A 144,179-nucleotide genomic window follows, 5' to 3' on the forward strand; every position below is an offset into this window, starting at 1 on the left:
GGGGGTGAACAGGAGTTTGGAGCGGCTTCCATCCCCCTGGGGGGTGAACAGGAGTTTGGAGCGGCTCCCATCCCCCTGGTGGGTGAACAGGAGTTTGGAGCGGCTCCCATCCCCCTGGGAGGTGAACAGGAGTTTGGAGCGGCTTCCATCCCCTTGGGGGGTGAACAGGAGTTTGGAGCGGCTCCCATCCCCCTGGGGGGTGAACAGGAGTTTAGAGCGGCTCCCATCCTCCTGGGGGGTGAACAGGAGTTTGGAGCGGCTTCCATCCCCCTGGGGGGTGAACAGGAGTTTGGAGCAGCTTCCATCCCCCTGGGGGGTGAACAGGATTTTAGAGCGGCTCCCATCCTCCTGGGGGGTGAACAGGAGTTTGGAGCGGCTCCCATCCTCCTGGGGGGTGAACAGGAGTTTAGAGCGGCTCCCATCCTCCTGGGGGGTGAACAGGAGTTTGGAGCGGCTTCCATCCCCCTGGGGGGTGAACAGTAGTTTAGAGCGGCTCCGGGCTTCCATCCCCCTGGGGGGTGAACAGTAGTTTAGAGCGGCTCCGGGCTTCCATCCCCCTGGGGGGTGAACAGGAGTTTGGAGCGGCTTCCATCCCCCTGGGGGGTGAACAGGAGTTTGGAGCGGCTTCCATCCCCCTGGGGGGTGAACAGGAGTTTGGAGCGGCTCCCATCCCCCTGGGGGGTGAACAGGAGTTTGGAGCGGCTCCCATCCCCCTGGGGGGTGAACAGGAGTTTGGAGCGGCTTCCATCCCCCTGGGGGGTGAACAGGAGTTTGGAGCGGCTTCCATCCCCCTGGGGGGTGAACAGGAGTTTGGAGCGGCTCCCATCCCCCTGGGGGGTGAACAGGAGTTTGGAGCGGCTCCCATCCCCCTGGGGGGTGAACAGTAGTTTAGAGCGGCTCCGGGCTTCCATCCCCCTGGGGGGTGAACAGTAGTTTAGAGCGGCTCCGGGCTCCCATCCCCCTGGGGGGTGAACAGTAGTTTAGAGCGGCTTCCATCCCCCTGGGGGGTGAACAGTAGTTTAGAGCGGCTCCGGGCTCCCATCCCCCTGGGAGGTGAACAGGAGTTTAGAGCGGCCCCCATCCCCCTGGTGGGTGAACAGGAGTTTGGAGCGGCTTCCATCCCCCTGGGGGGTGAACAGTAGTTTAGAGCGGCTCCGGGCTTCCATCCCCCTGGGGGGTGAACAGTAGTTCAGAGCGGCTCCAGGCTTCCATCCCCCTGGGGGGTGAACAGTAGTTTAGAGCGGCTCCCATCCCCCTGGGGGGTGAACAGGAGTTTAGAGCGGCTCCCATCCCCCTGGGGGGTGAACAGGAGTTTGGAGCGGCTCCCATCCCCCTGGGGGGTGAACAGGAGTTTGGAGCGGCTTCCATCCCCCTGGGGGGTGAACAGGAGTTTGGAGCGGCTTCCATCCCCCTGGTGGGTGAACAGGAGTTTAGAGCGGCTCCCATCCCCCTGGGGGGTGAACAGGAGTTTGGAGCGGCTCCCATCCCCCTGGGGGGTGAACAGGAGTTTGGAGCGGCTCCCATCCCCCTGGGGGGTGAACAGGAGTTTGGAGCGGCTCCCATCCCCCTGGGGGGTGAACAGGAGTTTGGAGCGGCTTCCATCCCCCTGGGGGGTGAACAGGAGTTTGGAGCGGCTTCCATCCCCCTGGTGGGTGAACAGGAGTTTAGAGCGGCTCCCATCCCCCTGGGGGGTGAACAGGAGTTTGGAGCGGCTCCCATCCCCCTGGGGGGTGAACAGGAGTTTGGAGCGGCTCCCATCCCCCTGGGGGGTGAACAGGAGTTTGGAGCGGCTCCGGGCTCCCATCCCCCTGGGAGGTGAACAGGAGTTTAGAGCGGCCCCCATCCCCCTGGTGGGTGAACAGGAGTTTGGAGCGGCTTCCATCCCCCTGGGGGGTGAACAGTAGTTTAGAGCGGCTCCGGGCTTCCATCCCCCTGGGGGGTGAACAGTAGTTCAGAGCGGCTCCAGGCTTCCATCCCCCTGGGGGGTGAACAGTAGTTTAGAGCGGCTCCCATCCCCCTGGGGGGTGAACAGGAGTTTAGAGCGGCTCCCATCCCCCTGGGGGGTGAACAGGAGTTTGGAGCGGCTCCCATCCCCCTGGGGGGTGAACAGGAGTTTGGAGCAGCTTCCATCCCCCTGGGGGGTGAACAGGAGTTTGGAGCGGCTTCCATCCCCCTGGTGGGTGAACAGGAGTTTAGAGCGGCTCCCATCCCCCTGGGGGGTGAACAGGAGTTTGGAGCGGCTCCCATCCCCCTGGGGGGTGAACAGGAGTTTGGAGCGGCTTCCATCCCCCTGGGGGGTGAACAGGAGTTTGGAGCGGCTTCCATCCCCCTGGGGGGTGAACAGGAGTTTGGAGCGGCTTCCATCCCCCTGGGGGGTGAACAGGAGTTTGGAGCGGCTTCCATCCCCCTGGGGGGTGAACAGGAGTTTGGAGCGGCTTCCATCCCCCTGGGGGGTGAACAGGAGTTTGGAGCGGCTCCCATCCCTGTGGGGGGTGAACAGGAGTTTGGAGCGGCTTCCATCCCTGTGGGGGGTGAACAGGAGTTTGGAGCGGCTTCCATCCCCCTGGGGGGTGAACAGGAGTTTGGAGCGGCTTCCATCCCCCTGGGGGGTGAACAGGAGTTTGGAGCGGCTTCCATCCCCCTGGGGGGTGAACAGGAGTTTGGAGCGGCTCCCATCCCTGTGGGGGGTGAACAGGAGTTTGGAGCGGCTTCCATCCCTGTGGGGGGTGAACAGGAGTTTGGAGCGGCTTCCATCCCTGTGGGGGGTGAACAGGAGTTTGGAGCGGCTTCCATCCCCTTGGGGGGTGAACAGTAGTTTGGAGCGGCTCCCATCCCTGTGGGGGGTGAACAGGAGTTTGGAGCGGCTCCCATCCCCCTGGGGGGTGAACAGGAGTTTGGAGCGGCTTCCATCCCCCTGGGGGGTGAACAGGAGTTTGGAGCGGCTTCCATCCCCCTGGGGGGTGAACAGGAGTTTGGAGCGGCTCCCATCCCCCTGGGGGGTGAACAGGAGTTTGGAGCGGCTTCCATCCCCCTGGGGGGTGAACAGGAGTTTGGAGCGGCTCCCATCCCCCTGGGGGGTGAACAGGAGTTTGGAGCGGCTCCGGGCTCCCATCCCCCTGGGGGCTCTTGATTCATCCTTCCGGCAGGAAGTGTCTGAGGATCAATACGAAGCGGAGGACTCTGAACAGAATGAGAGACGAGTAGCCTTCACCCAGCACATGTCTTTTTAAAATGAACTGGCCCCAGCTCTAGTCTATTGCAAGTCTGAATAGAACAATACAACAACACAACGGGTTGAAGCACAGGGCACAACAACGACGGGTTAATCCGCCCCTGATGATCGGGAATGCTCTTGTTATGTTCTTACTTTCCAGAGCAGCTTGTCTCCATCTTATTCCACCTGTCCTAACTCTTAGTCTTAACAGGTATATTTAGTCTTTCACTACATCATATAGCCAGAGCCAATCCTCTCAGAAAAGATTAGAGAAGAATAGATTAGTGTGTCACCAAATCGTAAACATCACAGAGAAACATGAGAAAGCTTGTTAAGCAATGGTAAACAACACATGCCGTAACCATGTAATTGTGTCTTTCTAATCACCCCCTGCATATAACTCCCTAAGCTCAGCTGTTTAAATAAGATCTTTGCATAGAAATCATAACCTGATTAATGTCTATCATTAGATCCGAGAACTCAGGGGTTAATTCAATGTGAATAAGATTAGCTTAAATTCACAAACTTTCTTAAAGAGTTTGATAAGCCTGTATAGCCTATAGGTGTACTGGACTAGGTAATTTACTCCAATGTTTACAAACATTACTAATGTAAACAAACCTATCATATTACAGAAACAGAATACATCAGATACATTACTTTGCATATACCCAAGACAATACAAGGGTGGAAATGGTAGAAAGGGTAAAATAGTGGGGCAGGGTAGGTTGGGTTTAAGAAGAATGTCTTGTATGCAAACGCAAAAGAATAAAGAGATAAAATGATAATTAAAAATATATATCATATCTATATAGTGTTCAAAATCAAAATGGAGTCAATCATATAAAATCAACACAACTCATTCATTCACACAATAACATTTATAGCATTCTAATAGCTATGAAGAATAAATGGGGGGACTAACCCTAACCCTTGTGTTGTACCACTCTGATTAACACCTTTTTTACAATGATTTTACAATGATGCTTAAAGGATTGCACAAAAAGCCTCAGGGAGTGAGAGGTCACTGAACCAATCGCACTTTTAGTTTGCGTGTGTGTGTGTGTGTGTGTGTGTGTGTGTGTGTGTGTGTGTGTGTGCGTGTGCGCGTGCGCGTGCACACTTAATTTTAAGGGGATGTTCTGAAAGAACAATTATGAAAACACAAGAGGAGGAATCCTGCTAGTTCATTCAGCAGTCAGTCAATGATGTTACTGTAGTGACCATGCAGCTGCCGCCTCCACATGAATGTACACTGTAGGCCCTGTGGTTGTGTTGTGTTTGGTATGTTTGTAACCCTGTCCCTGAGTGATGTAATTGTAAGATACTAGAAGTTCAGGCCGCTCCGTGACGCTCACCTCTAGAGTGTACGTGGCACTGATATGGGGATGTCTGTTTGTCAGTCCTTTTATGGGCATAAATGGAGATTCTGCATATCATTAGTATATGGCCATATATGGACCTGGCCCCTTTTGTGCCTATATGAGATTTGTGTTGTAAGCTATTTAGTATTAGAAAGACATTAAAACAACATTTGGATTCCATGTGTCCACCAGATGGAAAAATATCCATCAGCAGTGTAAAAAGCACCAAGGCTATTAAAATATTTTTTTATATTAAAATATAAGTAAGTCATGGTGTCCCCGGGGGTCCCCAAAACTTCCAGACCCACAGGAACACGCCCAGGGTGCCGGCCCAGTTCTGGCGAGCCGCCCCACGTCCGAAACGGTTGAGAAATGACAGTTACCGTGTGGGGGTCCCCATGGGGTCCCTACTGTCTACTGTACTGTACTGTACTGTACTGTACTGTACTGTACTGTACTGTACTGTACTGTACTGTACTGTACTGTACTGTCACACCCGAAATCATCATATATACAGTTAATGTGTGTGTGTGTGTGTTAGATGTTAGGTGTTTAGAGCGTCGCAGTCCCGCCCCCGATGAGAGGCCCGGAAAAGAATTCCCCATTCATTTTCCCCATAGACTTTTCAAAAAGTATTTTTTATAAAGACGTTTACGCCGCGGACAAAGCCAACTCTGTTCGTGACAAATCATGACAATAAACACAGTGTTTTGGGCAGATCAAATAATTAGAAAGAAGGAAAAAAAGGCAGGGTACAACACTTTTTGTTTTGTTTTTCTTCTTACAAATTATTTGATCCGCCCAAAACATTGTGATTATTGTCATGATTTGTCACGAGCTGAGTTGGCTTTGTCTGCGGCGTAAACATCTTTAAATAAATACTTTTTGAAAAGTCTATGGGGAAAATGAATGGGGAATTCTCTTCCAGGGCTCTCATCGTCATGAAAGGGGGCGGTCGCAGTCCCGCCCCCTACCAGGGCCCAGGAAATGATTCCCCGTTCATTTTCCTCAGACTTTTCAAAAAGTATTTATTTAAAGACCTTTTAAGCGTTGTACAAAGCCAACTCTTGTCGTGACAAATCATGACAATAAACACAATTATTTGGGGCCGAACAAAGAATTAGAAAGAAGAAGAAAACGGCAGGTTACACTTTTTTTGTTGTTTTTCTTCTTTGTAATTATTTGTTTGGACCAAAATATTGTGTTTGTTGTCATGATTTGTCACAACTCGAGTTGGCTTTGTCCGCGGCGTACCGTCTTTAAATAAATACTTTTTGAAATGTCTATGGGAAAAATGCATTGAGAATCATTTCCTGGGCCTGGCGTCGTCATGATAGGGGGCGGGACTGCGACGCTCTTCATATCGTAGGCAACTTTTGCTCATCTCAGTTAGTTAGCAAGTGTGGCGACAAAATCTTACACCTCATCGCGCGAGACTGTCGCAGTGTCGCTTGCCAAAAAGAACACTTCACCCCTTTTGCAACCAGAGCTTATTTTAATGATGTTTAGGACACAATAAATACTTTCCTGGGGTTACTTATGTGTGTAATATGTTTTTTTGTGATATTTTAGTCATGACGCCATGTTCATGACATGACCAAAAATATGTGGACTCACTTCCTTCCTGGACTACAAAGTCACATCTCCATCATCTACATGCCTCGGGCATTGTAGGAATTCAGCAATCCAGTCAACCCTTGTCAAACACACACATACGTCATTATTTTTCTGGCCATAGGGTGCAATTTTCAAATTGTGGTACTACAAATACTATTAATATTGAGTGACTGCAGTTTCTTTCAGCGGTGAAATGTCCCTTTAAGGGGAATCGGCGGTGGCTGTTAAATAGATCACGCACACGTGCACGCACGCATACACACACACACACACACACACACACACACACACACACAGTCACACACACACACACACACACACACACACGGCCGCGCCGCCCCCCCAAAGAAGGGGAAGTGTTCCGTGGAATCACAGCACACAGCCTGCCAAGCCAACGGTGCAGCAGCGCGAGTTCGTCGAGCAGGGAGATGGAGACCAGCAGCAATCATCTGGATAACAAGAAATAACACATTGGAGTACTGTTATCTTGAATAGCCAGTATATCAAAAGACAAAAGCAAAGCCAGTCGTCTCACCGACATCATCGTCATGCAAGGAATGCTGTACTGAGGTGAGAGCTGCCTGCTGCATTTTATTTCTTTATTGTTTTGGTGTGTGTAGCCTAAACTATGTCTGTGTTTTCCCAGACTTGTGCCTATTTACAAGCAAATTGAGTTGGTATGAACGTGCTTGGTGCTGGTAAACACAAGCATCGTCATTTAAGGTAGGGATAACAAGCCTTGCCTCGTTCGCAGCCTCCAGGTTGGTGCTGAAGGAAAGCTGCCGTGTTTTGGTCTCCATCCCGATTGACTAGTCGGTGCGAAAACGCATTAAGAGAATATGGGCAAAAAGTGGGCATAAAAAAGGACTACGACGATATTGTCCGATCAGCCATCGTAGGCCTATTAGGCTGAGCGTTGAAGGCAGGGAAGACGAATTCGTTGGTTACGCTGAAAGATGCTCTTGGAAGCTACGCCTGCCAGTGCTAGGATTGGGGGTCGCGGTAAGGGGCTTTTCCGATAATCCATTTAATAGCATTGAGGCCCCGAGGGGTTAAGTATGGTGGTCAATAGGCCTACCTATACACCAGATCAGGTCGTAGAAAGTACGCTGTTTCGTATGTTTGTTTTTTGGGGGGGGATCATCGTGTGCCGTTCGTTGCTTAGTTTGTGCGGCTGCAAGCGGCCTCATTCATTTCATTTGGCTCGATCCATTCTTGTGTCCGCAACAGCAGAGGAGCATGAGCCATTCACCATATAGGAGGCTGCTGCTGTTTCCCATTCATGAATTTATACTGTTATAGGCTTGGCCGCACACAGGCCAAGACTATATACAGTCATTAATAACATGGTATTGACTTTATCCATGACTTTATCTCTAAAATCCAATATGTTCGTTGTAAAAAAATATTTGGACACGAATGATAGGGTCATTTGCTATTTGCCGATGCAGAACACAATGTTAGCCCTGGTCCAGTGTGTTAGCGAGTACTCACTAATGCACTGGACCAGGGCTAAACACAATGTCAACTGTCAGCAGAGGAGAGTGATGGTTGGCATTATCTATGCATTAAACTGCATAGATTTCAGTTTGAACAATGAACAGTTTGAATAAAGAATGTCTTCAGTATACTAGAGTCCATGCAGGCTAACCTACAGTAGAATATTGACGTTCATTACTAATCGAGGTCATCAACAAACCATCAATTCCGTTGCTCTATTTTCAGGAGGCCTCTTTTACATTTGACACGTTCAGTAGCTTTATCCATGGTCATCTGTAAAATTAATTAGTGGGTATAAGAGACAGGAAATGGAACTGAGTCGCGGAATGTGCATCTCCCACGCGCCTCATCCTTTATCACTGGCAGCCATATGGGAGCCTGCCTAACCTCGCTCAATATTTACATTATCGCTGTTTGCCTGAGTGAGTAGACAGTGTGTTTTAAATATGCATGTAATCAAATCTAGACCTACATACATTACTGGGTAAGAGTCGTGTGTGTGTGTGTGTGTGTGTGTGTGTGTGTGTGTGTGTGTGTGTGTGTGTGTGTGTGTGTGTGTGTGTGTGTGTGTGTGTGTGTGTGTGTGTGTGTGTGTGTGTGTGTGTGTGTGTGTGCATTTGTATGATGGGTTCAAAATATGACTCATGGTCGAGGGGTGGAGTCGTCATGATTCAGGAATGCCCATTTTCATCATGTCTGGATTCCTATCACTGCTGGCATCTGTCTGTCTCTATACACGGGCAGCCATAGGCTACTTATCAGTTGAGTTCCCTTGAATATGTCCTCTTGTCTTGTACACATCTCCTGCAGGTCTCTGCTGGGCACCTTTTTGAGACAGATCTTTCGTTATCATATCGATGTTCGTGATGTTTATTTATGATCACATTTGGAACTGGAACAGTATACCAAAGACAAAGAGCATTGTCTGTTGCTAAGGAAAGACAGTGGAGACGAGGCTGTCAGTGGTCAAGTCAAAGGTCAGTATATCTACAGTATATGTCTTTGCAGGTGAGAGAGGAGAAGGGAGGGGGGTTACTTTCACCTGTTATTCCTTGTCCAGCCTTCTGCTGTTGCTTCTTCCCCATCTAATTCCATCAGTTTCTTTCTGGTCTACTATTTCATGGTGATAATCATGTAACTGTGCCATCCAATCTAAGGATTGAAATGCTTTCTCAAGCAAGTTCTTAAATGGCCTTTATACCAGTGAATAAAATGTTTTATATGTGGATCATTTATGACAGCAAAGCTATAGAGTAGTTTTGTTTTGAACAAATTGTTTGTCCCTTACAGTCCTGATCTTGTCCATGACACAAATAATGTTTAATTATGCTGTGGTATATATTGTGTGGTAATAATGCCTGAACATGTGTGAGCCATATGCACAAATGAGAGAGTGAGAGAGTGTGTGGGTGAGAGAGTGTGTGTGCGCACGTACATGCAAGCATTCCACTCGTAATTGCCATCATTAATGCAATGCAGATCTTTATCTTTGCCTCAGTCAGATAGCAGGCTGTGTTGCAGAGTCGATGCTTTTAGTGTCATTTAATGTCCTTATACCACTGAAACCATTTGAATCGTGTGAAAAATAATTGCATTGTTGGATTCTAACTTAGGATTTTAAAGACTGTGTAATATGCTGTGTTGTAGGTAGTGGTTGTACAAGCGACTAGCCTACTGTATGCAGCTGTACACATGTCTGGAACAGGGAGGCTAATCTTAGAAAGCATGGCTGGTCCTAAACTCCCTAGGGTGGGAGCACAACATCGCCAATCATTCTCATTAGCCAATATGCCTCACAGCAACTATGTCTGTGTGTAGCCTACTGTGTGTGTGTGTGTGTGTGTGTGTGTGTGTGTGTGTGTGTGTGTGTGTTTCAGTAGCATATTTCACTACCAAAACTTTATGTTATGGAGCATTGCATATACGCTCTGAAAATCTGTTTGTACCTACACTCAAGTGTGGTGGCTACAATATCATTATTTCATTGGTACCATATTATGACTCATATATAGAGATATAATCAACCATAAATACTGGCCAGCTTCTACTGTCCAATCCTGTAAAGGTTCTGTTTTTCCAACTGCAGAAATATGTCACGTCACTTTGACAAATATAATCTAGCCCTGAGCGGACTCTATGAAGTATGCAAGGAGTGTGTTTTGCAGGTTGCAGTTGCTTGGTTCAGTTCTCCCTACATAATGTCTTTCCTTTCATCTCCGGTCAGTTTACTGTTACAGACAGATCTCCCAGCCATCTGACAGAGATATCAGCCCTGCTCCCCTGGGAAGGGGGGGGGGGGGACTTGTGGTAAATGTATACAACAGATAGTGAAACGAAAGGGGAAATGGGGAATAAAGGCAAAATTATACTTTATCGAACTACAAATTGTTAAATTATTATACACTTGTTGAGCGACAAATCGTTCATCTGATATTCAGCTAGTCCCTAAAACCTTTTATTTGGATGAGGTGTCAGTCAGAATGTACCGTTAGAGGCTGTCTGCAGCATTACTCCTTCGTCCTTTTACTTATAGGTAAATGTAAGGATGTGGATATTTGTGGATCTGTAGGGTGCCCCCACCCACATGGTGGGCTACTGGAGTGTCCCCTCCTGTATACATACATCCCCTTTTAGTTCCTCCACCTACGCACGCATGCACGCGCGCTCGTGTACACACACACACACACACACACACACACACACACACACACACACACACACACACACACACACACACACACACACACACAGTCACACACACACACACACACACACACACACACACACACACACACACACACACACACACACACACACGCGCAGTGATTGTTTTAGCAGCTGGTCCAGGGAGCAAAAACACGACCCTCTCTATCCCCTCTTGCTGTATCATGATTCCCCTCCTCACTCTTTGTTCCTTACTTTAACAAGCTTGCTCCTCCTACACATTCACACACATATCCTCGTTCTCCCTTTGAATATCATTGCCATTGTGTCTGGCGATCCCCTCTGTCCTGATTCACAGTGCAGAAGAGGCTGCAGTGTACTGAGCCTAAAAAAATGAAACACCCAATCCTGTCCACTTCTAATGGCTTGTGTTTCATGCTGACTTTGTGCGTGCGTGTGCGTCTGAGTGTTTGGGTGTGTGCGTGTGCAGGCAGTTGTGTACAGTCATTCAGTATCCTTGAGGAAGGCACATCCTCTTCTTAGCGGAAGGGCAGTAGCTCGAGAAATGCATCTCGTTGCATGTTGTTTTTTTCTGCTGATTGTGTGGAAAGATGGCTCCAGAGCAGGTTTTTAAATAGCTAAAAGGGTATTGACTGACTCACAGCACACGACAGACGCATGGGATTAATTGGGAATTGTTGTGACGCATGGGAATGTCAATTTAATGATAAAATTCATATGGCGTGAATAAAATAACAGACGGTCGGTTGGTTGAATGAATGACCAGATATATTTTATGGATGCATGAATAAGTCACAGTATTATTTATTAACACATGTATTTAGCATGAGGAGCTACATTTACTTTTCCAGCAATGTTGTTGAAAAATGGTTCATGTAAACTGGTTCCTGCTGGCACTAAGTGGGAATTGATCTCCTTCAGAGTATCTGTGGGGGCAGGAAACCCATTCGTTCACAAATCCAACCTTCCAGGCAGGGCTTTCTCTGTGCCGTCGTGGCTGCACGTTGCTGCAACTTTAAAGAGGCGTATTTCTGTTCTCTGATGAGAGCTTATGAAAGAGGCTCCATCTCAGGCTCCATGGGACTATGACTCAGCCTGGAGGTGAACGTGAGGGAAAACGACACAACGTTAACATATTCACCTTACACAGCAACGTGTTAATGGACCTAACTTGTTGGTGCTAAGCCAAGCTTGACCCTATAGAGAGAAGTAAACCAACTGAATGGTGCAATAGTTTTAGCAATAGTTGACACAGCTAAAATCACCGTAATATTGGCACTATGGATCCCAGCTCCACATCGACGTATGGGCAGATAAAGAAGCGATTTCATGCCACTTTTGTGCCCATATATGGAGCTGACTGATTTGTTTGTGCCTGATGCTCCGATACATTGAGGTTAGACAATACACTCCAGGTGCATTGGTAACTACTTATGTGGTTATGACTGAGGCATGGTGACATGACGGTAATGTCAGAGGTCCGCCTGCCTGCCTGCCCTCCCTTAAGCCAATATAAGGAATAAGGATATATGCTGTGTATATATAAATTATATACACGTGTATATAATTTATAAACCCCCAGTGTGTGTATACTTGAGATCTCCATATATGGGCATATTGGTTGGATCGGCAGTGCAATGCAGGTGTGCGTAGAGGCCCGAACTCTAGATGTGAGGGCTGCCTTGCGGTGTGTATTCAGCATAAAGGCATCTATCCTGAGATTGACAGATGATCCTTCAAACAGCTGTGACTTCTGGGTATATCACATCTTTTTACCCTGGCTTGGCATCTCATTGGATTCAGATATTTGGGTTCTCTTAACACGATGAGAGATGAAGGGGGCAAGACAGAAAGGAAGAGAGAGAAACCTTGAAACCTTGCTTCCCACTAGGAAGTGAAAATATTTGCAATCCACTGTAATGCTTCAGGAACTTGCATGCATGCATTGTAAATATTTATGGTTATGTTATGAGTTATGTAGCAGAAGCTGGTTGCTCTGACAATAATCTTTCCCGGCTTAATGAGGGCCGGGCGTCTCCACCAGTGACCAGCAGCCAAACAAAATAATAATAAAACAAATTTGTTATTTTGACTACCGCAGATATCTGTAATCTTGCAGAGAAAGAGTGAATGAAAACTGTGGTTGGATGGTGGTGTTGACATTGTGGTTGGTTGTATGATTTGGATAGTAGTTTGTGTAAGATGTTGGCTCCACGCCACAGTTCAGACAGACAGACAGACACACAGAAAAGAGAGAGCGAGAGCGTTTTATCAGCGATGTGATGTGGTTTGGCACCGCTTCGGGAGGCCGCACAGAGCACTGAGTCATACACACACAGGGGAATAGACAAATGGAAGGATGAGTGGGTTCGCGTGAGAGGAGGAGGAATAGGAACAGGAACACGACTGTTGTCTTTATTCAAATGGGCAAAAGAACAACACCACTCAGTAGGCTATTCAGAAGAACGGCAACGCAGAAGTGACACCATCACACAATTACAGTAGCTATATGTGTGAAGTCCAAGTCCAAGAATTCACTTGATCCAAGTGCTTGGAATGGAGGCGTGGCCCTTGCACGTAAACACCCCTTTTTAAACATACAGTATATTATAGTGATTTTAGATCACATTTTAACGCACTGCTGTTATTATATATATGCCTTTCTCTTCTGGATGATTTCCTCGAATGGAAGTTGGACCCCAATGGAAATGCGTCAAAGTGATTAAACATCCCCTTAGCAAACTTTGCAAACTGTTGGGGTTCCAACATAGTTGACATATCTGTGTTATGTATCGAACATGTATATGATATGACACAGTGAATACCTTTTGGAATAGAGGCATGGTGCGAACTGTAAGCACGCGTCAAAGGGACCATCATCTGGTAGCATGAAGTTATCTGTAGGAGATTACTAGGCTTAGTTCGTATACATGTACACGGTTATTTTTTATAAACTTAGTTAAGCTTTTTCTTTTTCTTTTTTGATAATCTCATTTGGAAAAATCTCTCCATCCACACGACAACGTAGCTAAGTGTCCAAACCAGCCAAAACCTCAGTTTTTAGCATAAACAGACGCATAAACAGAGTTTTTAAACATCTACACTGTGGCCAGGTTTTTTTTTAAAGATTCGTTTTTATGGGCCAGAAACACATTTGCGTGTGGGCGACCCTCACCAATTGAACACCAATTGAGTGAAGGCTACGTTTATAAAGATACCTGTGGTGTGGACAGAGTCACCCATAATTAATGCTATATCATCTTCAGCTGTGTTTAGCATGGCTACAGTGAGGATGGTCTATCTATTGGGATTAGGGGGCAACAGTTAATCAAATGTATCAATTTAATTGATTATAAAAGATAGTTGATAATTAATTAATTAATTAAAATAAGTCATTAATGATCACTTCCATTTTTGGTATGTCATTATTGCCATTTAAAGCTTCGTCGCGATGCGACACATAGTTAGCTTCTGCTATTTATTTATTTTAATAAAACAATCACATCTGTGTGAACTGAGCGGTGCAACTATACATTTATTGTTAGTTACTGTACTGTACTGTGCTCTGTACTGTATTGTAGTGTACTGTGCTTTGTACTGTACTTTGATTATGTTTGGAGAAAAAAATGGAGAAATGACAGAGTTACCGTATGGCCGTGTGGGGGAACATCCAGACCCCCAGGAACCCAGGGGGGGGCGGCCCGGTTCCGGAGAGCCTTCCCAGTTCCCACGTCTGAAACGGTCAAGAAATGACATAGTTATCATGTTGCAGCTTTCCGTGTTCGGACACGTACGCAAACATAGGGACAGACAGTTAACGTGTGGGGGTCCCTGGGGGGTCCCCAGAACATCCAGACCCCCAGGAACGCCTTCCCACGCCCGAAACGGTCGAGAAATGACAGACCCCCAGGAACGCGCCCAGGGCTCGTACTGTAGTGTACTCTGTCCACTTTAGGTGTTGCACCTGTCCGTGCTCGGATACATACACACACACACACACACACACACACACACACACACACACACACACACACACACACACACACACACACACACACACACACACACACACACACACACACACACACACACACACTAAACTGTTTCAGTGTCAACATATGTGCTGTAGCTATCATTTACTCTTTTCATTCTACTCATTCTTAGTTTTGCTTTGTTTGGTATTCAAACTAACAATCAACCTCCCCCTCCCTCCAGCCTCTCCCTGGCGGGTTGGCATGGCCCAGTGATGAACGGAGCGGTGGTGCCTGGCAGTCCGGAGCTCTCTTCTTCATGCCCGCTGCCTGACTGGCGAGAGTTCTGCGATCTCCATGCCCGAGCCTCCGCTGCAGACTTTGCCCACAAGTTCCAGCGCTTCCTGACAGAGAACCCATGCTATGACTCACCCGGCGCCGACGTCAGCTTCTCTCAGCACTTTGCCCACCACTTCCTAGAGTGTTTCACAGCGGCTCTGGCCCAGGCCAGAGAGAACCAGGCCAGCTCAACGGGGGAGAACGGCTCCAGCGTGCCGCCCAAGTACAGCATTGTTCCTTTCCTGGGCATCCAGGGCTGCCCGCTGTCCTACGGCCACGACCTCTACCAACGACGCAAGGACGCCGGGGCCTCCAGCGAGTCCCTGGACAGCATGGATAGCGGCGGAGGGGGGATAGAAGGCGGAGGGCGTGGCACCGCCTCTTCCCGAGGTCCTCAACCTCCACACAAGGTGTCTGCCCTTGGCCAATCACGTAGTTCCGAGGACGTGTCTGTGAGCCACCCGAAGGCTCGCTTCAAGAAGGGCTTCTCCCTCAGGAACATGAGTCTGTGCGTGGTGGACGGTGTGAAGGAGATCTGGCACCGACGGGCCTCCCCCGAACCTGACGCTCCACCTGGAGCAAGGAAAGCTAACGGAGGAGGAGGTGCGACAGGCGGAGCAGGCGGTGAGCCAGGGGCTGAGAAGTGGTCTCAGAAGCTCCGTCTCCCCAGGGGGTGCCAGGGCCACAAGGCTGAGCTGCTGGAGATCCAAAGGGAAGGTGCTCTGAGGTACATGGTGGCTGACGACACCAGCTGTATGGGCGCCGCACAGTGGCAGAGGTGTCGTCTGCTGCTTCGGAAGTCAAAGAGGGAGGATGGAGGAGAACAGTTTCTGCTGGAGTTCTATGTTCCACCTAAGGTTTGGACATTAGCACGCAGGCACACACCACACAAAAAGTCACTGATGAGTAGGCTTGATACAGAAAATCAGACCCGTCTGAAGTGAGTGGTGCTGTACTGTACTTGTGCTGTACATACTGTACTGTACTTGTGCTGTACATACTGTACTGTACTGTACTGTACTGTACTGTACTGTACTGTACTGTACTGTACTGTACTGTACTGTACTGTACTGTACTGTACTGTACTGTACTGTACTGTACTGTACAAGCTCTTCTCCCTGGCCTGTGTGTGTGTGTGTGTGTGTGTGTGTGTGTGTGTGTGTGTGTGTGTGTGTGTGTGTGTGTGTGTGTGTGTGTGTGTGTGTGTGTGTGTGTTGTGTGTGTGTTGTGTGTGTGTGTGTGTGTGTGTGTGTGTGTGTGTGTAGACTGTGCAACAGTGACGTGTGAACGAATGCTATAACGCTATTTCCGTGCTCGGACACAGAGACAGACACATACACGTACGTACGTACGTACGTACGTACGTGTATGTGTGTGTGTCTGTTCTATGTGCAGGGCGTTGCTGAAAATGAGCACCTGTGCTCAGCTACTTCCCTGGGTAAATAAAGAATAATACAAAAAAATATATATATATATATAGGGACACACATAGCTGCGTAATGGAGTGGCTAGCACCACTCAAAAACTGAGAGATTTACTTTGACTTCAAGTAACACAGACATCCACAACCAGAATCCAAACGGCTATCAGCCCAGGCATGCAGGCACGCAAGCACGCACACAATGTTAAATTATCACTTAGGATTTTGCAGGACACACACACACACACACACACACACACACACACACACACACACACACACACACACACACACACACACACACACACAAATTTGCGTTTATGAGATTTCCAGATCATTGCCTGTGACCTCAAGAAGGCTGAGACTGTGCAGCAGAGTGTGTAAATCTGGTGCTGTCGTTTGATCACGATTTGTGTGTGTGTGTGTGTGTGTGTGTGTGTGTGTATGTGTGTGTGGGGGGGGGGGGGGAGCAGAAAGGAGGGGGGCTTCGAAGGAGTTAGCAAAAAGGGAGACAGAGACACTGACACAGAGACCAAAGGGATCACATTGATATGAGTAATGTCATATTATGCCATTGTCACAACTAGTCATTCCTTCTGCAAATCGGTTTTGGTGATGATAAAAAGCGAAAGTAGCAGCCACCGTTACTTTCAGAGGAACTGAACACAGTGAGTCATAAAAACATCTGGAAGGTATCGAGAGGGGAATATGTACAATGAAATGTTTTCCAACCACGTCGACGTCTAGGTTGCTACTGTACCCTACATTCTCAATGAGGAAATCACACCTGCGACAAACCCACCCACACACAGGCTTCACTGAAAATACATTAAGAGAGGTCAGAATCAGTTATTACTAGGGCTGTCATGATCAGGACATTTTATTTGACTTTTAATTGTCTATCCAATAATTTGCTATTTTATGTTGTTTTTGACATTGAACATTGAACATAAGTAAAGATTTGGCTTCGTAAACTAAAGTTACACAGGGCAGATATGACAAAAAACTTAACAAAGAAGTGACAAACATATACAGTATTTAATAACTATAAGACTTACAACATAATATAAATAAATCGTGGAAATAGGCGCTGTGGGCTTATTGATCAGCTATTTCCGCTATTGTTTGAAAATATTTGAAAATGTATCAAAGGTTTTTAACATGGAAATTATTATGAAGATTATGCAAAATAATTGAGATTATCTAAAATTATTGCGATCAGGCCTAGATAGATGATACACGTACAGCCTATTCAGACCAAAATATTTATGATGAGACTAAACCGTTTAAAGCCTGATTTATACTTGTATAGTATAGTATAGTATAGTATAGTATAGTATAGTATAGTATAGTATAGTATAGTATAGTATAGTATACTATCATCTACAAGCTCACTGTGATGATCTTGTAGATCTGCTATTTTAATTCTATCACACTACAGAGCACAAATTAAGAATTAGAATGTTGCATAGAAAAATCTCAGCAGTTTGAATTACCCTTAATAATGCATAACGCATTATTAATATGCAATTCATCATCATCTGAGTAGGAAACCTGAAAAGTAACAGTTTTGTTACTTGTGAGGTTTCCAGCCGACAGAGACAAAATCCTAACAGTGTAGAGTTTGGATGGTGTCTGGAAGACAGACCGAGACATAAAATGTTGGTCTACAACTCTACATCAATCTACATGCTGCCCTCTGTGGCCAAGATCACACTGCAGTGTGATCCCTGAATTTACTGTGATCCAAAATTTATATAATTCCAAATTTTTAATATGTTATTTGGATGACCCTAAGCCTAAGGGATCATAAAAAACCTTGAATTTTTACTATTGCAATTTTGTTTGTGTGTGTGTGTGTGTGTGTGTGTGTGTGTGTGTGTGTGTGTGTGTGTGTGTGTGTGTGTGTACAGTATGTATGTATGTCACACATACAGTATATCTATACAGCTATATGCTGCTATATACTGTACTGTACAGACAATAATTGTAGTAAGTTGGCACCACTTTTTGCTGTAGCATTGTGTGTTTTGTAACAACTGTATTTGTTTGCTTAACCCAGTCATCAAAGTCCAAGGTCAGCATCCCCCTGTCAGCCATTGTGGAGGTACGGACCACCATGCCACTGGAGATGCCCGACAAAGACAACACCTTTGTTCTCAAGGTAGAACGCAAATAGAACTGCACTCATGCATGGGGAGCATGGGGAGTTGTTCAGTCTGAAACAGGAAATGGCTTTCCACAGACTGCCACATTGGCAGCAACACTATATTCTGATAGTAATCGTTGCTAGATGGATGGATGGGTAGATAGAACAAACAATCTAAAGTATTGATTGTTTGTTCAGTAACGGGAGTCTCCCCAATCACTCCAGCTCTTTAATAAACAGAAAATACATTTTCAGGTGGTCGACAACGTTCTACCAATCAGGGGAGAGTACCCATTTATCAGTGTCATTTTTATAGTGTCCATCCATCCATCCATCCATCCATCCATCTTCAACCGCTTATCAGTAGTCGGGTCACGGGGGCAACAGCTCCGCCAGAGTGCTCCAGACTTCCCTCTTCAGAGCAACATTAGTGACTTCCTCCTGGGGGATCCCGAGACATTCCAAGGCCAGTGAGTTGATGTGTTTCCTCCAACTGCGCCTTGGTCTGCCCCCATGGTCTCCTCCCAGTGGACCTCCCTAGGGAGACACCCGAGAGGCATCCTAACCAGATGCCCGAACCACATAAGCTGGCTCCTTTCCAGGCGAAGAAGCAGCGACTCTACTCCGAGTCTCTCTCGTGTGACTAAACTTCTCACCCTATTGTCTGCTCATTTCTTTGTGTCATCACTTCCAACTTCACTTGTTTAATATGTATCCTATCTGGGTTCTCTATCCTGACTGGATAAAATTGGTATCCCAACTAGGGATGGGAACTTTCGATTAATGAATTAATAGTTAAGTAAGTTTTAATAGTAAATAGTAAAGTTTTGATAAGCTTATCGATTGATTAACCCGTTAGTTGATAAGCGGCGTTTATTTAATTTTTTTGATTATCTTAATTTCCCTCACTGTCTAACATATCTACACTTTGCTGATATACAGAAAGAATACAAAAGGCATATTATATTCCTTAATCAAAGTTATTTGACCATTTGTGATACAGGGCCAGGCAATGGCATCTTTGTATGAGAAATGGAATCAAATGAAAAGTGTACTGTCTTGTCTGTCACATTACATGCAAAAGCAGAAACGTTTCAATTCATTTGATTAGTTATTAACTGTTAAGTTTAACCGACTAAGAGCTGGAGAGACTCCTTTTACTCACAGACAGAATCACAGACCGATTCACATCTATTTGATGTGTGTGCATTGGTATTCAGACAGTACTACTCTCTTTGATGTGTGGGTGCTGGTATTCAGATGGTACTACTCTATTTGATGTGGGCGCTGTGCGCACGACCGCACGTGTGCATGTCTTTAAGTGGCTTAAGTGTCTCCGGTTTATGCTTAACTAGTGTAATTGGTTCCATCTATGCGTTACAATCAGCTGCAGCTGTTGATGCCGTGCTGATATGTATACGGATAGACAAAGCACACGGTCAAATGTAGAGCGGCTGGCACCGCAAAAACATAAACATCATTCAGTTGAAAGAAAGAGGTCGGCATTAAACATTTGACCTCACTCACAAGCGAGCACCCGGCTGCTCTATGAGAGCATAGTGCGGCTTCAGAGCGGAGCGCTTCTGTTCAGTGTACTGTGTTCAATGTGTGCCCTCTTGAACAGAGCACGGTGTGTGACTGGAGTTGTTGGCTCTCTCTACAGGTGGAGAACGGGGGAGAGTACATCCTGGAAACCATTGACTCACTGCAGAAAAACTCATGGGTTGCTGACATCCAGGACTGCATAGACCCCGGGTAAAACCGCCAAATAAATATTTTGCTGTTGACTTGAGATGGAAAGAAGGCGGAATGGAGCATACACACTCATTAATCATCCAGTTAGAAGAGGTTTTTTTTGACAGGTTACTCTCGCAAAAACATTGCTGTGTACACACACACACACACTAACACACACACACACACACACACACACACACACACACACACACACACACACACACACGCACACACACACACACACACACACACACACACACACACACACACACACACACACACACACACACACACACACACACACACACACACACACACACACCTTCCACTTGAAGTTCAGTTTCCCAGGTTATGGGAATTCTTGCAGCCCAGGACATAAACAGAAACATTATTTGTGTGGTTGTTTGTGGGCTTTGGTGTGTATTGATTTGCGCGTGAGGAAATGTGGCTGTGTTTTTTGGCATGCATGCCTGTGTGCATACATTCACTTGTATACTTTTTTGCGGTCCAACTGACACGTTTGTTTACGCACAGTGACAGTGGCGACGACATAGAGCTGGCGTCATGTCCCCATGGCCAGTCCTCCAGAGACAGCAACATGGTGGCGTCGTGTCCCCATGGCCAGTCCTCCAGAGACTGCAACATGGTGGCCTCATTTCCCCACGGCCAGTCCTCCAGAGACTGCAACATGGTGGCCTCTTGCAGCTGTGAGTTACTCTCGGAGGGTAAGAATGATCACAATTTCTCTTCTGTCCTCATCAAACATAAACTGTCCATCATGCAAGACATAACCAGATTTCCAGTTTCCAGTTGGTTTTTTTTTAAGGCTTTCGCCTTTATTTAACTCATTCTCTGCTAAAAACGACATTGAACGACTTGTATTAAAAGTCACAGATCGCCTAGGACGACATTGAACGAGCTATTTGTGTTATAATGCATCCAGCATCGCTAGTATCATTTTTACCGGTTCTTGGCTTCTCCGTCGCCTGGCAACGCTTTGCATCCGTGTTGTGACGTCATTCATCTTAACAACGATCGATCGGAAAGTATCACCCCGTGTGCCCCGGAAATTATTGATTGTTACTTCCGGTTCTCAAAATCAGATGGCGGCTCTTCAGAATAAGGGCTTACGGCTATGGTCTATGGCGGCATTTTGCGACTAAAACTTGACCTTAAAGTAAGGGTGCCTGACAAGGGTAAGGGTGCCTGACAGATAATGATGAGAAAATGTACAGAAAGAAGGAAGAAAAACTTTACATAGCTTTTGCATGTGAATGAGGAAGTCTTTTCTTGTTCTCATAAGAATTCTGTTCATTTCCAGTCTCTGTTCTTCATTTTCGGTTTCACTAGTCATAACACTCTGCTCTTTGAATCGCTGTGTGTTTCTAGGCATCTATCGTACCTCTGAGAGGCCCTGCAGTACAGCAGCAGAACACCACAGTGCCCCCTCAGTCCGCTGCAGAGAACCTCCTTTCACGCAGCACCCGTCCCACATGCCTTTAGAACGCTTCCTCCAGTCTCCAGAGGCACAGAACTCCAACGCCAACACAAGTAAATGCATACATATCAATACGGATACTAGTGAGACTTTACGAAAGACAGGAAGAGCAATTCAGCCAGAGCAAAAGATTGAATATATGCGTTGTTGATCTGTTAAACCTTTTGTTTGCATGTGCCTTTTTCTAGGCAGTGAAGGAGCAAAAGATTCCGATGTGGATGCCAGCCTGACGGGGTACCCATGGTTCCATGGAACCCTGTCTCGTGTACGTGCAGCTCAGCTGGTGCTAGCGGGCGGAGCCAGGAGCCATGGGCTGTTTGTAATTCGCCAAAGTGAGACGCGGCCAGGAGAGTATGTCCTCACCTTCAACTTCCAAGGCAAAGCCAAGGTGAGGCTATAAAGACAGCAGAGAAGAAAGATAATTTAAACCAATCATCTGGGAAGCACTATCATCTTGGGTCTTGCACCTGGTTACAACAATAAGAGATAGTGTGATGTTATTGCAGCTTATCTGTTTGGATCAATCAGTCCTCCTAAAACCCACTGTTCTGATGAATCAGACCTGTTCTTGTGACTTTGGGGGCTGCAGCTAGTATGCTGCATATGGCTGAGAGTAGTCTTGTGTGAGACTCTGGACAGTCCAGAGCAGAGCACACCCTTGAGAGCTGCAGTAATGTCATGCCATGTGTCCTCTGGTGTAACACTATCCCCCACCTCACTTCCTGCTGGCCAGCAATGTGGAGGAAGTTGGAGCTGCAGACTGCTCCTCTGGTGTCAGTCTTTGGCATTCTGTATTGCTGTCCTCACATCCAGACAGTGCTTGGTGTCTCTGCTTGTGTCTATTTGTTTTACTTGACTTGACAGAAATAGTAAACCAAACAGAAAATTGACATAAAAACTGTACTATATATACTGTATGTATGTATATATGTACAGTATGTATGTATTAGGGATTTTATAGAACACTTATGCCATATCACAATAGTACAATATCCAAAATATCCAGTCTATGGATATAATATTGATATCAGGGATGTCCTGATCAGGTTTTTTTGCTCTCGATTCATTTCCGATCATTTCAAAATGGCGTGATCGGCCCCGATTTCCAACCACGTGATTGGATCGGAACAGCCCTAGTATGTATCTATCTATCTACATTAAAGTTCAAGTTGCATGTCTGTCTGTTTTTGGCGGGTATGCAGATTATGCCTTCAGCGAAAATTGCTGTTGTTAGACAATGGTTATGACCATGCCTGAGTGCACAGTGTTGTTAGGCAATGTTTGTGATAAGCGCAAATAGCCATTGTTAGGCACCGGTTTTGGAGAGAGGGTGTGGTGAGAGGGGGGCCTCTATTAATCCCGTAGTGGAAATTCAGTTTAGCTTCACCCAGCTGATGGATGCTCAGATGGTCATGATGAGCACACATGGGCAGACTAATGGTAAATGGTGCATTTATATAGCGCTTTACATAGATTGTGCATTACATTCACCCATTCACACACACATTCATACACCGATGGCAGAGGACACCATGCAAGGCACCACATCGGGAGCAATTAGGGGTTCAGAGTCTTGCTCAAGGACACTTCGACACTAACTCTGGGGGAACCCAGGATCGAACCGGGAACCTCACAGTTTTCCCACTCGGCCGTTCTACCGGATACTCTACCCCTGAGCCACTGCCTCCCAGACTGGGAGGTAACCTGATTACCAGATTGCCTCTCTTCCCACTAAACTAGAGGGAGAGGCCAAGAAACGGGGAGGAAGAGAGTCTGTTTCACCCATGCAATAACCCGGCCAATTCTGAATACGGGAACCAGAACACACGTTATAAGTGAACATGTTTTTATGCTTGTGTATAAAGGGTTTGTGGTTCACTTCAATTCTGTGTCTGTCCTTTCATCCCCTCTCTTCATAAATAATTGAATCCTCTGTCTTTCTTTCCATGTGGCTACTCTTTGTGACTACTCTTTCTTTAACATACCATCTCCTCATTGCATTCCCAGCATCTGCGTCTGTCCGTGAATGACAATGGCCAGTGTCACGTGCACCACCTATGGTTCCACACCGTGTCAGACATGCTGAGACACTTCCACGCTCACCCGATTCCCCTGGAGTCCGGGGGCTCTGCTGACATCACACTGCGCTCCTACGTTCAAGTACAGCGGTGCACAGGTACAGCACATGCCAATGCATTATTAAATATTGGAGTTGGAATTTATTCAGTCTTCTACAAGCCCCCATAAAGAGGTTTAAAATAGATGTTAAATAGATTTTAGTGTCATCTTCGGTTGCTGTGTTTGTGTTGAATGCGCATTAATTAAGGTTTATTTTATTCTTTAGGTAATTGGAAGGTATAAGAGGGTGGCAAGTTAGCAACCTGTGGATGTTGAGGACGAGGTCTGCAACTATCTACCTATCTATCTACTATCTACCTTCTTAGCGATTATTACTTTTTAAAATAACTGAATAATCGACAAGCATTTTTTATTGTATTTATTAGTGTCATGCAAAAATAGTTTAAACACGTGAGCTTTTTAAATGTATTATTTTATTAAATACAATTATTTTTCTTATAATAAATTGATTAGTTTCTATTAACTGTTGCACCACTATATTGCAGAGATTTGTTCTGAAGAAGCAACACTGTAAGAACCAAATCTGCCTCACCACCACCCATCTCCACCCTTACACTCTACCCCGTCCCCTGCTCTCCTGGCATGGCATGAATGCCCTCCTGTGCAGGAGAGAGAAGGGGAGCCAGGGGGAGTGAGGGGGCGATTATACCACAGAAGCTTTACATGCAGGCCTAGACTCTGGCCCCAAACCCACCCTGGTGGTCACAAAGAAGCTCTCTGTTTCTTCCAGGCCCCAAGCTTTCATATGCACGCACGCACGCACGCACACGCGCACACACACACGCGCACGCACACGCACACACACACACACACACACACACACACACACACACACACACACACACACACACGCACACACTCCAGTGTGTGTAAAAGGCTTTATTGATACACTGGTCAGGCGTGTCTTTGGCAGCAGTGATGTTGGTGTTATTGCCCACCAAGAGAAAGGATAATAAAGGAGGTCCATGTGTTTACATTCTGCTCTATAAAGAACCTTTTTACGACCAGCTCTCTGGGACGAATGGTCAGCACAGTTTGGATTATTTCTATGCTATTATTACATTGTGTCCTGTAATAGTAGGAATTATTTTTCTTTTCTGTTTGCATTCATCTTTCTTCACATAACTCCCATCTATCTGTTACAGATGTGACCGTGCCTCAAGTCCTCACCCCACCCAGGGATGCCGGCTGCCGGACTGAGCCGGTCCAGCCGTCCCTTCACCTCCCGGGGATCACACATCAAGCAGGGCCCCCTCCTGAGGCTACTCTGTCCTCCAGCTCCTCCTCCTCGCCCACTGCCCTCCCCTCCCTCTCTCGCAGTGACCCGGGCAGTGGAGGAGGGGGAGGCGGCTTGCAGAGCAGGAGCAACAGCTCAGAGCGTCTGCTGGAGGCCTCTAGTGGTGCGTCTGAGGACTACCATGACACTGATGGAACACGCAGGACCCGAGCTGTGGAGAACCAATACTCGTTCTACTAAAGCCAATCGGGCCACAGCCGAGGGCCTACACAAAGGTTCTTATTGGGCGAGAGGCAAAGTTAGGGATTTTTAATCGATCGATATAAGGGATAGAAGTGGCAGGGGAAGGAAGCTCTGCTGCCGGCAGAACTGGTCCAAATCACTGGATCACTCCTCTGTTTTGGCAGCTTGTTTGTTTGTTGTTTTTCCAGATATGACAACGAGGTCGAGATTGAACATTGGATTGATCTCAGTCTCTTAGCAGTATGTTCAATTGAGTAATGCCAAAGGCACTTTTGCAACCTTCAGTCTAAGATGTCAAGCGTATGAGAGAACAAGGGCCCTAATCTGGTGTGTGAGTGACAGGGGAAGCAGTGGGCTAGTGTGGGAGAGAACGATGAGATGGACTGAGATGAAGGATAGATGCAGGAAGAGAGATAACATGAGAGTCAGTTCTACATATGGCTTTGATTCACCTCATCAGACCACTTCCTGTCCACCCCTACCCACAATTCCCTGGGAGTGGAGCCTTTGTCACCGCCCTGCTGGAGGATCAAGAGCTGAAATGACCCTGAAGAAACAGCACCGCCCCTCAGAGCCCCCGAGAGCATCCCATTACTGTTTGTTGAGCTGCTTTGAATCTCTCCCGGATATCCTCGCCGTCCCTAAGGGTTGTTCCTACAAAGCCGTCAGAACACTAGCATCAGTACAGTGATCATGGGTGTGTTAGTGTTAGCTTGAAGATATTTCTTTCTTAAAGTGTACAGTCTGAAGGTCCTAGTGCCTGTCAATTACCCTGGACTTGAACAGACTGTTGGCTATTGACACACTCAGTTCGCCCATCATTATGGAGCATAAACGTTACAGCCAAAAAACAATGAATGCAGGTAAATCAGTTATTTGTCTGTTTCTGCTTAACACATACGGAACATGCATATTGCTGCATTATCACAATGTTCAGTTCACACTGTTTTATTGACGGAACATGGAAACGTGGGAGGGAGGAAGTGTGTCAAGCTAACTTGAATCCTGTCATTCAGTTGTAACTAGTATTATCTAGGTCCCTCCATCTGGTGCTGGTTCTATGTATCACATCAATAACCTATTAGACCTATAGAACCCTTATTGTTAGGGAAGTTCACAGTGAAACAATTGCATAATATAATAATATACCAAACCCAGCCTTGATCGGAGGGATCCGAAGACTGATGTTGAGTGCTTTGTTGAAGGGTGGCAGCATTGTGTACTGCCTACAGGTGAACTAATGTAGGTACTGTATGTGGACTGGAACAGTAGTCAATATAGTAATATTAGTAAGATGACATGGCCATGCTGGAAAGGACAGAATGAAATTAATGTGAAGTTGAGTATTGCTCTAAAAATGTTCAATTAGACATTTAGAACAGACAAGTATTCCCTGCTACTGTACGTCACATTGGCTGTAAAAAACAAACAAACAATCAGATCAATTTATTAATATTAGTGATACAGTTGCATTGATTTGCTAAGTAAAAACCAGACTTTTAAGCCACCATAATAACACTTAAGTACCTTAATTACTGTATGATGTTTCTACCATAGGCCGTACATTGTTCATTTCAATTCAAATACCATCAGTTGACTTCTGTCCTTGAAGGCATGGTGGTTGTATGGTTGATGGTGGTGACATTTTAACTGTCAGTCTAACAGGACTAACAGAGGAATGGAGTGGGCAGTTCTTGTTAGTACATGTGCCAATTTGAATCCTATTTTTGAAAAGTATTTATTCCTCAGCTGTTGTTAATGACATTTTTCCTATCATGTTTTATTTATGTAAAATTGATTTATTCTTATTAATGAAATATCTTCAGTGGAGTCTGTCTGTTATGATGAGAGCTCATGTCACATATCATGTTTCCTTTTATTTTCTTAACACTTCTTAAAACTGATTTTGTTGTCTGGCTGAGTTTTGAAGAGTCTGTGCAATTTTGTACAAAGTGATGTACTTGACATACTACTTTATATTTCTGTGAATAAAATGTGAACAAACTGTTGAAATGTTTGATTCTCCATGGTTATTACACATGTTATTTATTTTGTAGTCTATAAGAAATTACCGACCTATTATTTCTACCAAGCAGAAACCCATTGGAGGTTTTTGTGAAACTGGTTCAAGCAGGTGTATGACATTCTCCCCACGAGAAACTCAAATCATATATATATATATATATATATATATAATATTGATAGGCTGACAGACAATGGGGAGAGAGATGGTGAGTGACACGCAGCAAAAGTCATCGGGATTTGAACCCACGACACGCTGTTAGACTAGGGGGCCATATCTTGCGCCAACCCTTACCCTTATCCCTAAACTTATTTGCCATTTTTTACTATTTTGAAAAACATTTTCAAAGCTGATCTACGACACATGAGCTTGTAGATCAGCTATTTGAACTATTTTAAAAGGTTTTTCAAAATAGTAAAAATCGCAAATAAGTTCAGGGATAAGGGGTAAGATATAGCCATAGGTGCCCAGACCGCTACGCCAGTGGCGCAGGCCATGAAATGGCAAAATGACAAATAGATACAGGACTCTGTAGGACTCTTGATAATACTCTTAAAGGAGCATTCAGTGATTTGTGTGATTTGGAAAACCACCCAGTCCGCCCCGGTAACAAAATGTGCACATGCACGCTCTACAGTGGGGGGAAGTGCAACAGGCCAACAGCATGTGCACCAAGGCCCGCCCCCACTCGATCATGATTGGAGGAAGGCCCCTCTCATCCTGATTGTATGAAGGTTTTGCCACCCGCCACCAAAACTGAAACTAGGGTTTTTTGACCCCAGGGGCTCACTGGGGACAAGGAGGATTTCCTTATATGGTCAGCACACTCTATAGTAGGGAGGATTATCCAGAAAAAAAGAAAAAATAAGTGATATTTGAATTAAGTCAAATCACTGAATATACCTTTAACTGTAATTCAGAAAGTTATATCTATAATCTACTGGACAGGCTGTATTACCTGGATCAACACACTTTTTGCCACCCCAGAGAATTGTTTAGTAGTCAGTCAGACAATGGAATAAGGCATTGCACTGTTTATTTACAATGTCATGCAATTCAGCCTGGCTCCAGCCCTGACTTCCTAGCCACACCCATTAAAATAAATCTGGCGATAATGGAGTGAAACGAAAAAAAAAATCGGGCTGTGTTATACAAAGCTACCATTCAAACTGAGACAGAAGTGAAGATGCTTATGAAATCCTGTACAAAGCCAAATGAGAGCTACCTTTGAAAACCCTGTTTCATATAGAAATGTGGAATATGCTTTCTTTGGTGACATTTAGGACCCCCTTGTGATCTTAAAAGTCAACTACTGTGGACTGTGAAGGTAAAGGAAGTAGCTTAGTTAACAGTTTCAGAGATATAGAAGATATAGATATATTTTTATTAGCATGTTATCAAACTGTTAACTTATTAATGTTGACATTGTGTCTGTACAACAGCAATTATTCTACTTCATGGACTCAAGACCCCTCAAAAGGTCACAAGCTGTAAATGAAATTCAAAGGCGAATAGTGCTTTAAATGAACACATGGGAGACTAAAATAAATTAGATTTTATTATGTCCAACTGACTTACAGAAACATTGAATGCAATTCTTACTTTGATTAAAGTATTCATCTTAATATAAGAAATACGCAATTTCCTAGTTACACTGTACTAAACTTCCAATCAGTTTTGGGTTTTTACAGTAAAGAGCCAACATACAGGAAATTGAGGGTAAATTGTGCGTTCTTTTTGTTGCAATGATCATATGTGGTTATCAAACAAGTATTGGTGAAGCCTTTACAGTACATTAGTTTTACATGAACACATGTAATCACTTCTACAGTTGCATATCTCTGCTGTCGGGAAGAAACAGCCTAACCTCAATATAACGTTTTCAGGAAATTAAGAAAACCGTATATTTTGAAAACAAATCAATACTGCCTCATCAAAGTTGGTGTTGTGACTTAGTTGCTTTAGCCTTTAGCAGACAGTTTGAGGGTCCAATGGAGTTAAGAGGTTTTGTATTGTCCAAAGCGTTTTTTACGACTTTACATTGGTTCTATATTTTCGAAACAACACAAAGGTGTGTAAAGGGTGTTCAATAGCACAGATTTATGCAAAAAAAAAAATCAAAAACCTCAAAAATGGAGTTAGGTGGTTTCCTCCCGACAGCAACGTTATATACAAAGTTAAACATTCAAGGAGAGTGAAATCTGGCTTTGGATAATTAATCAGAATAATTGGTACTAGTTCCCTAGATGTACACAGACATCTAATGTCATTATTTCAGGTCTCTTATAATGGTGGGTGGTGGCATTACTGACACTTTACAACAATTGCAATATTTTGCCTGTGGTAGTACTAAACACAATAGTTTCACACATACTGTAGGCCTACCTTTTTACATAATTTATTTCTAAGCAATTTAAAAGGCTTAGACCTATAGGGCTTTCACTAAAAACAAAAAGCTTTTAATGGTCTAAAATTGTGCAATATGCAAGTGCATGTACTGAGGAAGAATTATACCTCATATTGTTATGTTGTTCACCTTTTTCCTTATTATATGGCTTAATATTATAGACACAAGATGGCATGGCACAGGCCTGGTATGTATTAGGGTAAAGCTTGGTCTAGTGACCCAAGAAAGCTCCTCTTATACATATACGCAGTATATAACTAGTCTAGGCTCTCTCCCTGCTTTCCCCCCCAAGAACTACTGTACCACCACCCTGAATGTTTAATTCATGTTCTCCCATGAATGTGATTCAATTCAATTTTAATGTGAAGTGCCCGACTCAGTTTGCATCAACAATACAGAATTCCACAACACCGCCCATCTATTAAAGTCCTAACAGACAAGCTTGGTGATGAAGCCTCATTTATATCGAATTGGACTGCGCACAAAGGTGTCGAACAGATTTTCAATGTTGGCATGTGAATGCGTTGTTAGCTTGAAAATCAGTTCTGTATAAATTAGGCTTAAGGGACTGCTTTCAGCTCCTGGTGACACTGATCAAGATTATTCCAGCCATAGCCAACAGCATCCCAGCCGTTATCTCCGTCATTTTACCAAGCTTCCATTTCTTTAAGTCTTTCTCCTGTTTTAGCTTCATCTGCTCTCTCCTAGCCTTAAGCTGCTTCTCTCTCTGCAGTTGCTCCCCATAGTGCGCTTGGTAGAAGGCATCAAAATCAAACATGGGCTTCCCATGGGCTTGGGAGAAACGTCTACTGCCATGTTGCTGCTGGGATCCTGAGGGTTTACTTGTCTCTCTATCAGAGGGCCTTCCAGCCCCCTGGACATCAGACTGGCTCATAATTCCACGGTCATATTTCCTCCTCAGGGTTTTGTTTCCCAGCACGGTGTAGGCCTCACTGATCTCGGAGAATCGCTGAGTGGCCTCCTCGTTCCCCTGGTTCTTATCAGGATGGTAGATGAAAGACTGTTTGTAGTAGGCTGTCTTTATCTGGGACTGGGTGGCATTAGGGGTCACACGGAGGATGTCGTAATAGGCTGTCTTGCTCCTGCATAAAGGGGGTGCATCTGATTTGCTGTCGTTAGTACTCCAGCTGTAGAATCTAGCGGAAGTGGAGGGTTGAAGTGAGTCAGTAAGATGTTTCAGCTCCTTTAAACTCAGCCCATTAACTGACAACCCAAATCTCGACCGTTGCTCTGCTAGAGCAACTTTAAGGATAAGGGTGCTGAATCCTCTTAGTTGTTGACATGATCTGAATAGATCAGGGTGAAGAGTAGCTGCCATAACAATACTTGTTTTATTCCCGAGTGTCACCCTGCCAATCAGGCGCATTTGAAGTTGAGGTTGCACAGCTGATGACCAGTACAGTGTTTTCTGCATGTCCTCTCTGTGTTGAAGGATGGAGGAGTTGACATCTGGATCCAAAGAAAGCAAATCCATAGATGTGTCAGAGTGACAAACATTTAGCAAGGCCTCTTTTTCTTGAACATTTCGTACCCTACAACGTACCGGTATCTGAGTTCTGTATTCTGCCTCCTCACTTGTTGTTGACACTTGCGGATGGTCGGATATAGCAGGCCTATCTTGGACAGTTCTATCTGAGGTACCGTTTGTAAGCAGAAGACAACCATGACATTTGAAGGTGGCGCGATTGTGAGAGTTCCTGATATTAGAAAACCTGTGAGCTCCTTTTCCCAGTCTCTGACTGACCTCTGCCATTATCCCGCGGCAGGACCGTCCGGGGTGACCGACCGCTCGGCGAAGAGTGAAGAAGAAGCAATGGAAAGTGAAGAAGGAAGGAAGGCGGCTCTGGTTCCGGTAGCTTTAGAACCAATGAGGAGCGATGTAAACAGGAAACGAGTACGACAGCAAACCGACCCGGATAGAAACAACACGCTGGATTGTTTATAATATATAATCATACTTGTTAAGAACTTCAGCTGGATGGCGGTGTAACGAAGGCTTTCACCTAGAGCTCCATATATGGAGACAACAGATGCTGACATCAGGTCAATGGTGACACGAATCCACAGTCGACTGGCATCGTCATCGTGACAAGCACCCAGCCGAACCCTATAGTATATAAAGAAGAGATTTAGGGAGAAGCGAGAAGTATTGGCTAAACTCCTCGTGAGAGACTTTATAGCTTTCCGTACGAGACAGGATATTTGGCGTTACAACCTAGCTAGATATTCATCTCAGTGACCCAGACATCGTTGTGTGAGAGATTCCGGTGGTTAGGATCTCACCGGGACAGGCGGACACCACTGCAGCGGGTTCTAACCGGGTTCTAACCTAGACAACCAACCCGTTTGAGACTTTGAGTAGTATTTTATGTGGTCCCTGGTATCGTGTGGTTCGGCCTTGTTGTCAATCGATCATTGTTGGACGAACATTGAAAGTAAAATAATATTGAAAACACCAGTCAGCTGTTCCTTTAAATAAGGGTCGCTCGTGTCGTCTCCTACATATGACGTCACATCACATTTCTTCACGTGTGGACAGTTTTCACTACAACACAGCACAACTAGATTGGATCAGGATGTATGTTTAGACTATTATTTATTTTAATACCTTTCCATTAAGAAAGAACCATGGCCTCCAGCTGTCGAAGGCCTGAGCACATGGCTCCCCCAGAAATAGTAAGTAACACATTAACGTTCTCATTTAAACCAGCATGATTTGAGATGCGGCTAGTAATCAATGGATTAGCCAACAGGCTAACATAAACATTTAGTTGACCACTTTTTCAAGTTGAGATCTTGGCCAAAGCATGTAAGAAAAATGCCAACATCTTGGCGAACATTTAAAAGATAGATAATTATCTTGGGTTGCATTTAGTTTTTAACAAGAATACACACCGTCATCATAACAAGTATTAAACATAATGTAACTATAACTAACTAACTAAACATAATGTAGTCCAATCCCTATAACTGTGTCTCTTCTCTGTAGTTCTACAACGAGAAGGAAGCCAAGAAATACTCCCAGAAGTGAGTAACATCTTATTATTGTGTCATTATATTGTGACTTGACTTGACTGAGTCTGATAAAGTAATGTTAGCCTTGGATCAACACTATCATAGATGTATTTTATTGAGTCTGATAATTAATAATGCGATTAATGTCGAAATCTACTTGATCCAAGTCTAACAAGTCTTAAGGTGAAGAAGACTGTCTTTGAAAATACATATTTGGAGACATTTCAATTGTGCTGTTGCAGAATCTCAATGTCGTATATTTAACTGCACTGTGGCACTTAATACAGTTGTTTATAATAAAAGTAATTTTGTTCCATAGTAAATTAGACATACATATAGATGGATGGATAGATGGATAGATAGCAAGAAACAGTCACATGTATTTAAGTGTAAATGAGACCTTTTTGTGTTTGGTTTCCAGCTCGCGGATGATTGAGATACAAAGTCAAATGTCAGAGAGAGCTGTGGAGCTATTGTCTTTGCCAGAGGGAGAAACCTGTTTCCTCCTAGATGTGGGGTATGCTTTTCATTACTGCTGTTATTATAACGGAGATCTTTGTTATATATATATATATATATATGTAATATATTCAAATTGTATCGGAGAACAACATAAAAAGCTGCAATCCAGAACTTATTTTAATAATGGTACTAGACTACTAGTGTGTTAATTGAATATAACGAGTACATCTGCATTAGTTGAAGGTGGTCCGGAGGAGAGAGGAGATCAGCACACCGTTTTAAAAGCTCCCAAAATAATTTATTGACAACAGAGCGGAAAACTATTTAGGCCTCGTCGGGTATATCAGATATATCTTCCACTCGGGAGAGTTCAAATCATGTGTAGGACATTCATGACATTCATGCAGCTTTCATCAAATTTATTTCACTTGGTCTTTTAGCAGTAGGTTGAATTAAATCATCAAATAGGTGTTTGTTTTGTATAATTAAAAAGTGAAGGCTGCATAACTTCTGTACATGTCAAACACAGCGAACTGTCACATTACATCTGTACAAGACAAACACAGCTGACTTTTCCCTCTCTCCCAGGTGTGGCTCAGGGCTGAGTGGTGACCATCTGACAGAGGAGGGACACTATTGGGTTGGAGTCGACATCAGCACAGCGATGTTGGGTTAGCTTTGCATTGACTATTGTACAAATAGATTGCTAATTCAACCTTCACCTCAGGACTCACTGGACTGTACCGGTCAAACGACTTGTCTAATGTCTACAGTGAGAGACGCCCATGGGCACAACCCCAGAAGGAGCTACTCTGACCTTGTTACCACTAGTTTGGTGGAAAATTCATTCTCCTATACTGCCACCAAAATGTGAAATGCCCTACCAACAGCCACAAAACTTCTCAATTACCCATTCAAAATTCATTAAACTGCCAGAATTGTTTTGCCCCCTGTTCTCCCCTTGCCAAAGTCTTTGGGAAAAAAGTTGTCAAAGTCATCATTGGGAGGATGACGTCCTCATTATAATTGGACTTAGATCATTTTATTTTATCTCCTACTAGCTTGCCCCAGACAGTCAAACAACGCACTCCCTCAACGAGCTCCACATAAGACCCCCTGTGGGAGTGTCATCCTCTGTCCCTGTCAATTTAGTGTAATAGACCACAATTGCCGTACTGTTTTCAAACATATTAATACAGTATACAATCAATCAATCAAACGATGCATGTGCAAAATATTCAGTATCAACCCATTTAAGCTGCAGTGGAAAGGAACTTTCCAGGCGTGGTAGTGACTGTGACCTTTCACAAAAATGTACATAACCTCTGTTAATAATGTTTTGGACACCCAGTTAGTTCAGACTCCAGAGGACCCATCGAGTGAATTTCATTTTCTCTTTTCATGCAGATGTTGCCCTCGAGAGGGAGGTAGAGGGAGACCTTGTGTTGGGGGACATGGGGCAGGGTGTACCTTTTCGCTCTGGCACATTTGATGGATGCATCAGGTAAAAAAACATAACCTGAATAAAAATAATTATGTATCTCCCCCCTTTTACCTTTCAATATTGCATACCTATAATATCTCCTAATCTTTCATGTCTTTTCCCTGTGCTATATTTTCTTGGTCCCTCTCAGTATCTCGGCTCTACAGTGGCTCTGCAATGCAGACAAAAAGACACACAGTCCTCCAAAGAGACTCTATACCTTTTTCACATCTCTGTATTCCAGCCTGGTAAGGTTTTATTGATTCTCATGATGAACTGAAGAGTGATTTATTTCATTATCAAGTTAAACGTACTCTACTTGCTTCATATTCTTTTGCAAATGTGTATTTCATCTTTCAGGCGAGAGGTGCACGTGCTGTTTTTCAGATTTATCCAGAGAATTCCCAACAGGTAAACTCCTTTCATTCATATCACCTGCTTCGAATACTGGCTGCATTGAATGGTGTTGATAACGGCTGATTACGGACATTAAATTCGGAGATAACATCCGAAACCACTCTTCATATCGTACCTTGTGAATGTTAGAAGGAGCCTGTAGTCAATTGAGTGTAACTATATTAAAAATGCATTTACCAAACTTCAGTCTCTCCTCTCTTTGTCTAGCTTGAACTGATCACATCCCAGGCTATGAGGGCAGGCTTCGGTGGAGGCATGGTAGTGGACTACCCCAACAGCACCAAGGCTAAAAAGTATGTTCTTATTGCTTTTTTACATGTTTACCTACATGTTTGGTTTACACTTTTTTTTGCAGCGCCAGTGACGGCTGAGAAAGATTAGTTAATTTGTGTCGGATAAGGGCTTATTGGTGGGTTTTCCGCTAGATATTAAGGCATGTTTAAGGTGTGTTTTAGCGCCGGGGATTTCACCTGGAAGGCTCTATGGAAACACACTATTGAACAAAGTTGAATGTGAGAAAGTGACGTTCACACACGCCAGAAATGAATGTGCGCGACTGTAAAGATGCAACATTAGTGGGGAGGAGGCTCCACTTCCGCTTTATATTTTACTCATGATAGAACTTCCGTTGCTCCAGACTGTAGCATTTGGAAATTGTGAGAGGCAACACGAGACTAACAATGGACTAAAGTTGTCAGAATACCAGTATGACACATTTTTGTGCCTGCTAGAAATTGACATTTAGCTATCCCTTTTCCCTTGTTACATAACTATGACTGAAATTTGCATAATAAGCGATCTCTCTTCTTTCTAATAGGTTTTTCCTGTGTCTGTTTGCCGGGGTAACAGGAGTACTGCCCAAGGTAAGGAGCTTGAGATTTGGTTCAGACATTGGCGCTGTCTATCTTAAAGGCAGGGCAACAGATACTACAGATCTACAAGCGCTACGAGCTTGTATATCTGCTATTTTTGAAAAATCGTGAAAATGTGGTGCAAATCTTTGAATATAGATTTTCAGAGTGAACGCTTTACATAGATTGTGCATTACATTCACCCATTCATACACTGATGGCGGAGGAAACCATGCAAGGCACTAACCTGCACATCAGGAGCAATTAGGGGTTCAGAGTCTTGCTCAAGGACACTTCGACATTAACATTAACTCTGGATGGGAACGTCACGGTTCCCATCCAGCTGATCTACCCCTGATCCACTGCCACATATGTTTTTTTTCTTTTCTTTTTTAATTCAGGGGTTGGGAATAGAAACCTTGCAGAGAGGTGTTCCAAATCAGGTCCAGTTTACAGGAGAAAGGTAATGACACAAGACAAACACTTAAACAATTATGAGTCTTACAAAGGTCTTGGGTCTCAGTAAAAGCAGGTTCAGTTATATCTGCCTTGATGTGGCTGAAGGACCCAGAACAATGTAACAGGGTTGTTGTGCTGTGTGACTAGAAACACTGTCATGTAGTTTTTCCTGCCTGTTTACATGCTGCACTTTGAATTGGTTCCCTTGTTAATAATAATACAATTACACAATGCAGTGTAAATCTGTTCTCTTGGTAATGCATGCTGCATTTGAAATCTGTTCTTCTTCAGTTTAAATCTATTTACACGCTGCAGTTTAAGTCTGTACTGTACATGCTGTAGATTAAAACGGTTTTAATACATGGGATTTTGTAAAAGAACAGTCTGTGGTTTTTGCCATGCTTTTTCACATTTTCTTTCTTTTTTTTCTTCTGGTGAAGAAATCGTTTTAAAAACATGAAAGGAAAATCTGTGAAGAAGGGAAAAGACTGGATCATGGAGAAGAAAGAGAGAAGAAGACGGCAGGGCCGGTAATCCTAACCATAAATCATAGAGACTATACTATAATTTATCTTTGTAAACTGATCATTGTCTTCTATGATAAGCTGCCTTCTTGATTTCAGATAATGACTTTGATAAATTGTTGTCAGCAACCACTGCATATGATGACGGTTATTCTTAATTCTGTTTGTTTTCTGCAGAGAGGTTCGACCAGACACCAAATACACTGGACGGAAAAGAAGACCTAATTTCTAGACCTAGTTTGTTTTGATTTGCCTACATTTGTCCTTGTGAACATCACACCAAGGTTCACCTCTGAACAGTTGAACATGTGATGTCTAAGTGTCAGGACTTCATTTTTGGTTCAACATAAGATTAAATCAAATTTTGAAATACTGTCCTGTTTATCATTTATGAACACTTGGCATATTTATGGAGGGATCCTCCTTACAGGCACAGGCATGTAAAAAATCAAGTTAGACATAAAGACCTGTACTCAGAATGCCACAGAATTTTAACACTTTTTATTATGAAATGTCTAATTTCTTGCCCATTTCATTAAATAAGATTTTCATTATGCCATATTGGAATGCAGTGTTTGTATTTAAGATGAACAATCTCCCTCATCTCAAGCACATTTTATTTATACAATTTTATAACATTTATCTAGAATAAAATAAAGCATTTTGAAATTACCCCCCTGTAAACAGACTTCAACTCAAAAGTTTGTTAAGAAGACAGGAGAGTAGGCCAGTCTATGATTGTCTGAGATGTATTCAGGAGCTCTCATAGTTTTAAAATAATAAAACATATTCAATTTAAGTCCCCTCACACCTATAGCCTATGCAAATTAACATAATTCTACATCCATTCAAACTTGGGGGAGGGAATGTGGGAGATGGTTATTTCAAAGTATGAAAATTATTTGTATATACTTTTGAAGTGGTGTCATAATTAAAACGTAAGTAATGTTGATATGGCACACTATCAAGACATTAAAATACCCTGCTAGAGCATAATGCCCTAACCTAACCTGTTGAATGAATGCATGGATGGACCAGTTCAGATTTCAGAATCCGACAAGCTGATCAAGCTGTATGTATGCCTATCTATGAATCTGATTCAGACAAGACAAGAATCAGTCAAGCTGTATCTACGATTCGAATATTTTGAATATTTAATAATGACTTATACAGAATTAATTATATTATTACATAAATGCTAATAACTGATTGTATTATTAGACAGCAATCCACATCACTTGTAAACTGCAGGGGTCGCTCTCGCACCGTGACCAAGTCAAACGTCGATCCAAAACTCAGTTCAGCTGGGCGTTATCTGAGAAAGAGGACCTGTTTGGTCGATAACCAAATCAAAATATATAAGTAGTAGGCCTACTGTACTGCAGTTGAGTTGGATTTCTGAAAGGAATTTTTAAAGCTGGAATTGTAACCGAATAATATCCACCGTGACCAGGCAACGGCAAAACTTAACATCATTGTAGCTCTGGTCCATAGACTATTTGATTGAAAAGACTAATTAAGGAACTGTTCCATGGGTTAATAGCAAATGGCCTCTCATAACCTTTTACGCGCGTCACCCGAGTGTGTAGTCTGCCTCACCAGTCCTTCATCTACCTAACGGATGGGGGAAATGCTCCGGTAGCCTGCTGCTGAAAGCCTGGTGACGCGAGGTTACTTTCACTCGCATTCTCACAGCTGTTTGACACCTTTGGTCGACCCCGCCTCACATTGTTCACCGATCAAAATTAACTCGACACATTACCCTGCAGACATCACCTAACGGAACTTGTTGCAAAAGCCTGATAGAACCATGAAAGACCGCACGCAAGAACTTAAACACGTAAGTTACCGTTTAATTTTTCATTTAATAGCCTAAGTACCTCAATTATCACTTATCAGTTTAATCATAATTGTTCTCACAGTGGGCTACAAATCACGAAACAATTATGACAATACATAAAAGTAATTCGTTTGTTGAATAGTTGGAACAGATTGCCCTGTTTGAGCAACAGCTGGTGACTTTGATTGATTGAAGTAGCCTATTTATTATCAGTAGGCTATCGGGTACATTTCAAAAGAAATCACAAGTCAATACAAAAACTGTTCCTATGCATTACCCTTGTTTACAACAGGGTCCACCATTTTCAATTCATCAGAAGACACACGTGTACATTCTGCATAATGTCTACATTTAAGAGCCATTATTTTGGACCTACTGTAGCCTATATTATTATTGTTTTAAGCGAATAAAGTCAACGTGGGATTTAAAGAAAAAGTCTAGCCCAATGCCTAAAAAATAGTTATTTATTAAAACAATGTTTCCGCTCGCAAAATATCGAATATGCTGCTGCACATAGCTATTTTAGTCTTAGGCTTTGAAGCTTATATGTATTCGATCTGATCATTGATGTGTTACTCTCCACTATAATTCATCCCATGAGAAAAGGCTAATCCGGTATTTATTTTGGCAACATGGTCTTCCAAAACATCTTTAGTGTTTCTGGGATAAAACAGCATAGAGTTTAATGATGCAAATGTTCAAATTCTGACAAAACTAGGATTGTTAGTCTCACTATCCATCTATTGATTGACTGAAAATTGTATAGACAGTTTGTAGAATGGTACATTTCAAAGAAAGTACAGGTCAATAAAATAAAAGGATAAAACCAGAAAAAGACTTACATCAGGTGTTCTCCATTTTCAATTCATCAAGACATTTAAAGACATGTAGGCCTACATCTATGCAAAAGAGAAATACAAATCAAATAGGCCTACACAAATACAAAGAAAAAAAGGAAATATGTGAACAGTATAGAAAATCACACCCGTGTGAAGTGTCTTATCATCATAATTATGTCATAGCCTACATCATCTCATTCTGGCCAGGCAATAACAATTGGCATCCTCACTTTTGTCTTGGATGTTTGGTAAATGGTAAATGGTGCATTTATATAGCGCCTTTATCCAAGGCGCTTTACAGAGATTGTGCATTACATTCACCCATTCACACACACATTCATACACCGATGGCAGCGGAAACCATGCAAGGCACCAACTAGCACATCGGGAGCAATTAGGGGTTCAGTGTCTTGCTCAAGGACACTTCGACACTAACTCTGGGGGAGCCCGGGTTCGAACTGGCAACCTTGCGGTTACCATCCAGGCACTCTACCCCTGACTGAGCCACCGCCGCCCCTGATGTTTGGACATGAGGGCCTCAAAAATAGTGCTCGAGAGCGGTTTTGAAGGAGGCTAGGGATTCACATTTCTTAATGGCTGTTGTTGGGCGTTCTACATTTTAATGGCATAGGAGCGAAATGAATTTAACCCCTTGTTTGAGCCAAATCTGGGTTGCACGTGGTTTGTTGAACTCCCTCTGTAGTATTTTTGGTAGGTATGGGTATCTTGGTGGTGTAGCCGTGTAGCGAATCTTATAGACCAGGCCCATTATTGCAAGTTGCTGTACTCTGTCGTCAACCCTAAAGCCCTAATCACATCACAAAGGGTCACCATGCAACTCCCTGGGTCCAAAGAGTTGCAAGGAGTTGCATGGTGACCCTTTGGTGTGGTTTGGGCCATTGAATTCCATGCGTTGAATCACTTGGGACAACGTGGGACGACACACGTCAACACTAAAACGGTCTTGACCCTTTGGTGTGGTTAGGGCTTAAGCCATTCCAACCTATTAAAATGAGTGAGGGTGAAGTGGGTTCTGGGAGTTTGGCCAAAGTAGTAGCCTGACTAGTTTGTTTTGGGAGGTATTGAGCCTTGTTTTTAGGGCCTTTGAGATGCTGCACGGTACCATGAGGTGCTGTTAGGATCTTCAAAGTATTTTTGCTGACCAGTGATGAGATACTGTACAGTGTACAGGAATCGTGTTCTTTGGTTGACCTTTTAGATTACATGGGTAGCTATTTTATCACAGGAAAGATTTGCCTCCAGGATGGAGCCTAGGTAGGTAATCTTGTCTTTTTGTGATATTTTTGTCCATGCTAGAAGGTTTTCTTACCTTTATTTGTAGCTGTTACGTCCCCACCAAAGAGGTCCAGGTGTTATTTTGTGCAAAAGCACATTATTGGCTATTTCCCCTACCATAATCCCTCAATTAATTGAATTGAATTGCATTGAATTGAATGGGGCATTGGGGTGTTGTGCTAATTCGCTTATTTCCATTGCTCAAAATCTTTGTATATATAATTTTGGTATAATATACCTATAGCCTATATTATAGGCTATACTCTCTTCATAATGTAAATAGTATCCAAAGCAGCACACATTACTACTTATTTCGATGGAAATAAGCAAATTAGCAACAAAATCCAACCCCATTGAGGGCTTATATTAGGGGAAATAGCCAATAATGCACTTTTGCACAAAATAACACCTGGACCTCTACAAATAAAGGTAAGAAAGCCTTCTAGCATGGAATTCTCCTTTAACTGAGAAGCCTTGCTGAGATTATATTCGATCCAAAGAGAATGGATTCAGTTTTCCCCAGGTTTAATGATATAATAATGTTATCAGCGAGCAAGGTGCCAAGATTAGGACTGTGAGTCTATCTATCTATCTATCTATCTGTCTGTCTGTCTGTCTGTCTGTCTGTCTGTCTGTCTGTCTGTCTGTCTGTCTGTCTGTCTGTCTGTCTGTCTGTCTGTCTGTCTGTCTGTCTGTCTGTCTGTCTGTCTGTCTGTCTGTCTGTCTGTCTGTCTGTCTGTCTGTCTGTCTGTCTGTCTGTCTGTCTGTCTGTCTGTCTGTCTGTCTGTTACGTGTGTGTGTGTGTGTGTGTGTGTGTGTGTGTGTGTGTGTGTGTGTGTGTGTGTGTGTGTGTGTGTGTGTGTGTGTGTGTGTGTGTGTGTGTGCGCGTGCGTGCGTGCAGTGGGATGCTGTTTGTGATGTTGATGCATAATGGTGTGTATGTGTGTGTATTTGAGAGAGAGAGATCCTAACTGCCCTGAGTCTCATTGGAGTGACAGGCCGTTGTCAGTGGTGATTAAACCAGGGATGGGAACAATTCACACCTCCTCATCTCAGCAGAGAGAGAGAGAGAGAGCAAGCTATGAATTGGTCCCAGGGGTACAGTAGCATCGATTTGGCCTTCCCTACACAGCCCCTGTAAATTGGGTGTCTATATTTATGTTGGTCAAGATGTGTTAGCTGGTCATGTTGAGATGTTGAGAGAGTCAAGAAGAGAAATGCCCTGGGTAAGTCAAAAGTAAAAAAAATCACCAAATATCCAATTACCAATTTACCCAGCCACCAGGTTAACATCTTGAGCAGGCATGCTGTTTTCCAGCAACACAATGCGTGTGCGTGTGTGTGTGTGTGTGTGTGTGTGTGTGTGTGTGTGTGTGTGTGTGTGTGTGTGTGTGTGTGTGTGTGTGTGTGTGTGAGACGCGTTTTGATGACGTCATCGCAAAAAGGTCTGTCGCACCGACGTGAAAAAGGGTTATGGGAAATTGAGTCCCTGTTGTTTACAATGGGAAAGTTGCATAACAGCGCGCGGCTGCCCCGTCCTGCCTGTTGTTGTGGTCGGCACTTTGTAATATTGTTCAACACTACAACAAGCGATTACACCGTTTTAAAGTGGATTTTCATGACAAGCAACTCGGCGATCGGTGCACTGGCTGTTCAAAGGTAACTTTAAACATATGCAGTCTAGCCTGGAAGACGGTTGTTTAATCCCACCATTAAAACTATTACCAAGGCCTGGGCCGTGGCACCGTCCAGGCACCTTGGCTGGTGATCCAGTCTGGCGGTGTGCCGCGGGTTCGAATCCCGATCCCGACGGCCTTTGCTGCATGTCTTCCCCCCATCTCTCCCCATTTCCTGTCCATAAAATATATAAAATAAAGGCAAAAGCCAAAAAAACAAAAAACAAACTGTTACCAAGGCAGCCCACATTGTTGTTGTTAGTTCATTGGTTGGGAACAATTCATGTCCACGATGTCAGATGACAAGGTCCGACGTGGCGATGGTTGGCAAGCCCTGAGTGGTCCCAAGAAGTGATGATGATGATGGCGTAGTGACATAGCCGTCACAAGATGGGAAACGTTGTCTCATACAGCTGAATACGTTGTCATGACAACGTGTTGATCTGAAACATTTTGCCTCAATGCCTACTGATTACTGCTATAGTTGGGTGTTTTTGGCTGTCTCCAGTTTAGTAACAAGGTCAAGTTATCTGGTGGGTATTTGATAACGCGGCAGCTGCGTGCCGACTTAACTCAAAACATTGCCCTGTAATATTCCAGCTAACTGGGGAAAGGACCGTAAGCAGTATAGCGACAGAAAGATATACTAAGAGTGATAGGCCCCCGAAATACGAACAACAGGATGGGACAAGGTGACATGACATTAATTAGGGATGGGATGAAAACATACTGTAGTTATGTTAGACTACTGTAGCCACAAACAAGAAATAGACTAGAGTGAAGGTAGCCATGAAATGAACAGCAAAGTGGCAAACTGGGAAGTTGCGGGAACAAACATACTGTAGTCACAAACATAGGGGACAAAACAACAAACAGCTAGGGGCTAGGCCAAAGTTAAAGATGATAGAGGGGACAAAACAACAAACAGCTAGGGGCTAGGCCAAAGTTAAAGATGAGAGGGGACAAACAGCTAGGGCCTAGGCCAAAGTTAAAGATGATAGGGGACCTACTAGGGGCTAGGCCAAAGTTAAAGATGATAGGGGACCTATCTCGGAAAAATATGAGTGAGAGTATGACCAACTTCATATGGTGTGTAAACGCATCAATTTATCCATCAGTATTGCCCTCCTATTCTCTACCATCATCTTCTTCAGTAATAGCCCTCTCCTTTCCATCCTCTCGGTAATGATAGCTTCCTCCTTGTCTGTGATGTTCTGAATGAATCAGATGGCTCCCTGCTCCTCAAATCCATGCATCCTCATTTCCTCTCTAGTGGAACCTTGTTAGAAAGTGTGTGTGTGTGTGTGTGTGTGTGTGTGTGTGTGTGTGTGTGTGTGTGTGTGTGTGTGTGTGTGTGTGTGTGTGTGTGTGTGTGTGTGTGTGTGTGTGTGTGTGTGTGTGTGTGTGTGTGTGTGTGCGCGTGCGCGCGCGTGCGTGCGTGCGTGCGTGCGCGCGCGCTCGCGCGAGTTCCCTGTCTCTGTGGAGTTAGAGTGACACATTAACTAAAAGGATTAATGTAGAGCACTAACCCAAAGGCTTGTGTCTGTCTGTCTGTCTGTCTGCGTGAGTGAGTGTGCGTGCGTGCATGCGTGTGTTACTGTGTACACAGGTTGGTGTTTGTGTGCCTCTTCAACTCTCGTGCACTTTAATCTTTCATAAGCCACTTGCTTCTTTTTCTTTATTTTAGTTCTCTTGCCTTATTTATTTGGTTGTGACTGGTCCAAAAGAAAAGGCTTTGAGTCTAATAAAGGACAAATATGGTTGTTGTTAGTTTCGCGAAAAGGGTGGTGCTATAGCACTCAATTGAAAATGCAAATTTTGAACAGGCATAGCTCAAGAACAGTTTGGCCGTCAGCAATAAAACTTCGATACACATATGCGTCTCCTCATGCCAAGCAACTTTTGTTCAGATTTTTGACCTCTGACCTTTAGATCATCCATCATTTTGAATTATATGAAAAACAGTCAAAATCGATCTATCTGGACATGTACAACAGCAATCAAGCATATCACAGTCTTTATGTATTAATTAATGCTGTTTGAAATTATAAACTAACTCAGGGGTTGCGTACAGAAGCAATATGGGAGCTGATATAAAACATGTGATATAAAACCACATTCACCACATGGTTTCCTCGAGAATACACTCATTTCCACCTAGTAAGAATACTTTACACAGGTAATCAGTCTTGTGTATATTATCGAGAAACACTTTATGTCTCCAACTAGCTCTGGTGAAATTGCCTTCTTCTGAACATCATATGAAAAATATGAAGGTAATCTATATCTTACATTTGCTTGTAGTTCCTCTGTGATGTGCACGTTGTTCGTGAGGGTTGTGTAAGGCCACTGCCTCCGTTTACAGAAGTCTATAGGATCATTTCCTTGGTCTTTCCAAGGAAGAGGCACCATACCGAATTGACGGCTGTTCTCGTTATGTGTGATAGATGAGAATTTATCTGGGCTGGGGGCAATTGTTTTGGTTATGAAGCCATTGACTTGCACATAATCTGACAACATTCACATACATACGTTTATCAACACAAAACAGATTGCATTAATGAGCCATGAAATGAGTGTGACCAATCCTCTGGCATTTCACCAGAGACCTGTCTGCCTTTTGCAAAAGTTCCACTATTTACTGTTGGCTAGCATGCAGTGTTTGCATAACAGTTATTTATTAAATGCATGAATTGATTGCAAATTCAACAGATAAGCACCACAACATCTATGCACCCGTAGGTTACACTCTGTAACCGTGGCTATCTTCCTGCACCAGTGCGTTCCAGCACTGCACATGAAGCAGTTCTTTACGAAGAAGAAAGCCTCTCACATCATTCTGTACTAGTGTAGTCCTTTTATATCACAGATTCTTGTTGGAGTCTTGAGATGTAGTTAAACACAAATGACGTTTGACCTCATTAGGACCTCCTAAGTAACTCAATCCATCATTTTCTAGTGCTTGTGTCAGAGTGGAAATGAATAATAAACATTGATGATGAAACATCTGAGATGTAAAATACCAACTGCCCTGTTCTCTCTGTCACACTTTGATTCCCTCTTCCTCTCCATGTGAGTTCTCATTTTATATGTTATCACTCTTTGTCTCCACATTGTTTTTTATACGCTCTTCCATTCCTCCACATCATTCTCTCTCATCTGATTTTCCTCATATCTCTATAATTGTGTTAGATGGTCATTGGCGCTTTCATGATCCTTCATGGTCAGTGAGTCACAGGGTTGGTTGCAGTGAGAATATATTCCACAGGGGAAGCAGGATGTGGGGATGGAAAACGCCATGTCTCTCTCTCTCTCTCTCTCTCTCCCTCTCTCTCTCCCTCTCTCTTTTCCTTGTCTGCTGTGATCATCTATCATTAGGGTTTAATGAAGGCTTTATGACATCTCCTCACTCAGTCCCACCAGCACTGTCAGCAGACACAGCTGGACCTCCCATGCAGCTCTCCAGTCTAACCCAGAACAGACTGCTAGGAACAAATAAATGACTATATGAATATCTCCATCAGCATGCGAGATAAGCGTTAAATAAATGACTATATGAATATCTCCATCAGCATGCGGGATAAGCGTTCTTGTGCAAACCTAGCTGCTGGCAAAATGCTAAACCTGGAACCTCTTTATTCGATGAACCTAACATCACACCACTGTCTCGGTGGAAGAGATTGAAAGTTTGAAACACTAGCCCTAAATTGATCAGTGTCATACATTACATTACACCATTTATGTTATAGCTGTTTGTAAATGGCCACATTTAAACTGAATCCCTTTGATTACACTGAATGAATGAATGAATGAATGAATGAAGAATGAATGTCGACACTACCAGCCTGCTTGCAGCAGCTGGTTAAAACAGTTAGATGAGATGAGCTGTGGAGGCAAAAGAGAGATTGAATGAAGAGGATCGGATATTGGATCAATGAAGGTGAGGTCGGTCTTGACAAAGGGTAGATGAAGGGTAGTAAGGATGAGGGTAAAGACAAAGTGAAGGAGGGAGAAGTCAGAGGTAATTGAGTCCCTGTTGTGTGGGCTAGCTAACAAGATTGTATAGAAGCCGAGTCCGGAGGCAGAAGGAGAGAGAGAAAGCGAGAGGTAGGACAGAATGATGGGCAGGGAGAATGAGAAAGAGAGAGGTAGGACAGAATGATGGGCAGGGAGAATGAGAAAGAGAGAGGTAGGACAGAATGATGGGCAGGGAGAATGAGAAAGAGAGAGGTAGGACAGAATGATGGGCAGGGAGAATGAGAAAGCGAGAGGTAGGACAGAATGATGGGCAGGGAGAATGAGAGGGAAAGATAATTAAAACAAAGTTGAGAATCGTTAGGAAAAGGAGAATCGCTAGCAATCACGACAAAAAACAAAAAATAGATATCATGGGGGGCCCTATCATAGGGGGGCATAATCTGTGAAAAATGTGGGTTATTATTTAAAAGAATATTCCTAAACGAAAAGAGAAACCAAAAGAAAGAAATGGAGCTGTAGCTGGAAACTTCTCCTTTGGTCCACCCATTCCTGGGACACGCGTGTGTGTGTGTGTGTGTGTGTGTGTGTGTGTGTGTGTGTGTGTGTGTGTGTGTGTGTGTGTGTGTGTGTGTGTGTGTGTGTGTGTGTGTGTGTGTGTGTGTGTGTGTGTGTGTGTGTGTGTGTGTGTGTGTGTGTGTGTGTGTGTGTGTGTGTGTGTGTGTGTGTGTGTGTGTGTGTTGCTAGGTGACATTGAATGTCACCTAGCTGTATTAAAGTAATAAATCTAGTTATGCTCCCTGTTGGTTCCCTCTATCTGTCTGACAGAATTGTATGAGTAATTTCTATCTGCTAGATTAGAAACTGCTTGGATTTTCTGCCACACAACGCTATGATATGGAAAAGAAGGCTGATGAAGCAGGATTCCATATGGACACAATTGTCTTCTTTACTCTCTCCCCTAACTTTCTCATCTATATACAGGACTTTGCTTTTGCTACATGTCATGAACTGTATGATTGCTCTTTCTCTTTGCTTACTCTATGCTGGCAGGGTGCCAAGAACAACTCTTTAATCTAATAAACCATATAATCAGACCACCACTCCTGCCATGCTCTTTTATCCAAGTGTGAGTCCCAGAGGGGGCGAGCAGTGATGATGAGTTATCGCCTACGAGGGCCAGTATGCCTATCTGCATTCTCCCTAAACATGTTATCTACATGTGTGGGCATGTGTGTTTGTGTGTAGCTCATAGCATCTGCTTGATTGGAGAGACCTGTCCAAATCAATTGGGTGAGGACAGAATGAATACCAAGCCTTATTTTCTCTGCCTCTCTGGTTCTGCTGGGGGGCTGGTTGCCTGAGGCTTTTTTGTTGCACTAGTCTACTCTAGAGCAAAGCCTGTTAACTACAAGGAGAACCCATGCACACTCCCCTCTTTTTCCTTTTTCTTAGCTTGTTATAGTACAGTGAAGTGGCGGGGAGGGTGAGGTAATAACATGCAACACAAGTCTTCAGCTGAATAAAACGGTGAGACGGTGAAGCTAGAATAAAAAAATATAATAACCACAGAGCAGTAGAGCGGTCATTATCAAGAAATAACACGCCGCTGAACCAAGCCGTGTAATAAACCATAGTATCACAGCACCTTGAAACTACAGGCTACATATTGTTTGTGACACCACCGGAGCTCCTTTCCCATATATACCTACCTACCCCATCGTCAAAAACAATCCAAGGCACGCCGTTCAGTAAAGTTTAAAAAGCCATTAATCAGATTGACAGTCTGTGGTCGCTATAAAATTATGCATGTGTATGTGCATGTCATAATTGTAACTATTGGACCCTGATGTAGGCTTCATTGCCAAAACTCGTAGGTCGTGCCACTGATTTTCTTTGAGTTCACCCCTTCTTTTTGCACTACTACCACAGGGGAAGGAATTGAATTTATTTACCAAAATACCAACTAACTAGAAATGCACTCTGCACGCCATGTATGGCCTACTTGTGCACAAGCAGAGCACGCCATGAGGTGCACTCACCACTGCTGGTACGACTGCTGCTCTGAGTCGTGAAGCTCTCTGCTGTCTGTCTGGGTATGACTGCTCTGAGTCCTTAGTTACGTCACCAATAATGGTGGTCCCTTATTGGCTGTTGGAGGACACCGACATACATACATACATACATACATACATACATTAGGGCTTTCACTTCTTGTGATTTGTACTATCTGACTAGTTGCCTAGTTTACTAGTCGACTCGTCAACTAGTTGTTTAACTACCGATGTAAAAAATATTTTTTTTTTATTTTTTTTGTACATTTAAAAACTGTACATTGGTGACTATAATGTAGCATTCTATCTGATCTTGAGGCCTACAAAAACGGGGAAAAAAACGTTTTGTTTTTTTATTTCTTTTTTTTATCAACTCGTCAACTAGGACCTATATGGTCAACTAGTGGATTTACTAGTCGACTAGTTGAATAGTCGACTAGTTGCTTAAAGCCCTAACATACATACATACATACATACATACATACATACATACATACATACATACATACAGTACATACTGCGGATAGGCAGCCAATTGGGTGATTAATGTGTAAAGTGTGCACAATGCATGATGCCCCCAGTCTTAAACCTCAGTAAATAAAACATCTAATGATGCACAAACTTGGACACATCGAATCATTGGATATTTCTGGGTCTTGCAGCAGATACCCTCCTACAGGCGATCCAAGGCTGATCAGACCCTGGCCTGTCTCCAAGTGGCATGCTACAGTACAGCCCCCACTAATACTATCTCTTGGGGTTCAGAGACAGTCAGTGGGGAAGATGGCTGATAAGATGTTGGCGACACTAAGAGGCTCCAGGCGCGGTGGGTTGGCCTGGAGCCCTTCTTCATCTGACCAGAAGTGTGGAGTCCTTCTGTGCGTTGAATACACATCATTTGCTCATAATCATGTTGATGTCGTTCTCTCTCTCTCTGTGTGTGTGTGTGTGTGTGTGTGTGCGCGCGTGCGTGCGTGCGTGCGTGTGTGTGGAAGGAGGGGAAGGAGGGGAAGGAGACAACCGAGGTGGAGGATGAGGTGGCTGTGGGCATGGAGAAAGGTTTCATGGATGAATTCTTTGAGCAGGTGAGACTCTCTCTCTCTCTCTCTCTCTCTCTCTCTCTCTCTCTCTTTCTCTCTCTCTCTGTCTCTCTCTCTCTATGTTGCTTCCACTGACTCATTGGATGGTACATATTTTACCATCCATTTGGTAGAGCACAGCATCATTAGCATGGGTATTATTCCCATGCTAATGATGAATCTAATCTCTGTCCTTGGGGAGCATGGATATGATTTATAGCTATCGATGTTGTTGCTTGTGTGGAGTGGATCGTTTTGTGTATTATTTCATTTCAAATGGCCATTATTGATTCACACAACACAAAACAATGCTGTCCATTTCTATCCCTGAATAGGAACATTGACCCACAATTCCAACTGTGTAATGTTTTCCCAGCCTTTGCATTATGTATGATTATTTATTTCAACTGTATGCACCGTGTTCTCTAAGAACAACTCATGTATGCATTTGGCATTTGTGAGTGAGTTTTCTTGTACATGCTGTGTGTGCATATGGTGGGTACACAAAGTGAACATCGTCAAGGCTCTCAGACAGGCGGCCTATTTCAATGTAGCACCAATTGACGTCTTGCCCCAGAGAGACGGAGTCTTGCTGTGAATCATCAGTCATATGGAGCTAGGTTAACTTCAACATGAGACAGGTTGCTCTCTGAGTGGTCTCTCTAATTCCATTTCCATCTCCCCTAGTGAGTGGCTTAAAGTAGATGTACAGGAAGGATCATTTATTGGGGGCCCAACTTCCTGAGAAGGCTGGGGTCCCTGGGTAAATGGTGCCGTGTCATTGTTCTGATGGCACATTATTCCGTTGGTCCGACTCGCCCCATTACTAACCCTAACCGCATGCAAAGCCATGTAGTCGTAGTAATGGGATGTTGGAATTATAAAGATACTATAGGCCGTTGCCTGTTGGGAACACAATTCTCGTTGTACTCATACTCATACATTGTCAGTAGTTGTCTGTGCCCATTTAATCAGTGCCGGCTCCAGGCACACATCATTTTTCCAAAATGGGCACTTTATTCTTTCAACAATATGTACAACAAATTCTCACCGTCCTATACAATAAAGACAGTGATGCGTACAATTATGCAGATCTATGTATCTTTCTGTCTGTCTGCCTGTGTCATATTTTTATTTTTTATGTTTTTTTTTGCGGCTTTCGCCTTTATTTTATATGTTTTGTAGAGACAGTAGGCTGACAGGAAATGTGGGAGATAGATGGGGGGGGGGGTGACATGCAGTGAAGGCCGTCGGGATCGGGGGTCGAACCCGCGGCACACTGCCAGACTCGGACTACCGGCCAAGGTGCCTGGACTGCTGAGCCACGGCCCAGGCCTGCCTGTGTCATCTTTATGCCATATAATGGATTTGGAGTCCATGTCAGACATGCCCAAAATATTACATCAGCCCCCTATCTCCCAGGAACCTAGAATTAGAATTAGGCAAACTGCTGTTGGACAACAGCAGTGCTGGGAAGAGAGGAGCAGATGTAATCCTTAACTAGCCTCTCAAAGGACTCCTATGTGCAGACTCAATATGTCTGCATATTTGTGCGGGTTTCCATTTCCATTTCTGGTTCACAATCACATCACTGCCAAACTGTCTGTACAAATTTCCCATCTGTTGGACTAGAACTCATGAATGCAAAGGGAGAGAATGAGGGATCACAGGGATCATAGTATATTTTTAGAGAACAAGGGCGTATGGAAAGATGGAGCGTTTGAAAGTAGAACGGTGTCGAGAGAGACATACAGACTAAGGTACAGAGGTAGAAAACGAGTGATGGCGAGGATAGCAGCTTGAGGGGGTTATGGGAGGGAGAGTTGGAGTAATCAGACTCGCACCCCAACGGAGCTTGTTAATGAACAATTCAGTGGAAAACTTGGCAGGTCGGCAGGCAGCTGAGAGACCACTGTGATCTGCTGTCCTTCACTCGCAACATAAACATTACCCTGGAGATGTGCATAGTACCTAGTGTATGCCAGTTACAGTATGCATTTGTCCTTTTCTGCATATATTTGCGTCATGAATGATGTGTTTAATAAAGAGTAATTACATCACTGTGCAGTGTTTGCATGAATACTTGTACTCTCCATTTGACATTAAACAGTTTAGAGGAAGATGGATATTTTGAAAATAATTTTGCAACATTGCAGATCTCTTCCTCAGTAACAATGGCTATGGGGTTATCAGTCTATATAATGACCACAGATGGTAGATGGATGCAGTCATAAATGAGACCTGCAACTTCTGCGAAGGCCCTTGGCTGCAACACCTTTACCTATGCTCTTTCAGGGCTTCCATCTCGTGCGCACGCACGCACGCACGCACGCACGCACGTGTGTGTGTGTGTGTTTTACAAAATCTTTTTGTTTTTGGACACTGAGATTTTCTGCATAGTAAAATCATCAGTCAAAATGTAGTTATGGATGCATCAGGATCCATTTGAGTCAATTTTTACACTCTACAAAATAAAAAATGAAAACAGAGGATTTTACTAAGTACAAACTGAGGTGAGGCTGAGAAACATACTATGACTCAAGGCAGCTTTATTAGGCTTCATCTGCTTGGTGACCCCCATCATCACCACCATTCATCAAACTCTCTCACTTTATAATTCGTTGCACTTTCACATGTCTTTCACAGACAGAAACGGAAAGGGAGACTACTGCAGTGCACACACATGCATGCACGCACGCACGCACACAAGCATTCTTCACACAACACACCTGGCACTTGTGTCTCCCTCTGGTCCTCGTCAACCAATTAAAAAATACAGATCCAATCATCAACTAATTAATGAGATATTGAAGACTAATGACCTGGATTGAGTGGTGGCAAGAAAAGCAAGCCAATCTAAAGAATGTAAGGAACTATGGATGGAGGTATAGATGGAGAACTACAGAGCCTAGAGTTTGTATAGAGAGAGCGAAGGCGGAGGGGTGGAATACAAATGGAAATAATAATACTTATAATAATAATAATAATAATAATAATAATAATAATAATAATAATAATAATAATAATAATAATAATAATAATAATAATAATAATATAATAAACATTGTTTTTATAGCACTTAAAAAAGGCAAACAGAAAGCAGGACAATGCTGGGAGATAAAAGAAACAGATTTATGAATCCACATGAGGTGCTATCTTGCAACAGAGCAGATACATGGACGAGGAAAGTGATTGATGGAATGACAATGATGGATGCAGATATTGATGAGTTCATTGCCAGATGTGTCGCCGCCTGGTTCTTCCAGACAGACAGCACAGCCTAGGTGGTAGCAGGTGTGACACACTGTGACAGGGACGATGGCGGTGGCTGCCTGGCTTATTTTATTTCAAGAGGCCATCAAGTAGGGTAGTAGGCTAACTGGGCAGGATGTAGCTAGCTCTTATAACAATCATTAACAAATGCAGGGCTCTGGAATGTCTGCTTTGTTAATATTCGGGAAAAGTGGCAAAGGAAACGTGGCAGTAGAATGCCAGTCCCCATTGTCTCCATAAAGCGCTTCACTTGTACTCTCTAACTCTGTGTTTTTGAATGAGTATAAATGTATTTATCTATTTATTTGTCTACATGCATTGATAGAGAAGTCAATTGAAGCAGGGAAGTCCTTTGTTAATTCACATATCACAAGTTAAACGCATATCAAAATGTAATATATTATTAATTTCATATATATTTGATTTAATCTCATCTTGCAGTTCACCAGTTCTGCCACCAAAACAGATTTCTCCCCTGCTTTATTTGTCATAGTGACAGACAAGTGAGAGAGAGACGGGGAAGGCAGGACAGAGCGAGACGATCACATTACATCCAGCAAAGAGCCTTGGGTTAAATTCAATCCTGGGCCAGCTGCAGGAAACCTTATTTTAGTTACTTATTTTATGCTCTTACCAGGTGAGCTCTAGCCTGTCCACCATCTGGCTCAACTAGGCTTGCTTGTTTTTTGAAAACAGCTATGTGTAGATTCTGTCTGAACACAAACATTAAATGCCATTGACAATGAATGGAGAATTTACGTCATATGTGTCTGAGCAAATCGGCTGTCGGTATGTCAGTGGAAATCCTTGGCCAATAAGGGACCACTATTATTGGTGACGTAACTAAGGTATGTTTCAAGGTCGGTATAAGGCCAATAATGGGTCTAAAGATAGAGCGCCCCTGACTTCACACAGTTTTCTGAGAAAGAATCCTAAACCTGGAGCTTAATGGATGCCTGTTGGTAGGCCCTACTGTGTAAAACTACAAAATACATACCCTTTTAGACTAACTTCCTTAACCCATTCTGGGCGGGAACCCCTTTAGGTGTTCATACTACAGTATGTACAGTATTCAAAAATGACAAAAATGTATGCTGCTATATAAATATTTGAAGTTTTTCAGAAAAAGGTCAGGATTTAGAAGGCTTTTTAGAATCGGCTTCAGTACAAAATGGGTTCACATTGAAATCTCATTTCCTATTTAGGTCATGTGTTGTAAACACACAAGTAAGCACTGGCCTGTTTTGAGTATTTTCACTTCCAGTGAGTAAAATAGGCCTACCTGTGCTAATTATATTCTTTTTTTGTAAATAGTGATTGTCTGGCTGAAAGGGCCGAGGTGGCAGCCCTCATAGACTGGTGCACTTCGAATAACCTTATTCTAAACCTGGCTAAGACCAAAGAAATTATCTTTAATTTCCGGAAAAACAAGATTATGCCCCCATCCCTGGTTATCGATGACCAGCCTGTTGAAAGGGTTGACAGTTTTAAATTCCTTGGCACCACTATATGCTGCTCCCTGAAATGGGAAGTTAACACTAGTAACATCTTGAGTAAAGCCCACCAGAGGCTTCACTTCCTACGCCTCTTAAAGAAGTTCGGTGTGACTGGGGAGGCGTTGTTTCACTTCTACAGAGCCACTGTGGAGAGTGTCCTCGTCTTCTCAGTCTCAGTGTGGTATGGAAACACCACCGTCTTAGAGAGGAAACAGCTGGAAAGGGTGGTACGCACAGCGCCAAAAATCATTGGCCTTGACCTCCCATCCGTCTCCTCTATCTACACCATACGCACTAAGCGCAGGATGCGTGATTTCTTTCTACGTCCGTGATTAGACATGGTAACGCCCCGCCTGCCTCTGATTGGCCTACCGACACTGCCCATCTTGCCTGTCCTCCGAGATGCAAGGGTACTCCGTGGTGGGAAATAATAGTACAAGAGAATGGCAACACGCAACAGTAACTTGTAACTTTTGTAATTTTTGTAGAAGAGGCAAACCAATATTGTTTGTACTGTTTGCTTTGATTTAATAATTGATTGAACAACTATGATTTGATTTGGCTGTCTAATAGTACTAATACTAAAAAGATAAAGATCAAGGGAAAAGAGACCTTTTTACAGTACAATAATGTTTCAAGTTTACACATGTAGATGTATGCAAATAAACAGGCCAGCGGCATAAACAATATTAGTTTGCCTCTTCTACAAAAATTCTCGCGTATTATTTCTTTATTTCCTCGCCTCGCCTCACCCAGGCTTTCCACCACCTCAGAGGCAGGCGGGGCGTTACCATGTCTAATCACGGACGTAGAAAGAAATCACGCGCGCAGGATGCAGAAGGTGATTGCCGACCCCTCCCACCCTGCCTGCTCTCTTTTCGCACCCCTGCCCTCAGGTAAGAGACTGGTCTCTAAAGTGCTATACCTCCCGCTTTAAGAATAGCACTTATCCCGAGCCTGTGCGCCTCCTGAATGCTGACCCTCTTTTCACTCGCACTTTACAGCGTGAAGCTGCTTTGTAATACGACGAACTGCTATGAATTGCTATTTATTTATTCAACATGAATTGTAACGTTTTGCATTCTTCTTATTTATTGGTCCCCCTCATATGATGTTTGTACTTTTGTATCTTGTTCTACTGTCTGAATATGTGATGTGAATATGTGTCTTTTTGTATGTCTGTTTTTAGTGCACTGAAACAAATTCCAATCAACTCTGTTGACATGGCAATAAAGTCTTGAATCTTGAATCTTGAAAGTTCTCACTATTGATTAAGGCCGCAATTATATTATAATATTATATATTATAATATTATATATTATAAATAAATTGGACATGGCCCAGTTCACATTAATGGGCCTCATATTGACGAGGATGTCTGTAAGTGGGTTAGTTGATAACATTTCAATCGAATGGCATCCTATTAGCAGCGGAAGCCAATTTTAATTGGGTTAATCTATCTAATTCCATGTGACACACATAAATTTAATTTATTTTGATGGGTATAATGTTGCAGAGAAATTATGACAGGCTAGCTCAATTAGACTGCATGAACCTGTGCTACTAATCCTACTAGGCCTGGCCTCAGTGTTTTGCTAACAATATGACACAAGTTTAGCCTTTGTCCAGGGTAAATGGAAAGAATTGTCTGCCTCACTGTATTGTGGCTGTTGAAAAGATTCTCATTCCTCTCTGTCTGTTTCTTTGAATCCCTCCTGCTCTTTCGCTCTCACTCCCCACCTCTCTTGCTATCTGTCTGTCTTTCTTTCTCTGATTGTCACTCTGTCTCCCTCTCTGACTTCCCGACCAGGTGGAGGAGATTCGTGGGTTTATCGAGTCTCTGGCTGAGAAGGTTGAGGAGGTGAAAAGGAAACATAGTGCCATCCTGGCCTCACCCAATCCTGATGAGAGTAAGCGTGTCCATTTTTATCTCAATTTGCCTTATCTATACTCCATCACACGGGTGCAGTACTTAGTTTAGACAGTTTTTGGTTTAGACTAGTCATTGGTTAGACCAGTCATTAGTCCTACAACTACAACCTATCTCAAACCCTCACCCTAACGCTAACCTCCCACGGGGCAGCACACCTAAACCTAACCTTAACCCATGTCTAACCAATGACTAGTCTAAACTAAGTATGTACCCCCCATCACACAACGGTGTTGACAAAGAGCTCTGTTCTTTTCTGCAAGCATCATATAGAGAAAAATCCAAAGCGTTAATTGAAGACTGTGTACTCTCTCACTCATCAAGTGCTGTACACAGGGAGGCAACCAACTCAAAATCGATACATTGATTATGAAATGATTTGAACGATTATACCAGAAGTAAAGTTTTAATCCTGTTTGAAAGACAAAATAATTTATTTTGTCTTTCTGTCAGGTTGCATTCATATACAGTAGTAGGCCTATACATACTGCTTGCAAAGTTACACATAATTGCTACTACCTGATTGGGAAGCGCGTGTGCGCACACACTCGCACACACACGCACACACACACACACACACACACACACACACACACACACACACACACACACACACACACACACACACACACACACACACACACACACACACACACACACACACAAACACACAAACACAAACAAACAAACATTATCTGTGCACAGATAATTTACAGAAACGTACTTTATGGGCCTTTAATGAAAAACATAATATTTAATAAGGTCCAAAAAAGCCCCAGTAATGTCTCAAAGAGGCTTTTAATGGAAGCTAGCTGTAGTATAAATCAAGCACACTTTGTAGCTTACTTCATCAAACGCTCACCAGCAGCAAAAAGACTGATAATGGCAGCAGATGGCACAGAACAGAACAGAGAAAATATGACTATTATCAGGCCAAAGAAAAAGAGAGACATGGATGATTTGTTGGAAATAGAAAAAGAGGCATGTCGACAGACAGGATCCCCAGACCCCCAAGCAGGGGATCTGGGGATCCTCTCCAGAAACTTTTTAACACAGTAGTAGTTACGTATTAAAGTTCCTGTGTTCTGGTGACTTTTTGGACTTGCTTTTTAAATTGCACTTTGAGCACGAGCACTTTGAGCATGTTAAAATAGTTGCTGCGAGAGTGAGGTCTAGCCAACACCAACTCGGGATTCCTGGATCGCTGCCCTCCACAAATTCCTATCCCACATCAGGTTCTTGAGCTCTGCAGTGTTGTCAGCCAAGCTGTCTCGCCGCAGCACGTCTACTTAGGTTGTACGCTTCTTTCCCCTCCTGGCTTTGCCCTGGGTTGGCTCCCATAGGGTCAATTTACTTGCCTCAAGTTCTGGGTGCCTGACGCAGTGCCCTGCCAGCCTCATCCTTCTCTCTCTGACTTTGTCCGTGACGCGTGGTAGGTCTCCATAGAGGTCCACATTTCTGATGCGGTCCGTCCATGTGACACCTAGTGCCATTCGTAGCATTCTTGTGTAGACTCCATCCAGGGCTTTTTCCTGTTGTACTGTGAGGGTCCATGTCTCGGCCCCATACAGCTGTTAAAATAAAGAAGAAATATTCTTCTAAGTCTCAGTTTAAGGAGTCTTTTCCTGTCAAAGTTTCCCGACTTGTTGGACTTGAAATCCAAGAGAAATGACAATGCAGGAGTCCGGCAGGTGCAGTACTTAGTTTAGACTAGTCATTGGTTAGACCAGTCGCGTAGTTCAGACAAGTCATTGGTCCGAAAAATGACAACCCACCTCATCTCCTAACCTAACCATAACCCCAAGCACAGGAGCAGACGCTAGTCCGACATGCGGATGAATGTCGGACTAATGCCCTGTCTGAAAAGCGTCCACCCCCCATCTCAAACCCTCACACTAACCTCCCATGGGGCAGCACACCTAAAACTAACCTTAACCCTCTTCCAACCCTTAACGCACCCCTCACCGACCTTAATCAGGTCGTTTTAACGCACCCCTCACCAACCTTAATCCGGTCGTCTTAACGCACCCCTCACCAACCTTATGTCTAACCAATGACTATAGTCTAAACTAAGTATGCACCCCGGTAGAAATGCCGGAGACTCTTGCAGCATCCATGAGTGTTGGCAGACCTGATTCACTGTGTTTTTTAGTGAAGACCCATATTTTGAAGGTCCACCAAGATGTGAACCAGATGTAAAAACATACCTCTGTGTGTTATGACGTACAGTGGTCTTTTCTTTTCACCCAGAAGGCCAGAAAATAACATTTGTAACCTTTAGTTATGGGCCGTTGAATAAAGCTTGTTTTGACCAAAAAAGTAATCTGGGAAAAGAATCTGAGATAAATCTTTTTTTCTAAATCTGATAACGTGGAGGCGGATGGCAGGTGGAATTTTCACGTCCGGTTAATTTCCGGGAAAGCATATTTATCAATTTAGATGTTGCTATGTATATAGCAACAGGATCGTTTTCACATTTTCATATTTTGAATAAAAAAATAGATTTCTTTCTGAAAACTTAGGTTAGGATTTAGAAGGGCCAGGCGTTTTTTAAATTGACCTCAGTTCTAAATTGGTTAAGTGTCCGGTTAGCCTTTGTCATCTCTCTTGCTCCCTCCCTTCATTTTATCTCTTCACACATATTCCGCCTTGTATGCAGTGACACTGCAAGTAATCCTCCTCTCACCCACACACCCCACAAGAACAATTGATCTGCTTGCTCCAGGAGACATCAGACAAGCTCTTTAACTAGCCAGGGTGTGACACCTAGGCAGGTTTAGAGCAGTATTTAAGATAGGAACAAGCCTATAACTCGTCTCCTTCATGCCTGGGATCAATACGGTGTGTGTGTGTGTGTGTGGGGTGTGTGTGTGTGTGTGTGTGTGTGTGTGTGTGTGTGTGTGTGTGTGTGTGTGTGTGTGTGTGTGTGTGTGTGTGTGTGTGTGTGTGTGTGTGTGTGTGTGTGTGTGTGTGTGTGTGTGTGTGTGTGTGTGTGTGTGTGTGTGTGTGTGTGTGTGTGTGTGTGTGTGTGTGTGTGTGTGTGTGTGTGTGCGTGCGCGAGCCTGAGTGCCTAAGTGCCCATCAGTCAGTGTCTGATGTAAATGTCAGGGTCGTTCATTATTTTGAGGTCAATATGTTCTCGCCTTCTGCTTGCTGCAGTGTGGCCACCGGCAGCGTAGTATGATTGGAGTTTGTGTGCGTGCATGCATGCATGTGTGTTTGCATAATGTGTGCATAAGCATATGTAACTTGTATCTAATCATTGCAGCCAGTATTTATGTATCTCCGCCAGGGGCAGGAAATTTGTTTTCAACCCCTGTCTGCCTCTGTGTGTCTGTCTGTGAGCATCTAATCTCAAAACTTTGAATGCACAATCCCAGTATGACGAGGAAGATCCTCCACTGGATTCCTTGGATCATGACCCAATGCTCTATAGAGCGTCGCAGTCCCGCCTCCTACCCGGGACCAGGAAATGAAATCCAATGCATTATTCTCATAGACATTTCGTAAAGTATTTATTTAAAGACGGTTACGCCGCGGACAAAGCCAACTCGAGTCGTGACAACTCATGACAACACAAACAATATTTTGGACCAAACAAATAATTAGAAAGAAGAAAAAAACGGCAGGTTACAACACTTTTTTTTTTCTTTTTCTTCTTTGTAATTATTTGTTTGGTCCAAAATATTGTTTGTGTTGTCATGAGTTGTCACGACTCGAGTTGGCTTTGTCCGCGGCGTAACCGTCTTTAAATAAATACTTTACGAAATGTCTATGAGAATAATGCATTGGATTTCATTTCCTGGTCCCGGGTAGGAGGCGGGACTGCGACGCTCTATAGGGTATAGCAGTGGGTGAGGTTTTCTGGTTCGACTGAAAAATCTGCAATACATTTTTCCCATAGAGATTCACAAACATATTGATATGGGATGCTGATGATTCATGACCATAAAACCTTTGATTATGTGGAAAAAAGTAGCCAGCAGATGAGGCAGATTTGACTCTGAAAAGCCCGCCTTCCATTTCCCCCCCAAACCGGGAGGTATAATTTTCCATTACTACCTCGCGCTGTCACATCTGATCTCTCTTTAGAAGCGTTAATATTCCAAACGAGATGCTTGGTTAAGTCAGAAATGAGGACAGAACATCGGCGTTCTGATCAAAACCATGGACAGCGACGTAGATTCAGAGAGAATAGACAGTTTTGTGTGTGTGTGTGTGTGTTTCTGTGTGTGTGTGCGTGCTCTACTGGCCACTGGCAGTGTTAATTGAGAAGCTGGCAGTAGCCTAGCCTCGATCCCAGGCTTAACTTATCTGCGAAAAGAAAAGCCTGGTCACAACGTAAGGCAGAGAAGCTATCGGCGGATGTATCCTCCGGAACATATCCGTCAGATGTATTTCCCCCAGATACGATATTTTCCCGACCAATCACAACACGAATGAACACATTTCATTCGCGGAGAATGTAAACTGATTTGTAAAGCATCAACGTTATTTCCTTGGGCAATACTTCCGCTAAAATCCCGCAACTTCCGCCCAAACAAATGATAGTCTTTACAGCGTAGGTCTTGCCCAGGGTGGCAGTAGCCTAAATGAGTTAAACTCGGTTGGCTCCACCGTCGGTGTGTGAATGTGTGTGAATGACATTGCAAAGAACTTTGGATAAAGGTGCTGTAGAAATGCAGACCATTTATCATGTACACTATGTCCGAGTATCCTATTTCTGATTCGTAAATTGCTTTGCTTGAGATGTACAAGTGGAGAGGCTTGATTAAATTGCCTTGAGGGTGTGAATTTTGTCTCCCTGCTCTCCCACCCTCGCAGTGCACAAAGGAGCTCCTCCACCCTCAGACTAAATCAAACCAAAATTATTTTTAGGTTTCCTCTCTACTTTACTTTCCCCCTCTCCCTTCTGGTCTCTTTATCTCTCTCTTATATCTCCCTATATTGTATTTCAAACAATGAGGCAGCTTTGAAGTGTTGGCCCAGCAACAGTGAATTACATCCAGGAATTACATTTTGGGCAGGAAAGATGTGTTAATTGTCGTCTCCCCGCGCACAATCGTAGCACTAAAGGTTTTCAAAGAGATATACCTGCCAGACGAGTAGTATACAAAGGCTGAAAGGCTTGCATTTACATTCCAATGGGTGATTGAGGGTCGTGCTCTACCGCAACGGCCAATCAGCTGTCCACTAATAGTTCTCATGTCTTGTTTTTGTCCTCTTTTTTTCTCATTGTATGGATTTTGGCCAGGCCAGAAATGGATTTGGACAGGCGGACGCCTGCCCTCGCCTTATTGTAGATACGCCTCTGCTCAGCAACTGTGTGGTCTCTGCTTGTCTTCTGACTTCTATATAAAGTTCAAGTTGTCTGTCTGTCTAGGCCCATATTATATAGCCAAATTAGCCATGCTTGTCTCCCAGCCTTTATATGGTCATTGCCACCATTGGTGTGTCGTGTGTGAATGTGGGAAGTGAGGACTCTGGCATTGACTGTTTGCCGCTTCACCTCCCAATGTATGAATGAATGGACCATTGTAAGCGCTTTGAGTAAGCACTCAAAAGAAAAGCACTATAAGCACTATAAAAATGAAATCTATTATTATTATTATTATTAAATAACCCTGGAAATGACAGGCAAACAGAAAATAGTTTCAGTTCAGTTATGTTCTGATTGTTTAAACAATGAATCAGATTGTATGAAGTAACTCAATAGTTGAGTAGTCATCAAATTAGAATCTTCTTACTTCGGCTTGAGTAACAATACTTTTACTTGAGTGGCTACTCTACTCAACACTACCCACCTCTGCTGGTATGTTCTTTTAATTTCCAGTACCTGATATTCCATTAGACTCTATCTCGTATTCAATCTCAGTCTTGCAGTGATATTTGAGGACTTGTGGTAGAAGTCTCTGCCTGTCCCTAACGGCAAACATGGACTCTAGACAATCAATGAGAGGAGCAAACATACTGAGCACTGTCAATATGTTTACTGAGGGAGGCAGACACAAGCAGAATAAAAAGGAACCAAAGAACAGTTATGGGGGAAGAGATAAGGCCTGCAAGCCAGAGATTTGAATGACAGCTGGGGGACAGCTTTTGTCTCTCTGTCTTGTTAATGTCACGTGACGTCACAATGTGACATTGGCTCTTTGACTGAATCACACACTTTTGCATACATATGTGCACGTGCCAAGATGCACACAGACACACGCACGCACGCACGCACACGCGCGCATGCGCATGCGCACGCACGCACGCACGCACGCACGCACGCACGCACGCACAGCTGATTCTGATTATTTGAATCCACAAATTACAATTGATTTTACAGAAACAAATATAACAGCGTTGACAGTTCATGTTCACTTAAGGACACACATGGCACCTCCTCCTCCACATAGACATTGCCTATAACAGCCAAAACAGAACAGTATTTGGCAAGTTGTTTGGCTTTGCTCTTTGTCATGCCAGCTATTCTTAGGCCACTCATGGTCATTTTATGCACATGGCCCAGGCTTCCGAATATCAGTATGGCAAATCTACAACGATACCCCAGGTTTGTTATAATTCCAAGTAATGGTTGGTACTTAGAATGTTTATCTTGGACTGCCTGGTCCATGTACAAATCAAAGACACAGCCCACCTCCAGAATCAGGACCTCCTTGTGACTGGTGTCCAGCGACGCCGGCCTCCTTGAGGTCCCTAAAAGGATCAAACGCAAAACCTGGGGCGACAGGGCCTTCTCTGTGGCCGCCCCTACCCTCTGGAACGCTCTCCCCAAACACATCCGAGATGCCCCCTCACTTCCTACCTTCAAATCTGCACTGAAAACCCACCTGTTCACAATCGCATTTCCAAGCTGATGTGTTTTTAAAACGTGTTATATGCACTGTTTTATTGGTTTTATTCTTTTAATTGTTTTTTTCTAATAAAGTTGTCCTTTTGTAAAGCGTCTTTGAGTGTCATGAAAAGCGCTATATAAGTCCCAGATATTATTTGATGGTGAATTTTATTTTTATACATCGAATGTGAAATAGGGTGATCTGAATCAACACAACATTCCAACTTTCCCTGCAGTCGACGGCCACACCAATGTTGTTTGGCTTCAGTCTTCTCGTACTAAGCAGAACCCTTCTTGCTGTTTCTAGTCTAGTGTCCCCTCCCTGGTGGGTGAGGGTAGCCTCCACTACCACGCACGCGCGCACACACACACACACACACACACACACACACACACACACACACACACACACACACACACACACACACCCTAGTGACAGGGCCGGATTTAGCCAGCCCCACCCACCCGCGCCGACTCCGCCGGCGCGGGTGGGGTGTCAAACCCTGCCTAGCGATGACATCAGGGAACGACAGTTTTCTACCTCTGGTCTGCTTTGAGGCAGGATTCCAGAGAAGAAGGGAAGATATAACCTCATTGTCAGCTCTGTAGCAGTGGCCGGCAAACTGTGTTCTTCTGGATCGGACTAGTGAAGAAACATGGGGAAGGTTGCCATATATTTGATTAGCTACAATGCTACTGATATTATATATGCACAGTTGTAACTTGCATGAATATGCAAAACGAGATTGACAGCCCTTAAATTCATATTTAGAAAATGTTTCAGATGTAAAATAAATCTGAGATGATGGAATGATGATGGATGATGATGGTCATGGAAGGGGAACCTTCTGAAAGCTTCAATGGGCAAAGATAATCAACTTCAAAATCTCAAAAAAATGGTCAAAATGACCTCTCAGTCATGCGAGTATTAAAACATTAATCCGTGCTCGCGCTAAGATTATTAGCTTCCGGCTCGGGCGGAAGTAGCTCTTCTATTCTGCTTATTTCGCGCATTTCTCTGGCACTGCGCCACGATCCTCCCTAGATGGCTGGGCAGGATTGTGTTAAGATCGTCAATAATATATTCAACCAAGTGAAGATAACTCTCTGTCTTCTCTCCCACTTGAAACCGTGAAATAATTAGTATCAGTGATAAACATCACCATAGCAACACAGTCTTAATGATCATGCATGGCAACAAGCATGTCCTGAAGATTGAGAATCACCGAAGAGGCATATCTTTCTGTGAAGTCAAAGCTCATGTCTCTATAATTTCAGTTCTCCCTCATTCAGCGTCTCCTCTCTTACTTTGTTCAGACAAGCAGTATAATGATGTTGAAGAGGCACTTGATAGGATGGTTTGAAGTCTAGTGTTTTGTAGTCATGAAGGCTAACTTTCTTTATTTCTTTCTTTCTTTCTTTCTTTCTTTCTTTCTTTCTTTCTTTCTTTCTTTCTTTATTCACGGTGGTGTGTGTGTGGATACGTGTGTGCTGTCCGGAGCTGATCGATCATCTAAAAATGATGAAAATCATGCTTTTCGACGACATATAGTATGTCGTTTTTCATGGTTTTTGATGGTCATCCCCTAGCTGGGGGGTACGTATATATACGGACATGGGAGAGAATTAATCAAGACTCCTAAGTCTATTACAGAGAATGCAGATTTTATATTCCTTTCTACGTCTTATCTGAATCTTCACTAATTATAGAACTCTTCCAGACTGAGTTGAGCAAGCCTTTCCCTTGAAGTAGAGTGAATTTACAAACATCTACAATAAAACTGGCGGCAGTGCAATGCATGTCTTGTCTTCCCTTTCTTATGAGCATAAAGCATTACATGCCAAAGAAAATATGCCATTGTCGAATTATGATGAGAGAAATTTCACTTTTCTTTTCTTTTGTTTTGTTTTCTTTTCCTTTCTTTTCTTTTCTTTTCTTCTCTCTTCTCCTCAGAGACTAAGACTGACTTGGAGGATCTGATGGCAGATATCAAGAAGTTGGCTAACAAAGTGCGCTCCAAATTAAAGCGTAAGTACAGTATGCTTTTAGCTCATCCCTTCTCCTTTCATACTCCTCTCCTTCCCTCCTCTCACCTATCTTACTCACTTCTCTAATTACTAATTAGCCCTGTAACATCTCACACTTTAATTTCTCAATATCCCACTTCTCTGCACTGCATCACTGCCTGTCTCATTCACTCAACTATACTTCCCAGTCTCAATATAACATGATTTCACTCCCCTTTTCTACACGCTAGTGTTCTCCTCTTGCTCCTAGGGCTGCAACTATCGATTATATTATTGGAGAGAGTATGTTTTGCACTCCGTCCGTCCGTGTGTGTGTGTGTCCGTCCGTCCGTCCGTCCGTCCGTCCGTCCGTCTGTGTACACCTAATCTCCGGCACCGTTAACCCGGTCGGTGCCAAATTTTGCACGCACACTCCCTGGATGCCAACGATGAACCTCTGCCCCAAATTTTCCAGAATGGCCTGTTATAGCGCCACCAGGAGGCCGACTTTTGAAAAAAATGTACTCCTCCAGATTCTGTCCAAAAATCCCGCAAATCGTTACACACTATCTCTATAGTCATGTGTTCAAGACGGATCTGTCCGGTATTTCAGATTCCATCCTAATTGGCTAACATTGGCTTTCAAAGTTTGTAGGTTTGGCCCGTTTTGAACAAATAGCCTCAAATCATGAACGGAGCATGCAATTTACATGAAATCTTTCACAGACTTTCCTACTAGGCTGAGGAATATATCTCACCCTTTTCACATTGGCTTGTTATAGCACCACTAACAGGTGGATTTTTGCAAAACACATTTTTGGAACAAAATCCCTCAAATCATCCAATTGATGGCGTAAGAAGAAATGCCACTATTATAGCGCCACCAGGAGGCCACAATCTGACCTGCCCTGGTGGAGACCTGTGATTATTAATCAACATTTGTTTTATTTTGATTAAATCGATTAGTTCTTCAATTGTTGCACCCCGGCTCCTAGCATGGGTGCTGAGTGTGACCACTTTTTGTTAGCTGTAGCACACAAGTTGACACAACATGGTTTAGAATTTCATGATCCTCCACTATTTGCAACTTCTATTGCATCTCTCCAAGCGATGGGCACAGGTGTGTACGATCAGGGTTCATTCATGGCTCAGCCCGGAGGTTAGAACATTGAGTAAATTCCCTTACCGTTCGAAATATTCTTCTCAGCACACATCCCATGCAGGCATGCACACACAGGCACACACACACACACAGGCACAGACACACAGACCGTGATCTTTATTAGAGGTGCGATTTCTAAATGGAGGTCTTTCTGCTTTATGGAGGTCCTTGAAAGAACATTTATTTTTTAATGTAAATTAAAGCGAGTGTGTACTGTAGGTGTATTTTATGTATTAATAAGCCCTACCTTGCTCCTCCTGCAGTACCATTTTCAAATGTGAAAAAATATTTATATTTTTAGACACGGGTCCTCGTCCTTCTCATGCCCCTGCCAACATTGCTCTCTATGTACTGTATGGAGACACATGCAAAGCAAAGCAAAGTTACTATATTTACCCAGGGCATCTGGGCTAAGCTCAAGAACTTGTTTCCAGCCAGGCCCTGCTCATAGAACATTTCATGGTAGTGGTTCAATGCCTTGCTCAAGGGCACTTCAGCGGTAGTAATTTTAACGTGTCGGACCGCTGATTCGAACTGGCGACCTTCCGGTATCAAGACCGCTCCGCAATCCGTTCGGCCACCGCTGCCACATACATGCACACATACATGCACATACAGTAATATGTATACTCACACACTTACCAAGGTGGTGTGAATGTTGTTCAAATGGAAGTTGGGATGTGAATGAGCAGTGCTCATTTCTCAGCATCACCTTTGACCGAATGATTCAGTTTTGATTTTGAGCAATGATTTTGAACAATGATTTTCACTGGTTCATTTTCAGATACAGAACAGGAGGAGGGGCAGAATAAATCTTCAGCTGATCTGAGGATACGCAAGACACAGGTATTTTTGAGTGGTGCAACCATAGGGTGCAGCACTCCAATGCCCAGCAATGTGTGTCCCTTTGTCTACGTGTATGTATGTATGTATGTATGTATGTATGTATGTATGTATGTATGTATGTATGTATGTATGTGTCAGGGGTGGTTTTCAAGCAGGACCCAAATACAAGGAAGTCGGGATCTTAGAAGTCTTTATTCAAACAAAGACCTGCAGTAGCGCAACACTAGAAAACATAAAACAGACTTGGAACTCAGGTGATAAAACAATAATCCAACAGAGAACACAACCAAACACAGGGTTTAAATAGGCACAAGATTAACAGGACACAGGTGAACTCAAATCAAATCAACACAAGGATTGGCTGGGGAAAACAAGACACAGGTGAAACAAAGAACCAAAAATCAGGGAAGGTGAGACAAGGCAGGAAACTACTACAAAGGAGGACAGGAAACACAAAAGCATCAATGCAAATAGCCGTGAAGTCCAGCCGAGCATTCAGCTCCACAACACGGTAGGGCAGGCGCATGATTACCAAACTTCCTCGCAGGAGGACAAGCCGTGAGCTTGTGGATCGTCTGTTTTCGGCACACGAGTCGACACCGTTGTACCACAAAGTAAATCTGGCAGAACGTGCACACATCAATGCCTGCCAGTCTGCCAAGTCTCAACAATATCATCACTGGTTGGCTTGTTATTGTGTTTTCAGAACGTCGTTGTTTAATGGTTGTGAGTGACTCAACACTCATCTCACGCTGATAGTAAGCAGCGTGCCATGTGGGTTGTGAAAGTGGCACCTCCAGGGTCCTCCGTATGTGGAAGAACAACAATTAAAACAGCTACCTCTAATGTTCTCATTGTTAAAATAAAATGCTAGTATTTACATGACTTGTAACTTAAACAAAAACATAGTTTTCAACTGGGAAAGGAAACGTCTCAAGCATGCAAGTTTAAAAAAATATCACACCCATGTGAAATGAGGGGCGCTCTTATCATCATAAATGGCCATTTACTGCTTTTTATATAGAAAGAAAATTGATAATATGCATAATTAAGTTCACCCTTTTGGCCCGGCCCTCCAAAATATTTTTTTCTAATTCGGCCCCTTGGGAAATATAATTGCCCACCCCTGCCTTAACGGTTCCTAGTATTATTTTTTTCCCCTTTTTTTCTGACATAGATTATGCTTATATTATAACCTAACCAAGTACATAAACACAAATTCAAATTCAAACACTTTACAATTATGGTGGCACTATTATTTAAACTTCACCACCACCAGCTAGCCACCACAACAATATCATTGTTGCAATTTGTACTGAATATTGCAATTTGTACTGTATATTAAATATACAGTACACATTGCAATAATGATATTGTTGTGGTGACAAATGTTGTGTCTTTAATGTTCAGATTAATTTAATATGAATGACCCCAGTTACAACAACAAGCCAACAAACAACAAGCCAACAAAAAACAAACAAACAAACAAGCCATAGTGCTTTCTTGGGTTATAAAATCCTCTTAGCAGACCTTGCATTGAACTGTAGGCTACGTTCCTGTGCTTTTTTCTGCAAACTGTTTATAAAGTAATCAATCTATGGAGGTATATATGCACCTAAAGGCTGGGCTCTCAACATTTTAGAGCCAAATCAAAAGCAGTTGAGTTGCTTATAAGTTGTACAAAATAAGTGCAGACAAATTGATTTGGCTCTATAGTGATTCATAAAATATCAGACAGAAAGACGTCGAGTCATTGGCGTTCTAAATTAACACCATTAACAACAGTTGTACAATACGCCTAATGAAAAGCTCTGTAGACTTTTTATTTTCTAACGTTACTAGCCTGGGGAAAGTCTTGCATCATCCTCGTCCCCCGCCGGCTGTGGTGGAGCTGCGGGGAGTGCAGGCACGGCTTTCCGTAGGCTCTCAAACATGATGTGCCTAGATTAATCTCGTGAGTCGTGGACTCGTGTAGGCATATTGATTTTGAGATGTTTTCTCAATGTGGACGTGCAACTGGTACAAGTTGCAACAACCTTTGCAGGGAACTATGGCATCGCATTTATTGCACTTTGCGTGCTCAGCCTCAGAGTAATTTCCCTCTCTGTTAATCACACTTTAGAGATCTCTTCGACATACTATCCCGCTCGCTCCGCGGCGGTGACCGGTCGCTGAATACACAGAACAGTGGTATCCTCCCCGACCCAACTCACTCATGTGGCGGTGGCTCAGGGGTAGAGTTTCCGGATGGTAACCGCAAGGTCGCCAGTTCGAACCCGGGCTCCCCCAAAGTTAGTGTCGAAGTGTCCTTGAGCAAGACACTGAACCCCTAATTGCTCCTGATGTGCTGGTTGGTACCTTACATGGTTTCCGCTGCCATCAGTGTATGAATGTGTGTGTGAATGGGTGAATGTAATGCACAATCTATGTAAAGCGCCTTGGATAAAGACGCTATATAAATGCACCATTTATGTAGGTGGGGTGACGTCACCCCAGTAACTTGGCTCTGCTTGCATGCATGCATGCACAGACACAGCGGAGCTAAATGACGACTGATGAGAACCGTTTGGGGAACCGTTAATAAAAAAACGATGGAACCGGCTCCAGATCCGCAATGTCAGAACCGGGTCTGAAATGGACTCGGTTCCGAATTCCAACCCTAGTTGGTACTATAAAGTTGATAAGTAAAAAATAAAAATAAACATTTTCCCCCTGTTTTTGCAGGCCTCAAGATCAGATAGAATGATACATTATAGTCACCAATGTACAGTTTTTAAATGTACAAATATTGTAATCAAAAAAAGAAAAAAATAGTTTTTAGCAGCCATTACGTGATTCCGGGTGTGACAGTACTGTACTGTACAGTACTGTCGGCACACGGTAACTTTGTCATTTCTTAACCGTGTGGTGCAACTCCCCACACGGAGTTGCACCACTCACTTCACATGGGTGTGATTTTTCTATTTCACCTGAATTGCATAAAGCTTTATTGATCCCTGATGGTGAGAAATTCAGCGACTGAAGCGAGGTTGAAACACAGGAAAAACTATGTATTGTAAGGATTGAAACCAACAACATGAGACAACAGCCCAGAACCAGTGTTGGGGCCCAAAGATGGGAGAATGCATTTCAACATGAGGTAAGTACTTAGACAGTCCTTCTTTTTCAGGGGGGGACCAGGACCAGGACACCAGTGGAGGTAAGTGGTATTACAGGTAGGTTTTGTAGAATAGGGCTTTAGTTCAATATTCAATGAGGATTTCTTCAGAGGAGAACAGTCAACTCAAATGAAGGGTAAAGCCTCTGTTTTACAAGCTCCTTTTGAACGCATCGTTTTCAGCCGAGCCCAACGGTCTTTTCCCATGCATCAGTAAAGAGCCTACGACGTGAGAAACACACAGTCAGTCTATTGTTTCATTTATAACATCATATTGTAAGGGAATGTGTACTCGCCTACCCAGAACCGCACACCAACCTGCCCACGGAGAGAGCTGTTGGCGAGTGCGGGGAGACAGAGGCTTTTATACTGTTTGGTAGGCTGCGCAGGTTGTTCTCATAAGAAGCGCTCCAGCAGGTTATTAGGTATGTACCTGCCTTCCAGTACGTAGCCCAGCCTACAGTGCTTCACTCCGCCTCTTGCGCACTCTCTCTCTCCGGCAGGTGGCACTGTGGCGCACGGTCCCTCAGCGAGACGCCACAGTATGTGTGATGTCTGTCTGTCTGTCTGTCTGTCTGTCTGTCTGTCTGTCTACAATGAATGTATGAATGAATTCAGTAGTCTACGTACAATATATATGTACTGTAGACTGGACGAAATTAACGTAAGGATAGCAAGTTTACTGTAGCTCGATCCAAGATGTTACAGGACATGTTACAGCTGCCAAAGCTTGTTAGCTGCCGTACACACTTTATACTAAGTCTTCTCATGTCTTTTCTTTCTGATAATGGCCGACCTGTACTGTATAGCAATGTACTTAAGTGCAGAGTTTTGTTGCCCCCTCCAGCACGCCACGCTGTCCCGCAAGTTTGTAGAGGTGATGTCAGAGTACAACACCACCCAGTCCGACTACAGGGAGCGCTGCAAGGGACGCATACAGAGGCAGTTGGAGATCAGTGAGTAGACCTGGAGTGATGTGTTTCTTTTCTCTTTCTCTCTTTGTTGCAGAAACATGATTTTTAGTCAGGTGCAACCTGGCTATACTGTCGATGTTGAGGCTAGTGAGGACCTAGTGGACACTTTTTCATGATTGGCTGCCTCTAGCACCTCTAAGCCAATGGGAGATAAAACCCATAGTCTGAATGCTGCAACGTGAATACTCCTTAAACAACCCAGAGGGGGCAGTGCTAGTCAGATGTTTGTCACTGCTGGAGTGAGGACTTTTAAAGCACTCCTAAGAAATGTAATGTTTACGTTTATGCAAAGGCTGGATGTATCGACAACAAACAGTATCATTGTGGTGCTCTCAAGCCCCTCAGTGAGCTGTTCACGCTATACACCAAGATTAAGGGTGCACTAGGGTGCACTTTGTAAAAAATAGAAAAAGAAGCATAACATATGTACTGCATTTTTCCCTGTCCATACCCCTCTTCTATGCTTAATAAAAAACTGGGTGAAAAACTGTGCACTAGCTAAAATGCCTGTGTGTTCTGTGTGTGTGTGTGTGTGTGTGTGTGTGTGTGTGTGTGTGTGTGTGTGTATCCATGCAGGCATTCATTTGTACTGTATGTATGAGCCTGTGTATGCCGGTGGTGGCTCAGGGGTATAGAGTGGCTGGATGGCAACCACAAGGTTGCCAGTTCGAACCCGGGCTCCCCCAGAGTTAGTGTCGAAGTGTCCTTGAGCAAGACACTGAACCCCTAATTGCTCCTGATGTGCAGGTTGGTACCTTGCATGGTTTCCTCCGGCATCGGTGTATGAATGTGTGTGAATGGGTGAATGTAATGCACAATCTATGTAAAGCGCCTTGGATAAAGACGCTATATAAATGCACCGTTTGCACCAGCTCTGAGCCACACTGTTTCTCTCATTCTTGCCACACTGCATGATTAATAGGATTTGTCAGGTATTCTCTTCTATCCTCAGGTTCCTGGACTCGGCACTCTGCTACCCTGGAGCTACCTAACTAGCTAGCTGGCTGAGTGGCGGACAGGTTGCATACTAGTGTCAGCTGTCCCTGGCAGGCATTGGGACAGTCAGCTCATACTGTAAATGCAAACACACAGTGAAGGCAGTATCTCCCAGTTTAGAAGAGGTTTTTGGTACCTTCAACAGAAGCCTATCTTGAGATCTGGTACCATAACTTGAGGTATTGGGTTCTAGCAGCTTTGTCAAATACAGGGGTAGTTTGCCAAGTAGTTCTTTGTAAGTGAACAGGGTAGTGATGTATCTTTTCTTCAGGGTTCTGTGGAGATTTTACTAAGTTGCTGTTGAAATGAATATGGAGATCCAAGCAGGCACATAATCCTTCTTTCCATTTATTGGTCAGCAATCAGTTACAGACAGGTTTACAGATATCATCGTTCATATTGAGGCCTTCGTCCCAGGCAGAATGCCTAGTCCCCCCTTGTATCTCTCTCTGCTGTCTCTCACTCACTCTCCTACACTTACTGATTCCCTGCATGTCTTTATACATTTCTAGCATGTGGGTGTCACCGTGTGTGTGTGTGTGTGTGTGTGTGTGTGTGTGTGTGTGTGTGTGTGTGTGTGTGTTGACCCTCAAGGCTCAGTCAACAAGTCACCACAGGGTCAGCAATCAGTCACCACAGGGGTCTTTCTGTTGCAAACATTCTTTGGGTGGTAAAAGTCACTGCGTCTACAAACTGCTATCCTAAAGTGTCCCTAGGCAGGATGGGCTCACAGCTGTTGCTCATTGGGACTCAATGTGACCTCCTATAAGCCAAAGTGTTATGTGTACAATTATGACATAGTTTGAGAGGCATAAGCTATCAAAATATACATCAGACCCCCCTTCTGGGGAATTAAATATTCCCCAGACATAATTCATATTTTATAAATGACCAAAATTATTTTTCCAAAAAAATGCAGAAGGAGAACCATGCTCCCCTCCATCCCGGTGGAGAACCAGTTGGCGTGGGCCCGTGGGCCGTAGCCGCAGAATAGCGTTCAATCCGACACCTCCTGTAGCGAACACAGGTCTGTGAAAGTCACCTGCTGTTGATTTCCGACGGTAGAAGCTGAGTTAGGAGCTCCTCTGTCGCTGTTCTGTTGTAGTGTTGTCACAGCTGCCTGCAGACACACCCCCCTGGACTCTCTGCCCTCGGGATGACCTCCTGTTGGCGCTGTTCAGATGTCACCGTTGACATCCTCTAGACCTGGTGGTCTCTCCGTGATCCTTTTGGTGTAGAACTGTAGACGGAATCCCTGATCCATGATTTCCCTCTCCTTCACACCTATTAAAAAGGAGAAATGCAGGCTCCCTCTACAGAAGTCTCTTCACAAATATCCCCAATAATTTCTTAGGATATTTGATGACACTACAAGCTACTGGTCACTAAGATGACTTCTCTGGCATTAATCTCATTCTCTTTGCTAATCTCCCTTGTTCTGGCATGGCAAAGGAATGCAAATAACCATGGTGTTGAGAGATTACAATGAGACTATTAAATGAGAGCCATAAATAGTGTCGCTGAACTAACTAAATTCACTGATGTCAAGTCACCAAACGTATTGATGGACAGGTGATTTGAGCTGAGGGGCTGGCTTGCTTTAACCCTGAAAGGTTCAACCGTGGGTCTAGTTCCCCCGGTTAAAACTTCCACTCCTAGAGATATGGGTCAACTCCCCCTCCGCAATGCTACCAGCTAGTCTTGTGCTCAGAACACAGGGTTACGAATTCCTGTGATCACCGTTATGTAGTAAGGCTGTCAGCCGTCGCCTTCATCACCCCACACACAAACAGACACTTTTGACTAAAACCAATACTTAAAATTCACACCATAATACCCCCTTACAAATGTAGTCCTTAATTGCGATCTACTTGTTGACATCAGACTCCAAAAGCAGACTTCACATCGTGTTCATGTCATTGCATGCCACTGGTCAATCAGTCATTCTTCACTCCTTAGAGCAAATTTCTTCAAACACTGTCCCATCTGTTTCTCTAAATAGCACCCCCAATAAATAGCTGCAGCTACAGTGGGTCTTTTAAAACAGACAGTGATAGGAGATAAGGACGAGGACAGGAGGTCCACAGGAGGTCCCTAAAGCCCTCTCCCCTTTATCTGAAACTAAACAAGGTATTCATTCTAGGGTGAGAAGGGATTTTAGCTCTCTCCCCCTCTTTCCCTAAAAGCACATTCCGTCAGAGCATGCTAAAATTGTCATTGCAATTCCTCACACGTAGCTCTGTATGTATTTACTCATTTAACTATCACTTTTAGAATGGCTCCTACTAGCAATATTTCCCCGGACATAGCTAGAACCTTTTTGAAGTAAGTCTAGTATGAAGTACATTCAATCATTCATTCACTCACACATACATTATTCTCAATCAATTCTCGTGATTTCATTCACACCACAAACACTCTCAGGCTTGTGTGACCTTCTCATTGAAACCCCTGGCTGGTGTCTACCCCAAACTCAAGCTTCATATGGCCTGGCAAACATACTGTACGTTTCTCCTGACACTCAAGGTGTACCAAACCATATCCACCACCAAAATAAAAAAATAATAGTAGACTCGTCTACCATCGCTATGCCTTTTTCAATGAGAAGATTCCATGCCTGCACACACTCTCACACAGAGTTGATTCAAAATACTACCACAGTGCAGTAGTATTATTTTCCAACCCTTCAAACAGAACACACTCACCTAACACAATCAGGACAATCTCACACACACATTTCAATAGAGAGGGGCGTGTCAAGTCAACTGTCAAAAGAAGAGCATGGCGGAGCCATGACACTTCTCCTTTAGCTGTCCTTCTCATCCATGAGGTCTGGTCAACTTGACTTCCCTCAAAGTTTCCCAATGTGGTTTCTGATCACACTGTCCAGAAAAATGACCATATATCCCACATTTATGGCAAACACCTCTCATCCTCCAGCTTTCCGGGCTGTGACGTGTCTGTGGCTGTACTGCCCCCTGATAGGGTCGCACAGGTGGCTGACATCCCCATTGTTGCCATCTCTGCTGTGGCGGGTTCTCCCACTGCGGCCTCTCCCACTGCGGCCTCTGTTGTGGCCCCACGAAACCAGGTGTCTCTCGTACTCTCCATGGCAGAAGTGGTTGTGGAGGTTCCCACTGCTGTGGCAGCGAACTGTTTGGCAAAATAGCCGTGCAACAACGCTGCAAGTGCGTCACATCGCCACATCTATAACAGCCTGTGTAATAACGTGATCCACTCGGCTTGGGATTATGTGGACGAAACTGTTCGGGCTGAGTCTTGTGCTGGTCAACCCTGGGTGCAGTGGGTGGGTCAGGAGCCGACTGGGGCTCAACCCCAGCTGTCACGACAGCCGCTTGTATGATCTGTTGTGCGCCCTCCAACTGGGTCTTGGTCAGCAGGCGAACCATCTCAGTGTGATTCTGTTCTTGTTCATCTGCCTCCTTGCGAGCAAGTCCAACCCAGTGTACAATGTGTTCCACATATTGTACGAGGGGTATTTTCACCAGGCCAACCTCTGTCTGCAGATTGGCCCTGACCTTCTCAGGAAGACCTTGTTCAATTTTTGAGTGGACAATAGACCGTTCCAACTCATTACGCTCAGGGTCCTTTCCTGTGGCATCCATCCATTCCTGGCACACGCGGGCGACATATTTACGTGGCGGTTCGGAGACCCCCAGCGGAGATATCGTAATCGTATCCGGATGCACGACAGTGGGGTACAAGTCTCTCAGCGCACGCCATAGTGCTCCTCTGCGACTCAAGAAAAGGTCTGCGTCTCCAGCCGTCGTGCCTGCGTACAGTCGAAGTCCCGCACGGTCAAGAATGTCATCTAGGCCGTCTATGTCAATCAGATTTGCCAGAAGTTGTTTTAAGTCACCCACAGTTAGCTCTGTCCCCGTCAAAAGGTCCTCAAACTTCAATATCCAGCGGTGCGCACCATCCCGCAAAAGGGGAAGTTGACGTACAATGTCAGTCATGTCGACGGACGCCCATGGCTTGTATTCCATATGTCTGCCCTTCCCCAGCACCGGGAGCATCCTGGGGCAGTTATCATCAATGTCAGGTGTGGGCCTCTTTGATCTGCATGGGCATTTGTTCAAGGCCCCCCTGGAGTCTTTCACACGTCTCCGGCTCGAACGTGTGCGAGTGCCGGAATGGCTCTCACAATCACTGCTGTCCTGTTCAAAATCCTCATCACTTTTGTTGACGTACTTCCTCTTACTGCCTGTCGTGACTCGGTAACACACGTTTCTCCGTGCGTCCAGCAGCTCTGTCACGGCAGTGTTTGCTCTCCAGCTCTTTCAACGCATCAGAATGGTCATTGTACAATCGAACCAAGTCTTTTTCTTGAGCAGCCAATCCAGCCAAACGCTCCGACAGGTACGTAGTAGCGGCTGAATCAATATTCTCCCGCTCAATATTCTCCCGAAAACTCTTCTCCGCCTCAGAAATCTGCCCATGAAGAACGGTGAGACTATCGCCAAGAGAGTTCAGCATCATGACAGCGTCCCCCCTCACTTCCTCCTGTGACAGGTTGCTGCCGCTGTCACAAACAGAAATGGCTGTCCTTCTGTAGATGTCATCACCTCCATGTAAACTGTGTCTGTGTGCAGCCTTGTCACTGAGATCACCGATCAACTGTTTCTCCCTCACTGAAAGTTCATTCAACTGCGTCTCAATCATACGCAGAAAATGTCTGTGTGCCCTTGTCGACACAGTCAATTCACTGATCAAGTCCTCTTTCAGGCAACGTACCCGTTCCAGCTCCCTCTTAACAGAGCGCTGAGTGTCACTGTCATCTGGCCGTTGCTTGGATGTCCTCATGTCTCCGCTGTCATGAACTTTCACCTCAGCCTTTGCTGAGAGCACGTTGCTGTGGTCCACAATGTCAATGCACTGCTGCTTCTGGGCCGGTAGTACTGACTCACTGACATTGGGGCCTTCTGTACAGAACATATCTAATACTGATAATTCAGTCTTGCGTTTGAGTTTTCGCTCCTTCGTTTTCTGATCTGCTCTGTATCCATGCACCAGAACCCTTATGGTGTTAATGACTTCTCCATCAAAAGTACCCTCCAGGGGCCAGGGTCTGTCAATGTCTGGCCAACGCTGGTTAAATTTCTTTGAAATCTTCAAAATATCTTGCATAAAACTGAATATTTCTTTTGGACAATGTCCACTGGGATTATTCCTGCGTCCATCATATCTACTAAATAGTAAATAATCTACTAGACACTAAACTTACACAGTCACACTGTGACACACTCATGCTGTGTCACCTCTCACTCAGTCACAGACATGCATACTCATTTGCATACTGTCCCCACAGAATGAGTAGTCAATGAACTTACTCCAAGGAAAACATGCAATACTTTCTCTCTCACCATTCACACAGGAAAGTGTAAAATAAAGAAATGAGAAAACTACTGACAGTGACAAAGAAATGTAGAAATAATAACACCCTAAAATCCCTTCTCACCCTAGAATGAATAATAACACCCAAGCCCAAAGCATAAAATCCTCCCCCGCTCTGTCGCAAAGACAAAGAAAGGCCTCCCCAGCATGTGTATGTGTGAGTCCCCCGAAAGAGAAACACACAGGCACATACACGCAGATAAAGCACATACACGCACAACCATACCACATAAGCTACACTACCATTTAACTCTTAAACTCTGTCAACTCCCTAACAGAAGCAGACTCCAAGAACCTAATTACTAACCTAACCAATAACCTGCCTAACACAGCGTCCAGATGTACACTATGGCCCTAACACGTACGCTTAACACAAGAATTACAAACCTATTCCATCATCCTAACTTCAGCCCCGGGTTCCATCCAAAGTCACGTCAAAAGCAACAAAAATCCACAGATACGCAGGTCCGTCTCGCGTGGCGCAGAAAATCCCCAGACTCCTCACCAACAATCCTCCAACGTCTGGCGCCATTGTGATGTATCTTTTCTTCAGGGTTCTGTGGAGATTTTACTAAGTTGCTGTTGAAATGAATATGGAGATCCAAGCAGGCACATAATCCTTCTTTCCATTTATTGGTCAGCAATCAGTTACAGACAGGTTTACAGATATCATCGTTCATATTGAGGCCTTCGTCCCAGGCAGAATGCCTAGTCTCCCCTTGTATCTCTCTCTGCTGTCTCTCACTCACTCTCCTACACTTACTGATTCCCTGCATGTCTTTATACATTTCTAGCATGTGGGTGTCACCGTGTGTGTGTGTGTGTGTGTGTGTGTGTGTGTGTGTGTGTGTGTGTGTGTGTGTGTGTGTGTGTGTGTGTGTGTGTGTGTGTTGACCCTCAAGGCTCAGTCAACAAGTCACCACAGGGTCAGCAATCAGTCACCACAGGGGTCTTTCTGTTGCAAACATTCTTTGGGTGGTAAAAGTCACTGCGTCTACAAACTGCTATCCTAAAGTGTCCCTAGGCAGGATGGGCTCACAGCTGTTGCTCATTGGGACTCAATGTGACCTCCTATAAGCCAAAGTGTTATGTGTACAATTTAGGGCTGACCTCGATTAGTCAAATAGTCGACTAATCGATCGGAACGGGTCTCAGTCGACTGACAACCTCTCAGTCGGTGTTCACCAAAAAAAAAAAAAAAAAAACAGTCGGGACGATTTTTTTCTTTTGGGCCGGGTGGAAAACCCCTCCTCCATAATGGTATGCTCCCAGTCCCCGCACCGCAGCATCGGGGAACACTCTGGCAGCCAGAGTAAAGGCTGGGAGGGACCGAGCCGAGGGAGGCTACTGTACTGTAGCCTACATGTTGTTTATGCTCCGGAGTCCAGACCCATGCAGTTTAATAATATACAGTCACAACAGAATGCACACTGCTGTCTCGTGTCTCATCACAATCCCAATGCGCCACCCGTGAAGTCGGGGGGAAAATAAAAAACAGGCTGCTAGTGTTAGTGTAGGGTCGGGGATCGTTAGCTTAGCGCGTAGCTACTGATTCAACCCACTGATTGAACTTCATCTCCGCCTGTAATCTAGGTTATTTTTTTATTGACAACGTGAACGAACCCCGACACCAGCGCTGCAAAAATAGACAGATCTACAAGCTCTCAACGCGTAGCGAACGGCGCTGCAAAAACAGGCAGGACGCGATGCCTTGAGAGCTTGTGGATCAGCCTCCCCGACGGTGCGGGGAGGCAAGAGTTCTCCGGGGAGGAGGAGAAGTTACCAGGGCAGGCTACATGTTGCTGCGGCTAACAACACTGTCACCAGCCAGTGGTTGTGATGTTAGCTTGGCTTGCAGCTGTGCAGCTGCGCTGCAAAAATAGACGGATCTACAAGCTCTCAACGCGTAGCGAACGGCGCTGCAAAAACAGGCAGGACGCGGCGCCTTGAGAGCTTATCGCCCAACCTTAATGCAAATGTGTTTTTTTTTGGGGGGGGGGGTGCAGGGGGGTGTTCAGTCGACTATCAGTCGACTAACAGCAAATTTATTCATATCAATTTCGACTATACAAATCCTTAGTCGGGGACAGCCCTAGTACAATTATGACATAGTTTGAGAGGCATAAGCTATCAAAATATACATCAGTAGCATGTTGTTTCCTTCTAAGTGCCAGTGAAGACCATTCTACTGATGTGTAGGCTATAGCGTGCAGTGATGGGTTCTGTAACTTGCTCCTGTGATAAAGCGAAGTGCACTGTGATAGATTGCATCCAGGGGTACTCTTTCTATTTTCTTTAGAAAAGCATGATCTATTACGGTAGAGGAAGCCAATTTTAGGTTTAATTTTCTTTGATAGATTTGCTACGTGTGTTTTGAAAGAAAAATCCTCATCTAGCCAGATCCCTAGGTACTTGTAAAATGAGACCCGCTCAATTTGTGCCCCCCTCAGAGACAGTATGTTTTGGGAGAGCCAAAGGATGCATTTATCACACACTTCCCATGACCACTTTATGTGGTCTGTGTCGTCACTTTCTCCCTTGAGGGTCTCACTCGACTACGCTGTTGCATAACAATGGAGCTGAAATAATAAGGCTACTATAGTAGTGGCATAGCATGAATGATTTAATAGCCCATACACGCTATGGGGTAAAGTGAGTATTCTCAGTGTCATATTAGGTTGTCTCCGGGTTAAGGTCTCCATGGCAACAAATAAGAGCCTCCCTCTGCGCCTGTCTGAAGAAGCCAACAAGGATTTGTGTGTGTGTGTGTGTGTGTGTGTGTGTGTGTGTGTGTGTGTGTGTGTGTGTGTGTGTGTGTGTGTGTGTGTGTGTGTGTGTGTGTGTGTGTGTTTATATATAGTAAAAGCTGAAAGATCAGAGAAGGGCCGTGCCAGAGTAATCCCTAAATGCCCATTATTCTTTCCCCTCACCTGCATACGAGTGTTTGTGTTTATTACTGTTCATTGCTCAGGATGTGTGGAGTCTGAATAGCATTTCCCTTGTCTGTGTGTCGCTCCTTGCTCCTATCACATGCTCAAGTGTTAACTTAAAGGACCACTTCACCACTTTTCAAGCTATCTTCATATAATAGGTCCTCACTGATAATCATGAAAAAATGGCGCAATTGTCTTCTACTCGGTCTGTGTCTCATAGGAGGGCTGTGGGTAGTTCAGAAACCGTCTTCCAGTGACATCATCGATGGGGAATACAAGCTAATAGAAACTGCAGGCTTTCTAGTCCTGAAAAGTTGCAATGCGAAAATGGAAGCCATCGTTCTCACGATAATGAAAATCTAAACATTTTTGTAAAAGAAAATCTGCCTAATGATGATGTCACTGGAAGGCGGTTTCTGAACTGCCCACAGCCCTCCTATGAGACACAGACTGAGTAGAAAAAAATTATGCCATTTTATCATGATTATTAGTGAGGACCTATTATACGAAGATAGGTTGAAAAGTGGTGAAGTGGTCCTTTAACTCTGACCCTTATGGGTCCATTTGTGCCATTTTAGAAAAGAAAATCTGAATCTCTGGATTCTACTATGATTAGAAATCAGACTTAATGCATCTGTGTGTGATTTAAGCAATATTGAACGAGAGGGGGTGGTTTAATGTCATTAACGCACGCCTGCGATGCTGCAGGAACTCTTCCGAAAGGCAGCGCAGAAGCAGAAGTGCATTAATGACATTAATGCACCCTCTCGAGTGTAATATTGCAATTATACAACAGTTACCCTTAAAACGTGCACGCATCGGTGAATGCTGGGCGAGCACTGGTGCTTTGGCAGGGGGGTCAGATCAACATATGGAATGAATTCTGTACTGGCCATATATGGAGCGTGTCTTGAGTGTACAGGGTTTGATGTGGTCAGATCAACATATGGAATGTCAGAACAGGTCAGCTCCATATATGGAGATCTAAGGGTAGGGCGAGGTCGCGTGCACACATCCGCCTAGGTGACAGCAGACTGCTGGGCGAGCGGCGTTTTGGCATGGGGGGTCAGATCAACATATGGAATTAATTCTGTATTGGCCATATATGGAGCGTGTTTTGAGTGTACAGGGTTTGATGAGGTCAGATCAACATATGGAATGTCAGAACAGGTCAGCTCGATATGGAGATCTAAGGGTGGAAGCGGGGGCAGTGTCTTGAGTGTACAGGGTTTGATGAGGGACCAGTTAGGGCCGGGCCTTAATTTTCGGGCCTGATGAGAACTCTAGTGTGGCAGCGGGGGCAGTGTCTTGAGTGTACAGTGTTTGATGAGGGCCCAGGTAGAGCCAGGCCTTAATTTTCGGGCCTGTTGAGAACTCTAGTTTTCGCCGGCTGCCGGGCGCGGCTGCACTAATAACTTTGGGGCAGGCCCGTCTAGAGTTTAAATGCACAGGTATCAGTCAAAAGGGAGACATTGAAGAGGAAGGATGGATGAGGAAGGATCAACACTAAGGGTTTGAGGTTTGAGGTCATGTAGAGTTGCTGGCCAATATTGATGACATCAGGGATCTCCATATATGGGCATTCCCTGATGATGTCACGTGATGTCACCAACCAACTGACTAACTGACTGACTGACTGACTGACTGACTGACGGGAAATGCACGATTTCATAGTAAATGACAGTAGTAAACAACACAGATTTTAAAAGGTCAACTAAAAGCAAGAGTGAAGAGTTGTGCTTTAAAAATGTCTACTGTTACTACAGATTTCCTTGTCCTAGAGCAGTGGTTCCCAAACTGTGGTGCGTGCAGCCCTTGTGGTGCGCGGGCGCCTTCTAGGGGGTGCGCGACATGAAAAGGCTAATGGTGGTGCTATGGTTTTATTTTAAATATATTATCATATTATGCCAATATATGGCAAGTATATGCAGAATATAGCCTATGCTGCATATATGCCATATTCAGGTTCATATACGTGCATATATGTGGATAAATGTATGTCTCCATATAGCTTATGCAATTTATATTTCCATGTGAGAGGGTGCGTCAGCTATGTCAGGAAGTAACAGGGGGTGCACGGCCAAAAAGGTTTGGGAACCGCTGTCCTAGAGACTTAGTGGTGACGAGGACATGTCGATTATTCTCCCTTTAACCACTAAATCTTGATTTAAAAAATAGTGAAAACTAGAACTGCACTCTGTCGAGTGCCTACTTAGTAGTAGTAAATGGCCTACTAGTGCGCAAGCAGAGCGTGCAAGTACTGTAGACCGCTACAAACGTTCAAATCTCAGCCTTTCTGTGAAAGAACGTTTGCAATATTGAATTATTAGGTTTAGCTATTTGCTACGTACCTTGCTTTTGGAGGAAAAAAAGTAGTATTTTGAAGTATGGTAATGATTACTTATGCCTGTTATGGCAGTGGTGTCAGATTACATACATGTATACATAGGGGCATTACCTTTAGTCCACCCGACACTGAAACATCGATAACCAATTATACCCTGGCATTGGTACATATATTCATCACGTCATATGCTCATATGTCTATATATATGTATATGTCTATATGTATGAATATGTAATTTCTGAGTTGATTAGTGGTATAATGTGGTTACTCGCGTGGTTTGATGCGTATGTCCCTTTAATCCACCCGACACTGAAACATATCATTACGTCACCATCGTAAACCAATTATACCCTGGAATTGGTACATATCTTCATCACGTCATGGGACATATACGCTTCGTAGCATGACGGAAAACATACCTGCACGGTCTGCTTCCGTATGTCCCGTGCCAGCATATGACGTCATATCATATGCTGCTAAGGGACATTGGTACATATCTTCATCACGTCATGGGACATACGCTTCGTAGCATGACGGAAAACATACCTGCACGGTCTGCTTCCATATGTCCCGTGCCAGCATATGACGTCATATCATATGCTGCTAAGGGACATACGCATCGTAGCACCTGACTAATAACATTACTTGCACGCTCTGCTTGCGCGAGTAATAACAGGGCTACAAGCCCACAGATATTTGAGGGGTGCTAGCTCCTCCTATATATACAGCTTTTGTCCCCCCACACGTATCAATACCACTCTTCTCACTTGGTGCTTTGGATAGTGATGGATGGAGCAAAATGCAGGTGGAACCTGCTGAGCAGATGGATAGAGGGCAATGAGCATATCTCATCATCCTTTAATGAATCCCCAGATGGGCACAGAGGAGAGGAGGGTGGGGTTATTCACTGCATGTTATTAGAACTTGCTAATGTCCTCATTGTCCTCATAATCCCTGTAGCTAGGGGCACCTGTTGAATTCAGTGACATGGTGGACACTGCACTGCTCATTGCCTGCATGGGTCTTTAGCTAAGACGTCACATTAATCCTAGAACCCTATGATGCTTTTCTTTACAGCATAGCCGTAGGCCACCCAGCCCTCTGACCTTAAGTGATTTCACTTTTTTCACCTTTTTTATTTTTTTGTGATAATCCTCCCTACTATAGAGTGTGCTGACTATATAATTAGTTCCTCCCTATCCCCAGTAAACCGCAGGGGTCAAAAAACCCTAGTTTCGGCTTTGGTGGTGGGTGAGAAAGCCTACATTCAATCAGGATGTACTGTAGAGCGCGTGCATGCGCATATCTTTACCGGGGCTGACCGTGTTTTTTCTCCAAATCACCCAAATCACTGAATGCTCCTTTAATGACAATAATACACATACCTACTGTGTGTGTGTGTGTGTGTGTGTGTGTGTGTGTGTGTGTGTGTGTGTGTGTGTGTGTGCGTGCGTGCGTGCGTGCGTGCGTGCGTGCGTGCGTGCGTGCGTGCGTGCGTGCGTGCGTGCGTGCGTGCGTGCGTGCGTGCGTGCGTGCGTGCGTGCGTGCGTGCGTTTATACTCTTTAGCTGGGAGGAACACAACAAATGAGGAGCTGGAGAGTATGTTGGAGAGTGACAACCCAGCTATCTTCACATCAGGGGTGAGTAAGAAAACAAATGCACAGAGATTCACACATGCACATGATCTTACACTAGCTGTCTCTCATCTCTTTCATCTTCTCTCCCCCACCCATTTCTTTGAACCTCCTCAACCTTCTCAGATCATCATGGACAACATCAACCAACAAGCAATGGATGAGATTGAGACACGGCACAATGAGATCATCAAACTGGAGACCAGCATCAGAGAACTGCATGACATGTTCGTGGACATGGCCATGCTAGTGGAAAGCCAGGTGAGACCCAAGAGGTGGTGAGGCCAACCAGTGGCCATGTAGATTTGCACATACCTCTGCATTTAATCCATCCTATTAGGAGCAGTGGGAAAGTATTGAACAGTGCCCATGGAGCATTTGGGGTTCAGTGTCTTGCCAAAGGACACTGTCCTTGCTCGGGAGCTCAGGCTCAAACCAGGAACCTTCCGGTTCCTAAACGTCCGGTCTACCTCATCCTGAGCCATTATTGGTTCCAAAGCGTTATATAGGCCTACCAAAAGTCTGAAAGCCAGTATAGTAATCAAAACGGCCCATGGGAGATTAATTGGCAAACACATCGGTATCGGCCAATTCTAGTTGTTTTTAGATTAATCAGCATCGGTTCGATTAATCAATCAGACCGATTAATTAATCTGTCCGATTAATCGGTCTGTCTTTACAGATAAACAAGCCCAAAGTAACAGCTTGAACAGATCTAAAAGCTCACAATATTAAATATAAAGGTATTTAAATTAAATCTGACTTGCCTAAGCCTGCAGTGCAGATACCCTGTTACATGTATTTTTCAGAATGGACAGAATTATTATAATTTTTCAATACAGAATGAGATCATATCGGTTAACACAATTAATTATATTGGATATCGATATCGGCCAAAATGTCTCATCGGCACATCCCTATAATGCCCACACTTTTAAATGCATTCACAAAAGGTACTTATTATGATAAGATTTAATTTAAAAGTGTAGGCTACTCAAGAAAGGAGACAATTTTGTGACTAATGTATGCAAATTAATTCATTTAAATACTTGCAAATACCAACGGAGCACCAAGTTAGCTTGGCAGCACAGTGCATTTGAGATTTCTCTCTTTGCATGTGCTTGGAGACAATTTTGTGACTAATGTATGCAAATAAATTCATTTAAATACTTGCAAATACCAACGGAGCACCAAGTTAGCTTGGCAGCACAGTGCATTTCTCTCTTTGCATGTGCTTTGAGAATTCCAGTTTATTTTTTACTTGTTCAGATTTTACTGTGGTGCTGTGGTACTACATTTACGATCATCCAGATAGATGAAAAACACACCTTTAGTGATGATCAGACACATTTCTACAGTCTATGTGTGTGTTGCTGTATGGTAGGAGAGAGTAGAGACCAGTTGTTTTTCTTGTCAGTAATACTGGGTCTGAAATGAATCATGCAAAGGACACTGAAATAGAAGAGTGCATGTGAGAGAATAAATCAATAAGACTGAATATTAAATCTCACATATGAAGGGAATACCCTACTGTATGTGATGTAATGTATTGACTATGCACCAGTGGATTTCCCTTCATAATTATTAGTGTGGGAGTTGTATAATGTCTGCAGTGTTTATGTGTATATGGGGGTGCATACTGTATGTATTCATGTTATGCTTATGTGAGAACCTATACATTATGAATGTACATATAATTGTTTGAATTATTGATCAAACTAGCACACTTCCATGACTAACATTGAGTATTACATCAGCTTGGACTTTGCCTTTATTTACTATTTTTGTCTTCCTCAGCTGTGATCTTTGTCGTCCCATCCGATAACGTACAAACCAATTTATTTCTCTTGTCATCTTCCTCTGTGGTCATTTTCATCCTTTTTCTCTCCCATTTACCTGAATCTAAGTTGCGACCTCCTGCTACTGTGGCAAGGTAATTTCAGTGTGATTTTCTTTTTCTTTTTTTATTATCTACGTTAATAATATTGTGGCATGCATAGTGTTCCTTTTTTAATTTAATACTAATACACAGTACATAAAGTTCCTTAGAAGAGTATAGGTACGTAATATGGGACATAGTAGGTTTTTGTACAACAAGGTAAGTCCACATAATGAAACTCCACATATAGTCAGCATAAGGTAAAATACACATTAGATAAATCCATCAAGGTACATTTACATAAAGGAAATCATCTTCTTTTGGATTACTACTGACTCCGGCTTTGACTCTGGGAGTCTGGCATACTTGCACATACAGTATAGAGTCTAGACTAGTAGGATTTACTGACGAGAGACTTGTCTTGTCTTGTCTTATCTTATCTTATACTCTCTTCCTGCAGGGTGTGCTAGTGAACAACATTGAGCACAGTGTTCTGCAGGCCCAGGAGTATGTGGAGCAGGCCAAGGAGAGCTTTGCTAAGTGCAAAAAGACCGCCAAGTGCAGCAAACGGGTGAGACACAAGATGCACACAGTCTACGACTTAACTCTCACCACGTTTTTTTCTCTGCCTTTTCTCCCCTTCTTGCTGTCGCTTCTCTTTTCTTCTCTTTCTCTGCCCTGCCCACCCGTTGCTACCCCTGGTTCCTCCTACTCCCCATCACATGCTGCCACATCCTCCCTAATCAAACGCTTCTAGGGGGAGATGATAGACCGTATAGAGTACAATGTGGAACATTCTGTAGACTATGTGGAGAGAGCGGTGTCTGACACTAAGAAGGCTGTTAAATACAAGAATAAAGCATGGAGGGTGAGTCTTATCAAGCATGGCATTTGTACCACAGACAATGACTGTCGTTGCGATGTCTGCATGATCAGTAAGTGCTTATACTGTATATAGCATGCGTGTTTTGGTCTCATTTTGCATAATGCTGAGTGAGTTTATAAAGTATACACCAACAGTATTATCCAAAAACACAGTCAGTTATCAAATGGATCATTACCCTCATCATTTAACATAACAACCTCTAGCCACAAATTGTCAACAGATACAGTATAATTGGAGGGACAACTCTGCCACCTCCTGGTTCCCATCTGTATTGTCACTCATGTATCTCATAATCCAAATTCACTGAGATTGATTGAATATAATCAATGTTCATGATTATCTCCCCCATACCTCAACCAAATTCAATCTTATGATTATAGTGTGCAATGACCTTGTTTGTTTCATCGCTTGAAAACATTCTTTGTTTGTTTTTGCTTGTTTATTTTTCTTTTCTTTACACTCACTTCACTTGGTCTGTCCTTGGTCATTTATCATCTAATTAACTCATGCCTCTCTCTCCCCCCCTGACCCCTGTACAGAAGATGATCCTGATAGGAATTTGCATTGCAGTCCTCTGTGTGATCATCTTCATCATTGCTCTAATAGCTGGACTCAGTTAGATCCCTCAGAAATCAACAGATCTTATAGTTTAGATTGCGAGACAGGGCTTAGAGACCCTTATCTGCAATTATTTATTTATTTTAACAACATTGACAGCCCCATACATCCAAACAGAAAAGTCCTATTGTATTAAACAACGTTAAACTCACCAATTACTCTTTCTATCTGCAAAGTGTTTGTTTCATAAAAATCCACATGTTATGAGCTACTTTCTAGAAAGTAAATTCAAGAAATTCCATACATTTCTAAGTGTTCGAGTTTGGAAGCGCTCGTTGGAAATCACTCAACGGAGCTGGGTACCACCTGTTTCGAAATTGCACATAATGCAGTAGGTTTTAAAACGAGCGCTTCCAAACTCCAACACTAACTATTTATTTATTGACAGAAAGTAGCCCATAACATGTCTACAGTGGATGTTTATGAAACAAACACTTTGCAGATAGAAAGAGGATAATTCAATCTTTTCGTACAGCTGTAATGTTGGTGAGTTTAACGTTGTTTAATACAATCAGATAGGACTTTTCTGTTTGGATGTATGAGCTGTCAATAGTTTATATTGAAACTCTAGATTCAACATATTAAAACAGTAATATCGTTTCGCAAATTGCGGCCTCCCCGTGGTAGAAAGCCCCAAGATCTTCTGTCCATCATGGGTCTGTCCATGTCTACCTCACAGGAAATGCATTCCGCACTCCCATAATCTTATTTATTCCATTATTTGTGTGTATAGTTTCCATGATATGGACTGTACGTAGTCTAGTACTGTAACTGTAGTAGCCTACAGTTCTCATAAGGAGCATGGAGGTCTCCTCTCCTCATGAGCTTGAGAAGTGAAGTGACTAGTCAATGCCTGATTTACAGTAGGCCTATACTTGATTGCGCACTGGTATTGCATACTGAAAACAGCAGATCTACAAGCTCACAATGCATCCTGCTGCAACACATTGTGAGCTTGTACCCAGGTGCGCAACAAAGTATAAGGTGGCTTAACCTGTGACAATTTCCAAGAGTGAGCCCCATTGTATACACTACAGGAAGCATAATGGGCAAATGCCTCTCTGCACTGATTGCCATTCATTAATACAATTGTATACTAATTTTCTAAGATGTCAGCATGAAAGACTTCACTTTAAGGAACTCCTCTGCTGTTTTTTGTCTGTGCTTGTGGTTTGTCATGATTTATACATAGATTTGTTGTGATGCATGAATCATGATCTACGTATCTTATTTCTATAAAGCCACAGATATCTAAGTATAGATGCTAAAACATAGAAAACGTCCAAAGTGAAGTGTACTCTTAATACAAACATCACTCTCACTCTTCCATAATAATCATTGGCATGAATGGTTTTCTTATAATCTTTTTGGTCTTCTCATATTTGATTCAAGTTGTACAATATAGGCTACAGCCAAATTTGCAGTGTTTATTCAACTGTGAGTAATTGACCTGGCCCATTTGTACACTTACAGATAATGTAAGACTGAGGATCATACTGTGTAAAATTCTATTTTTTTTTCCTACTCCCCATTTGCTGCCTTGGATTAATTGTTTCTCTTCTTGACATGCAATGCAGAAGAAAATAATGATCATTATATGCTGTGTGGTGCTAGGAATCGTTATTGCCTCTGTTATCGGAGGGACACTGGCCTAACACACACACACACACACACACACACACACACACACACACACACACACACACACACACACACACACACACACACACACACACACACACACACACACACACAATAACCTTGATATCTCTATACTGTAAAGCAAAAGGCATACACAAACACAGAATTACTGTTGTCAAGAATGCAACCTACAGTATAAACCTACATGCACTACACACAGTGTACAGGGCAAGAGGTGTTTTTCGCATGAGTTCCTTGTAAATCTGTGGTGCTGCAAAATGTTTATCTGATGTTGAGTGTTGTTAAAGATGATGTTTATTAAAGTCTAATAATAGAAGGAAACTGTAAAAGAAAATACTAAATACAGCCGACAGGTTTCTTTTGTTTAAAGTGGGAAATTTGGTATATAGTCTTTTTTATTGGCCTAAAATATTGTCTATGTACATACATTCATGAATCAACTTGCTGACTGGCTGTTAGTATTGGGCTTTTTTTTCCATTAACATCCTATGGCAGGCAAAATTGTCAAAAATGTCAAACTTTCCTTTTGCTTTAAGTAGCATGTGACATGTCAAACTAGGGGGTTTTCATGATTCTGAATCCATTCCAAGCATTAGTTTTGCACAAAAAAACACTCCTTGGTGTACACGGCTATGGCTGTTTTTTAGCCCAAGGAATGTATTTTGTGCAAAACTAATGCTTGGAAAGGATTCAGAATCATGAAAACCCCCTAATTTGACATGTTACATGCTACTTAAAGCAAAATGAAAGTTTGACATTTTTGCCTGCTGCCATAGGATGTTAATGATAGGGTCACAAGAAACCCATATAAAAGAAATTGCCCAATATCAACAGCCGGTCAGAAAGTGGATTCATGAATAGGCCATATGTATATAGACAATATTTTAGGCCAATACAAAAGACTATATACCAAATTTCCCACCCGTCCACCTCGACTGCCGCACTATAACAAAATACTATCACATTCCAACTTCCAGATATACATTTATTTGTTTAAATGTCTATTTTGTATTTCAAAGGCACATTGGCACGTTACCTGCAGTGTTTCCAAAGCCACGGTATACCTTTGTTGAAGCATGTTTTTTTTACCCACCCAACCAAACTTAACACATTGACGAGTCTATTATGTTAGATCGCATTCTTTGCCAACGTATGAATGGCTCTAGGTTGCTAGGTGACAGATAAAACCGGAAATAAAGAAAGAAAATACGATCGTCCCGTCACTCAAGCGTTTGTTTACTTCCGGTTCACATAGCGGGACCCGTGGGCCTTCAAAATAAGGGTCTTCACTGAAAAAACACTGGCAGTGGTGGAATAATTAATTAATTAATTAATACCTACCAGTGAGTGTGTTAATCTGGTGACCTCTACCTCCCTTCAAAAGGCCTCCATGGTTAAGTTAATGGTAAATTGTTTTATTGTCTGTGTCACCCAGCCACATAGGCTACAGGTGTTGATTTCCTACCTACTTAGCCCTTGGAAGCAGTATTCCATCTGGCCTCATCACGTGCAGAGTGCATGTGTGTGTGTGTGTGTGTGTGTACACTGTGATAGTTATGAAAAAGTAAGCGAGTGCTTGTTACAAACCACATGTGTCTTTGTTCTCTATAAACACTGCCAATATGTCCAAATGACATAAGATGTTAAACGGTTGGTTTGATGCTGTAGTTCTGGTATGTATGTGAGAAACTCTTATTTCTTGTTCAACCCTATTGGAACAAGCTTTCAAACAGATTGTATCTTTTTTCTGTGCTCCTCTATTCTTTTTTTGTTTGTCAATCGCAAAAACAAGCATGAACTCAAATTTGCCATGTAAAAGTCTTTCATACAGAAGTTTCCAAAATATGGTAACAGACTACAGCCATGTTGCCTACTCAACTTGTTGCCTTTGTGTTGTGATGAAATGGTTTACTTTACTGTTTGCTTGTTTTGATTTTATTAGTTTTTTTATGAAGTAAAGTTTGGCTTAAAATGTATTGTTGATTTTGTGCTCAGTTTTTAATTGAAAGTCTGAGCCTCCCGTGCCTATGCCTAGAACCAGTCCGCTTGCTGGTCAACATTCATGTTCCTCAGTGTCTGCTGTTATAGCCTACTAAGAAAGTATAGTTCAATCAACCTCTCACCAGTAGCCTACTATAGTACTGTATAACTATTTGGGGGAAATAATGAAAAACATGAAGATAAAGATCAATTTGAAAAATCAAATTTTGTGAGTGTAGAATTTGAAAAATATTTATTTTAATTTAAATATTTCATATTTTCTTGCAACACCACCCACCTACCAACAGACATGATAAATTATATCAAACAATTAAAATTGCAGAGAAATCCATGCCTTTTGAGTTTTTATTTTTGCTATTATTCACATACACAAACACATGGACGCTAATAACACTTCCCCAATAAGTTATATTTAAATAAAACACAGCATTGTCTAACTTATTCCTCCATGATAAAATAACCTATAAGGTTACAATATTTTTGTTGAACTTCAAAAATACCTGATGAATGGTGTCTGCATACAGTGCAATAGTCATTATTCAAGCTTAATACATTTTAATTAACCGAATTAAAAGGAATTTGGCAAACTACTTTTATTGCACCAGCACACGGACTCCACTGCCATACATAAATTCAAATGTTAAGTATATTTATATACTTTATATACAAAAATAAATAATAATCAGAAGACAAATAGAGAAAACTGGAAATTTCCAATACAGAATCTCAAATACATTATGTTACTGCCAAAGAAATAAACTGCTGGTAAAAATATAATTTTACATGTTCTGGTGACATTATGGTTTCATAGTTGGAACTTCCTTTATTAAAACACACTTGTGAGCTAAGATCATAAAAAGCTCAAGCTGACCCGAGATTGACAAGTGTTTATTCTGTCAAGCAGTGAGTTATTCAAGAATGAATACATATCTATAGATTAAAGATGGAGGAATATTACCATATACAATTTAGGCATTTAGCAATCAATCCAATATTTAGAATTAATGTTTGTATATGATGTTCATAAGCATGATTAGTACTGTAAATATTACAGGAATATTGTCTCCTATTGCATCCAGAAGAAATTTATACCCAACACCGTAGCTGTATAGAAAAATAAAATCACTTCTCTAAACCCAGCTTATGACTGGAGTGAGAGGTCTTGTCACAAAACAAAACCTTATTTACACACAGCTGTGGTAATGCAAATGGATAAACATGTCCATGCAAGCAAACTCACATGCACTTGTATTCTCGCTCTCTCACACGCACGCACGGCACACACATGATAGTAGATACAATTTACATCAGTAGCATTAATTAGAAGAGCATTTCTTAACATTTTCAAGCATTAATACCTCATTGCCTAATATTGGTTTTACTATACTGTTATAACTATTCAGGCAATAACTTGCCTGAATAGTTAAAGGGAAATTCAATGTTAAATATGCTGTATAAAAAGAGCAACTGGAGATGTAGAGGAAAATGTCAGGTCCAAATTGTACTTTTGTTTTCTATTTCCGCATTTGTGGTGGACAGCAGAGCTAGCAAAAATGTGTCATGGAGTTGTCATCACAGGGTATTCCTGTTGTAGTCACAATGGAATATTAACAGTGAGCATTCATACCGATTGCAAATATTTCCATGAAAGTCTCATTGACTTAACTGTTGCCTCTCGCAATTTTCAAATGCTTCCGTCATACAGTCTGGAGCACAGAAGCTCTGAACATGAGCAAGCGATAAAGCGGAAGTGAAGCCTCCTCCCCACTTCTGTTTCGTCTTTACAGTTGTGCAGATTTATCCTAATATAAATCGAAATCCTCTAGCAGCAGAAATGGAAATAAAAAAATAAAATGTAAAGATATTTTCGTGAACGGAAATGGCAGCTTCCTTGCCCTGATTCCGGGAGGTGTAGTTCCAGACTATATAGTATTCAGAGATTGTGGAATAGTTCTCCGACTATGGGAGACTAATTGAGGAATGGCACACATCCTTTTGTATCAACTGCCACTGACTTTAACCATAGGGGATAAGGCCCTAATCTAAATGGTAGAGTATTCTCTTCTATTGAGGCCATAGCTTTTCAGTCTTGGCAAGGCAAGCCTACCGGTATTTGCATTTTTCTCTTTCATGTGAGCACAAAATGCACTCCAGACAGTCATAAAAAATGTGGACATGGCCTATATGTTTCTTTCCATGTTGCACTCAGTGATCAAAGATCAAATCTCATTACTTATCTGATTTTCCAATATCCTCAGTGACCTGAATAGCCCAGAATTATCACAAGACATGGTATGTGCACTTGTGCAGCTGTGATAATAATTTGAGGGTGTGGGTGTAGGTGTTAAGCCTGATTCATGGTACTGTATAGTAGCATGCCAGTGCCGCCCACAGAACACAGCATATCTACAAGCTCGCAACGCACTTCGTCAAAACATAACTGGTGGAATATGCTGTTTGACAGTCACACGTTGATGATACTGATGTAAGTCTCAGAGGGTGCAATTTCCTGATGACAGAAACAAACGAATCACATCAACCATTTATATTATCCACATAAATGGGGAAAGAATAACGGACACGTCATGAATGCTGACAGGTACTGAGGAGCAGGGAGAGGTGTTAGGAGAGTAAAGGTACTGAGGAGCAGGGAGAGGTGTTAGGAGAGTAAAGGTACTGAGGAGCAGGGAGAGGTGTTAGGAGAGTAAAGGTACTGAGGAGCAGGGAGAGGTGTTAGGAGAGTAAAGCGTTGGATGGTTTTACTTTGCAGCTGTGCTTGTGCATCACCCAGCAAAGAACTGCGGTTGAAGAGGTGGCGGAAGGAGGTCGCTCTCCACATTATCAGAGTCAATTGCTGATGCTGCTGCCGATGTCGCAGTGTCCGAGGTGGGATTCTGCGTCTCTGATGGAAATCTCTCCAAGAGGTCCTGCACCTTGTGCTCTACTCCATCGGTCCAGTCAATGAGATCGCTCTCGAGCTTGTGAGCCCCCTCCATGACCTGCTCCTGTCGCACCCCCAACCCCGTCAGCAGGTCTAGTCGCTCATGGACCTGGTTCAGGGCTGTGCTACTTGAGGGATTGAAGGAGGAGGCATCTGAAGCCCCTGGCCGCTGGGGAGATGCCTGGCCAGACATGTAGAGCTCAAAATCCTCAGAGCTCAGGTTCAGAGACTGGCCGTCCAGCTTCTCAATGAAGGCCACGGAACAGCACTGGAGGAGGGTGTCGGGTGCAGGGCAGATAAGGTTGTAAACATAGCTCAAAATGTAAAATATATATATATATATTTTTTTTTTTTTTGAGGGGCGCTAGCCCCTCCTATACACAGGTTTAATGTTTATCTTTAGTTCAAAGTTTGTTTAGTAAACACAATGAAGGGAGAATTGACATCATAATGTGTCATTTACATCATATTGTCTCTTTATTGTTAATGGCGTTTAATGTTTGTGTTGGCACCGTTTGTTTTACATCACCATTACATCACCTAATCCACTGGTTCCCAAACCTTTTCATGTCAAGGACCCCCAAATTGAGACTAATTAGCCCCGCGGACCCCCATTTGAAAAGATATGACAAGGACCCCCCCCCCCCATGAGAGAAGATTTGTATGGCTCTAGCAGTGATTCTCAACCCGTTTAATTTCAAGGACTCCCAGTTTGACATGCATTAGTTTACAGACCCCCATTTAATGGCATTTATATCTCTGGGACCCCCCAATGTATATTGTAAAATCAATGTTAATTTAACTCTGAGAGTGTACAGAGTTATTTGTACACTCTCTGAGTTACAGACCCATAAGGGTCCATTTGGTTCTCAACTATAATTTAGCTGGGGACCCCCTGGAACTCCCTCAGGTACCCCTGGGGGTCCCCGGACCCCACTTTGGGAACCACTGACCTAATCAACATGAGTTAGACTTTAATATATTAGCTCCCCTCACTTCACACGGGTGTGAAGTGAGGGGGAAGTTACACACCCAAGGCCATATATTGACAGGTGCAGGCCAGGGGAGATAAAAGATTGTAAACATCGTTCAATTAATTTGCACACCAAAGGTGAGGCCTGTAAGCACATCGACACATACACACACTTACCAGGTTAGTGAAGTAGTAACCATCTTCCCCAGTCATGAGCCTGCTGGGGTTGCAGAAGCGGGTGATGTACTGGATGTTGGACTGAAGTCGTGGAGGATTTGCCTTCAGCACGATGTAGATGAGTGTGGGGAGGAAGTCATCTGCAGATGCTACCTCATTCTTGGTGGCATTGATGGCATTGAAGATGTGCTTGCTACAGCGAGTGATACATGCTAGCTTCTCCTTAGGTACACGTTTTGAGTCCATTTCAATAACATCTGGGAAAAAAATACTTTTTTTCAACGTGTGCTGCATATATTTGTTATCAATATACTCATAGTGTTGAGTGACAAAGTATATACCCTTAACATACAGGTTTCAGGAGATGAAAAGAAACCTCACCTGTGATGGCTTTAACTACACTATCAGACACCGCCGGAATCTCCTCATCCACAGGAACACACAGCATCTCAATGGTGACCCAGTGCAATGCCCTGTGATAGGCAAAGGTTTGGATTAAAATCTCCCCAACCAATGAGGCACTCGGGTGGCACAGAGGTTGTGGGTTCAAATCCACCGTGGTGCTACCGGCTTTGACAGGCGTCTATACGAACACAATTGGCCCTTGTTCGGGGGAGGGAAGCTGGACGGGGAAGGTGACATTGGTCATTGCACGGCCTACAAGTGTTGGGCGGGAGAAGTAGGACGAAGGCTCTACGTCCTCCCGGTGGGGGCTCCTCACTCACTGGCAGGTGAGTCAGTAGGACACAGCAGTGACAACACAGAAATGTGTGTGGAGAGGAATCAATTGGTATACTAAATTGGGGAGAAAAGGGATTTTTCCAGATAGGTAGTTTCTTTTTTGTCTAAGATATTTTTTGGGGGGGGGTTTTCCTTTATTGATAGGTATACAGTAAGTTGACAGGAAATGAGGAGAGAGTTAGGGGGACGACACGCAGCAAAGGTCGTCGGGATTGGGACTCGAACCTGCGACACACTTCATTTGAATATAAACGCCTTGATGTGTTTCAGGTTCAAATGTTCTGCTGAGCCAATCAAATGAGCATGTTAGAAACTAACCTGGAAGAGGAAACGGAAATGCCTCTTTCTGGAACAAGGAACTAGTCATGCACAGAGGCGATTAACATCCTTAACCCATTAAAGGACGACTTCAGCCATTTTCATCTCTCATATAATTGGTCCTCACTAATAGTCGTAATATGGTACCATTTTTGTCTATCCCATCTGTGTCTCAGACTCAGAGGAGGGCTGTGGACAGTTCAGAAACCTAAAACAAACTACGGTGTACATTCAACTGCCAATAATTAGGGAACGGAGCATTGCGAATTCGCAATGGCACGTTTTTTCTCCCCCGATGAAAGTGGAGACTCCTCCGTCTTTTGAGACACTTGCGGCGACACTTGGCATGTTGATCGTCTTGGAGCGAAATAATCTGTGGTTCTTGAAAGGTTAGTAAAAACATTCGAAAATGTTGGCAAGGGCTGCAATAGGCGAGGTTTGAAGTTAATTAGTTCATTCCCCATGTCTTTGAAATCATGCGAAGGGCAAAGGAACAACTGGTCTAGGATAAGTGAGTCGATACCACCATGATTATAGTTTTTGTATAGTAAGGCACCTGATTCTCTTCTGAATGGCCAGGTCCTTCTTCTCATCATCTGTAGTTTCAGGACAGAAGGCTTCCTCATATAGACGAGTCATCATATACTTCTCTACTTCATCCATAACACTCTCTACATGATCCGACGAACCTGGGGGCAACACATATACACACGCACCATGAGGGCACTCTTTGACACTCCTATGCGTCAATCGAATTCAGACTTTCATACACAGGTAGTCTTGCAAACATAATACAGGAGTCGAAGAGGACAGCAGTACCTTTAAATTGGGCCTGCAGGCGTTCTGAGAGGTTCTGGTAAAAGTCCTGGACACATTCTGACAGTTCATCAGCACCCAGGTCCTAGAGAAATGAATGGTTCAACAATTAGCTCTGATCCACTATTTGTTACATAAAAAAATAGTAATAATATAAATAATTCAGGAAAAAAAAATCAATCATTTTTCAAATTCATTAAATTAAAAGAATGAATTGTGAAAATAGCACATAATACAAGCTCACAATGCATTGCGATGCGTTGTCATTTTTTAGATCAGCTATTTTCACTCATAAATACTGCTCAAGTGGTTAATTCATCATGGATTTTGGGTGAGGTTTAGACCCTGGGGAGACACCAAATGTATCTTTTGTGTCTCAACTGAAAAGGTTTTCGGAACCAATCGTTTAGCTCACCCTTTTGTAGACCATACTCTCAGTGAAGGCCCGGCACTGTTTAAAGATCTCCCTGCCTGGCTTCAGAGGTTTGAGGAAGTCAATGAACTCCCGAGTGGCACGGTCTGTGTCCACTGAGGGTTGTCTGACTCTGCTCACAGCTGAACTGGACTGCGACTCCACAGGGACAGTGTCTACATGGAAAGAACTGATGTTAGATTAAAAAGGTACATTACGGACCGGGTCGGCATAGTGGTTCAGGCACCTAGGCTGCTAATGTCGCGGGTTCGACTTTCGATCCCGACAACCTTTGCTGCGTGTCTTCCCCCTAACTCTCTCCCCCATTCCTGTCAACTTACTGTACACCATCTAATAAAGGCAGAAAAAGCCCCAAAATATTTAAAAAAGTACATTACCCTAACCTAACCCCACGTCTGTCTATATCGTTTCTGCTAACCTCTCTAACACACACACACCATCCCCTGGGAAGTGGCTAACAGGCCCGGCTTTATGCACAGGCTTTAGAGCTGCAGACCGCGGCACCAAGCTCTGGCGGGCAAAACAAAAGAGTCAAGGACAACTAAATCGGTGCTGAAATACAACTGCAGCACCGCTCACCCCACTAATGAAGCAACTTTTTCTTCGGCAGCAGCCACTTCAATACTCCTCTCCATAAGACACAGATGTAGAAATAATAACAGTTCTTTAATAATTAATTTGGGGAGGGTACCAAATGCAATATATGCCTGGTAGTGTTCCGGTTGCTTACAAACAAAGAAATAAAACAGAATATTGCTTAATTACTACAAATAAACAAGAATATATGCCAAAGAACAATTCTTATGACATAGCTAGGGTAAATGTACTGTCTCCCATTCCTAATTAGTGACTTCCACACAAATATATATATAGCGGGAATCGGGATAAAGTTCATCATGTTTAGTAGAAAGTCTACATCAAAATAAAACATAATGATAAAAAAAAACAGACTGCCGGGGTATAGTGTCTGATTTACAACTTAACAATAGCATAGTTACAACTTAACTGTGATAACAAGGTTACAAGGCTTATTTCAGAGCCATAGAACTTGCATGCGGATACGATCACTTGCACATGTAATGCAGACCTTTATTGAACCCAAATGTCATCTATCTTCCAACACAAATTCTAACTATCACAGAGAAAATCCTAAATTATTTTATGAAACACATACATTTTGAAAATATGCCTGATCAGATAGACCTGGCTCTGTGCTCTGTGCATGACTTGTCACGTGCCATTATCAATGGTTATCTACATGTCTTCATGTGACTTCCTCCCCAATAGCACGAGGATCTAAGAGCTGTCTCAAGAGGAGAATAAAGTAACTATTATCAAACACAGCATGTGTTTGATAAATATTTGAGGACACAAACAAGTAAAGGAAGCAAACGACAATCATGTAAATTATCTGTAATTGCTAGTGTAGTAAATGTACAACCCTACATTATAGTAGATTAATATACAGTAGATACGTTGTGTACCTCTTTTGGGTGGCGTTTTTGAAGATTGTGTAAAAAACTTTGTGACTGTATTAACTTTGCTGGACTTCTCCTTGGTTTTTCTTTCTTCAAACTTGCTGAAGGGGGTAATGGCTGGCTGTGCTCTCTGTTCTCTTGTACTGGCATAGGCCTCTTCCTCTTCCTTCTGCAATCTGACAGAGAAAGGTCAAATAGGACATTACATCAGTTTGATGGACATGTCCAGTAAACAGGTAATCAAGTAAAAAAAGAGAAAACCATAAAATTAAGACTAGATGCTCACAATAGTATATCAACACAAATGCACACCTTTCAGCCAGTGCCATATCTTCTTGAATCTGTTTCTGTCTGTCTCGCTGACTGTCCTCTCGCCAGCACTTTGAGCACAGCCCATGTGCTGTGTTGCCGTAGAAACCGCATCCCTTCTTGCACAATAGTTCAGACTGGTCCAGATGGAAGCCACGACGTTCTGACAGCTGGCTCATCCTCTCTATCTCAAATCTAACAATAATGATGTGAACGTCAGTATTGAGAAGCCACAACATCATATAGCATCCTTCTAACAGCCTTCTTAAATGTTCTTCTTAAGTCATGTTGACCAGGGGGTCTTTAATTGGAGTGTAAAAATGTGTAATAGAATTACTTGATACACCAACCAAGTCTTCTGAATCCAATCACACTGACTGAGTTAAAAAATACCTATATATTTTTTCACCATGATTTATTGCATGCTCTGCACAACATCTGCCCCACTTCCTGTGTACACTTTTTATTTTTATTTTTTAAATAGGGGTCTTCTTTTTTTTTCTTTTTTATGTACAGTAGCATAAATTGACGTGTCCAACAACAGTAACCACAATTTCTATTCTACCTGACATGGAATCCCTATCTCAGAAATGTCATTTACAGGCAAAAAGTTGGAAGGAAAAAAAAGCAACATTTAGAATAGATTATGCTAGCAGTGTATTTTAATTATATTAGTCAAATACCTGGCCTATCAATTCAGGACAACCTTTACGTTAGCATGTCTCACTGCGGTCAATACTTGAAATTATTTAAAACATGACGGCCCTTTTATTTTATGTCGATATTTTAGCTGTCAGCTGGTGAAACGGAAGCGAGATTACCAAGTAATCCTGTATGGCAGCCATTTAGCTTTAGCTAAGGTTAGCTAACTGACAAACTTGACAACACCTTATCAAATAACTTAACTAGCTCCTCACCTTTTCAATACGTGTGTGATGTCCTTATGGATATTCTAGGTTCGTTTTGGAAAATGTACCTCACACACATTAGCTTCTCCACAAAGTAAGATGCGGCTAATTAGCTTGTTAGTTAACGTTACTTAATGGTAACAACACGTAACCACCAGATGTTATTTTGGGTTCGTGTTGTCTTTGTCAATATCTTCCCCATAAAACCATGCACACTGTCAGTAAGCTATCAACTATAGTTCTTCTATTCTAAATTGTTTATGTTATTGCTATAAAACTGGAACTCTGGAAGGTTAGCTTCGTTCACAGCCATTTTGTGCGCCACTGCGCCTGTCTGTCTCACTGCTGTTTTCGTTTTCTGATGGGGAGGGGGGATACATACTCCTCACGCCCACCGGTGTTGTGCCAGATTTTGTTTCACACGCACGCACACACACACACACACACACACACACACACACGCACACTGTCACACACACGCACATTTTTGTATTTGCATTATCATTTTGCTGTATGCATGTGTGTGTGAGTATATAAACCCCTGTACCCTCTCCATTCACTTTATTTTATAATAATTTATACTGCTCACCAAGGGAGTAGGCTATTGTCTACAGTCTACTGTGCTCTCATTGTAGCATACTACACAGGGAAGACATCAATTGGATTATGTGGTGCTGTCCATGGTAGCCAGTTGGCTATTTTCAGGGTTTGGCTATTGCCCAAAGTGACGTAAAGGGGGGGGGGGGTATGCCTTATCAATAGCCTATTATACATTTTAATGTTTACATTGCTTATTTTACTGTCCAATGACATGGGCCATGTTTTTGTGGATCATCTTGCTCATTAGCATAAGACCTCTAATGTACTAGCCTAAGATTTAGACTCTCGTAGACGTATTTATCACTCTCTACGAAAAGCTGTGCCTCAGAGTAACTTAACTTGTACAAATGCAAAATCTAAGGTGCTTTCCCTGCTGCCCCACTTCTCAGGTAAGGGTACGCAAATCAATTACAACCCGTACGCCCGTAGTTTTAAATAAAAACATTTGAATCCACTCTGTCTCGGAATCTGGCATCCATTTCCTCGATCGTCAATGCACAACAGCGCCCCTAGCGGTCAGGGTTCTGTTGCGCATTTACAATGGAGGAAAATCCAAGATTCCAAGACAGAGTGGATTAAAATACGTTTTTATTGAAAACTACGGGCGTACTTTTCAGACAGCAACCCATGGGGCAAGGTTGCTTAGACTCTCGTAGAGAGTGATGATGTCAGAATCGATAAATACGTCTACGAGAGTCTAAATCTTAGGCTACCAATGTACTACATTTCTGGTGTAAAATGGCACGAGGGACCCCCACAAAAAGACCACCCCAAACATTTTCTGGGGTTTGGGCACCTCAGTGCTCTCTGCACGGCACTGAGCGAGTGGCTGCATCACTGCCTAGTGGAAGATAATGCTCTTCGTCTTCCATAACACCTGCCAGACCAAATCTGCACTGAGAGGGTAATGTTTTTGCCCCACACTAGCAGATTTGTCTGGTTTCCAGGCTAGTGTCATGCAGTCACTGACCCAATCACTTGGTCATCTGGTAGAAGTTAGAACTAGCCAGTCACAGAGCAGTCGTCCCTCCACCTTTGTTTATTTATACTCAGAAATACAGTTGAGGGCAAGCCCTCATTTTCAACGTAGCCGAGGTTACAATACAAGGGTTCATTAGCTGAGTGTGGCCAAACGAGCACAGCTCCCCCCAGATGTGATGACCCAGGTATATGTGACCTTTATCAGACCAGTGCTGGAATATGCTTCACCTGTCTGGGCCGGCCTCCCAAAACACTTGATGCAGGAACTGGAATGTCTGCAGAGAAGGTGCTGCCGCATCATTGAGATACCAACTAACTCCTTCTGAGGAGAGGAGGAATTTAATCGACTACTGAGAGAAGGGACCAGTCCAATGATCCAGAGCCTACAAATACGCTACACACTGGTATATTACCATCCATCTCACCACTGCACAGTACTTGGGTAAGGTCTGTCAGTCATCATACCACCCGCCAAGCTATTGCGCAGATTCGCCTGTTTCCCCAAAATAGGGCCCAATGTCATTTTGTAATACTGTACACTGTGTACATTGGTTCATGTGGTATGTTGGTTCATGTCTGGGAAGTCCCCCCTCCCCTAAATGGTGAAAAAAAAATATATTTTCACTTCCCTTTCATGTTGAAACCAAACCAGACAGAAATCGAAGAATAGCAGTTATCAGAAACTGAACACTTGAAATGGAGTTCCTACTGCTCTTTCTTGGTGAGTTTTTCTTAATACATTCTCACTACACCAGCAAGTAAACATTCAATATGTTTTTATTGAACAATGTTTCACCTTTGTATGTTTCAGTGGTTTTAACCCTACCACAGTCCATTGTACCAGAGGGTATGTATTAAATATGAATCAATTCCTAATTTCCTATGTTGTTGAACATATTATCTTTTTTAGTTTAAGGCTTCTGTCTGTTTTCCAGTTTCACTACCGAACCGATGGAAAATGTGTGTTTTGTAAATATTGCATGCATTTAATCTGCATTTGATGTCCAACAAGCCAATTAAACTAGTTAAGTAGTCTCTATGTAATGGTTCAGTTATTCTCTAGGAACTAAGGTGGCTAATTCTCTCTAAATGTCCCCCACATTTTTGGTAGTTCTCACTGAGGCCCAATACCAACCTGTGATCACGATGGTGTCAGGGGATTCCAGGATCTTCTCTGGGGAGAGTGTCCGTCTGAACTGTAGCATTGCTGATAATAGATACTACACCTGGAAGCACCAGTGGTTCAGAGGAGAACAGCTACTCCTGGAGTCTGAAGAATTCAGTTTGTGGAATGCAAACTACAGGGAGAGTGGGAAGTACAGCTGTCAGGGGATCTTTATCAGAGAACTAGGAGGACCTGTTCACACCACCCATAGCTTGCCTCTGGAGATAAACGTGGACAGTAAGCACTTTAGAAATATCTGTAATATATCTGCCGCTAGCAACTAGGTCCTTCTGTATGTATGTATCCTATAGTTTCCTGATTTATCTATGAACAAATCCAACAGATTACTAGCACATTATCATCGTTCATCACCATTAGTCAAATAATTTATATCAATACACTAATGATCAAAGAATATGTTTACCTTCTACTCTCTATTCAGGTGGGTGGGCTATCCTGCAGGTCCCGTCACATCCTATCCTTGATGGAGACACATTGAAATTAACCTGTCGTGTTCGTCGCAATCCAAAACTTGGGGAGGTGTTTTTGTACAGAGATGACATGGAGATAATGAGACAAAGTGGCCCGAACCCTCAATACCTGTTCCTGCCAAACATCACCCTCAATGACCAAGGATTATATTCTTGTAGGGCTACATGGGATCATGCTACCCATCGCTCCATCTCTGCAATATCAGTGGCCCGTCAAGTGACAATCTTAGGTATACATTCATTTAATGTGTCTAATATGTGGTTGATTTTCTGATTGAATAGTATGACTGAACATACTGTAGATCAGATATTCTGTAAAGTAAACTTTATTCTACTGCTAATAACTGTCTATGAAATAAATTGTCACCAATAAGCTGTGAGATATTATATTATGTTAGTATTGTCCTTTACCAAATATTAAGTTAAATGCTGCTGGCAATGTTTCTGCTTCTTCCATATATCAGAGTTACTGACAGAGCCTGTGTTGGAGGTGGTACAAAAGGACCCGTTCATTCAACCAAACATGATGAAACTGACCTGCCATGTCCAGTACAATGTCCGTGCTCCTGCTCCTCCTTTACATTTCTACTTCTACAAGGATGGCGAGCGGCTCTCGATGGCAAGCTCTGATAACAATAAAGTGGTCAAGCTAACCCCAGGCCAATACAGCTGCAGGGCCAAGGTCCCCAAGTTGGACTTGGAGAGATGGAGTGAGACCAAAGTCTTTGGGGAAGTACCAGGTGAATGAGGTGATCATTAGCCTATTTTCATCAAACCTTTAAAGATATCATAATTTGCTGATATTAATATTAACATTGGCCTACAGTATCTCGTTGATCCATTTTATTGTTCACCTCTGAACTGCATGGTGTGAATCGATAATGAACAGCTATCTAGTTCTTCAGTGTGCACTATGCAGGATACAGTTCATTATAGGTCATTTATGGAATTGCACCTTCATGTTGTTCTCACAGGTCACAGCTAAAGTTAAAAGTCTTAGGGCTCTATTTTCGTCCATGCTAAACTCCTTATCCCTAAACTTCTTTGCCTTTTTTATTTCTTTTTTTTTTACTATTTTGAAAAACATTTTTAATTGTTAAAATAGCCAATCTACAAGCTCACAATGTGTCGATGTAGATCGGCTAGTTGAATTTTTCAAAAATGTTTTTCAAAATAGTAAAAAAGGCAAAGAAGTTTAGGGATAAGGGGTTTAGCATGGACGAAAATAGAGCCCCACTTGCTGTTTCATACCTTCAGTCACAGTGCAAGTAAAGTCAATTTGTCTCTTAACCAATAGAGACACATTCAAGGCTATCTCTCGTAGGTCTTCAACCAAGAGCAAGGAGACCTGTACTACTACCACCTCAAATGACAGCCCCTGCCCTCATTCTGCACACTGCTGCTCAGCCCACAATAGCCTGGCTCACCCCTGAAGCGCCCACTGCACCTCTAAATACAGATCCTACATCCAAACCTATGCTCTCTGGGGAGACAACCCACAACACCGGCCAAGCTGTTCCCACAAACCAGACCACCAGCCAAGTGGTTCCTAAAGACCAGACCACCAGCCAAGCTGTTCCCACAAACCAGACCACCAGCCAAGTGGTTCCCAAAGACCAGACCACCAGCCACATTGAGCCTGCTGATATGTCAGGAGATTCATCTGATCCTTTGCTTTTAGAGTGACAAATCATATTTTTTGTATGTGCATTTTATGATTAAAAACTAATCATTGGTCCAATGAGCATATGATGAAGAAATTGTCAGCTTTGCCAGCTATAATTACAGAAATGCACTTTGATTGGTAATATTGTATTTGAGATTATAACTAATAAGTCTCAATGTTTGTATTTTGCTAATACAGCATACCGGTTCAAAGCAAATAAAAGTGTTCCATTAACTAAACTGATTGATACAAATTGATTTTATTTTAGTAGTCAATTAGCAAAACTATAATACAAAACAATGCTTTTTTGATGGTTTTATTTGGGAATTTGAATATCATGCTATTCCACTTCTTTCTGAGCCACTTGATATAGCTTGATATAGCGTAAAAGTACCAATACTGCAATATAGAAGTACTACGTTACAAGTAAAAGTCCAGAATTCAAAATGTACGCAAGTAAAAGTACAAAAGTATCAGCATCAAAATGTACTTGATGTACTAAAAGTAAAAGTACTCATATTGCAGAATGTCCCATTTCACAAGTTCAAAATGTGTAGAAAACCTTTTGAAAATAGACGATCTAGAAGCTCGCAATTGCCAGCTTGTAGATCTGCTACAGTATATTCAAATGGCCAAAATATATAAAGGGTTGAAGTGGTTAATGTATGTGTTCTAATCAAAATTAAAATGTCCAAAGTAACTAGTAACTAAAGTTTTCAAATAATTGTAGTGGAGTAAAAGCACAAATTTTGTCTCTGAGATGTAGTGCAGTAGAAGTAAAAGTATTGGAAATACTACTAAGTACAAACACCTCCAAACTGTACTTAAGTACAGTACTTGAATAAATGTACTTACTTTCCACCACTGGCAATAATATTTATCTTATCACATTTACAGTAAAATCACTATACAGCTTGTCACAGTGCTATTCTCCATATAATGTACTGTATAAGACATACCGTATATCATACAGCTGTTTATTTCTTATTATCCACAGTTAAATACAGATATGGTATCAGTGGCATAGTAAAGGGAAATAATCATGGAGAGATGATGAGAGATGTATGGGGCCAAACTAAATAAGTGAAAGTTTTGAGTTACAACACAGAGTACAGGGCTAAGAATGTCTGTGGTGTTAAAGTGACTAAAATAGGGGGTTGAGAATAAACCAGCAGGTTCCTTCTGATCTATTCATACAGTACTGTACCCCAATACCCTGCCTTGAACACTCAGACTACAGTGCCGGGTACAGTGGACAGAAGGAACCGGAAGGGTAGAGTATAGTTCTGCAATTCAGGTTTTTGACTGTGTCATGGATGTGGTCATGTTGAACCAGTACAGTGTCCTTGAGTGTCAGACCTTGTCTGAGTATAGCAGGAAGCCAGTAAATATGCTGTCATCTTCACTGCTGGCATAAGCCCCATTCCAGTCTCTCAGTGTCTCCACCCACACCTGGTCGCCCACTGCAAGTCGCAGTACGACAAGAGTTGACGCCTGGTCGATGTCTTGACCATAGAGTGAGTCCCGCGTCCTTACGCGGCGTGACCCGTTGACCACAAGGGTGGCACGTAGTGGCCTGTTACGGACAGTAATGTGGAAGGAGAAGACATAGACGCCGTCATAGACACAAGTAAAGCTGTTGGAAGAGGCATTGTAGTGGTTCTCTTCATTGTAAAAGACCTTGTCAAAGCGGACAGGGAAGCCGGAGGGAGGGAATGATTTACTTGGAGTGATGCCCACACTGAAGGCTGAGCGTTTCGGTAGGCTCCACCCATTTCCTCTGGCTCCTTTGAACCCTCGAAGGCCACGCTCTCCTCTCATCCCAGGGTAACCTCTGTCCCCTTTTGGGCCAAACATCCCTCTCAATCCATGCTGTCCCTGGGGCCCCCTTATCCCTGGTTCCCCTATCGATCCGAAGGGCCCTGGATCCCCCCGGACTCCTGGAGGACCTGCAGGCCCATGATTGCCATTGACTCCAGGAACACCCATTGCTCCGGGGATACCAAAAGAACCAGACTCTCCTCGATCACCTTTAAAACCTCTATCTCCCAATGTCCCACACTCTCCTTTATCCCCCTTATCTCCCTTCAGACCTTTCTCTCCAGCCAATCCTGGAGGTCCAGCCGGCCCTTCTTTTCCTGGTTCCCCTATCTGACCGGAAGTCCCATTCTGGCCACGTTCACCCTTCTGCCCGCCATCACCTCTGACACCACGCAATCCAATTTCACCTTTCTCACCTTTGGAGCCAATGTCGCCTGTAGAGCGAGAGACTCTATGAGGATAATTGAGGTTCAGTAAAAGTAAAGAAAACTCACAAATCACCAAATCCATTTATGTATATATCTATACCTTTTCCTCCTTGTTTTCCTGGTATTCCTGGTGTCCCAGCCTGCCCAGTAATTCCTGGGTGACCTTGCTCCCCTGATAAAAGATTCATAATGTAGATTGAAATCACAACTGCCCTATACTACCCTATACTACTACCACCACCACAACACTACTACTACTACTACTACTACTACTACTACTACTACTACTACTACTAATAATAATAATAATAATAATAATAATAATAATAATAATACAAATAATAACAACAACAATAACAATACACATTGTTGTATATTATATGGAACATGTCATGCTCACATGCTCACTTTAAAGGATAGATCCCATCTATCATGTCTGAATTGTGACTTTGGAAAGCCTATGTAATCATCATCATCATTTATTTACCCTTGACTCCTTTGAACCCCATAGGGCCAATGTGGCCCTGTGGTCCTGGTGAACCACTGGCTCCCAGCTCCTCTTTTTCACCAGGTGTACCTGGACCTGTACAGGTTAAAAAAATAAAAAAACATCATGAATAAATAAAACTGTATTTTGTCATTGGAAAGTGCCATGCATTCAGAGGAACGCACACATACCTGGAAGTCCTCTGTCTCCTTTCGGCCCCCTGGGGCCTCTTTCAGGGGGGCAGCACTCACAGAAGTTGAAGTAACACTCGTTATAATCCAAGGTGTAATTCTCATGCCCACCCCCTGGGGCTCCCGTGCTCTCAGTGTAGTACTCAGGGAAGACCTCCCCTGGATATTTGGTGCTGTCCGTGGTAGCCAGTGGGTAGGGCTCCCCGGGCTTAGGCTTTTCTACACTCTTTACGGTTTTGGGCATGCTGGTGGTGAGAAGGCTGTGCTGGGTGACCCCAGGAACAGGTTTCTTGGTGTACTGGTACTTGGGCTTTGGTGTGGTTTTACCCTCAGAGTAGGGAGCCAGTGTGAGTGCTACCACAAATACAGCAAAAAGGGTTGAGCAACAGGAGACAATCGTCATGGTTGACTGGGATCTGTGAACTGATAAATATGTGTATCTTTATAATTAGTCTTTAATTATGCATTGTCTCCTTGTGTTTTGCCCTCTGTCTGTCTGTCTGTCTGTCTGTCTGTTAGTAGTAGGATAGTTCATAACATTAGGAATATATTATTTAGTAATTTACACAAAACTTTGAGGAAAGGCCATTTTCACAGAAGTCATTTTGACATGAAATAGTAGGCTAATCACAGGTGTTACCAATGATACTAATTAAGGAGGAAAGGAATGAGCTGACAAAGTTGTGACTGATACATCGAAATGTTGTCGCTTTTTTTACTTGCACCCTGATAATAAAATAAGAGCTTAAACTGTCTGAGTTGCTCCAGTGCCTCCTTTCCTTTCCTCCTGTAACCTGTCCTGCCTCTGAGATGCACCAGACTGGCCTGCCATAGGCTAGAGGCCTCTGAGATGCACCAGACTGGCCTGCCATAGGCTAGAGGCGCGGTTGGAACATCCTTCTGCTGATACTAATTAAGGTTTTGTTACATTACTTTCCTGAAAATGCACAATAGGAACATCCTGACTGTGAATGGAAGCAAGCAACCTCATTGGTAAAAGCTAAAAGGGGTGTGGCCGGTGTGCATGGTCTATCACAAAAATGTTCATAGCTTAAAGGGGAATACCACTCATTTTCAACATTTTACTATGTCATTAATATACCTTAGAGTTGTTCCCCCCATTCTGTGTTGCCTAGAACTGGAGGTCTGAAAAAAATCAGCAACATTATGAATAACATTATGATCTGTGTGATGTCACTGAGATGTACTTCATATTGTTACTGACAGTTTCAGACCTTCAGTTCTAGGCAACACAGAATGGGGGAACTTTTTTATTATTTCCACACAACAACTCTAAAGTATATTAATGACATAGTAAAATGTTGAAAATGAGTGGGATTCCCCTTTAAGAACAGATGCCACAAAACAGGCAAAGTCTGTCATGGGGCAAGGAAGAATGTATTAGCTGCACTCCCTGTGGGGTGTCATCGGATTTGACTTGGAGCATCTCTGACCTACTGGTCAACACCCCCGCCATACTTACACGTACGCACACTTACTTCTCACCTGTAGTAGCCTACATTATAAATATAACTCATTGGGGTATGCGGGCATTCCCTACAAGGCACTGCAACACCATGCAGAATCTATACCACTTCCTTGTCAGAGGACTACACTCTGACGACATTTTGTCTGTCTTTCATTTCTAAACCCCCTGTAACTTTCAGTGAATCTTAATATTTCATGAACTACTAGTCATTTTCAAATCAAATATGTAATAGGCCTACTTACACGTAACAAGCTACTTTTTGAACAGTAGGTCAGGATGACTAAAATTTTAATTCACTGTTTCCACTTACCTTGTTGTTCCTGCGTAGTCTAGTCATTTATCTTCCTAGCAGTGATTTGGACACAGCATGAAGAGCTCCTGGTCTCTCTGATATCTCTGCTGGTCTTGGGCAAACAAGCGTCCCCACCAATGAGGGTCTTTGCTGGAAGCTCAGGGGGAGGTATGAAACCCAAATACATGCTAATCTACTGCAGGCTGGAGCCGACCCAAGCAGAACCACTGTGCTGTGGCCCACTCTCTGTACCCCTGTTGTGTAGAAAGGTGCTTTTGTGACACAGGATACAGCGCCCGCCAGAAGCAGTCCCTCGATGTGGGCTGGGCGAAGACCAAAGGCCATGGGGCAACGGGTCACCTGATATAGGAGGAATTCCTCCAACATCCACCTTGCAATCCTGCAATCCACCCGGCTCTTATGGTGGGACCAGAGCCAAGCTAAGAAGGATCTAGAGGAGAGGGCACCACCAGAACCCCTTCTCTCACAGTACTCAACAACCCAGTTGCTATGTCCAAAGCTGAAGAGGTGGCAACACATTTTTGGAAAGACTATTGTATTTAGGGTCCTCAAAATATAGCTGGTTTCAGCTTGCATATAAAGGGATGTAAACGATATAAATTATGTCTATAAAAGATGAAAAGTTGTCTTTTATTTATTTATTCCACAATTCATCTGAACACACATATAGTACGCTTGTGTGTGTACTATATGTTATATGCTGTATATAAATATGTTTAGCTGTACTCAAGCACTATACAGGAATTGGATCATTGCAATGTACCTGGTGAACATTCAGGGGAGAGATTTAGCTTTAAGAACACTGAACACTGAACACCCAGGCAACAATGTTTAAACCTGAGCTGTCAAAGGAAGCAGATTATCTCAATCTCTCATCTTTAGTGCTGCCTGCCTGATCACTGTGACCTTCTACACAGCACAACATAATTACGACCAAATAATATTATTATTAACAAACCTAAATAAAGCATGTGAAAAGGACATTTATTGTGTGCTGGCACTTTCTTCTTTTTTTCCATGTTTGTGTAAGACGAAAATCGACACTATAGCTGAATATATATTGTTGTTGGCGAGTCAAAATAGCAACTGGCTGCTAAGAAAGTTTGAGCACGGTTGCACCAGTGGACATGCTTGAGCTGTCAAATACCTCAAGCCCTCAGAGGGATCTATGACCAGACATGAATGAGCAGGAAGAAGAGAAATGAAAGAGGGAAACAGAGAGCAGAAGTGAAAGTGGGATGGAAGGGGGTGGAGAGAGTAATGGGGTAATAGCACAGGATGGCACAGCAATGTGTTGAAGATGAAAAGTCCTGATCTTGCATGGTGTCAACAACATGAGAGTTATCATGCACACCGATGTCATGTTCAATTACAACTACTGGATTCTCTTACTTCTTTTCATTCGCACATCTTCCCTTTCCTTTCAACTCCCTTTTTTGATACCTCTCTTCACAGAAAATGGCCACCATCTCTCCAGTCCCTCCTTTATTCTCTCTCACACACTCCTTCCCAGCAGCTCAAGTGAAGTGTCCCCAACTTGCCCTTAGACAGCTTCCATGAAAGGACAAACAGAGATGGAGAGTGAGATTCTCCTCTGGGGTTCTTCCTGTCTGACCTCAACCTCAGCCCCTATTCAGACCACACACAACAGCAGCGGTCAGCTTACAGTGCCAGCCTGGCCACAGTGGACCCAGGCGCCGCTCAGCTGTCCATTCATTTAACACTGGCACCAGCTGACCCACCCCCACCTCCCTCAGCCCACCAACACCGTACACTGCAGCAGGGTACGTCGTGGGGAGAACAGAACACACAGTGAAGAGTTAACTTGCTCACCAGGCGCAGCAGAGCAAAGAGAGGACCAAAGATGACTTGGATGGATGAAGGTGTATTCCCTTACATTAACCCCACTCATGTGAAGCAGATCTCCAAGTGAATGAATGTGTATTGAGAAAATGAGACACAGAGACAGAGAGAGAGAGAGAGAGAGAGAGAGAGAGAGAGAGAGAGAGAGAGAGAGAGAGTCCTTTCCTTTACTGATTATTTCTCTCTTACACTAACCATTAACAAGGCTATAGGCTGACATCTCTAAATTAGCAGCTATATAGTGACTTTGGCAAGAGCCATTGTGGCAATCCACAACTTATGTAGTCGGACATAATACAAAAGGACTTTATATTGCGACACTTTCAGTGAAGAGTTGTTCTAATGTTAGATTCTAAGAACACAACGGTGCACTATAATACCCATGTCCATCAACGGTTATATAATTGTATTTTGCAGTGGAGCAAACCAAAGAAGGGTTTAGGTTGGTAATTGGAATAGTAGAGTTAGGAGGACTGTAGGCCTACCTGAGTGTTTTCGAATAGGATGAGGTTCCTGGAGCTCAGAGATGAAGACTGAGAGCTGGGTGGGGGTTCTCTCAAGTATGGGCTTGAAAGCACAGAGAGAGGATTATAATAGACGTGGCTCATGGTTGGATGGATTACCTAAACTCTTTCATCTGGGGTCCCACCTGTTCATTCTGTCGTCCTCTCTTGACCCCACTCTTCCCACCCACCCTCTTCTTCCAGCTCGATCTATTACCTATTAGTCTCTCTTGAGTGGCTCTAACCACATCTCCCGAAGGGATTTGGGGCGTTTAGGTGACCTACTTACACCCTCCAACATCAAACTACTACAAAGACATATTGGATGCAGTCTATGCACTCTCGCTGTGTAATCAATCATTAATTTAATCTGGTATCATTGTACAACAACCTGCAGTGCAATGTGATCCAGGAAATGTGTGATTGCATTGAGTGTGGGGGAATTCTCAAAAACTGGATGACTCATGCAAGAATTCATTTTCCTTCTTCCCCTTCTCAAAAACATGACACTGTTGCTCACCCAAACGGCATTGGGTGTGTGCCGGCATTCTTCCGTTTTCATTGAGATCTTGAGCTGTGCAACTGGTAAGATTATTACTTGACTGAGTTGTGCTCGCATTCTTGATTGACCTTTACTTAATCAGGGAAAACCATTGAGAGCAAGCTGTCTTTTTCAAGGACGCCCAGAGTACAGTATATTTTCTAGTTAATTACCGGTATGTTAATTAAAAAACAATGTTTTTTTGTTTTGTTATATATATATATATACTGTATATATACACACCCCCACACACACCCCCACACACCCCCCCACACACACACACACACACACACACCCCCCCACACACCCCCCCCACACACACACACACACACACACACACACACACACACACACACACACACACACACACACACACACACACACACACACACACACACACACACACACAAATAATGCAGATAAATAAGGGCTATTACATTTTTATTGGACTGCAACAACCTTAGCTTTAATAGCAAATTAAAACTCTCAATGGCCACTTGGTGGCAAACTTTTGTTTAGAAACAAATCCATTGGACTAGTGTTCACACAGTCAACTGGGGGCTGAAATATTAAGTGTCATTTCAGATACCACTAATATACCACCAATATAATAAAATATTGATTAATAAAACTAGACAACTTATATCACACAGTACAATTATCTGTGTCAATTTAACTTAACAATTTAACAATTTAACAAAACAAAAAAAACATTGTTTTTTAATTAACATACCGTTAATTAACTAGAAAATATACTGTTCCTGAAGAAACAGTGTGGGCTCTCTATGTTACAGCCAGTAGGTAGTTGTTAAGAAGAATATTGGTAGTACTGGTGTTAATTAAATATTAGTAGCCTAGTGTTAACAGTGTTTATATAAGTATAGGCCTATTGTTTATAATGTTAAGTATTAAGTAGTCAGAGCGGGCCATGAATTCCTCCTCTGTCTTTGATCAAAAATAATTATTACACAATCATTCATTCCACATGCCTAGGCACAGACTGGAGTCATGACTGCAGTTTGACAAAGATTTGAAGAAAGATTCATCCAAATGTAGAAAGTAAACCATAGGTGCACACTCCGTAAAGCATTTTCATTTTGTTTTTCTCTCTTTAAATTTCATCACACGATTTCTTTAATCCTTTTTTTCACCCGGTGCCAATGACTAAGCTGTGATCCTTCCAGCTATGTGGGCTGCCAGGGAGAAGGGTGACTTTGCCTACCTGCGGTATGACAAACTCATTGTCCGCCCACCATCCCACCATCCCAGCAAACTGCATCTAGGTGAACTGAAAATGCCAGTGTTTTTAAACCTTGCACATGATTCATTACATATTTCACACATGTATGCATGCCCTCTCAGTATACAGTATCAGTACACACATGATCACTCTTATACTCTCTAATGGTCAGCTCTCACTGTCATCACTGCCATAATATCCTTTCTAACCCTACTGTTTGTTGTACCTGCTGTACAGAGTTTTACCATCTGAGATGCACACCTATTAATGCACATGAAATGAATGAATGGAGCTCTTGGACTTGTTCTGAGTGTATCTCCATTTTCCCATATCATGATATTGATAGGCACCTCAAAGGCCCTTAAAACTAGGCTCCAGACCTCCCAAAACAAACTGGTCAGGCTCCTACTTGGCCTCACCCCCCGAACCCACCTCACCCCTGCCCACTTTGACAGACTGGCATGGCTTAGGGTCGGCGACAGAGTACAGCATCTTGCAATGGGTCTGGTCCACAAGATTCGATACTCCACCAAGATACCCATGTACCTGTGTAGATACTTCCTTAATGTTAATGAAGTCCACACCCACAACACCAGAGGGAGTGCAACGAATCATGTTCAACCCAGATTCGGCACAAACAAGGGACTAAATTCTTTTCGCTCCTATGCCACCAAAATGTGGAACGCCCTACCAACAGTCATTAAGACATGCGAATCCCTTGACTCCTTCAAAACCGCTCTCAAAGGGCACCTACGGATGGCTGCAATTCGAAACTGGCCCCCGTAAAATCTGAACCCCCCCCACCGCCCTCCCCCTTTTTCCCCTCACTGTATATGTTTCTTTTCCCTTTTTACCTCCATTATGATGAATTCCTGTACTGTTCTTTGTCTATATAGAAGTGTCTATTTGTACGTCTCTAAATGTTTTGATGATTTGAACATGGTGGACCCTGTTGTAAACAAGTGTAATGCTTAATTGGGTCGTCCACTCACAGTTAACAGCCTTTGTATTGAGTTTGTGCTTGAAATGTACTGTAATTCTGCAAACTGTTAATAAAATTTTCAATCAATCAATCAATCAATGGATTGGTTGAGGATTTAAAATGCAAGTTTAAGTTGATAACTGACTCAAGTTCTATGCATTTCAATCCTTTTGATCTGAGCCTACGTAGTGACTCCAAATTTATGGACCCTCTTGATCCTGATTCAAACTTCTTTAGCTCTCTAACTCCTAAGTCACTATCTTGTGACTATTTTAGTATCGATCAATTTCATAGTCTACTACTTGAGATTCCAAAGCCCCAAACAAAGCAGTTCTCTACTTTTCACTTAAATATCCGTTGTCTCTCTAAAAATCATGAGGCACTTTTTCACTTTTTGTCTTTGTTAAATCATGAATTTTCAGTCTTAGCATTTTCTGAAACCTGGTTGACTGATGAGTTGACATCTGTCTTTGACATTCCAAATTATAATGCTCTACACCATTGTAGAATGGCTACATCTGGTGGAGGTGTATCCATATACCTACACAATAAATATCAATTCAAACATAGAGATGATCTAGCACTCAACTCTGAGAGTCATGATGTTGAATCACTGTTTCTGGAAATACCCTCTTGTGACATTTTTGATGGTAAGCATGTTGTCATAGGCTGCATATACAAGCCCCCAGACTCAAACATTGAACATTTCAATTCTAGTCTTACATGTGTACAGGACAAAATTAACCGAGAAGGTAAAGTATGTTTCTTCTTGGGCGATTACAATATAAATCTATTTAACAGTGAGTCTTCTTCACTCACTGCATAATTTTTGAATACTCTGTATGCAAACTCCTTATACCCCTTAATTACTAAACCTACTCGAGTGACTTCCTCATCTGCAACCCTTATTGACAACATATTTACTAACTCTCTTAATAATGTATGGAAATCTGGTGTCTTTCATTCTGATATATCTGACCATTATCCTGTGTTTCACTTCTCATCAAAACCCTCAGTTAACCACCAGGAGGCAGACAAAGCTCTAAGGTTTAGAGTGTTTAACAAAAGAAATGTTGACCGATTTGAGAAGCTGATTGATGACATCCTATGGGGTGATGTATACACTCATGATGATGTTGAACAAGCATACCAGTCATTTTTGAAGTACTTTAACCCTGTATTCAACAGGTGCTTTCCTCTTGTCAGTAAAAAAGCAAACAAGGTCTGTGCATTTAGAAAACCCTGGTTTACACCAGATCTCCATAAGTCTCTGAAAGCTAAGAATAAGTTGTATAAGAAATTCATCTGTAATCCATCCCCAATTAATATAGCAAATTTGCTGGAATCACTCATACATGTTTTTTTTAATTATATTCATAACCGTCAACAATTTGTTAGCATCAACGGTAAATCATCAGAGAGTGCCTCCTTAAAATGTGGGGTCCCCCAGGGGTCTATACTAGGACCACTCTTATTTCTGATTTATATTAATGATTTGGCTGCGGCTTTGTCCTTCTTGTTTCCTGTACTTTTTGCAGATGATACTAATTTATTTATTTTACATACTGATTTCTCAGCTCTAATGGCAAAGGCTAATCACGATCTTGAAAATATTTCAAAATGGTTTAAATTAAACAAATTATCACTGAACATAAAAAAAATCGAATTTTATTATATTTACATCAAAAAAATAAAAAGTATTGTAATTCTAACACCTGTCTGTCTATAGGAGATGATCCAATTTCTCAGGTTACATCAACAACCTTCCTTGGTGTAATTATCCATGAAAGACTAAGCTGGACAAACCAGTCCACATTAGCCATGTCTGTAAGAAAATATCAAAATCTATTGGCATTATTGGCAAATTCCGTAGTCTGGTAAATCAAAACTGTCTCCCAACTCTTTACTATAGCTTAATTGATCCATATCTTATATATTGCAATATCATTTGGGGAGCTACTTATAATACTCATCTTCACAAACTCCTGCAAAAAATATTCTGCAGGATTGCCACATACAGTGATTGGTCTGCTCATTCTGCCCCTCTTTTCAAACAACTCAATATTTTACCAATCTTTAATTTAAATACATACCAAACCTGCAACTTTATGTTCTTGTTTTTTTGTTTTTTTTTTGTTCTTGTTTTATATACTGCAATTATGTCTTCTGGATGTTCTATATCTCTTGTACAATGTTTCATTTACATAGGTAGAGGCCTCGTATAAGCCCCTTGGGCTTTTTTGCCTCAGCCTAGCACTTTACCCCTCTTATATTTATATGTTCACTGTGTTGTTTTTATATTGTGCTGAATAAATAAATACAAATACAAATCCTGGGCGCTACTCTCCCTCTGCCAACCTGGGGAGATCCCCGAAATGGAAGCTCATGCTTCCTTCAATGCATGAGGAGTTAAGGAGCTTCTTATCACCTAGGGGAGTTTCCCAGATGGACATAGTGCGTGGAAGGAACACGTTATTCCAACCAGATCCTTTCCCCTCCATTAAGAGGCTGACCAGGGGATGGCCTAAGCATTTTCAATTGATTGATTGATTGATTGATTGATTGATTGATTGATTGATTGATTGATTGATTGATTGATTGATTGAAAATTGTATTAACAGTTTGTAGAATGTGTACAGTTCAAGGAAAGTACAGGTCAATACAAAATATGCTAACCACAATAAGCACTAAGACTAAGACCTACACAAGTAGGCCTCTTATACAGTAGTCTGTTTTGTTTAATGTTTACCAGCCTACTCCTAATACAATATTGTAAGCATGTGTTTCGTTGTTAGCTTGAAAATAATTTGTTTTTCAGTGGCACCATCGTGCAACAGAGTATAGGGTTTGGCAACAGCTGTACTTTCATGCCTGCTTTGCAGGTTTTATCTGACTAGCCACTCCTGTTATTATATTGACTGATGTAGGCTACTGTGTATAACAAAGAACCAGAACTTGGAGCTACAGTATTTCCTTGAGGTTTGCGCACAATGGGAATAATTAATTCCTCTTCTGTCTTTGATCAACAAATAAATATTACACAATCTTTCGTTCCACATGCCAAGGCACAGACTGGTCCTGACCATGTTTGACAAAGATTTGAAAAAAAGATTCATCCAAATGGAGAAACCATAGGTACACACTCACTATTCATTTTCAAAAACACTGATGTCATAAATACCCGGAATGTGTTCCAGGAAATCTAACTTATTCAGGGCGAGGGAATTTTTCAAAATAATTACTAACAGAGAGAAAACGCATGCACGCACGCACGCAAGCACGCACGCACGCACGCACGCACGCACACTATTGGAGTACGTACAGTATGTGTGATTATCTAATGATCTAACCCAGCATGGAAAATAAACCACCCTCAAAAGAAAATTGTTAAATTAAATCTTAATATCTGGGTTGGCTTCCTTCCTGTGCTGTCTGTGTCTACAAAAAGATCAAATCTCTTTTGGAAAATGGCCTCATAACCTACTAATCCTTTTACACTGTACAAATGGAAACCGCAAAGGAGACATGGTGTGCATCTGATCTGAATAGAACAGATGATTGCCATACACATGCATGGATAATACAAAATATTATTTTAATAAATCAGCTTTCATGGTTAAAGTTTCTCTGTCAGACGTAATGCTTTGCTTAAAGCAGAATCTTTCATTCCTATCATAATGTTGAAACTGTAGGAGTTAATGGAGATAAGTAGGAGTTACATTTTCATCTAGGTTTAACATGTGGACGTCTGACTATGTGCATTTATGGATCTGTGTTCTGTTTTTACGTGAGAGAGAGAGTGTGTGTGTGTGTGTGTGTGTGTGTGTGTGTGTGTGTGTGTGTGTGTGTGTGTGTGTGTGTGTGTGTGTGTGTGTGTGTGCGTGCGTGCGTGCGTGCGCGCAGTGCGCGTAGTGCGCGTGCAGTGCGTGTGTGCGTGCAGTGCGTGCGTCACTGTCCACTGTCGACTTAGTCCATCACAGTACATTGAACAATAGCATTAACCCATTACCATAGAGACAAATGTTTGTAATACCACACATCTGTTTACTGGGGTTGAACAATTTAGTATTATTGGTCAGAGAGAGAGAGAGAGACAGTGGGCTGTATTTTGCGTGTCTTAAGTACCAGGTCTTATTACTTAACTTAAGACCTGGAGGTGTGGCCACTCAGAATAGCCAAATGGCATTGATCTCGCCTCCAGGTCTTAAGTTAAGTAATAAGACCTGGTACTGGACACGCAAAATACAGCCCAGTGTGTGTGTGTGTGTGTGTGTGTGTGTGTGTGTGTGTGTGTGTGTGTGTGTGTGTGTGTCTCTCACGTGCCTGACAGTTGCTAGGAGTACTCAAGTTTTCTTGTGGGAAACAATGACGGAGTAGGATCTAAAAGCAACACAAACAATAACCCGCAGTGTGTAGTCCTGTTGAGAACATTTTTACAGAGTCAGTAGACAGCTTTGTTTGTTTACACCTGGTCATTAGGTAGATAAACTCTGCCCTAGTGCCCTCTGTCCTCATGGGATACAAATTAACGCAGGAACTGCAAACAAATTACAGTGATTCAAAGACCCTAAAGCTTAACCCTTCCAAACTCTACTAGCATTGTATGGTAGTCCATGCATTGTTGTTAAATATTATATTTATCATTTATTTATGTTATCTAACTACTACTAAAACAACTCATACAGGCTGAGGACACAACAGAACCCAACTAGAAAAAGTGCCCTTCTGGGCACAGGTCTCCACCAGGAGGATAGGAGTGTGTGTGATGTTTGGCAAAATGTTTAGGAGTAATATAAACATGTTTTTTTTGTTTTGTTTTTTGCAACAATTTTCTTCGTTTTGTTGAGGAAATGCAGAGCCAGATCACTCATAGCATCTCTGAGGATAGAATTCTGGATGAGCAGGACATGTGCAGCATTTTTTACAAAACGGGCTACTCCTGAAAACTTTGGAAGGCAATCTTAGCTAATCAGTGGCTACAGAGATCATGTGTACCGATGTGCGTGAGATTTGGATTAAATCTGTGCGACTAACACAAACAATGTGTTTTGCAGAAATCGGCCTCATGGTGGCGCTATAACCGGCAGATGTGGAGGGATGCAGGGAAAATGTTTTTCCATGGCCTCTAGGGAGTGCGCATACATAAGTTGTCGATGCAGTTATAGGTAAAACAGGAATTGTCCTGTTATAGCGACACCGTGAGGCTGATTTGGGGGAAAAATAGTGGCATGTCGTCCTCGGCCTAGTGGAAATGTGCGTGTATAATTTCATGGAAATTGGACACTGTGTTTGTGATTTGTGGCATTTTGTTTGAAACGGACCAATCATGTGAGTTTTGGAAGCCAATCTTAGCCAATCAGGATGGAAGATGGGAAATTGTGCAGATCTGTGTTGATCACATGACTATGGAGATAGTGTATACCGAATTGTGTGATGTATGGATCAAATGTGTACGAGTTATCTACAGAAATGTGTTTTGCCTAAATCGGCCTCATGGTGGCGCTATAACAGGCCGTTGAGGAATATTTGGGGCAGAGGTTCGTTGTTGGCATCCAGGGAGTGTGTGTGCACAGTTTGGCATGGATCGGGCCAATGGTGCCAGAGATTAGCTGATAACGGACGGACGGACGGAAGGACGGACGGACGGACGGACGGAAGGAAGGACACACACACACACACACACACGGACGGAGTGCAAAACATACTCTCTCCCCATGCCTTCGGCCTGGTGGAGACAATTAGGATGCAACAAAATGGAACAGAACCATAAGCAGATTTCAGTTGGCAGCTTCTGTATGTAGGTTGAGAATTGAGAGCATTGTATTGTCTTCCAACATCCTGAAGAACAAAATGAGATGGTGGTGTCTAGTTACAAATCCTAAATTTAGTAACCCACGTGTTAGCCAGACAATTCCTTTGCCTGTTATTCCCTCTGTTGTTTTCTTTGTGAATGAGAGATCGTATTAATGTACAAAAACATTAGCCACTGTTTCATCACTTTACCTGTAATAGCGAAAGTATTTGTTTTTATAGCCATGAGTTCTAATGTGTCACTGTGACTGCTCCAGTAAAACAGTAAGCCACCACATGAAAGATCCTCCTACCGGCATGTGTGGACAATACAGGAGGTTATTGGGGTGGAGGAAACAAGACCTCTGGGGATTCATTATTACGTTGTGTGAAAAGGGGGAACCGGTTGGATGGTTCTGCCTCTTATTGTGTCCCTCATGAATGCATTAGATGTGTCACAATCCCTTGTGTTAGGAATGTGTTTTGTCACTTTACTACCCCCACAAAAAAAGATCCTGAGCATTAATTTAACTTGGAGTGTAAAAATGGACCCATTAAGAATGGCTGCTGTATGTGTGGTGTACCTGAACCGATTTGCAACTAGGCAGGGAGAACTGTATGCATTAGTACAATATTTCTCTAATCGTCAGTGTGCACATTGCACTGATGCACATGACATCAAGCAGGGAACAAATCTATGAGAACAAGCAGACAATGCTTTGCGCGCACGCACGCACACACGCACACACGCGCACACACACACACACACACACACACACACACACACACACACACACACACACACATATATATATATATATATATATATATATATATATATAAATCGGTTGTCTTAAAGACTTAAACCATCTTAAAGACTACTTTATTTTACAAATTCAGGAAATGAAGCAAAACTGAAATGAACTTAAATTATATAAACACAATTTTAATTGAACAAAAAATGCCAAATTCTATACATGCATTGTATATATCCACAAGAGAACATTGGTATAAATTTAAAAAAGAAATGGTAATTGACATTGTAACCAGCCAAGCTTTACCAGTATATTTAAATATATTTTGATATTAAGTTAAATTATAGATCTACATTCTGGAGCCAGGAAGCCCGTAACCCAAATAGATAAGGACATATCCATGCATCAGATAAGCAATATATGTAACTTTTTCCAGTGTATTGCAACTGTAATTAAGGAAGAAAGAGTACAAATTGGCCAGTCAAAGACTTTGCTTTTCATGCAGGCCAATTAACTATATAGTGATTCTATTGTTTCACATGACTTTTAAACTCTGTTCTGCTTACAGAGGCTGTTGATCAAGCAAAGCTATGTCATTAACAAAAGCCTCAAATACAAAGCTGTCTTGTATCAATATTTGCTGATCACAGAGCACACCTTCTACATACCAACAGTTAAATCACTAGAGATAGGGACTAGGAGGGAGAGGGCTGTGTGTATCAGATACAACTGTTAAACTCATTATTACATACATCATTTGATAACAGGTAGGGATGGGACATACTTTTCACAACTGTGCAAAAGTTCCCTGGTTGTTTCACTCTTGAATTTGTTTTAATTTTATTTTGTAAGATTTATTTTTTGCATTTTTATGCTTTTATGCCAAGAACAGATCGAGAGACAGGACACCAAGGGCCGGGTGTTCACAATCTCACTCTTGAATTCCTTGAATGGTTATGGCTTTGACCTTGACTTTCCCCTCTCTCTTTCATATAGTCACATCATGTTATAAAGTGATCCAAGTATCTAATGGCAATTGGTCTTACTTTAATCCATCATTATTTGTCTCTGGCTTTATCTTGACTTTGAGGGTTGTATGTATGTATGTATGTATGTAGTCTATTTGACTACGGACAGCTGTAGTAGTGCTGGGTGACCTTGGGTGGCACTGTTGGGCGGCGTGGCCGTGTAAACCTCCTGATTGGGACTCATGCACGCACACACTTACCCAGCGCTACTGCAGCTGTCCGTACTCAAATAGACATACATACAGCAGGACGGACGGACAGGCAGACACACATAGCTGTTAGTTGGAGCGGTCTGAGGCCACACAGCCAACTCAAGGTACGGCCACGGAGCCGACTTGGGGACCCAACGCAGCTCCTCCAAGGAAAACAAACAAATTAACGGAGCTGAACGTGAATCCCCCCCACCGCCCACCCCTTTTTTTCCCTCACTGTATATGTTTCTTTTCCCTTTTTACCTCCTTTATGATGAATTCCTGTTCTGTCTATATAGAAGTGTCTATTTGTACGTCTATTTGTACGTCTCTAAATGTTTTTGATGATTTGAACATGGTGGACCCTATTGGAAACAAGTGTAATGCTTAATTGGGTCGTCCACTCACAGTTAACAGCCTTTGTATTGAGTTTGTGCTTGAAATGTACTGTAATTCTGCAAACTGTTAATAAATTCTTCAATCAATCAATCAATCAATCAATCTGATTTTGGAAGTATAGCATTGTCTCCCTCTTTAGCAGAATCAACAACCAGTGATGAAATAGTACTACTGGCAGGCAGGTAGGCAGACAGTTGCATGCATGAGCACATGCATACACACAATGCAATGCACAGCATCAACCAATCAATCAATCAATCAATCAATCAATCATCTCCAGGATTGGGCAAAAATGAAGGGAGGGACTTGTCATAATGAGAATTAAGCACCTATAGTTGGACAAGCATGCAAATCTATTACCCTCGTTGGGTGAGGTCTTATCATGCAAAACGGTGGTATGCACTCATACAGGATCCCACACCAAATATAATGAGGAATAACATAAATACAGGAGAACGAGTCAACAACATTTCACAATACATTTCACAACAAGGTTGTGGAAGTAACGTACAGTGACATCTGTAATACCATGGGGTAATGGCCAGGGATTGTTGGGGTAAAGGAAATAGTAAAGCCAAATGTATACTTTAGGCTTTAATTTACCAAATAATCCACACGAACCTCCTTCCTTCAGCGTCCTTTGCCGGAGCCAAAGAGTACTTCATTGCACCCCGTTTTATCCTCTCATCCATACTCTGTGTTTTAGGTGATGAGTGCCACAGTGCTTTCAGGCTGTTTTAGGTCATGAGTGCCACAGTGCTTTCAGGCTGACCACCCAAGATCCCGGAGAAGAATTCCAGTGCCAGTCGTATGTGGATCGGCACGAAGACATAGGAGGTGTAGATCACCATTGTGATGGCAGAAAATAGGATGGAGTTGAAGATGGACTTTTCCCAAGGTTCCAGGACGTAGATGCCAGTGATGAGCAGATACTGGTAGTACAACCAGCCTAGGTACTCCCACATGTTCTTAAAGGTCATCCTGTATGGATGGAGATAGGGAGAGGAGGTGGGGGCTGGGGCCATCATAAGGGTCAACCCATAGGGAGGAAGACGGTGAGAAAGAATGTGAGAGAGAGAGAGAGAGAGAGAGAGAGAGAGAGAGAGAGAGAGATAAATGGTTGAATTCAATGGAAAAGTAAGGGATGAATATAACAAATGAGCAGTTGAGACAAATAACCATGAGTCTATAATTTATTCTGACCCCTCCCCGAAAAGGCCTATACCCTGACCCCTTATCAACGATTTATACATTATGGATCATTAGTGTTAACTTATATGGATATTCGTCTCAACTAAAGTGTGCAATTGCCAGCAAATGTCAAACTATGGTAATTTAGTGGTATGTTGCGCATGGATGAGGGTGGCAATGTCACGGTCACATGATGGGATAAAAACACAAACAAGCCACTGACTTGTCGGAGGACATGACATACAATCTGTCATGCTATGAGGAGAGGTATAGGACTGTGTTAAAGGTCAGCATTCAACCTGTGTGCACGCACGCACGCACGCACGCACGCACGCACGCACGCACGCACGCACGCACGCACGCACGCACACACACACACACACACACACACACACACACACACACACACACACACACACACACACATATATTTCTGTAATATTCAATCACTGTAATAATTCTTTGTTTTAAAATACAATTTGTCAATGGTGACACAATGGCACAGGTTCATTTTTAAAGCTAAAAAGATTGCCATGTCAATTTAGAAAAAAGGTTTTCTACAGTTCATAATTCTGTGAACAACACTAAATCCAAATTATCTGTACATTAAATTGTTACTAAAAAGCCGCCATAAGTGCAGTTGTGTTTATCATAACACTATAGGATCACTTGTATCCTACACTCTGGAAAGGAAAAATAATCATTAAAAAAAAGAAAGAAATCTAAGTAGATGAGCCAAGTCTCTGCAGAGGCACAGCACAGCAACGCTTATAGAATTAGGCCTAAGTTGTACTGTATGATGGAAGTTAAATTACATATTTAATGTGTTACCCATTACATATGCAATCTTATATGGCACACATGGTACACAAGTTCCTTTCCAACTTCCATAATTAGCCTAATAGCATAATTGCCTACATCATATTTTAAGGTTTAAAAAAAAAAAAAAGCACTATCTGCCTAAGTCATTGACATAGGCTACACTTAATAAAACCACAGCTAGGCAAATGTATAGCGCCCTCTGCTAGATGCAGGACTAATTCCACGTATTACTGTTAGTAGCCTAGTAAACAGTAGCACTTTTTTATTTGGTGGTTTGTTTAATTGAGATATTACCTACATCCATCAGCAGCATCATCATCATCACCACAACACACTTACTCAGGGCAGAGGCGGGACCAACAGTTGCGCTTCAGAGGTGTAGGTAAACTTGACGAACATGTCTTTCTTGAGCATAAAACTTTGGGAAGAACGGGGATGAGGGAAGCAGAGCAGCCTTTTAAAGCAACGGTTAAGATGTGGGGGGAAATGATAACCCAGTCTGGACTATTCACATCCTTTTTCATGCACCTGCAGCGCCAGCCTATATTCGGTGCCGCGATATATGATCCATTATAATAACCCCGAAGCATCTATACTGGTATGTGGCGAATGAAACATGTAAGAAAACACTTTGTGTTAAAGTATATAGCATAGCCGATAAGCCGATTGGGCTGTACAGCAACGACTCAATTACACAGATTGAAAATCAAGTCTATTTCTATAAACATTAAAACTTTATATTGTGCAGTGAAGTGAACATTAACGCCTGACTAAAGCTTGGTCCTATATTCATAGTGGATTAAATTATATTAAATTAGGCTACTCACCTCGCAGCTGACTTGAGATGCCTAAATGGTCAAGTTTATTTCAGGTGAATGCGGGATGCCCTACAGACTGCTTGTCCGTTGCTTTGTGTAAACGAAAAGCTGCCTTAACCAGTTCCCCAAATAATGACCTATAGTAGAGTCGACATTCGACAACATACAGTAGGACGACCCGAATGACGCCACACCCACTACTCCCGTTTACACTATGGTTTACACTCACCTTAGGCTCAGTCACGTCACGTGCCTCCGTGAAGTTGGCACCCCATGACGTGGGGTTCACGGTTGCAGGTGGAATGGTCATGGGCATGGCATATGGGTTCATATACAATCTACAATGAGCCTTATAGACAGACAGAACATGGTAATACAGCTGCAGGGCCGGCTACTACAGTTATGTTGAGGTTGGGAAATGGGAACTATGCAGCATCTTCAAACTTTTTATATATGGAGGCGTGATGTCACGAGGCGTGACCATATATGGAGGCGTGACTCAGGGGAGATGCAGGTTTTCATGGCATGGGATCAACTTGAACAACAAATGCACAATGAAAAACAGGTAGCCTATGGCCAGGGTTCATGGCCATATAGCGTGTCTTGAGTGTACTGTATAAGGGTTTGATGTCAGGACATATGGAGCGTGTCACGAGGTGTGATGTCAAGAAGCGTGATGGACTGACAACCATATATGGAGATCTAAGGGTCTCCATGATGTCACGTGATGTCACAAGGTCAGATCCAGGAGACTTAAGGGACTCTATGATGTCACGTGATGTCACAAGGTCAGATCCAGGAGACTTAAGGGACTCCATGATGTCACGTGATGTCACAAGGTCCGATCCAGGAGATCTCAGGGTCTCCATGATGTCACAAGGCGTGATGGATTAGAAATCCTATATGGAGGAGTTACCAACGAACGGACAGACAAGTTTTGCAGGTTTTCATAGTAAACTGCGACCTTCAGTCGCAATCAGTAGCCGTATAGTGCGAGTCGCATTGAAAAATAGGCTCTCTCTCGATTCCTCACAATATATCCTGACTGCACTCTGGCGTAGCCTGGACCAGAATGAACCGTAATCTATATTATGGAGAGGAGATTCATCGCATTAATCAAAGAAAGAACAGACCGTTTTTGTTGCAGGGCAGAATTTGGATGATACCCACTCATAAAAAAGAGAGCACTTAAATTCTACAACCACCTAAAAGAAAGTGACACAGCGAAACATCTAGAGAGATGCCCTTACGCCAGGGATCCACTGGACACGTCAGCGTTGCGTCTCCATCACCGCCAGGGAATGTTCCCTTTTTAATCAATGAAGGGTGCCTACGATGCGTTGCGTTGCGCTGCATTCGGTTACTGCTTTAAATTTGCCCCGGTTCGTTTTTTGACCCGCGTCACACGCGTCCAGTGGAGCCCCGCCGTCAGCCAGCTGGCCCTGGAACTCTGTACACAAACAGAGCCACCAGATAGAAAACCCATTAGACTAAGCCAAATTATAAAACGGCAAAAAGAAAAATGACACATTGGAAAGAAGCAACACAAAAGCAGAGTAAAGTAGAATGCTACCTGGCCCTAAACAGAGAATACACTGTGGCAGAATACCTGAGCACTGTGGCCAAACCAACACAAAGAATAATCTTAACTAGGTACAGACTCAGTGAGCAATGCACATCTTGCGATCGAGAAAGGCTGTCATAGGCAAACCTGTCTCCCGAAAGAAGACAGACTATGCACCCACTGCACACAAAATGAAGTGGAAATTGAGCTACATTTCCTAACCATCTGTCCACTGTATCAAGACAGCGACACATACTTCCCACAGATTACAATCACCCACGAAGATTGTTAAAACATGACTGACAAAAAAACTCCCATATATGCGGTATGTGGTAAGTACAATGAAATGTGCAAGCAAAGCACATCAAATAGAACACAACCACCCTAAAGACTCGATATCTGCATCGAGTGATCTCGGTACATAGAAAATAATTTATTGGAGATTCTGACTTTCAATTGTATACATTTTGTTTTAATTGTATTGTTCAACATGCCAATAAAGCCCTTTGAATTTTAATTTAATTGACAGGGAGAGCAAGAGTGGGAGTGAACACTAGATGGCAGTAGAATAACAGTCGTCATTTATGAAAGATATTTAGGTGAATATTTCTATGTTGTTTTACTCCAAGTGTTATTTATATTCAATATCTATTAAGCTAATCTTTTTTTTGTTTCACAAGATAGTACTGAAAAATACAAATCTTCAACCTATTACTGACAAAACTCTTGAAGGCCTGTTGTCTTTGACCACATCAGCCAAGCAATCCAAGTTGAGTTGTAGACCAATTCTACATGCATTCTGCATTCTTTCACCTGGTTCAAATGCAAATACTTTAGGCTAAATGATGATGGCTAATACTTTCATCAGAGTCAAGACATTAGCATGTGAGACATTGGGTATTCACTATTCAGACATTGCACTTCATTCTCCCCTCCATAACAATAATGAGTTAATACAAATAGAAGTCTTCTGAACAACATTCTACAGAAAGAGGCAAGCACAGCTTATTTTACGATGTCTTAGTTATTTATACTAGCTGTCCGCGTCTCATGGAGTTTTCCAAGTTTGTGCATCCATCAATTTCAGGTTAATTAAAATGTGTACTTTTGTAGTACACATACTTACTTTTGTAGTTTGTGTGTAGTGAATAGTGATAAACTAGGCTACTCATTTAAGGGGAAACTTCTCAAGGACTGCTCAGCCGGGGTCCCACCTGTCTGATCCAGAATTAGAACCCGGCCTTTAACCATAATAGACCAGATTTTACAATGACAGTGAAAATGGTAACTGGTAAGCAAGCCGACATGCACTTGCATAATGTAAATCTGCAATACAGGAATGCAATTAGTAGCTGTAAGCGAACTCTGATAATTTAAAAAATAATCTGCAAGGAATTTCTTGACAGGAAGTAGCTCATAACATGTCTACAGTGGATTTTTATGAAACAAACACTTTGCAGATAGGAAGAGGATAATTCAAGCTTTTCGTACAGCTGCAATGTTAGTTTGACGTTGTTTAATACAATCAGATAGGAGTTTTCTGTTTGGATGTATGGGCTGTCAATGGGAAGTTGCACCTAGTTAGCACCTTGCTGGCAAGATGGCCGTGGTCTGAATAAAATCAATAGGTTGCAAGCCAAGGAGTTAAAGGGGGTCAAAGGAGATCAGAAACACGACAGAGAACCCCAGAGGGATTCACTCCATTCACTTTCCCAAGTGGATCTGATTACTGCTAACAATCAGCTCAAGTTTACGAAACACATGATCCAGCCTCCCCTTTTCTTTCAAGATCGAATCTGAGACTTGGCAAATAGGACTTTGCATCCCCCTCCCCCAAATGACATGTCCTCAATCACATACCAGTAGTTATGCCCACCACCCTCTGGGGAAAGCTAGTTCATGAATGATTATGAAGTCATATTTCAAATCAAATTGATTACTTAACTAGAAAAAGTGCTCCGTGGAGCACAGGTCTCCACCAGACAATGAAGATTTGAACACTGAACCGAATTTTCTATAAACTTCCAATTCTTATAACTTGAAACTTAATTCTGCCATGTCTCTCTAAGACCACATCAGCAACAAGTGTTCTATGCCCTCATGGCTTATCGTCCTCTGGGATTCTTGTACTATTCTGCTTTACTTTTCATTTGACCTCAAAATAAATCAAGTCCGAGTATCAATCACATGAATAAACATTAAAAAAAAAAAAAAGTGCAGATCCTTGCCTCCCTCTAGTGGATCCATTAAACTGCACAATACATCACAGAACATCTCCTGTTCTGTTCATACAATTCCAAATTATATTTTTGTATCATAGTGTAATAAACTGGATAGAAGCAGTATCTACTTTCAAAACCTACTTTGCTCATATCCGAACGGTTAAGGCATCAACCATCCCCGATTCCATTCCAGCTTGGAAATGTGTATTCCATTTCGCCCCCTTCCCTCTGCCCTCACTTTCCTGTCCATCTCATCTACCCTGTCCTGCGGTAGAATTACCAAAAATACCAATCGTAAAACAGATTGTCCTGTTTTTAAATCATAAAATAATCTCAGACAGGCAGCATAGGCAGACAGTAGTAATATTCTTTAATAATGTACTTGTATAGTACTCCATTCATATATCACTTCAAACCATGTACTGTATCAATATAAAGATGGTTATTAATTGGTTGAAAATTGCATTAGGAGAACTTCCGCTAGCACAAGATAAATGCCAATGAGTGGCATAGCTAATACCCAGAAACCCAGATTTTGACTGGAAATCATCTCAAGATCAGTTTAGAGGGACTGCGATTCGTGCAATACATTAGCTTCTAAATATGAGCCCATCTGTCCTCAATCTGTCATACCAGACGTAGGACTCAACTGATTGGACTGATCAGTCATTTGTTACAAGGATGTCTGTAGGGCTCTCATTTCACTGATCAGACCGTGAATGTGATCTATGCTGCCTCCTGATTGGCTAGTCCATCATGTCTGCACCCTCTCCTCCGGTGGCGTCTGTCAGGGTAAGGTCTTCCAGCATCTCCATTAGGGATATGCATGGCGCACCCTCATCGTCAGTGTCACTCTCCACTGGGATCTTAGATGCGTCTGAAAATAAAGATGCTAAAATTAACATCACATGAAAATCCTATATACTAAAGACGAAAATATGCAAGGCCAGAATATATAGCTGCACTTTCCTATAAGCCAAATGGAGCCTGCTCTCCTGTGCATTCCCCCTGTTTTCCCAACTCTCTACTTAACTGGCTTATGGCCAGCCTAATTAACAGTGGATTGTGCCTTCTGCCTGCACTATTCATGTTTAATTCGTCATTTTAATGCCAATAGAAAGATCTGTGATATACACACTATATCTCATTTTAACACGGCAATCCTATAGTATATTATACCCAGTCCTGATGGTGGCGGTAACGTCACCATTATGCCGATTTTGACCAAATAATAATAATAATAACATCCGGTAGTAGCTTTGGACTGTGCAGCACTATCAGATGTCCGGGATGCTAAACTATCATCGTATTTTTTATAACCAAGTCAAATTAAGCTCTAATCAAGCCCCAAATATCGCATTTTACACAGCGATGCACATAAAGACCGCGCGCGTGCGTGATCGACCGTGCACGCACGGATTTCAGCCGGTTTTAGGTAGATTACATAGCCAAACAAGCTAAAAGTTGCTACATTAAGCCCCCGATTATAGGGAATTAAACAATTACATCAATTACGGCACTGGCCATAAGGGATTTATTGATTCATTACTTCAAATACGTCAATAGCCATAAGGGGGTTAAAGGGACACTTGACCCTTTTTGCAAAAAAATACATGTTAATGACGTTTAGAAGATTTAGAACACTTTCCCGGGGGTCTTTATGTAATATGTGGTTTTAGATATTTTAGATTTTAGCAGTGAGCCCAGTGTCTGATGTCATGGACACTGGGCTCACTTCCTTCCTGGACTACAATTCCCATATTTCTTTGGTGCACTGCTCCTCGTGGATAGGGGGAGGGCTGTCTTACTGAGACAACATGTAGTCCAAGGAAGATTAGAGAAGGAAGTGACATGGTCACGTGACTGTGCTGAGCCATGACACTTTCATGGGAGCCAAATCTCACACCGGAAGTTACATGAATAAAAAGCAGTAAATGGAGCAAGCTTGACCAGCACATATTATTTATGAACCATTGAGACCTGTGTCATATAATCGGTTCATCAGGCATATAAAAGACATATCAGTTTGTTTTCTAATCACTTGCTTTTCGATGTGCACAGTACATCATTTTATTTGAGGATTTAAACAGCAGCAGGTATCGTTTCTGTTCCGGGGGTATCGCGAGATTTGGCTGCCAGACAGGAAACAGTGGACAGTCTCGCGGTACTTGGCATGTTCAGAAACGTACTTTTTGCCCTTTAGATACCTCTATAAAATGACAGTGTACACATCGAAAAGAGCAACACAGCAGACAATAATGTGTTATATGTCTTCTGTTTTTTGCCAGAAGCGATTACTTTACAAAAGATCTGTCATTCAGAAATATTGTTTGTGTAGCTCATGTTCATGAGCTGGTCACTGGGCTCTCATTGACTCCAGTGCATTCTGACAAACTTCCGGGTGCAGTTTGGCTCGCATGGTGCGACGAATCTGCTGTCTGGAATTGCGTGATAGCGAAAATGACGTTGGTGACTTTACCTCCATTTCATATACCTTGATGTAGTCCAGGAAGTAAGTGAGCCCAGTGTCCATGACATCAGACACTGGGCTCACTGCTAAAATCTAAAACCACATATTACACACGACCCCCAGGAAAGTGTTCTAAACGTCATTAACATATAATTGTTTGCAAAGGGTGAAGTGTCCCATTAACCACTGACCTGTCTCAATGACAGCTTCTCTGGATTAGACAATGGCAGCAACATATATAATCAAACTCCAACCAGACAAAAAAAAAAAGAGGGGATTTGAGAGAATGAAAATAAAATGTCTAAAGCCCTAACCACACCAAAGGGTCACCATGCAACTCCTTGGTCCAAACGGTTGCAAGGAGTTAACGCTAAAACCGTCTCGACCCTTTGGTGTGGTTTGGGCCATTGAATTCCATGCGTTGAATCACTAGGGTCAATGTGGGTCAATGTGCAACAAGACATGTCACACCGCAGGGACAACGCTAAAACAGTCTTGACCCTTTGGTGTGGTTAGGGCTTTAAAACACGTAATCTGAGGGGCCCTGAAACTCTCTCAAGGAATCAGCCTGACTCACCTCTGAAGATGTTGACGTTTTTCCTGAGCACCTCATCCTCCTCCAGGTCCTCCAGGAAGTCCTGATATTGTCTGAGAAACACGATCATTACATGCTTAAACATTCAACAATTAAGGTCTAATATTTCTACAATTGCTACAAAACCTGTATATCCTGTCATTTCTGGGCATAAACAAGAAGTTGAAGGATAAAGCTAAGTCTGATAATGATACAGTGCATGTTCACATCATGTACTTTTCCAGGCCTGGAAAACATTTTTCCCGATTTCAAAATATTTCCAAGAATTTCATGGCCGTGAGAACCCTGCCTTTATGATGTCACCTCAATGAAAGTTAACAAAATTGATAATTCACACTCATTTAGCTGCAAGCTAGAAACATGATGAAACTATGTGAAATGATCCAGTGTTATGCAAACTAGTTGGACTGAAAACGAGATATCGTCACCTAGCTCCAGTGTTTCCCTGAGTTCAGGGTGGTCGCGTTTGATTCCCTGGCCACCCTTTTGAAAATCATTACATTAATCCTATATTAAAATGGGCTTACGGGAGGACCGGCTGGCCACTGCTACATCACTATGACTCAGACATAACCATAAACCATATTATATGGAGATCCGTAGAATCATATTTTGCTTTGTATACAGTAGTTAGTATACAGTAGTAAGACCATAACACTTTATGGCAGAGATCCATAAAGATTTGGCAATACATTTTTTTGGGAGCATTCAAAACGTGTGCAGTCTCTTTAGTTTCTCTCTTTTTCGAGCACCCGTTGAATTTTCTTGGATGTGCGTGCATCTCCTGACCACCATAAATCCATAAAGACTCATCTGCTTTGCCCTGAAGCCTATTCCACTGTGGCAACTAATGGTAAGCCAACGATGGCCTTCTTAAGCACTTAATAAATAAAATGTAGATGGGTTGTTTTTCCAGTCCTAAATTTAGGAAACTTGGCAAAGGACTTGGCATGAATGCTGCATAATTTCCCTACCTCTCATCGTCTGGGGCCAAGCCCTCCCTGTCTTTCGCCAATTCCTTCAGTTTCCAGTTCCTGCGTCTCACCCTCTTGTTGCGGTCGTAGCTCTTCTTAATCAACACCTGTTTGGTTTGAAAATTGTTCAAATAAAAAAAAGCATGTCTGCAGTAATGAAAGATGTTGCACATTTGAACACAGAGTATGGTAAAGTACCACCAGGGGTCAGTATCTACAATTATATGGTTTTGGGGGAGCTGTAAGAAAGTAATTTGTTCACTGTGGATGATCAGTAATGGGGTCTCTTACCACATCAGGGACATGGTGAGGGTTCATCTTATTCAGGTACTCATCATTTACGTTGGAATTGGAAAAGTCAAAGCTGTAGCATAGTAAGACAAAGTTGCAAAATAAGCAGATATCATGGGATGCATTTGGCCTTTATTTTGGGCAGTATTGGACCTCTTGATCGATCAACGCCTCACAAACCTACCCCATCACCAGGTCTCCTATGTTGAGCAGGTGACCCAGGAAGGTACGACAGTGGTACTGCTGACTGGTATGCATCTCCGATGTCTTCTGAACCCACACCTCAGCCAGCAAGTGCTTTAAAACACACACACACACGCCGATGGAGAAGACAATTAGCATCATCCTACCATATGTAGCAGACACATTGTTGTCTTAACACAGCCGACGCGAATCGCGTATCAATACGTTATCAATTAATCAAACGTCGGGTGCGGATCACGTATCAATACGTTTCAATCACTTTTTTATAGCATACTTTCATTCATCTTTTTACCCACCCGGACAATGAAGAACCATCGCCCTATCATTGCTGCTTAGTCCCGCTCACGTGATCAGAAAAAAAACCAAAAAAAAAAAAAACCCTCCCCTCCTGAAAACAGGAGGGCGGGCCGCTTTACGTGTATAAATCAGTGTAGAATGGATGCGCCCATGCCGATGTAGCCCGTGTGTGAAAATAATCAAATTTCACCTAACCTCGCCTCACCAGGCTTTCCTCCACCTATTGGCTTTTATACTCGATTCCCCCCTCCCCTCCTGTTTCTCCTGCAGGAGGAGGGCCTTGCGAGATGGGGGCTCATGTCTCGGAAAAAAAACATACGGAACGCTGTTACGCTGCCTAACACATGATCTGCAGATTCTGCACCAGATCGGCAACACACATGGACAGATGCATGTTTACTTCTTCATACTGTAGCGACCAAACGATCCCCGAGCCTACAATACTACGAACTAACAAACGAACTACAGTATCGAGAGGGGCCGCCATGACAACAGACAGTCTACCGTTGGTGGATCACGTATCGCCATGCAGAGCCGTCATAATCGGAGATCGCTCAGACGTGTGATTGTAACGCTTTTTTATTCATTATAATTGTAGTGATAAGACCGCAATGAACGCGTCGGGGACGTAATCGACCCGGGTGTAATGTATAACGAACTTTTCCGCGTCCTAAACCGTGCATGCCCAGGCATGTTCCCTATACTAGCTTGAAAAACAAAATCAGCTCATGATGACAACGCGTCTCACCGTTATACTATAGTTCTGAACCGAACGGTGGAATGGGACTTTTTATAGCCGTACGATCAAGACTTTTGCTGCCCAATGTGCCCATGACCCCCCCCCCCCCCCCCCCCAATGTTACTGCGATCAAAACAATGAAAGCAGTGAATCATCATCATCATCTAAAGGATGCAGAGTTATGAAGGTTTATAGTCAGACATTGACAGGCAGATATAACAATAAACACAATAAATATGCTATACATCCTATACACCGAATGAAAGCCCTGAATGTGTACTTTTACGAGGAAAAGAGTAAACATTGATCCCATGTACAGTCTGTCATAAATTGGTTACTGGGTGGATGCACATTGCGCCCACCAGATATAACTGCAGAGAAGACATGGACCCGTACTCAATATTCACAAAATAAGGCCTATAGCGTCATTGCGCGGTGCAACTGTAGAGAACAGTTGCACCGCTCACTTCACAGGGGTGTGATTTTTATTATTACAGTAGAAGTTTACAGACCAAACTGTAAATAAAAGGTTTACATGACTTTCTGTCTCAGTCCGTATATAGCGAGCTGTAGTGAATAAGTACAGAACAGTTGCAACGCTCACTTCACAGGGGTGTGATTTTTATTATTACAGTAGAAGTTTACAGACCAAACTGTAAATAAAAGGTTTACATGACTTTCTGCCTCAGTCCGTATATAGCGAGCTGTATTGAATAAGCAGAGAACAGAATATGGGACAGAGTTGCACCACTCACTTCACATGGGTGTGATTTTTATTATTACTACAGTAGAAGTTTTTTTCTTATGAAAGCAGAGAGTCTTCTGTTTCATACGGTATATAGTATTTATATGTCGCTATAGGCCTTATTTTGTGAATATTGAGGAGTTCACGTCCATGTCTTCTCTGAAGTTATCTGGTGGGCACAAGCTGCATTCAATAACCAATTACTGTCTAACTGTACATGGGATCAATGTTTACTCTTTTCCTCGTAAAAGTACACATTCAGGGCTTTCATTCGGTGTATAGGATGTATAGGATATTTATTGGGTTCAATTTTATATCTGCCTGTCAATGTCTCTGACTTTAAACCATCCATAACTCTGCTCGCTGTTCAAGATAACCACTTCCAGGCAAATGCAGGTGTTGCAAAAAGGTCAATATCTCCAGAATGGAACATGGTAAAATCAAAATGTATTTTTTAAATTGAAGTGGACAAGTTCAGCTTTCTTTTGATGTATGCGTGTGATTCTCGCTATAAGAGAACATTTTGCTGTGGGCCCCCGAACAAGGCCTTTGTGCAATGTTAAACGGTAGCAACATCCAAATAGGCCTGTCGAGATCTTGTAGCAATCAAAGTGTTAACACTCTAGAACAGGTAGGCAACCTTTGGCACCGGTGACAACAATGTCACCAAGGATGGTGGTCACTGGCAAACTGGCAGAAGTGTGAGAGAGATTTTTGGTAAACTATTTAAAAAAAAAACGTAGTCAAATAAATTAAGTCCCTCACATTTGTATGTAAATTACATCCTGTACAGAATTAGCCCTTCGCTAAGTCCCTCCCCAACCCATCCTTGTCCAATGTCCTTGTTAGCAGCGAGGAGACAGGGCAAGCTGTCCTTCTCCCCCATAGAGATGCATGTTAAATTATCATATAAATTATCGATCATTTCAGTAGCAAGAGCATCAAAATGTCTTCTAAATCTAGTCAACCAGGCCTGCAGTAGGCTATGCACTGGACAAATTCACATGACATTATTTAAATAAACTAGAAATACGAGGAAATGACAGAGGGAGAAATCTACTTTTAACGGCCACCCAACAGGAGTTTGTGGCACGGTAACGGTATGAGTTGCACGGGTCAGTCGTGTAACTTTCCCGACGTTTAGTTAAGCCGTGTATATGTTCAACAACACAGCCATGCAAAATAACACTGACAGCTATGAGGTGGCGAAAGCTTGACCTGCATAGCAACAGTTGCTAAACTATTTAGATTGGAATTGGACAATCGCTTTTTGGGGTGGGATTTAGCGAAGGGTTAATTCTACATTCCATTACAACTCTGTCTGGGAGATAGTCGGCTTATTGCTCTAAGTCTAATGATCATTATAACAACTAGACCGGTGCCCGGGTGTAGAGCACCAAGCCGGTAACGATGGACGTGCCCACCCATGCACGCGGCCCAACGAGCAGTCGAGCACCCATCTGGCCACTTGACACAGCAGCTGATTGGTCAGATGGGTGGGCCACGAATGCTTTCCAGATGTTCAAGTAGGCCCAGAAAACGTTGATAACCACTGCTCTAGAAGACAACAGAATGGTACCATCAAACCTGTTGGCATTTAAACAAGGCACTAGCCAGGCTCAGGGATAATGGAATGGTGACATGGCCTGCCATAGATTTACCCTATAAATCAATCTATTCTACTGCACCACTGCCACAACCTTACCCTTCAAAACACTCACCTTATTGGACCTCACGCCTGCACCAGACCCCAGTTTCTGGTCTCTAATGATGTCGGTATCCATGACGATGAACTCCTGTAGCTGCCTTGGGCTACAGAGACTATTGAAGGGGTTGCGCCAGTATGTGCCCCCGTCCACCTCAGCAACTAGTGGATACATATGATGAATAGATTTTAGATTTTGACAGAATGGTGCGCATAATGAGTAGAGGTGCTCCGATCACGTTTTTGGGGGCAGATTCCGATCACAGGTTTTTGAGTGGTGCAACCACTCCAAGGAACAGCAATGTCCGTGTTAACCCATGTGACTCGTGTTAACCTATGTGTGTGACTATGAGTAGCAGTAGGGGCAAAAGTGGCGCTGTTGTGCCAGAAACAGAGAGAGAGATAGTGCTGCACTGTTGCCTGCTAATATATGAGAGAGAGAGAGAGAGAGAGAGAGAGAGAGAGAGAGAGAGAGAGAGAGAGAGGGGGGGCAGGGGGAGAGGGGAGTTGCACCACTCAGTTCACACAGGTGTGATTTTTTCTTTCATGATCGGCCAATACTGATACCAATTTAAATTATTTTATTTATTTTACCAAAAACCTGGCAACCTGCAGTCATACGCATATTGCGTGTTAGGTTACTAAACCTTACTAAACTAACCTTAAATCAATAATAAACCAGCGGTGGCACATTATTTGGGATGTAAACAGCACAGCTTTTAGCTTTTTTGATCAGATCGGTGAATTTGGCGACAGCCGATCCGATTGGTGGGCCGATTTTGAACGGACGATCGGAGCACCGCTAATAATGAGTATCGAGTAATATCATGTATTGTATATTGTTCTAAATTGTGCACGGGTACATCGGAGTGAAACACATTTACGTTTGGCTTCCTTCAGACAATGTAGCAGTATAGGTACAAATTATATTAAAAGGAAAAAAAGTAAGAGAAAAACAAGAGCAAGAAAATGAATTGGTAGTTATGTGCACCGTATTATATATGCATGGCATATTAGAAACACCATCAGCATTTAACATTAGCCGCCACTGTACCTTATACACAACACCACCTTCCAATCTACACTGGTCACTTACTGCTTCTGCAAATAAACACTCAAAGGAAGCAAAACTAAAACTTGTAAAGTTGTGTTCCGAGGATTTCTGTGGGAAAATAGCCTGACCTTATGTGAATGTGTTTCTTGTTAAAAATGCAAGAAAAAACGTTTAAATACCGGCATAAAAATAGCCTGGCCTTTGAACACTAATTGAAAACGCGTGCACTGCCTTTCAAGACGTCACAAATCTGCAACGGAGAACCTCTGAACCTGCTGCATGATCAATAATTACACCAGATCTGCCACTTCCTCTTATTGATTTGATTACACATCTTTGTAAATCCACATGTTATGGTTATGTGCTCATTTGGCTGTACAGGCCAAGTCTAAGTCAATTGAAAAAAGGTTGTGTGTGTGCCTGTCTGTCTTATGTGGTATGCTTTGTTTAGGAGCAGACGAAAGCTGTTGAGTTAGTGGGCTGTGATGAACATGTGGCAAGCAGACTGGGGTCAGTTTAGTACAACAGAGGAGACAGACCCGAGGCACATTCCACTGCTCTAATAACCGACACGTGAAATATGAAGATTTTTTATAGTGCCGTTTTAATGTAATCCAACACTCACCCTAAACTGCACACGCTATCAAAGTTGGAGTTGGCTAGTCCACTCTCGCATCACAGTACTGATTCTCAGAGGGATATCAGGGAACCTTGAGGGTAGAACATACACTTAGCTAAACCTATACACTGACACCAAGCTAGACAGGAACGCCCAAAAACGTCACATCCGGTTTTAGCCTGGGGTAAGTATTTTCTATGGCTGCCAATGCAACTTGGTCCAATCCAATCACATACGGACAAACATCTATGCCGATGCTATCTAACTTGCGGAGGTAGCGTGCCTTGTCCACGGGCAATAGATCTTTCAACGTATGGCATTGCAAATACGTTTGATAATCGCTACTCTGCTCAATATTGTTTTGAAAATGCCGCAAATTGCATTGCAGTGAACGAGCGCAAATCACAACTTCCCCAGGGGGTGGGCGGAGTCACAGTTTGAGGCGCTGATTACGCGCCGTGGTGTCAGTGTATAGTTTAATTCTACATTTACTCAGTTTGCTTTGAGGTGCATGGAAGCCCATTTCTGTCAACATATAATAAATATTTTCCTAGCAAATATGACAAATACAAGCTTTTTTTCTTTAAAATGTGGGATAGGAAATTGCCAACACGACCACGTCATAGCAGAGGCCCAAGTGTTCAAATGTGTCAACATCCGCAAAGCGGCAGGGCCAGACAGCATCCCAGGTGACGTGAGCTGGCACCCATGTTTTGGTAACATACCAAGTGTGTTGTCAATTCTTGTCAATAGCTAGATGACGGATGGTACAATGATAACGTGAATGTGACTGATCCGTCCTACGTTTGCACCTACAGTGGTTGCTCACAGTGGTAGTCAGAGCAGAGCAATTCCCTTACTACTTTACGAGAGTAGGGTAGAAACTCGTGCTCTAAAATGTATTTGACTACAGTTTGTTAACTCAGCACAAGCTTGTCGAGTACACAAAGTGCACAGCATACAGCGTGCTGTATGCTGTGAAAATAAAGCAGTTCTACTTTATTTTCTTCTGTAGAGAATGTGCCATCAACCAATCTTGCTGTATATTTCTTGTTCCATGTCTGGCTGTATATCCTTACACTCTGATTGGATATACTGTCTATCGGTTTACTAGTATAACCCAATTCCATGACAAGGAGGACAACTTCTGGGAAAATATAGCCAACTGTAGTTAAGTTATTTTAAGTGGACGGCACAAAATCTGAAGTACAGTAAGGTAGGATATGGTATACGCATGCATTGTTATCGGTATAGTACGAGTTTATTAGTTGACAAAATCTCCATACAGTGTATTTTTTTGTTTATCTTATTGCTGTTATTTCTCATACCAATTATGTCATAATAAAGAATCTTGAAACTTCTAGTGTAGCACATGTGCAAGTCTTTAATTACAACTAGACCTGTACGTGCCCGTCGGCCATCGGCCTACTTGAGGACGATGCAACTTTGGAACCTAATAATACCTGTTGTCAACTTGTCATAGCACCCGTTTTAACTGTCTGTCTGTGTCCCACATGGAGATCAATTGGCTGAGTCAGGGGATTTAGGCTGATTAGGCCCACTGGCAGAGCCTGAGTAGAGCCTTTTGTGGTGGTTCTGGAGAACCGTGGGTCCGACCGACTCGAAACCGGGCACACCCTGCGGGGGTGTGAAACGTGCATGTCGAATTAGAAGTCGGTGGGGCAAACAGTTCTCGAGTTACGTGCATTACAACCACACACACACACACACACACACACACACACACACACACACACACGCACGCACGCACGCACGCAGACACACAGACGTGGCGCATTTCTAGTAGGATTTCACTGTCTATACCCCTATTTTCTACCACCGGGCAAACTTTTGTGTGGGAATTCTGGTATGACAACCTGCCTAATACACATATTCACCAAATACTGTACATAGAGTTGAAAGACAAGGGTTTTAGTAAATCCAACTAGGTCAAAGAGTGGCGGCTGGGTTCCAACAGCCACAGTTGTATTGTAGTTGGATGAAGATGAAGTTGTGGAGAGCACAGACGTAGAAGTTCAGTAAGTGTACTCACTCTGCAGTGTACTGGGGTCAATGAGGTGAATGGCGCTGGTGACTCGAACACACACACACACCTGACCCATGTTCCCCAGGCTCTGGGCCAGCCGAGGTGAAAGGCACACCACGTTGTCCTAGCAACCAAAAATAATACACGCAGAGAGTCAAAGTAAGGTCAGAGCGAAAACAACTTTGCACTCACAATGGCAGCTCACTTGGCTTCCGACCACTCTTAGCTCACTTGGCTTCCCAACCGCTCTTGTCCGTTCCCCTCAGTGAAAACCCCCAGAGATTGCAAAGTAACTGAGATTTGGAGTTGAGCTCTGGGATTACACCTTTGTATTTGAAACATGGCAGAAAATTATGCAAAGCAAAGTTCTGGTCTGTGGTCTCTCTCAACAGCATGTATTTTTTAAGATTTTACTGGTGACATTTAAATCCTTTCAAGGCAAGGCTGCATGTTTGCTCATAATGCAGAAATTGAAGTGTGATACTGCCCCCTTCCCTCGTTTCAAATGTAAATTAATGTGTTGGTAGCAATTTAACATTCTTGTTTTGATGCAATCACACAAATGCTGATTATGGTTTGAAGAGCACATCCTAGTGTACTCGATGAGAAACATTATTCATCTACCCCCTGCCATTTCACATGCAATTATTTTGGTCCCATGGCTTTAATCATGTTCATATCCAGCTTTCTGGCAGGTTATCTGCTGCTGAGATGTGAGCAACGTAAGAGGCGGAATGTAAATTAAGTAATTATAGAATATTTATAAATAAATAAAAAGCGAACTTATGAGATATATACTTCAACCAAGAGCAATACATATATATATTTATTTTTAAGGTTTGTAATCTCTCAAGATATATACAACAATCAGTCACCTTAATGATGCATAATTAACAGTGATAAAAATATGACCAAAGATTGCATCTATTGTATTAAAACAACTTGAATACCTCTCAAATTGACTTGTTTTGAGAAACTGACTTAAAACTGTCATGCTAGAGCACATGCACAGCTGTCTACTGAATAAGTCTAGGGAATCAGCTTTGAGGGGTACACAGCCAATACCAATAAGATGAGATAAAAAGATTTTTGGCTAGGCAGTGTTTTCAATCTACATGTTGGTAAAGTATCTTCTGAGACCAGAAAACACACAAGAGAAGCATTGATGAAGCAGGGATTTGGGTTGCAACAAAACTCTGCCCTGGCTTGTCAAAAGCCAAACATATATGGTATGAACATGTCTGCATGTCTCAGATATAGAGGTCCAACACAAACTGACAAACCCATTGGCGCGCCCCCCCCCTCCCCCCCAGTATATACCTTGCAGACAGGTACAATTTCCATAGAGTAGGTGCTCTTATAGTTGTACGTGTTAGTGTGGACATCATGAGAGATGAGACGCTGGGATGTCTTTGACCTTTAAAAATGAAAAGAGTATCACGTGTCAGAGATTTCATTGAGTTACGAAGAGAACGTATACAAGTAACATATATGATCATATGTAGGTATCACAGCCAAACACTGTTGTTCAGTTTTCAAGTTAAGAATTCACTGTTGGCTTTGCGTGGTCTAAGGATGTGTTCACACTGTCCACCCGTTATAAAGAAAAGCTGCTGCCAAGAACGCTTTTTCTGTTGAAAATGAAAACAGGAGGGGGAGGGGTCACACAAAGTGCATTTCTTTCCGTTGCTTACAGATAGACCATAAGCTTGGGCTAACGGCTCTGCATTAGTCTGTATTTTAGCCTTCTATTTGCCCATGTCGCCATGGCCATATTGAATAGCTGGAGGAGAAATAAACATACATTACAAATTCCTACATTGGTTGTAGTGTGGGTCTTTCAGGGTAAAGTCTACTAAATAAACCATTTGATTAAAAAAGTTAAACATATCTACTGAAATTTTTAACTTGATCCTGATAGTGCATTTAGTACTTCTCACCTGCATGGTACAGTACATGCTAGGAAGTCTACCATCTTCTGAGCGTGCTGTTTAGAGGAGTAGTAGAAATCAATCCCATCTGAGAGAGAAGCAGAATTCAAATACTGTACACAAATAAATGACCAAATGTGATTCACAGCTCAACACCATTCCAGAAAAACTTAAGACACAGACATGGAAAAGAAAACACACATACAAATATTAGGTGCAGCTTGAAAATTGTAAAGAAATAATAATATGGCTGCCACATGTTGGAAGCCTTCAAA

General features: G+C 42.8%; 9 protein-coding genes across 12 annotated transcripts in view; 4 read left to right on the plus strand and 5 right to left on the minus strand.

The window, feature by feature from the left end:
- Positions 1-6,634: 6,634 nt before the first annotated feature.
- On the plus strand, positions 6,635-27,120 carry sh2b2 (SH2B adaptor protein 2). The gene is made up of 9 exons (XM_079514250.1): positions 6,635-6,765; positions 14,596-15,547; positions 18,173-18,274; positions 19,923-20,014; positions 20,531-20,721; positions 21,386-21,547; positions 21,683-21,882; positions 23,502-23,670; positions 24,779-27,120. Exons 2-9 carry the CDS (start codon positions 14,627-14,629, stop codon positions 25,108-25,110), a joined length of 2,169 nt encoding a protein of 722 aa, XP_079370376.1. The 5' UTR covers positions 6,635-6,765; positions 14,596-14,626; the 3' UTR covers positions 25,111-27,120.
- A 2,734-nt stretch (positions 27,121-29,854) lies between these two features.
- dnajc30b (DnaJ (Hsp40) homolog, subfamily C, member 30b) lies at positions 29,855-31,317 on the minus strand (the record flags this gene model as incomplete). The annotated part of the gene is made up of 1 exon (XM_079514234.1): positions 29,855-31,317. The coding sequence occupies one exon, from the start codon at positions 31,315-31,317 to the stop codon at positions 30,118-30,120; it is 1,200 nt and encodes a 399-aa protein (XP_079370360.1). The 3' UTR covers positions 29,855-30,117.
- A 721-nt stretch (positions 31,318-32,038) lies between these two features.
- bud23 (BUD23 rRNA methyltransferase and ribosome maturation factor) lies at positions 32,039-37,150 on the plus strand. The gene is made up of 12 exons (XM_079514235.1): positions 32,039-32,240; positions 32,554-32,591; positions 33,001-33,096; positions 33,630-33,712; positions 34,449-34,545; positions 34,676-34,772; positions 34,885-34,935; positions 35,149-35,234; positions 35,759-35,804; positions 36,194-36,255; positions 36,692-36,781; positions 36,953-37,150. Exons 1-12 carry the CDS (start codon positions 32,193-32,195, stop codon positions 37,005-37,007), a joined length of 849 nt encoding a protein of 282 aa, XP_079370361.1. The 5' UTR covers positions 32,039-32,192; the 3' UTR covers positions 37,008-37,150.
- Positions 37,151-38,585: 1,435 nt separating this feature from the next.
- On the plus strand, positions 38,586-89,590 carry stx1a (syntaxin 1A (brain); the record flags this gene model as incomplete). Its single annotated transcript, XM_079514050.1, has 10 exons — positions 38,586-38,615; positions 49,463-49,540; positions 56,114-56,213; positions 65,032-65,115; positions 67,031-67,092; positions 71,097-71,205; positions 84,485-84,558; positions 84,679-84,813; positions 87,189-87,299; positions 89,513-89,590. 10 exons carry the CDS (start codon positions 38,586-38,588, stop codon positions 89,588-89,590), a joined length of 861 nt encoding a protein of 286 aa, XP_079370176.1.
- Positions 89,591-91,929: 2,339 nt separating this feature from the next.
- Positions 91,930-101,047, minus strand: LOC306931814 (rab5 GDP/GTP exchange factor-like). The gene is made up of 9 exons (XM_079513424.1): positions 100,702-101,047; positions 99,788-99,979; positions 99,482-99,651; positions 97,980-98,152; positions 97,568-97,649; positions 97,305-97,437; positions 96,071-96,162; positions 95,690-95,946; positions 91,930-94,807 (listed from the first exon to the last, which is right to left on the minus strand). The coding sequence occupies exons 2-9, from the start codon at positions 99,961-99,963 to the stop codon at positions 94,382-94,384; spliced, it is 1,509 nt and encodes a 502-aa protein (XP_079369550.1). The 5' UTR covers positions 99,964-99,979; positions 100,702-101,047; the 3' UTR covers positions 91,930-94,381.
- A 1,880-nt stretch (positions 101,048-102,927) lies between these two features.
- On the plus strand, positions 102,928-105,834 carry LOC306931873 (high affinity immunoglobulin gamma Fc receptor I-like). 4 transcript variants are annotated; one of them, XM_079513532.1, is made up of 6 exons: positions 102,928-102,994; positions 103,085-103,120; positions 103,385-103,675; positions 103,881-104,159; positions 104,394-104,678; positions 105,227-105,834. In XM_079513532.1, exons 1-5 carry the CDS (start codon positions 102,970-102,972, stop codon positions 104,675-104,677), a joined length of 915 nt encoding a protein of 304 aa, XP_079369658.1. In that variant the 5' UTR covers positions 102,928-102,969; the 3' UTR covers position 104,678; positions 105,227-105,834. The 4 variants fall into 4 exon arrangements, with proteins under 4 accessions (XP_079369658.1, XP_079369657.1, XP_079369655.1 ...); XM_079513531.1 differs by having other exon boundaries at positions 105,254-105,834; XM_079513529.1 differs by having other exon boundaries at positions 104,394-104,669.
- A 997-nt stretch (positions 105,835-106,831) lies between these two features.
- otol1b (otolin 1b) lies at positions 106,832-110,500 on the minus strand. The gene is made up of 5 exons (XM_079514334.1): positions 110,322-110,500; positions 108,523-108,945; positions 108,332-108,421; positions 107,945-108,016; positions 106,832-107,850 (listed from the first exon to the last, which is right to left on the minus strand). The coding sequence occupies exons 2-5, from the start codon at positions 108,923-108,925 to the stop codon at positions 106,949-106,951; spliced, it is 1,467 nt and encodes a 488-aa protein (XP_079370460.1). The 5' UTR covers positions 108,926-108,945; positions 110,322-110,500; the 3' UTR covers positions 106,832-106,948.
- A 13,853-nt stretch (positions 110,501-124,353) lies between these two features.
- On the minus strand, positions 124,354-124,596 carry sptssb (serine palmitoyltransferase, small subunit B; the record flags this gene model as incomplete). The annotated part of the gene is made up of 1 exon (XM_079514066.1): positions 124,354-124,596. The coding sequence occupies one exon, from the start codon at positions 124,594-124,596 to the stop codon at positions 124,354-124,356; it is 243 nt and encodes an 80-aa protein (XP_079370192.1).
- A 5,990-nt stretch (positions 124,597-130,586) lies between these two features.
- nmd3 (NMD3 ribosome export adaptor) overlaps positions 130,587-144,179 on the minus strand; it is a 24,756-nt gene continuing 11,163 nt past the window's right edge. The window contains exons 8-16 of the mRNA XM_079513515.1: positions 143,914-143,992; positions 143,294-143,390; positions 141,980-142,097; positions 138,270-138,415; positions 134,748-134,860; positions 134,564-134,636; positions 134,273-134,379; positions 133,281-133,351; positions 130,587-131,110 (exon numbers count right to left, since the gene is read on the minus strand). Coding sequence (XP_079369641.1) covers positions 130,980-131,110; positions 133,281-133,351; positions 134,273-134,379; positions 134,564-134,636; positions 134,748-134,860; positions 138,270-138,415; positions 141,980-142,097; positions 143,294-143,390; positions 143,914-143,992 — 935 coding nt within the window. The 3' untranslated portion in view covers positions 130,587-130,979. The remainder of the gene's footprint in view (positions 131,111-133,280; positions 133,352-134,272; positions 134,380-134,563; positions 134,637-134,747; positions 134,861-138,269; positions 138,416-141,979; positions 142,098-143,293; positions 143,391-143,913; positions 143,993-144,179) is intronic.

Source organism: Electrona antarctica, assembly GCF_951216825.1.
Source record: "Electrona antarctica genome assembly, chromosome: 11".
NCBI lineage: Eukaryota > Metazoa > Chordata > Actinopteri > Myctophiformes > Myctophidae > Electrona > Electrona antarctica.

Bases quoted from the DNA above. Each gene is read 5' to 3' on its own strand.
- bud23 (XM_079514235.1), top strand. From the start codon at position 32,193: ATGGCCTCCAGCTGTCGAAGGCCTGAGCACATGGCTCCCCCAGAAATA. The intron at 33,713-34,448 runs GTTAGCTTTGCA...CTTTTCATGCAG, and splicing joins CATCAGCACAGCGATGTTGG to ATGTTGCCCTCGAGAGGGAG. The intron at 34,936-35,148 runs GTAAACTCCTTT...CTCTTTGTCTAG, and splicing joins ATCCAGAGAATTCCCAACAG to CTTGAACTGATCACATCCCA.
- LOC306931873 (XM_079513529.1), top strand. From the start codon at position 102,970: ATGGAGTTCCTACTGCTCTTTCTTG. The intron at 104,160-104,393 runs GTATACATTCAT...TCCATATATCAG, and splicing joins CCGTCAAGTGACAATCTTAG to AGTTACTGACAGAGCCTGTG. The intron at 104,670-105,226 runs GTGAATGAGGTG...CTTAACCAATAG, and splicing joins AGTCTTTGGGGAAGTACCAG to AGACACATTCAAGGCTATCT.
- LOC306931814 (XM_079513424.1), bottom strand. From the start codon at position 99,963: ATGAGCCAGCTGTCAGAACGTCGTGGCTTCCATCTGGACCAGTCTGAA. The intron at 98,153-99,481 runs GTACACAACGTA...CTTTCCATGTAG, and splicing joins AAAAACGCCACCCAAAAGAG to ACACTGTCCCTGTGGAGTCG. The intron at 96,163-97,304 runs GTGCCTTACTAT...TGCCTATCACAG, and splicing joins GCCATTCAGAAGAGAATCAG to GGCATTGCACTGGGTCACCA.
- sh2b2 (XM_079514250.1), top strand. From the start codon at position 14,627: ATGAACGGAGCGGTGGTGCCTGGCAGTCCGGAGCTCTCTTCTTCATGC. The intron at 15,548-18,172 runs GTTTGGACATTA...TGCTTAACCCAG, and splicing joins AGTTCTATGTTCCACCTAAG to TCATCAAAGTCCAAGGTCAG. The intron at 23,671-24,778 runs GTACAGCACATG...TATCTGTTACAG, and splicing joins TCAAGTACAGCGGTGCACAG to ATGTGACCGTGCCTCAAGTC.
- otol1b (XM_079514334.1), bottom strand. From the start codon at position 108,925: ATGACGATTGTCTCCTGTTGCTCAACCCTTTTTGCTGTATTTGTGGTA. The intron at 108,017-108,331 runs GTAAATAAATGA...ATCTTTTATCAG, and splicing joins GGGGTTCAAAGGAGTCAAGG to GGGAGCAAGGTCACCCAGGA. The intron at 107,851-107,944 runs GTATAGATATAT...CTCGCTCTACAG, and splicing joins AGGAAAACAAGGAGGAAAAG to GCGACATTGGCTCCAAAGGT.